The sequence below is a fragment of the Podarcis muralis genome, chromosome 4, assembly GCF_964188315.1.
Source record: "Podarcis muralis chromosome 4, rPodMur119.hap1.1, whole genome shotgun sequence".
Classification (NCBI taxonomy): Eukaryota; Metazoa; Chordata; class Lepidosauria; order Squamata; family Lacertidae; genus Podarcis; species Podarcis muralis.
Genome location: NC_135658.1, coordinates 38,192,609 through 38,310,946, shown reverse-complemented (window position 1 = coordinate 38,310,946; position 118,338 = coordinate 38,192,609). Strand labels below are relative to the sequence as shown.

General features: G+C 41.4%; 2 protein-coding genes, 1 long non-coding RNA gene and 1 pseudogene across 8 annotated transcripts; 1 reads left to right on the top strand and 3 right to left on the bottom strand.

Moving 5' to 3' along the window:
* The first annotated feature begins 20,185 nt into the window (after nt 1-20,185).
* Nucleotides 20,186-76,366, top strand: GUCA1C (guanylate cyclase activator 1C). Of its 5 annotated transcripts, none has more exons than XM_028726724.2 (13): nt 56,023-56,258; nt 57,268-57,334; nt 58,789-58,847; nt 60,078-60,105; nt 61,636-61,691; nt 63,931-63,985; nt 65,462-65,523; nt 66,256-66,366; nt 66,870-66,942; nt 70,360-71,903; nt 72,347-72,410; nt 74,004-74,053; nt 74,431-74,519. In XM_028726724.2, exons 1-12 carry the CDS (start codon nt 56,106-56,108, stop codon nt 74,024-74,026), a joined length of 2,295 nt encoding a protein of 764 aa, XP_028582557.2. In that variant the 5' UTR covers nt 56,023-56,105; the 3' UTR covers nt 74,027-74,053; nt 74,431-74,519. The 5 variants fall into 5 exon arrangements, with proteins under 5 accessions (XP_028582559.1, XP_028582557.2, XP_028582558.2 ...); XM_028726723.2 differs by lacking the exon at nt 74,004-74,053 and adding an exon at nt 75,505-76,366 and having other exon boundaries at nt 56,024-56,258; nt 70,363-71,903; nt 74,431-74,518; XM_028726722.2 differs by lacking the exon at nt 74,004-74,053 and adding an exon at nt 75,505-76,366 and having other exon boundaries at nt 56,024-56,258; nt 74,431-74,518.
* Nucleotides 45,444-56,032, bottom strand: LOC114595906 (uncharacterized). 2 transcript variants are annotated; one of them, XR_003706373.2, is made up of 3 exons: nt 55,560-56,032; nt 53,742-53,913; nt 45,444-52,103 (listed from the first exon to the last, which is right to left on the bottom strand). It is a non-coding gene; the product is annotated as an uncharacterized LOC114595906 (long non-coding RNA). The 2 variants fall into 2 exon arrangements; XR_003706374.2 differs by having other exon boundaries at nt 55,790-56,032.
* Nucleotides 76,367-77,706: 1,340 nt separating the features above from the next.
* On the bottom strand, nt 77,707-88,563 carry TRAT1 (T cell receptor associated transmembrane adaptor 1). The gene is made up of 6 exons (XM_028725627.2): nt 87,897-88,563; nt 84,259-84,375; nt 81,773-81,809; nt 81,224-81,297; nt 80,717-80,775; nt 77,707-79,320 (listed from the first exon to the last, which is right to left on the bottom strand). The coding sequence occupies exons 1-6, from the start codon at nt 87,916-87,918 to the stop codon at nt 79,057-79,059; spliced, it is 573 nt and encodes a 190-aa protein (XP_028581460.2). The 5' UTR covers nt 87,919-88,563; the 3' UTR covers nt 77,707-79,056.
* Nucleotides 88,564-109,345: 20,782 nt separating this feature from the next.
* On the bottom strand, nt 109,346-111,056 carry LOC144327476 (uncharacterized; annotated as a pseudogene).
* Nucleotides 111,057-118,338: the final 7,282 nt, after the last annotated feature.

Here is a 118,338-nt window from a genome sequence, read left to right as displayed (position 1 = left end):
ATTACATACATTTTCTATCACAGGTTGATGGTGTCACCAGAACAAAAACAACTGACATTAATGTATACCATAGAGACTTAAAGTAAACCATTTGGGGCACCCAAATTCCATGTGTGCCTCTATCTTAGAGAATGAGAAACGTTGCTTCAAGTTTTGTATTTTATCACTTTTTAATCTATCCATTATTTAAGTATGTTGATCTGGCCTTTTCTGCCAAAGGCACTTGAGGACAGTTGGCAGTGGACCATTTATGATTTAATGCCTGCCCCCACCCCACCAGTCATATAAACAGCAGAACAGTCCAGTATCAAAATAGCAAAAAGAAAAACCTAATACAGCAGTTGGAGAGCAATTCCGTTCACACTCAGAGAACTCCAAACAGCTGCTGAAACAGCACCACCTTTGCTTGGTATTGGAAAACCAACATAAAGTAAGGGGAGAGAGAGAGAGAGAGAATAAACTTATTCTAAGAGGAATTCTGAACCCTTAGTGCCACTGTTGAAAATGTGTGGGTCATCTCCCACCTTCAAATAGTGAGGACACCTGAAGCCACTGTGATCTTAGAGGCAGGGAACTTTCCTATAGCAGGAGTCTTTTATATATGCATCTTTAGTGGGGAAGTATGACTTTTAAAGTACATTATGTACTTAACTTCACAGTAATGTGATGACAAGGAGAATGTAACCCGGGTAACGATGCACTCTTGTTATTCTGCTTTGCCTTGTCCTCATGATAACAATCTAAACCAGAGGTGGGGAACCCTTGGCCTCCCAGATGTTGCTGAGACATCTCCCATCAGCTTGGCCATGCTGGCTGTAGCTGATGGGAGTTGTCCAATAACATCTGGACAGGCCAAAGGTTTCCCACTCGTGATCTAAACGGTAAAGGCAAAACACATAAGGAACAACTTTCAGATGGGTGCCATATACATTCATGGACTCGATTCCATTTGTTCATGAAATCTTATGCCATAATAAGTAGGTTAGTCTTTTAAGAGGCTGCAAAACGGTTGTTTTTTTACACATCAGAGAGGAGAGGAGAGGAAAATACAATAAAGGGAATGAAGTCTGAACTGGGGAAAGCCAGAATAAACAGCTGTCAATTGGCATAATAGCATGTCCTAAACATGGACGTTTGATACTGCCCTTGTCACCGAAGAAGCAAGTCAGTGTGAGCAAGTTGCTCCCCTGCCAAGTTCATGCAATTAAACAACAAGGTCTCATAGCTGTTTTAAGAAAGGGCTCCTCCCGATAACCTGTTGATTCAACATTCATCCCGATTTGCTTGTACAAAGATTACAGCATGGTTGGATTATGTCCAGTCTTTGTTGAGCATTTGTTCCGATTTGTTCACCAGGCAGTGATGTGACCATGAGCATTCATCCTTTTTTGCATCCCGTACGCATGAGGTATTTACAGCTTTTCCCGTTAATCATTTGTTTATCGCACAATGCATTTCCCAGTTACCTTCCAAACATGCAAAAAATTCCTGGGAAGTGGGACAACACAGCTCTTTAACCCACATCAAATGCACAAACCTAGAGCTCCAGTCTGAATTTGAATCACTTTTGCAAATTAATGCCAGTCTGGAGGTATCCAAAAGAGGTCAGTTTAGTTAATTTTGTACATTTATATACTGCTCTTCAGCCAAATAGTTCACAGAGTTTGGTTGGTTGGTTTCCAACAAGATAATATAATAACAATGAAAGCGGTGTGATTAAACATAAAAAGTAATAAGGCTTACAATATTATTATTATTTTTTAAAAAGACCACAGTAAAATTCAGAACGTTAAAGACTAGGAGAACAGAAAAGTAATTGTGCCACCAAAGAGATAGCAAAGTCCTGGAAGAGACCCTCTAAGGCAGCCAACCTGTGGGTCCCCAGATGTTGTTGGACTACAACTCCCATCATCCCTGAGCTCTGGCCTTGCTAGCTAGGGGTGATGGGAGTTGTAGTTCAATAACATCTGGGGACTCACAGGTTCAGAAAGGCTGCTCTAAGGTAAGAATACCCTACTAAGAAAACTTTCCCCCCAATTGCCACTTATATCAAAGCCTGGTAGAAACAGAGCTTTGGAAGGTGCATCAAAGGTCCTACCCCTATCAATGCAGGATACTTAAAACGCAACAACGCAGCAACATCTGCACACACACCGAAGACTGCTGGGATCACTGTACAATGCACCGTACAAATAAATACACAGAGACATTGTACTGCTTTATTCTGGTTGAGGAGATACTGCCACCCACTGAGAAAACCTTTCTGTATTTAAACTGGGTACTGAAGGTAATCTGTCTAGGAAGTTATATATACATAGCCTATTTCTGCAGTAAGCTGTAAAGAGGTTTACGGTAGCTCGTTCCTTATATGACATGTTGGTGTTTGAATGGTAGCTATAAGCAAAGCAATTGCTACTGGGCAGTGAAATCACTTGGATGAAAATATACTAAAAAAATCAAACGAGGATACTTGGAATGTTGGACATTATGGGTGCCAATGGGTCTGCGGATGATATCGATGCTCTGGAAATTCACCACTGGTACACAAAGTTTATGAGGGAATGCCCCTCTGGACAGCTCTGTCTACATGAATTTAAATCAGTGTTGGGTCTACAAGGACTCACTCCAGAAGCCAATAAGTATGTCGAGCAAGTCTTTCATACTTTTGATATGAATAAGGTAAGGCATAATTATCTTCTACATTTGCATTGTTCTCACTGTTAGTACTTTGGCTATAAAAACCACCTTTAAACAACTGAATACGCTTCGAAATGTATCTCGGCATCATACCGTTTCATTGAATGCAATGCTTAGAAATGAAAGAAATACCAATTTATAGCCCATGTTCTTTTTAAAATCCAGCTTCTTACTTGACAATTGCATTTCTGTGGCTCCCTGCGGAATATGCTAGACATCAAGTACTTTCTAATCAAATCATTTAAACTCTGTTCAGTCATTCCTAGGAAACATTCCCATGCGATAGAGAATGGATGTTGCTTATCGTGGAATATAAAAGTGGTGTTGGGTTTTTCTTCTGGAATTTTGCACCATGGTGTTGAATGACACATTTATTAGATAGCAAACAAAAATCAGTTGTTATTAGTGACTTTGGTGCACTTAGAATACACAGTAGTTTTCCAATTTTCTCTTAGTTTTTCAGCCAACGATTCTATTGTTCTATTTTAAAGGCGATAAATTGAGGCAAAAAGGGTATGGATTTGCCTCGACGATACCCAATTAATTGTTGGCCTAATGTGGATTTGAACCCAAAGCTATCTAGCCTGTATTTGAAAGTCAGTGTAGTGGATGGACTGTTGGGCTAAGACTTGTGAGACACAGGTTCAACTATCCACTCAGCTGGGAAGCTCACCAGAGTACTCATCATTCCCTTTCCATCGAACTTAGTTCACGGTGTTGTCAGGATAAAAAGAGGAAACTACTCCACACTCCCTGGAAGGAGGGTGGGATAAAAATAGTGTAACTTTTATTGGATTGATCAATAAACATTAAAGGTTTCATGGAAATCATACATGCTTTTCCAGTAAAAACAAACTAGCAATGCTTCAGACATTGCAATCTTATGTGTGCCCCCAGCATGTATTCCATAGCGACAGAGATACATCGCATGCATATATCATATACACTATTAGCATGATCCAGTCCCCGCTTTGTGTCCTTCCAAAGCCGCCTGGGATGTGCTACTGCTGCTTTGTGTGCTCCCTGCTGCCAGGCCCACTCCTTTGCCTCAGATGTCTTCCCACCACCTCCAATCACATAGGGATGCTGATGGGAAAGGAGGAGGAGGCCTGGAAACTCCTTTGCAAAACATGATGAGAGGGGAGATGGAAAGAATGCAAAGTGAGCCTGGATTGTATCCAGTGTGTCCACACTGCAGGCAGCTGCAATGGGCTCCAGTTCCCTGTGACATGTATGCATAGTGTTTAAAAGGCATGTTTACATCTCATACACTTAAGGCAAGGCAATCGCCCCTTTTTTGGCCCATGGACCACCCTGAGCTTGAGGCAACCCTCTGGGAGTCACTTGCCAGTGGCCATGTCCACCCCACACTCATGCACATTCTCACATGCAAGGACACACACAGGCACAACCCACCTCCTCAGCTGATCCATGCTCATCGTCCCCTCTCCACTGCATATCCTTCAAAGGACTTATTATTTTTGCTAAAATTGGAGGAGGCTTGGGAAGCCACAAAAACGTAGGTGTGTGCTTGGGTTTGTACATGACTCAGGCCCTCGAACAGCATTAGCTACCTCTATTCTTCAGGGCACACCAGAGTTCTAATTTGATGACATGTATAACAGTGTTCCTAAGGGACGCGGGTGGCGCTGTGGGTAAAAGCCTCAGCTCCTAGGGCTTGCCGATCAAAAGGTCGGCGGTTCGAATCCCCGCGGCGGGGTGCGCTCCCGTTGCTCGGTCCCAGCGCCTGCCAACCTAGCACTTCGAAAGCACCCCCAGGTGCAAGTAGATAAATAGGGACCGCTTTCTAGCGGGAAGGTAAACGGCGTTTCCGTGTGCGGCTCTGGCTCGCCAGAGCAGCGATGTCACGCTGGCCACGTGACCCGGAAGTGTCTCCGGACAGCGCTGGCCCCCGGCCTATAGAGTGAGATGGGCGCACCAACCCCAGAGTCTGTCAAGACTGGCCTGTACGGGCAGGGGTACCTTTACCTTTACCTTTATAACAGTGTTCCTAGAACTTTAAGTTGGTCGGTACTTGAACATACAAAAACCATTGCAAAATGACTGGGGTCACAGCAGTGGTAAGGAGGCACTAACAGCTGTCATGTCCCCTGAGCTTTCTTAGATGCACTTTGGGTGGAAGAAAGTGGTGCACAGTTGAGGAAGTGATAAGAGAAACACAAGGACGCAATAGTACAAATCGTGTTCTCTAGTATTCTTTTCAACTCAAAGAATAGTTATAGGGATGGTGCCCTTCTCTAGCAAGCAACTAGACCGAGCAGACCTAAAAACATAGATCCATGTTTACAGGTTTTTCTCTGGTCAAAGACTGTAGTATATGAAAAAGAAAAAGGAATGGTGATGGCAACTGGCAGCCTTGAGCAGGTGCGGGGCCTACTGCTGTTACCTGCCCTGGGCTCCTAAAAAAATAATATGACCTGGCTTTATGAGCATCGTCCAGTGGCTGCATCTAGCCACACTTTTAACCTCCAATGCCCATGCCCTGAGGCATTGTGGGAAACTCAAAAGCTGATTTGCTCCAGGTGCCTGTTGCTGCTTGGCATGCTGCTACCACAAACAGGTCAATCTACCAAGCCTTCTGATAAAGGGCAGAGGTCCACCAGAGAGAAGTTTTCCCCAACCACGGAAAGCCTTCAATAGGTGACAGATTACCTGTCAGTTTCCATATGGAAGCTCAATGGACTCTTTTAAGACATGGAGGGAAAGGCTATCAATGGCTACTAACTAGGATGACTATATTCTACCCTCCACCGTAGGAGGCAGTATGCTTCTGAAGGAGAGGAGAGTGTTGTTGAGCTTAGATCCTACTGGTGGGTGTCCCATAGACATCTGGTTGGCCTCTGTAAGAAACAGGATGCTGGATTAGATAGGGCCCTGGCCTGATCCAGCCAGCTCTTACATTCTCGTGAATTTCAGAGCACTTTTGTTCTTCAGTGTGTATTTTCAGGCCCACAGGCAAAGAGACATCCCAGCGCTCCCTTCAAGAGTCCAATGAATCTGACATACCAGGGATTGAATTTGGAAGCTTCTGCTTGGAAATGGAGCTGTGGCCTATTCAAAATTGTATAATTGAACAGGAGTAAAACCAAATTTCTTACATCTCAGAAGAGAATGCAGCTGTCATTCCCTCATCGGGGAATGCAACTAGCCCCGAAACTGCTTGCCTTCTGGTCTCATCTGTTGACCTCCAAAGGGCAACTGCTACAACAATTAGATAGTAGGAAAATGGAGAGAAGGGGCTCTTCCTTCCCTCTGATAGACTGGTGTGATTATCATATTATATATATATATATATATATATATATATATATATATATATATGCAGGTTTTGGTGTCCTCGGGTGTCTTCCCGTGTAAAAGTTGGGGTGTCTAGGCGACGTTTCGACGAGGTCTCACTCTTCATCTTCAGGCTGGTGCTTTCGGCTTCTTGTTACTGGAACAGAGCAGGATCTCAGTGTTTGAGTTCCTATAAATACTGTTGAGGGGTGTGGTGAGGAAGTTCCCAGGCTAGTGTGCCTTTTCACACTAGCCTGGGAACTTCCTCACCACACCCCTCAACAGTATTTATAGGAACTCAAACACTGAGATCCTGCTCTGTTCCAGTAACAAGAAGCCGAAAGCACCAGCCTGAAGATGACGAGTGAGACCTCGTCGAAACGTCGCCTAGACACCCCAACTTTTACACGGGAAGACACCCGAGGACACCAAAACCTGCATACCTATACCCGTGAAAATCTACGAAAGCAAATATATATATATATATATATATATATATATATATATATATATATATATATAAAAAATATTTTCCTTCTTAAACATTTTCAGCATTATAGCATTACAATACCAAACACAAAACCTCCTCTCTGCCGAACAAGCGACTTCCCTCCTTCCCTTCAGCAGGTTTTCCATTTCAAATCCAATCACGCAATTTAAGTCTTCAACCTATTGTCCACATTGTAGGATTTATTTCAATCCTGCTAGTGTCTTCAAATTTTTGCAATTATTATTCAAATATACAATAAATTTACTCCAGTCCCTTTGGAATTTCTGATCGTCCTGGTCTCAAATCCTGCAAGTCAGCCTGGCCAGTTCTGCAAAATCCATCATTTTCGCCTGCCGCTCTGCAATGGTAGGTACCTCCTGTAACTTCCACTTTTGAGCCCATAAAGTTCTCGCTGCCACTGTGGCGTACATAAATAGTCTTTGGCCCATCTTCGAAATTTCCTCACCCATCAAACCTAGCAAAAATGCTTCCAGTTTTTTGGGGGAAGGTGTAGCTAAACATCTTTTTTAGTTCATTATAGATCAATTCCCAAAATGTTTTTACTTTATCACAAGTCCACCACATATGATAAAAGTCATAGACTGGTGTGATTCTCAAGGGACAGGGTGAAGCTGTTCTTGTTGCTCAGAAGAACTCTTAAGATGAAGTAAATCTTTTATGCTGAAGAGTAAAGGGGCATTTATTAGCACCCAAGGCTCTGTATTATTAGTAATATTAGGCAGCCATCAAGACCCCAGCAGTATCGGCCACTAATGCCTTTTCTGGGGATGGAGGGAGGCATTGCTCCAATTGGCACCGAATAGCTAGGTCCAGAGCCCACCATTTTAATATCCCACAATGCTCCTGAGCTAGTGTCTGCCAAGGCTTTGTGGGAAATTTAAATGGCAAGTTTCCCGATTCAGGTGCCTGCTGTATTACTCTTGTATGCCACTACTAGTACTCCCTACCAGAAAGGGAACACTGGCAAAGGGCTGGAAAGAGCCCAGCGATATATGGGAAGGTTCACAAAAGGGCACTTGGACAATGCCCCCCCCCCACAAGCATGGAGTCAACTGTTCTTGATAGAAGGGAAGCAGAAGCCAGGATTTTTGAAGATGGGCTTTCCATCTGTGCTGAAAGAGGCCACACCTTAGAGAACTGCATGCCCGGCCCAATAAGCACTCCAAGTTGCTTTTGAAAACACGGGCCTATTTTAAATGTAGTTTGCAGTGTTGAATAAAGGGAATGTTCCAAAGAGAATAAAAAGCTCGCTAAACTTGTGCAAGCCCATAAGCACCCTCATGCTGCATTCAAATGTATATTCTTAGGTAAGTCCCACTGTATTCAATGGAAGTTAAAGGTAAAGGTACCGCTGACCATTAGGTCCAGTCGCGGACCACTCTGAGGTTGCGGCGCTCATCTCGCTTTATTGGCCGAGGGAGCCGGCATTTGTCCGCAGATAGCTTCCGGGACATGTGGCCAGCATGACTAAGCCGCTTCTGGCGAACCAGAGCAGTGCACAGAAACGCCGTTTACCTTCCCCTCGGAGTACCTATTTATCTACTTGCACTTGATGTGCTTTCGAACTGCTAGGTTGGCAGGAGCTGGCACTGAGCCACAGGAGCTCACCCCGTCGCGGGGATTCGAACCGCCGACCTTCTGATCGGCAAGCCCTAGACTCAGTGGTTTAGACCACAGCGCCACCCATGTCCCTCAATGGAAGTTACTTTAGGGTAAAATAGCGTGTGTTTGAATTATGACCACAAGAGAAGGACAGAGAAGAAATGTGATGCAGGATTTCCCCCCTCAACATTGATGGACCATCCCAAAACGTACAGCACTGCACCTCAGTACAATCAACAGTGGCAGCCGTTTCAGCATAAATGAAGTATGCAGCTACTTCAGCATAATCTAGATTCTAAGGTTGCTGAATCATGAGGCCCATAGAGCATCACCATTCATAACACTGATGGCACATCAAACACACATCCATCCCCATACATAAAACATATATTTGCTGGTACAGTGGCTCATAGATCAGGCAACTTGGGGGAATACAGATACTGTCTCATGAACCAAGAATATGTCTCCATGAGAGCAATTAATTTTGTTGTGAAAACCATGAGCAGCCACCCCCACCCCCATGCTTAGAGATATTTTGTGGTGCAGTGGCTCATAGATCAGGCAATCTGATGGCAAAATAATTATAAGCTCAATAACTGATAAGTGTAACTTCTGCACGAGGCCGATGAATTTTGTTGTGAAAACTGTGATCCAGATATAATCAAATTAATCAGATAAAATTAATGCTATAAAGCTTAAAGATTGGGAGCCCTGCTGCGTCTTTCTTATTACTTCTTTGACAAATTAATGAATCCTCTTCCAAGAAGTTATATGCTTAATATCTTTTAAGGAATAGGAAACTGCCTAAATAGAGGGAACTGAATAAGAGCCATGTTTGAACTGAGGTGGAAGTGGCACAATAAACTACCCTCTTAGTAGCAAAGAAACCATCCACAGTGCAAGTTAAGGAAATAAAGGGCAGAATTCAGCACAAGGTATTCACTTTTAAGATCCAACACAATGCTGTAGAGTAGAGCACGAGAGGCAGGGGGACAGCAGATTTTAGCATCACACAGGACACCACTGAAATTTGAGAGCCCAAAGTCCGCCACTGCGATTGGCGATTCTGGAAACAGGATGCTAGATTAGATAGTTGGGGAAGTCCACTGAGACTCTTCCTCAGTTCTTTTGACACATGTTTGTAGGGATGTGCTGGTAGAGTTTGGTCCTTTGTGTAACATAGAACTCATCCCAGCATGTCTCAAATCTTGATGGGCTCCCACATTCTCCTAGAACCCAGATTGTCCCAAGCACTGAATCACACCAAATTGAAATCCAGCCCCTGGCCAGGGGAACACTACCAGCTGGGTTACAGGCTGTCAGCTACTCACCTGGCCAAAAGCAAGGTCCCAGGACTGCCCATCTCGGGGCAGAATATATATTGGTGGAATCAGCACATGGGATACAAACTTAGGCATATTTAAGGAGAAGATGTTAATACACAAGCTACAGTTATTGGGAGGCAAAGAGCACCTCTGGTGGTTAGCACATTTTACAGTCAGTGTTAGAAACTGAGATATGAAAGCTAGGAACTAAATGGCACCTTAAACCTAGGTTATGGGCGCTGCAATGGTGTGTCTAGGTGCGCTTATTATAAGAAGAATACAAAGCTGAAAATGAACTGCAGCTAAAATCTTATGTCCATTTTTCACATGGTCTAGTCCTCATCTGAAGACTGCAAAAAACAAAGCCATGCTTCCCCTGCCCACCCCCCTAATATTCTTATGAGGGTCTCTTCTCTAGTCTTCAGAGAATGGCTGGAAGTGGGGAGGCAGAAAAAAAATCCTTTTCTTCCAGCAGTGGCAGTTTTAATCTGAAATCTTTGGCTCAGTACTGTACCCTGAGCTCAGAAACAGCTCGCATTAATGAAATCCCTGTTGCAAAACGCGCCTAGAACAATGGGAATTTTTGAACGCTGTTTACAGTGGGCACTTTCAGACCATCACTGGGGCAACCAGTTTTTTGTTCCCTGCCCATGCAAAACATTTCATAGGACATCTAATGGTAGATAGAATATCCGTTTCCTGTGAGCCTGAATGATGCCCCCTTTTGAGAATTGTTGTTGTTGTTTAGTCGTTTAGCCGTGTCCGACTCTTGGTGACCCCATGGACCAGAGCACTCCTGTATTCCACTGCCTCCCGCAGTTTGGTCAAACTCATGCTGGTAGCTTCGAGAACACTGTCCAACCATCTCGTCCTCTGTCGTCCCTTTTCCTTGTGCCCTCAATCTTTCCCAGCATCAGGGTCTTTTTCCAGGGAGTCTTCTCTTCTCATGATGTGACCAAAGTACTGGAGTCTCAGCTTCAGGATCTGTCCTTCCAGTGAGCACTCAGGGCTGATTTACCTCAGAATGGATAGGTTTGATCTTCTTGCAGTCTATGGGACTCTCAAGAGTCTCCTCCAGCACCATAATTCAAAAACATCAATTTTTTGGCGATCAGCCTTCTTTATGGTCCTCACAGAGGACTACTGCTATTTTTGTAACTCGATGGGAGTGCACTTATCGATGAAATCCACCCATATTAAAATGGATTGCTGTAGGTAATCCCACTTGGCTTCTATTTTTACCCAGCCTACATCTATAATGATGTGTAAGAGGTTTACAATAGCTATAGGGTTTGTAGTTTCTTTGTGTATCCCAGTTGGATGAGAGCCATTGATAGTGAGGGTAGATACCTGTGCAGAAGCAGACTTGAGCAAAGAGAAGGACAAGCATCTTACAACAAGATGGGTGGCAATGAATCAATCGAGGAGATTGTTGCTATGGAAAACCATCACTGGTATGCAAAATTCATGAAAGAATGCCCGTCTGGACAACTCAGCATGTATGAATGCAAGAGGCTCCTTGGTCTTGATAACCCAACTGATCAGGCAAATACCTATGTTGAGACAGTGTTTAATATATTTGATTCAAATAAGGTAAGAATTATTTCTAGAGTACATTGTTTGGATTATATTGTGCATCACTTATTTTTCAATTATTTTAAATTCGGAATAGCTCACATTTTATTCTTGACTCATATTCAGATTTACAGTTTCTTTTAGCAATAGCGGCATCTACATGAAATAACCGTAGGCAGCAAAGAATCTGTGCCAGTTTAAAACTTTCTAAACGTGATGACAGTAAACAAATTATTCTGCAGTATTTCTCCTGATATTTTGGGGTTTATGACTCTTACCGTGCATTGAAATTTTATATTGATAGCCATAGAACGACATTTTTCAGCAACCATGCTGAAGAAAAAGAAAATTCTCAATCGAAGGTAATTTAATAAAAATCTTACCAGCGTTTCTTAAAATAGTAATTTTAATTGTGACTTCTCATTTTATACATATCCGTAAGAATATAAAAACAGCCCAGCTGGATCAGACCAAAGGCCCATCTCATCCAGCACACTCTTCTTAAAGTGGGAAGCCAGATACCTATCAGAAGCTCACAAACAGGATCGGAGTCATTTGAGATTCCCAGTGACTGTGGTGGTAGAGCATAGATACTGTGGCTTGTAGCCACTGATAACTCTTATCGTCCAAATCCTTTGTAAAGCCATCACTACACCTTGTAACGTGTTCCATAGTTTAACTAAGTGCTGTGTAGCTATAGACTAATCTGTCCGTTTTGGATTCTAATTTCCCCCCCCAATCAAGTTCAGTTTTCTACATCTTTTTGTGATTTTTTTAAAAAAAAAAATATGGAAAAAAGGCTTCATGAAAATTCATCAGCGTCGTTGTGTGAATTTCTCCTAATATAATGCATTTCATATGTTATTTTTAAAAAACTATTTTTAAAAATATCTGGGTTTTAGGCACACTTTGCCTAGTAAATGAATATTTGTATACATGGTTTGGAGAAATGTACTGCAAAATTCGGAGAAGTGCAAATTTTGAAGGACAATTACATTTCAGTTCACCTATGGTTTCAGGAAGCATAAATGAGGTAAATTGTTGTTAAATGTGAACTGAATCACATCTCCTCCACCACAATCTCCAGTGCTGTGGGAGTGCTTCCTTGAGTCTGTCCCAAGTATTTTTTACTCATATTCACTGGATGATTGCAGGCTCTAATATTACGAGAGAGGAAGAAAAAACATCTCTGTTCACCTTCTTCACTCCAGGCATAATTTAATGTTCCTCTGTTATAAAATAGGAAACTGCCCTATACAAAATCAGACTCTAGGGGTCTGTCCTAGCCCTACCTAGAGATGGCAGGATCTGGGCTTGGGACTTCAGCATGCTATGGCAAACATTCCCCATTTTCCTCATACCCTCTTTCTAAACTAAATGAAGAGCACCAAATATTGTAACTCTTCCTTATAGGGAAGTTGCTTCCACATTTCTTTATATACGAGCTCAGTTTCTTTCCTAAAAACAAGACTGCTGACAAAACTTAAACGCAGCACTGTCTTCTAGAAACAGACACACAGAAATTGTAGGAACTGGAATCAAACAAAACTTTTTAGAGTAGCTATGCCTTTTTCTGTGAGGTATAAGATAGCAATCTGCAGTACTTGATTTTTGAAGATTCTGGGCCATGGACTGTGAGCTATGCAAAAGAAAAAAGTTCCTGTGGGCTGTTTCCACAATTCCTATTCAATTTATGGAGTTTTATAGCATCCAGCAATTTGCAATCTGTTGCCCGTTTTTTTCATTTAGAAAATAATCGGAATGTATGCTGTGAGTGACCTTTGCAGATTGTGTAATGCAAGAGGGCAAGCTTTAAAAGGCAACAGAATGACTTCATATGAAGCTTTAGTACTAGTAATCCATTCATTAAATGTCAAAACAACATAACATGTGACTTCCGTGATTGATTGGATGGTCTGACTTTTAAAAAAGATCTTCCCAGGGGGGAAAAGGTGTTTAAACCTTCCCTGCCATTTTACTAATATGCATCCCCCACACAGAAAGAGCTGATCCTTGTCCTATCATGGGGACAAATAGTCATGATAAATAGTTTTTGTGTGTGTTGCTATTGTACTGAGGGACTAACAGCAAGTTTGGAGGAGATTTAGATCAACTACAGATTTGGCCTCCTTGTTCTAAATAATGTTTGGAGGAGGAGACTTAGATAAACTACAGATTTGGCCTCCCTGTTCTAAATAATGAATCTACACTCAAAGTAACTTACTTTTGGCATGGAAATTCTAATGAAAAACCCTTCTTAAAACGATCTTCGTCAATAAGTTTTTCACAAACTCTTGCTTCTGACCTTCTCCAGTCCTTGCACATAAATGACTGTATAATGTCACAAGGGTGAGGATATTGTCATCCTTTGCTTCAATCTTCAGTCCCCACCGCACCCCACCCCATAAAAGGACAGGACTCTTAGTTTCCTTTAGTTGGCTATTCAACCAAAGATGGACAAACTACCCCAGAAGAAGCACAGAGCAATGCCTCTGTGAAGCGCAAAAAACAGTATGCAATTTTAAATAAATATCTATCATTATCTCTAACCTAAGGAGAAACATATAAAGCACCACTGGTGAACTGTCATGCATATCTCTCATGTTAGTATTATTGTGTTGTTGTTAATAACAACAGCAACCTTCTCTTCTCCAGAAAGGTTCCAGGGCAGGTTTCCTATAGAGAAGGGCATTTCCTCAGCATAGGGCAAAAGTTGTGCAAGGAGGGTGCCAGATGCACCTCTGTGGAGAGGGAATTCCTCAGCTCAGGGGCTGCCACAGAAAATTCCCTCTTGCAAGTCACTCCTTTCAAAACCCAAGGGTGGACGAACTACCAAGAAGGCTCCCTCTGCTGATTTCTACATGAAGGAATCTCAGGCTCCCCTGCTGGAAAGAACTTGGAAGCACCCAACACAATTTTCAAGTAACTACAATTTGTTGTTTTGTTTGAAGAGGGGCACACTGTAGTTAGTTTATCTAAGGTTTTGTACAAACAGGTAAAGGTAAAGGGACCCCTGACCATTAGGTCCAGTCATGACCGACTCTGGGGTTGCGGCGCTCATCTCGCTTTATTGGCCAAGGGAGCTGGCGTACAGCTTCCGGGTCATGTGGCCAGCATGACTAAGCCGCTTCTGGTGAACCAGAGCGGCGCATGGAAACGCCGTTTACCTTCCCGCCAGAGCGGTACCTATTTATCTACTTGCACTTTGATGTGCTTTCGAACTGCTAGGTGGGCAGGAGCTGGGACTGAACAACAGGAGCTCACCCCCTCGCGGGGATTCGAACTGCTGACCTTCTGATCAGCAAGCCCTAGGCTCTGTGGTTTAACCCACAGCACCACCCGCAAACAAGCCAACATCAAACCATGGTTTCTGACGCTAGCTTATTCAAATAAGCCATCGTTAAAATTAACCTCAGTTTCCAGTTTGGATTAAACCGTCTATGGATAGTTAAGAAGTAAAACTAATGTTTCCAACTTTATCCACATGGCTACTCTAGAGCGGTGGCAGGGGAGTCCCACCCAACATGTTTTGACTCCAAATGAGATTTTTCATGAGAAGAATTTAAGAAGAAAACATGCACTTCTGCAAGTATATTATGAACTTAGGCATAATATGAATTGGGAGAGGGTTTGCTTGGTTGTGTTGCTCTAGAGAAGCTTGTGTAGTTCCAGCTTTTTTCAGTGCTAGGCATAACATTTTTCATTTGCCCAGAACACCTAGTGATGTTTTGTTAGATTCTATCATGCTTGTGCCTTCCTGTTTCTTGCTGATTTAACATTTTAATATGGAGCTTTGTTAATGTGTTTTTACTGTATTTTATTCTTCTATTAACATAAACTACCCTAGAAGAATTTGACAGAAATGCCAGCATGAGATTTTACATGCACCTTCCTACATATGTAAAAATGTAAAAGCTGTCATTGAGCAGTCTCCATTGGAGGATTTGTAGTGCCACATCACAGTCCTGGATTTGAATAAAGCCAGGGTAGGGAAAGAGAGTGTAACAGAAGGCAGGCTTGGCAGGTTTTAAAATGAGAGTTTTAAACAACAGCAAAAGTTTGAATAAAGCAGGGATGGATGGACACAGGGAAGCTGTGAAGATACGGCAGGCATGGGTAAAGTTGGGTTAGGTGTAAAAGATTGGGATTGGCAACTGAGGTGGCCAACATTATTTTTGCAAATATAACACACAGGAAAGAAACATAGTCAGCTGACATTCACACACAAAATTATTCCATCAATCTTGACTTCCACACATAAACTTATATCCAAATTAGATTGATGACCATAAGCTACATGTTCAAATTGTTTGTTCTTCCAAGCTTGAAGTATAAATCTCTTTGCAACCATAAGACGGACACTTTTGTTGTCCATCTGCTAGTCTCCACACCACAAGAATATAATTTGAGAGTGCATGAACATCCTCAAAGCATTGCTTTTTCGAAGTCAATCAGAACAATAATTTCTGACCAGAAAAAGAAGAGCACAGGACATGCCCGAATCATGTGCTTCAAAGAGGCATTATCAGAATTATATTGTCAGCTTCTCTCTGAACTAATCAATTTCTACTTAAAAACACATTGTAGAGTTCAGTATACCCAGAACATCCATTTTTGTTAAGTTGGTCTCCATTTTAAATCTAAAAAATATTAAATATAGCCGCTAAAGCAACTTTCCATTGATTAGGCTGTATGGAACCCTCTAACTCCTTATTCCATTCATCTCTAAGATCCTGAACATCCAATTTAGAACATTCCAATAAACATTTATAAACAACTATTGTGGGTTTAGCTTTCTGCAAATATCCAATTATTTCCTCCAGCAATATATGAGATGCTGAGGCAACTCAAAGCTGATGATCCATAAATGGGCACCAATAGGTGCTGCAGTTGAAGATAATACCATTCAGCCCAAGCAGGTAAGTGGTACCTAAACAGCAGCATTGAAAAGAACTAAAATTATCCATCCCGTCCAAACAACTGATCAAAGGTACAAGGAGTTAATTTGGCATGAAAATATTGGTCAAAATACAACTGATGAGACATTATATGCCATGCCTCCCTAGCCACTGAAACTACAGGTGGAAAAGAAGAAGAGTTTGGACTTGATATCCTGCCTTTCACTCCCCTTAAGAAGTCTCAAAGCGGCTAACAATCTCCTTTTCCCTTCCTCCCCCACAACAAACACTCTGTGAGGTGAGTGAGGCTGAGACACTTCAGAGACGTGTGACTAGCCCAAGGTCACCCAGCAGCTGCATGTGGAGGAGCGGGGAAGCGAACCCGGTTCACCAGATTACAAATCTACCACTCTTAACCACTACACCATGCTTGTCCTTTTCTTTTTATTTCTGTAGACCCTAACAACATCCATCCATAAAAGCGTACCAAATGCATCCTTACCAAGTTTATACACATGAGGGTATTTGCAGAAAAACGAGGCTCACCAATCATTTGTACAAGGTAAAAAGTATGCTTTGAGGTATAAACGAAGACCTTAAAAATCAAATCCTTCTTCCAATATTGACAACTAAAGCTTTTTTAAAGAGAGAGAGAGAGGTCTCCCAAGCAAACCTCTGAAATGCCCCATGAAATTTGAGAAAAAACTGTTGGGGAATTCATAAAGAAATATCATGAAGCACATATGATCCATGGCCAAATATTCATCTTATTCGGCCTCACCCTAATATGAAGTCCAAGAAACACCCATGTTTCCAAACAGCTTTCTCTGTCAAACTATTGAAAATCAATCTAATCATGGAGAAATGCTTCTTGGAAACAAAATATAGTCAAACCTCAGTTCCTGAACAGCTCCGTTTTGAAACTTTTTGGCTCTTGAACTCCGGAAACCTGGAAGTAAATGTTCCAGTTTTTGAACATTTTTCAGAAGCCAAACATGCAGTGCAGGAAGCTCCTGCAACCAATTGGAAGCTGAGCCTCAGTTGTCAAACATTTTGGAAACCGAACGGGCTTCCGGAATGGATTACATTCGACAACCGAGGTTTGACTGTAACTTAATCTGTTATAACTTCTAAGTACCAAATAAATTGCCAATTAGCATATAAACTGGATATATTAATTGTGCCCCCTGACATTAATTCAAATTTTAAGCAGTTAATTATATAGCCAGAAATCACACAAAAATTATGGATGATTTGGGCCTACTGATAAATTACAACAATGAATCTGGATATCCACGGTGTTAAATTCCACTTGTCTGTGTACGAAGCCATGAATCTCTGTTCTTCCGAAGGCTCCAAACACAAATCAAAGATCAACGGAGAGGGAAGCCCTGCCTCCTACCTTTCTCTAAACCAGCCATGCTGAAGGGAATCCCATTTACCCTCACCTGTGATTGGGGAGACAGGTACAATATTATAATCCAATTAATAAATTCCTGAGGAAAACCAAATTTTAAAAAACAGAAACAGCCAATATATTTTATAAAATGTTGTTTCAGCATCGAGGGGGGTTGGGAATCAAAGCATCATCATTTCTTTCACTCTTTAAAGCCACTGGATTTGCTACTAGTCTTAAATTATGTGCACCCTGCCTTTGGCAAACAAAGTCCACCTGATATATCACACCGTGCAAGGTGCAAGCAAGGATTGATGGTATTATCTTGGCATCTACATTAATTAAGGAGATTGACCTGTAATTTGCCAGATTTGGGAATAGCAATATAAACATCATACAGTGAAGATGGCGGGGGTACACATTATGTTAAAGGGAGGGGCAAAAAAGAGACAAATAATTCTGTCCTGGAAGAGGGCATAACTAGCAGTCCACACCAAAACAATTAACTACGGGTCACTCCACCACTGCCAACCATACATACTAAAGGTTAATCCTGCATGAATGTAACACTCTCTGAGCTGAAAGTCCTTCCCTTTAGCTCAAGTGTGTAGAATCTCATTATCCTTCTGTGTTTTTCTATACAGTATAAGCAGCTTTGGGACCCACCTAGTGAAAAGCAGGGTGTTACTGTTTGAAGTATATTAATAGCTGTATATAGTTAGTTACTTAGCAATGGAGACAACACACCTGCATATATTCACTCTCATCTTTATTTATTGAATTGGCATATTGCAGGACCGAGCATTTGGGGGTGGGGGGGAGTTCTAGGGCTAAGCCCTGGTGAGCCTTGCTCAGTAAACCTTTGCTTTAATAGCATGAGCAACCATGGGAATAGTGCAGCCTCTAATTCAGGTTTTCCCTTCTTTCTGGATAAGCCCTCATCTTTTGTGGCAATTAGTTTGGGGAACCGAATCAAGACGTGATTTTATGGATCACCAGAGTATATGGGACCACTCAAACTAGATTCATTCAGAGTTCCTTGAAAGATCTGTATGTATCCTATTTCTGATCTCAATGGCAGAGATCCCTTTCCTTACCCCGCAAAACAGCGAGGGATCAAATCAGCACCTCACTTTTCCTGAGCTTCTTCCAGATTGGAAAAGACTTCATCAATATTTGATAAAGGGTATTATCAACATTTGCTGAGCACCAGTCTACACAGAGTTTGAATCCATAAGCCCAAGCCAGCCCAAGACATTTTGCTGCCTGAGGAAAAGGAAAAGATCTCAGTGGATGTAGGAAATACATCCAATGGAAGCCCAAAGAAACTTCCAATGGAAGCCCAAAGAAAGAGACCATGTGTGGGGAACTTTTTTCAGCCTGTGGGCCACATTTCCTTCTGTACACCCTCTCAAGGGTCACATGACAGTGATGGGTGTGTCCAGAAGCGGAAGTGGGTGGTGCAACAAATACAAATTCTGCTTAAGGCTCCATTCTACATAAAGTCCTCTTTATCCACACAGCTGTCATTGCTCTAGTGGGCGCCCTCAGGTGGTGGGCTTCCAATTGGCATAAGCCTCTTACCAAAATACTCACCAACGAGGACAGGGTTACAGATGCAATGCAGTTCAGTCAAACTAGGGTCAAGAACAGTGTATCAGTCTTGATCCAAAATCCAATCCAGACATAAGGTCAGGCAGGAATCCAAGGTCAATATCACAGAGTGTTCAGGCAACATACAACACAGTAAGCAGGGGACTAGACTCTGGAATGAGGAACCACAGACCTCTGTTGTTTCCAGCAACTCAAGAAGGAAGTATTATATAACCTTCCTGGGCCACAACCTAACCACAGCTGTGGGCAGAGGAAAAAAATTCGGTGATTCCTTACTCATGAGGAGACACCTTACTCATGAACTATGTGATAACTCTGGGTCCATAACACACACTATGTTGTTGCTCTTTTCCTCACTGTTCTCAAGAACTGTGTGGCGATGGTTCTGCCTCCTTTGACAGCTCCAGTGTTCTTCAGCAGGTCTCATTCCCTAGGGGCTTCAAGGGAATCCTCAGCAGTGGGTCCAGGAGACCCTGGCTGCTCCTCCTCAACCTGTGGGGTGCCTGGTTCATCCTCTGAGGCCTTTGTGTCAAGTATCAGGTCAGGACTAGGCATGACATCAGGATGTGAACCAGGACCGGCGAGGGGTGTGGCCTGGAGTTTTGGGGTAGCCAGGTAGAGTTCCAAAGACCAGACAGACTGGCCCAGGGGGACCTACATTTGGCTCCGAAGCCTGATGTTTCCCACCTCTATTATAGTCCCTAAGGATGTATCATCTACCCAAAGTTGTTCTCAGCTTCACCTTCTCACTCTTTCTTTTATCACTCCCCCCGCCCGTTCACTACCAGCACGTGCTCAGCACCCACTTGATCTTTTTCTTCTTAGTTACCGCATACGTGGAACCTATCAGTCACGACTGCTTAGAGATTGGCTTTTTGCCAGGAATAGCTCCCAAGGTCCTGAGAACTTGTTTGAAAGCTTGGTAACTCTTTGGGACGGGGTGTGTGAGAGAGAGAGACGCCTTCACTAAAATTACAATGTGCCATATAAGAAGCCTTCTGATACGAATACATTTTCTTTAAATGTATCCTGAGAGTGGACCTGTTTGCTGTAGATATGTTACAGAACTCTTCTGGTTTAAAACAGGGGGCTGAAGGTAATCTTGCTTAAGTTTCTATTATTACTTAGCCTTTGTGCCCCCATCGTGTAAGAGGTTTAGACGAGTTGTCAGTACAGGGTTTGTTTGTGTGTGGATAGAAGCCACTGAAGATGGGAAATGAGGTAGATGAATAAAACACTGGAATTTAGGGTACTTGCTGTGTGCTATGCAATGGGCGCCAATGAATCAGCACCTGCCGAAGATATTCTGACCCAAGACGCCCACCACTGGTATACCAAATTTATGAAAGAGTGTCCATCGGGGCAACTGAGCCTGCATGAATTCAAGGCGCTTCTGGGTCTCACTGGTTTGAGTCCACAGGCAAATCATTATGTCGATCAAGTGTTCAACACATTTGACTTAAACAAGGTAAGCCCAATTTTATACCTTGATGCTAAGGTAGCTACCATTTAAATGCACTCTAAAAACAGCAGAATGGCTCACAGGCCTATACTGTGAAGGTAGTATTTTGCTATGCTCAATCTGGCTGCCTCTATAAGCATTCCTAATTATTGTCATTGTCTATTTATGTGGAAGCATTTAAAACATAGATATGCCAGATAGATTAGATAGATAGATAGAAAAATAGATAGATAGATAGATAGATAGATAGATAGATAGATAGATAGATAGATAGATAGATGATGGAAAAAAGAATGAAGCCAGTCTGAAAATTATGTTAACCATATATATTTCCCCAGTTAACCATTATCTCAATTGCTGGCAGTTGCTACTATAGTTTGAAAGCACTTTCAAAATACTCAAGAGTATATTATCACAATTTCAACCCATAGAGATAGGAGGAGAATATTTTTTTTTGCTGTCGAAAATGGGAATTGAAGTATTGAGCAAACACTGCATGACCTGCCCTAAGCCTTGCTGAATATATAGAATCTTAAGCCCTACTCCATTAAAATTAATGGGAACTTCACAATTGGCTTATAAAGAAACAGGACTGTCTAGTGTCTTTTATTCACAAAACTGAAATCCTATTTGAAGACCCCTTTTTTCTGTTTGCTATTTCAATTCAGTCCCACTGGCTGTCAGGTCAATGCAATCTTCTATAAGATAATCAAATTTCTAACATGTCATTAAACCACAAGAAACTGTATTACTACTGAACATATACAGCATTTTAAATAAGCTTTCCACAAGCCATCCATTTATTTTTATTTATATTTTCTGCTTGTCTGCACTCATTGCAAGCTTTCTTTCCAATCAATAGTTATGGCATTGTTTACCCCCTATATAAAATATTAAAATGAAAATAAGTTATTCATTAAACACCACTGGCTTGAATTTCATAACATATTACCGGAATAATAACAGCAACTTACCTGCCTTTAACAATAGGATTTGCATAGAGGCACATATATGCAATGGATATCACATATGTTAAGAAAATCAAACCCTTCTTTTCAGGCACTGACTCTTGTCTGCTAAAATCAGAGGTCATATCTTGCTAATTGTTCATATACAGGCTTGTATTCAATGGTGTCCAACTGCTGTTAGAAGGCACTTTGATTCAGTCAAGATTTCCATCGGTAGAATAGGAAGGGGGTAATTTCCCCCCTGATTTTCCTCTTCCCTTTGAAGCTCCCCAAGGCCCCTAATGTGATCTAAGGAATTGGGATTCAAAGAACCTTCAGAGCAGCTTGGAAGATGGTGTAGGAACGGCAAGGGGATCTCCCTCCCCAGACTTCTGTTGCTGGATCAAGTAGCTCTATCGGCATTTTATTTATTTATTTATTTATTTATTTATTTATTTATTTATTTATTTGTCAACCTTCACTATGAGGGCTCAGGGTGTGCTATAGCAATTTAAAAATACAATCTGAAAATCAGTTTTTATTTGTTATCATGGTATGTATTTTAGTGTTTTATATTATAAACCACCCTGTGATCTTCGGATGAAGAGTGGTATAGATTTCTTTTTTAAAAAAAACCCAAAAATAATAAGGTGGTCCTAAAAATATACATCAGGTGTCAAAGGCCAGGGTAAAGGGGTGTGCCCTCAGCATGTGAAACTGCATCAGGAAGAAGGTACTAGGCATATCTTTGTGTTACGAGAATTCCACAAGGTAGGGGCTGCCACTAAGTCTCCGGCGGTTCCCCTCCTGAACCTTAGAAGTTGCTGAAACTACCAAGAGGACCCCTTCTGCTGATCTTAACAGCCAAGAGGATTGGTAGGGATAGAGACAGTCTTTGAGGCATTTGGGATCTAAGCCCAGTAGTAGTAGTAGTGGTAGTAGTAATAAATTATTATTTATTTGTACCCCGCCCATCTGGCTGGGTTTCCCCAGCCACTCTGGGTGGCTTCCAACAAAGATTTAAAATACATTAAAATGTCACACATTAAAAACTTCCCTGAACAGGGCTGCCTTCAGATGTCTTCTAAATGTCAGGTAGTTGTTTATCTCTTTGACATCTGATGGGAGGGCATTCCACAGGGCAGGCGCCACTACCAAGAAGGCCCTCTGCCTGGTTCCCTGTAGCTTTGCTTCTCGCAATGAGGGAACTGCCAGAAGGCCCTTGGTGCTGGACCTCAGCTTCTGGGCAGAACGATGGGGGAGGAGACGCTCCTTCAGGTATACTGGGCTGAGGCCATTTAGGGCTTTAAAGGTCAACACCAACACTTTGAATTGTGCTCGGAAACGTACTGGGAGCCAATGTAGATCTTTCAAGACCGGTGTTATGTGGTCTCGGCGGCCACCCCCAGGCACCAGTCTAGCTGCCGCATTCTGGATTAGTTGTAGTTTCTGGATCACCTTCAAAGGTAGCCCTACATAGAGCGCATTGCAGTAGTCCAAGCGGGAGATAACTAGAGTATGCATCACTCTGGCGAGACAGTCCGCAGGCAGATTGGGTCTTCAGTATACCTGAAGGAGTGTCTCCACCCCCGTTGTTCAGCCCGGACACTGAGGTCCAGCTCCGAGGGCCTTCTGGCAGTTCCCTCACTGCGAGAAGTGAGGTAACAGGGAACTAGGCAGAGGGCCTTCTCGGCAGTGGCGCCCGTCCTGTGGAATGCCCTCCCAGCAAATGTCAAGGAAATAAGCAACTATCTGACTTTTAGAAGACATCTGAAGGCAGCCCTGTTTAGGGAAGTTTTCAATGACTGGTGTTTTATCGCTTTATTATTGTTATTTTTATTATTATTAATTTTGTTGGGAGCTGCCCAGAGTAGCTGGGGAAACCCAGCCAGATGGGTGGGGCATAAATAAATAATAATTATTATTATTATTAGTCATTTAGGGCTTGACAGACTAATGTGGGGAGCTTGAATTGGGCTCAGAGAAACGTGTGCATGAGTTGGATGCAACCCTTTCCACATTAAGCAAGATACAGAGGAGGATTCAGCTATCAAACCCCATCAGCAGAAGCCCCATGCAAGGTCTTCCACCTGCACAATGACACTTCCCCCCACGCCTGTGTGCCCCACACCCCTGAAATTGGCTCAGGGGATCCCAGGAGAACCCCTAGAACAGCACTTTGGGAGAGGGGAGGCAGATAGTTCCTTCAGCAGGCAGTATGCTTGCACCAATAGAACATTTGTAATAGTACATTGTTGAATTCCACCTACTAGATATTACTACTCAGGATTTTATTCGTAAGTTTTAAATTGCCTTTAAATTTTCTCTTCCCTCTTCTCTGTTTAAAGTGAGTGTGTGTGTGTGTGTGTGTGTGTGTGTGTGTGTGTGTGTGTGTAGCAAATTCTAGTAAGAGATCACCTGTGTATCAAAGAGAACTGTCGTGGTTTCAAGAGCTAGAGCAGTATGTGATGGTATTTTTGTTTTCCTCTATTCAGAAATGCAAATGGAAATAAAAAAGCAATTGGAATAGCTTGAGTAGTCCTATAATTAATTCCCCAATCCTAAACAATTTAAAACAAGGAGCTATTGGAGGTTATGAAACAAAATGACTGCATAATGTAAGTGTTTTATTTAACATGGAACCCTGGGGTAACTAATGCCTCCCAAATTAAGCATTGCATTCAAACTCACGGTACACATTCACCTTTTAAAATGGTTTAGGAGATTTCAAGAGTGATTCATTCCTGCCGTTCCTTCAGACTGGGGTAATCCATTTATCAGCATGTACCACTGCTTTACTGATGTTCCATGTGGTATTCCACCTCAATAGCAATTTCAAAACAGCCATAATTTTTTATTGGCCTCCAAAATAAATTCAGAACAGAAGTGCAAGATAAAGTATAGATCAAAATTAAATATGTAAGTAAATAAATCTGCACAAGAGCATATCCAAGCTGCCAGTTCAGTTACTACTTTACAGAGACCCACTCCAACTGATTTCAGTGGGGCTCTATTAACATTAAGTGGTTGTGGAATTGTTTTAGAAGCTAGGGTTTGCATCATATTTCTATTCAACAGGGGAACACCAGGTGCACATAGTTAGCACACTAAACCAAGGAACCTAATGGCCAAATGCATGATCTGGAAGATGGGAGATATTTAGTTCAAATTTAATCCTGGCTAGGAACTCACTAAGGTTGTGTACACACTACAGGTTAATCTAGAATTGAAAGAGACTAGGTTCTTGTTTTTTCTACATGGTCCACACTCAATCCAGATCTGCTGCATATTTTTTGCCCCTGAAAAGTGCATCTTGAAAAACTGGTTTCACTCTGAAAATAAAAGCTCATCGCAGATTGAGTCTGCATTAGCCTGCAGTGTGTCCATTTGAAAACAGATGTAGCTGTATACCAAGATCACAGACACCACTTCCTTCTTCATTAGCATACATACATACATACATACATACATACATACATAATTTTATTTGTATGGCACCTTTAGAAGTAAAACCATGCTCAAGGCTGCTTACAACATGAAAAAAAGATACATAATTACAAACATAACAAAATTAGTCATAAACAACCAATAGAACATCAAACCAAATTAAATAATTTCCACATAGAGCATAAGATTTAAAATAAAGATACAAAAATTTAATATCAATTTTAAAAAGAACCCTCCAGAAAACCCCTAAACAATACTCCAACACAAGATTCTGCTCAGCAGCCTCATCTTTTGTAGCTGGAGTCAATCACGGCCCCACCCTCCCAGGGCAGGTGGGGAATGACCTACAAGGCAGGGAGCAGGTCTTCTAGAACTCACAAACAAGATGGGACACATGCAGGAAGGAAAATGTGTGAATAACCTAGTCAAGGGGAGGGTTTTCAAATGCATATCAAGTAATCACACCCCTCCTTGTGGGTGATAGGATCTAGAATCAATCTAGATTGAAAGCAACATGTTGAGGATGAGCATGAATGATTCCAGGTTGAGAGAAAAACCTACATTTTTGTGCAGACAAAATGTAATCCGAACTTAACAATACTGCCTTAGTTTACACGATAGTTGTAAAGGCCCTTGAGATAATGTTTGAGAAGTGCTTTCAGCACTTTGGAAAACTGAGATGGAGTGGAAGTGGGGCAGGTATGAGTGACAGCTTGAACCAGCATTTGATTCACTGCTGTGCTCATGTGTCAGTTCAATTGTAAAGTTGGGAAGAACCCGCTGAGAGTGCTCTTTATTGAACATCTGTGTTCATCCTTGGCTTCTCTTGTCAATCTGTGCAAATTCCCAGACAAGCTCATCCATAAAAAGTGGCGTACCCTAGCTCTCTCTTTGTTTATCTTAAGTTGTTCCTGGTTTTCCATCAACCACTTAGGGAGCCAAACTAGCTGTGCTGTTTTGCATCCTTAATGTGCTGGTGTTCTAAAATGCAGATATCACCAGCTGGGTGCATGCCATGATCCTAGCAGTTACCAGAAAAACCGAGCTGGAAGCCACAGTGCTACCAGCTAAGGAACCAAACTAGGTTCCTGCCTCTGAGGTCGATGATTGGAGAGCCTCTGAACACGAGGGTGGCAGACAGAAGCCCATTGGGTCAGATGCCACAGCACCAATGTCCATGAACCTGAGCCAATACCCTTACGTCTGTCTTCCCCCAAGCCTGAGAAGCCAAATGCCTCCCACAGTCTCTCATCAGTCCCTCATCAGACAGGAGACAATGCAGCAAAGGAGCGGAGCCTTTCTTCAGGCCACAGGATTGGCCCCTCAAAAGACTCTGCTTCTCCATAAGGGGGCAGATTCTGGAAGGAATGGACTGAGATACGGAGATACAGAAGGGCTCTATTAGTTTGCAACCCATATCAGAGTAAGTTGTCCAGTAGGAGCTCTCCATGGTGCTGGAATGACTGGCCAGCTTTGCTGCTCTACCTCATGGGCCCCTACACAGGACCACGACTGGGGTGACTAATTAATGGGATCACAGCAGGCATGGAGAGAGAATCTGCTCAGGAAAAATGTTGCCTGCTTTTCTGAAGCTAATATTGGCTTGGAATTTCCCCCCAATCAAATACCAGCTTCAGGAAAGATATTTTCCTTAGGGCCACATGGGAGGAAAGAGTTAAATCCCCCTCCATTTCTGCCACAATCACAATAACTACCAACCTCCAGCTGATACTATTTACTTTTAAACAATTCTTGCACATTTATTGCAAAGACACGTTTAACTTCACATCTGCTTTGGTTCTCAGTGTGAGAGAAACATAGGTTTCTATGTGTTTCTAGAAATTGACTACCAATGTCCTTGCTAATTATACAAATGATGTACAGTGCTCCTCAGCAATTTCCTCATTTGTTTACTTTACGGGTCAGCATGTTCTGTTTATTTACATGCATGTCTGATTTTATGTCACTTTCCAATTTCCCCTGAAATAAGCCTCTTTCTCTTGAATAGGACCTTTGCATGCAGGTACTTATATTCAGTAGCATTGCTTCAAAACGGGCAGAAGGCAGGCAAACAAGGCCTGATGCTGGTCACATGACAGCAATGGAACCAGCTCAGGGTCCATGGGCTCCTAGGCCACCTCAGCCTTTTCCTGTCCCTAGTAAATCCCTTCAGGGCTTTTTGTAGGCTACTGCTGAAAGTGTCCCAGCGGTGGTACTCCTGCCTGCACACCCATTAGGTGGGCACAATAGGGAGTTCCACACCAGTGGAGAGATGTTGGCATCATTCTGTGGGCGGAGACTAGCAAAGACTGGTGGGCTGGGCAAAGGGACACCTCAACTCAATCCAAACTTCCTGCAGCCCAGAGCAAAGGGGCTTTGCATTGCAGCCAGAGTGTTCAGAACATTTCCTGTAGGGTTACATATCTCAGTAATCTTTACAACAGTTCCAATGAGAAGTGAATGAGGTGATGAATGTGCTATCTCTCCCAGAACCATCCGAACCTCCATGAGGACTCCCGTGCAATGCAGAAACATAATTTTGCAATAATTTAAATTGTGTGGGAAGCCTCCACAAATGCAGGAAGCTCCCCGCTTCAGAAGTCACCCTTCAGCCCATGGAGAGTGATGGAATTGCAATTTCAGGGCAGAACTAGCATGTTTATCACCACATCTCCCCATTACCTAGGGTTGCCATATTTCAAAAAGTAAAAACCAGGACACCCCAGCACCCACCAGCAAAATGTGGAATTTACTGTTTAGAAGAACACTGTCTATTATCTTTCCCACATCACAGATGGAGGGCTGAAGATGAGAGAATAGGAGCATGTCGAAAGTAAGCTAGGAAGTTCATGACTATAGTGAGATTTGACCAGGAGACTTCCTTTTTAAAAAACCTCCAACACATTTTGCCACCTATAACTAAGACTGCAATCATATCTCCACCTACCGAGGAGTAAGCTGCTTTGAACTCAATGGGACTTGAGTAGACATGTACTGGATAGCACTGTAAGGTACATAATTATTGGTTGCAGTTTAATACCCTTTCCTAGAAGGAACCAGTTTCAGATCACTGCATAGATGAAAAAGAAACCGAAATACACAATAAACATTAATTTAGAAACTATTATGTAGCACTCACAGAAACCAGAAAGCCATCTTAACGGAACACTTTTGAGTAACAATGCTTTCTCTATTTATTTCAATTAACTTTGTTGTTTTGCTGTGATTGCTTGAAGTCACTCTGGGGCAATTTCTGCTTAAATTACCTGCTGATTCCAATTAGAGGTGTTTAGCATGCTATTAAATGCCATGTACAGCTCATAAGCTGAACTGCCTACCACAAATAACAAGAGCAATAACAATTTTCTATGCTATCTTTTCCTCAAATGGCTAACTTCACATGTACCGACATTTGGGGGCTATAAGGAAAGTTAAGTTGAAATTGATACTGGTGAAATTACAAAGTTGCAGCTCCAGTATTTGCGTAGTGTTTTTACTCTTATTAACAGTTATTAGACCAAGCACACATTCAACAAAGGGTTTTCCCTGTTTATAACATTCAGAAGTAATCGTTCTGAACCATGTGCAGGATGTATTAATACATTCAACACATTGCAATTGGTGGAGGAAGAGGAGTGCTGGGGGATCGCACCACCCCTGGCAGCGCGATCCTGGTGGGGTGCCATCATGGCTGCCCCCCCCCCCCGCGAGCTGGGCGCCATGCCCCCAGGACACGCTCCAGCCCTGCTCTCCACCCCCCAAGTGCTGGAGCATGAAGCTGCGCTATTGCACATTGCACCCATTGCTAGTTCTTCTATTTTACCCATGATGACTGGGGCTGATAGTTGTATTCCAAAACATCTGAAGGGCATCAGGTTAACAAAGGCCAGGAACGCTAAGGTTCGTTTTTCACATACAGGGCTTGACCAGTCCATGAAAGGTTTATTCCTTTGTATTCCATTTATGCCAGATTTCATCCATATGGTAATTGCCCTGAAACCCTCTTTTCTTTCTAGGCTATGGTTAAATTTCAGTTCCAATGACCCCTCCAGACTAGTGGTGGTGTTTTTTGTGGTGTGTGTGTTTTTTTTGTGTTTTTTTGCAAGTCTAATCCGCAACATGGATACAAGCATTAATGGTGGAATTATACAGGACCACCCACATATCATTGCATTTTCATAGTCCTGCAATGCTTCCACAGTGTCACCATATTATTACTGACTGGAGAGGCACTTTGGCAATACAGTGCGACAAAAGCAGGGTGGGGGAGACACAACCGGAACATTTGTGGTTATAAAAAGTTGCAGGATTTCAGCTGGAGGTTACAGGGCCTGCACTAATTGGAAATGAAGCAGAATGTCCTCTCTGAAACTCTGAAAAGTGGTAGAAAAATCTTTAAAATAAGATAATGTAGAAATTATCGTATTTCATCCCTTGCCATACTTCTCCTTTTGGCAAACTTCTATTCCTATCACTTTATGTCCAGTGTCAAGGAAAGCTTCACCAAGGGAATTTCCACCTCTCCTTAGCTGTACAGGTATATGATTCTTGCTGGAAAATGGATGACAACTATATTGACTGTTTCCTTCTCCCTCTTCTTGCGTTTAACTGCATACATGCCCAGGGACAGAGAGCTACTGGTGCTCCGTTGTCTCGGTAGAGAAAGAGAAAAGAATATGAGCCACGGGGAAAATAACTATTCTTGCTTTTTGAGGCTTATGCAAAAGGAAATACAATCCCTAGGGGGTAGTCCAATATACAGCTATGTTTACGTGTTGTTTTTCCTTTCTATTGATTTAAATACTGTATCTCTGCATTTCTTAGAAAACTTTCTGCAGAGTCTGCACACAGAAGCCACTTGGTGTTTCTGTTTCTGATTAGTTGGTTATAGTTTAGATTTTGTGATGTTTCTTTTCTCCTTTGCTGAATTTTTGATTGACTAGATTTGTTACTTAACTTCAGAAAATAACAAAAAGTAATAATAATAATAACAATAACAATAAATTAGTTCATGCAGTGGCACAGCTGAGGCTGGAACTCAGAGCTAAAGTCTGTGGCCTTACAGCCCCATCCTCTGAAAAAAAAAATGACCACCAGTGTTGGAATTCTGCCCGGGTCAGAGGAATGTGCCACAGCGTAGGCACCGGCAGATATTCCTTGTCGACCTCCCCGCTGCGCCACTCTGCTGATAAGCAGGCGAGGTCTCGGCGATTCTTCTCAGATATGTGAGAGGAACACACCGTTCTTCCTCTCTCCCCTTTGGTGTCCCCCAGGGAGGGGAAAGAAGCAGACAGAAAACTATTTACATCTTTTATTTTCTGTCTCTCATATCAGTACAGAGAAACATGTCTGCACTCGACAACAGCAAGAAGAAACTCCTCCCAAGTACTTCCAGTACAGGTCATATGACACACACACTGAGCTAACATCCGGTGCTCAGCACAGAATGTACTGCCCCTTTGTTTCCATGGCAACAGTCACAAACATCCTGTCTGGCTTTCCAGCCACAAGCAGCTGACTGAGCTGCTAGAGCCTTTGCTGGCTGCAGCATTGGTGCTTTATGGTAACATACTCCCCCTAAAGTATCAATGCTTGCTGCGAGCAAAGCGTCATCCAGAGAAGAAAACAAACAGTTGTTATACTTATAACATTCCCCTGTTGTTTCAGTTCCACCCTTGGAACTACCCGCCACTGGTTTAACCAATGTACCTCTCTGGTTGTGTGACTTCGCATTACCTTGGTTAACAACTCTCTGTTGTGCCTTTGTCTCTGACTCAGACACAGCTTCAATCTGTCCTTGATCGTTTACAACAGCAACATATGCAAGGTTAGCAAACTCCTTTGAATACCTCTTGGGTGGTACACCCTTCGTTGCTCTCTCAGACCTACGTAAGAGTTGCTTCTCTTCTCTGCTTTCTGGTTCAGCCTTTGAACTCTCTGGAGAACCAGTACTAAGCTTAATCAGTGGTTCATCCTTCTCTTCTGAGGGTCTAGTCATTATTTGAGATTTCCTCTCAATGACTGTTACAACTGAGCTGTCTGAGCTATCGCTGTCATCATCAGTACCACTGAACTCAATAAGATCAAACTCATCATCAGAATCATCAGAATCATCTGTGGGATATGCGTGAACAATCACTCTCTCCTGTTCAGGAGCACTCTCTAGAAATTTTGTGAGAATCACCTGACCAGATTCAGACAAAATTACTCTATAGAGACCTTTTTCATAACCCACGAAAATGCCTCTGGCATTCTTTACCCCACTTGGAGCTTCTGTTCTCACATGAGACCCGAAAACCTTAAAATAGGCAACAGAAGGTTTTCTATTGAACAGCTTCTCAAAAGGAGAACATCCCAACTCTGTTGAGACTTTTCTCAACCACACATGAAGATAGGACGCTAGCGACTCGGCCCAATATTCACGTGGTAAATGTGAACTCAGCAATTGCGCATGCATCCCCTTTTGCAATTCTTTGTTCACTTTTACACAGACACATTTCTTCCATGCTTCTTCAGAACTAGCAATTTTGTGTCTTATCCCTTTTCCATCCAGGAACCTCTGGAACTTCTGTAACAGAAAAATTGGCTTGTCATCTGTGAAAAGACAATCAACGTTAGCATCATGCATACTTTTAACCTTGTCGCAAAACTCCTGAAACTTTTCTAAAGTTTCCTGCGGTTTCTTCATCACATAAACCCAAGAATAATTAGTGTAACAATCAACACACAAAAGGTAATATTTTGCACCGCCTCTAGATGGTTCTAAAGGACCAATCACATCAGCATACACCCGCTGAAATGCTCTGTCGACCTTCTTGGTCACCTTCCTGGTGCTCACTCTGGTCACACCTGCAAGAGAAATTTCGTTAGAATCAGAAGTTTTACATTTCATGTAATCACTTTGATCAAAAGTCAACAAATACAGTCCATCTTTCTCTTTGGCAGTAAGAAACAGTTCTCCATCTTTGTAGATCTTGCATCTTTTATCATCATAGTACAGTTTTAGTCCTTTCTTTGCAATCTGCGAAGCACTCAGCAGACTAAACCTCAGTTCTGGAACCAGGTAAACATCGCTTATAGTCAAGTTCAGACTCTCAAGATACACAGTTCCAATTCCGGTCGCTTCCAGTTCTTGACCGTTGGCTTGATTCACAGTGAAGCTTTGCTTCTTCAACGTCGAAAACAGTTGTCTGTGTGGGCAGAGATGCTTCGTTGCACCCGTGTCGATTATGAAAGCGTTCCCAACATCTGGCGTGGTTCCTTTCGCCATCATAGCCTTTGCAGGTTTCACCTCGCACTTGGTACGGCTTTCGCTTGACGCCTCAGGCTTTGCTGAGCTGTTCTTGGCTCCTTTTGACTGTCGCGGCTTCCTACAGTTCCGCTGTAGATGCCCAGTCTGTCCACAATTATAGCATCTGACGGCGCTCAATGCTACAGCATGCTCTCCAGTAGCATTAGCAGTGGGAAGATTTGAACTCTGTTCTTGCCTCCCCCTGTCCTTCACTTCCAGTGCAGCAAGTCTGTCGTGTTCGTTCAGGACCACCGCACACACTCTCTCCGAAGTCAACTGAGCCGCCGGTAGGGAACCAAGCTGACTAGCAACGGATTTGTAAGTCCGATTCAGGCTGTTTATCATCATGAAGCAAAACACTTCCTCCTGAAGACGGAAATTGCGTTCCACCATCTGTTGACGCAAAAACTTCATTTCTGTCAGGTGCGCTTGGACATCTCCATCAGGCGCTAATCTCAGATTGGTCAACTTCTCAAAATACAGCAACGCTGAAGAACCTGCATCTCGCTGATGCGTTGTACGCAGCGTATCCCAAACCTCTTGCGCATGTTCCAAATGCTGAATATGCACCAATTGATCATCTGAGACGCACAGAATTATAGCAGTCCTAGCCTTCACATTCTGTGACTCCCAAGCACGCGTTGGTGCTGCAGGGATGGGGTTCTCAATCACCCCAAACAGTCTCTGATTCTGCAACAGGGCCTTCATCTTTACAGACCAAGATGAATAATTGTCATTGGTCAGGAGGGGTGGAGAAGGCAGGCCTCCCCCCTTCTTAGCATCCATTTTGAGTCCTTGCATTGACTCTGAAACACAAGCCTCTAAAATCCAATAGCTGGCTTGTTTACTTCCTTTGCACCTGGCAGCTCTGACACTGGCTGTGTTGGAAAGTCCCTTCCACCAGTTCGTGAGGACCTAGTCATAACAAAACTTTGTTTTCGCCTCTCTGAGGCATAGACTGACTGTCCAGCCCTCTCGAGTAACTTTCCAGTCCTCCTTCACTGAAGGACGTCGCTTAGCAACAGCGCATATCTCTCCTCGGACAGGAAACCACAAAAATGCTTGGTATGCAGGCCTCTTCTAAGTTGGAGCTGCTTTCCCACACACGCTCTCCGTGAAGCAGAGAATGAATCAAACTGCATTCACACTTTTAAGCCCTTATAAAATCTCATACCTTGGGCATCGGCTTGGCTTTCAGCTTCTTCTGGTCAGCTTCTGGCTGCAGAGGATCAGCCTCTCACAACAGGCTTCCATGGAGCAGAGGAGGACAATTCACCAGCCTCTCATGCAGATGTTCGATGAATCGCAACCATCCGAAGGCTGCCACTTCTTCTAAGTTGTGTGAGAGGAACATGCCGTTCTTCCTCTCTCCCCTTTGGTGTCCCCCAGGGAGGGGAAAGAAGCAGACAGAAAACTATTTACATCTTTTATTTTCTGTCTCTCATATCAGTACAGAGAAACATGTCTGCACTCGACAACAGCAAGAAGAAACTCCTCCCAAGTACTTCCAGTACAGGTCATATGACACACACACTGAGCTAACATCCGGTGCTCAGCACAGAATGTACTGCCCCTTTGTTTCCATGGCAACAGTCACAAACATCCTGTCTGGCTTTCCAGCCACAAGCAGCTGACTGAGCTGCTAGAGCCTTTGCTGGCTGCAGCATTGGTGCTTTATGGTAACAACCAGATGCTAGTGACAAACAAGTCCAGCATCAGCACTTGGGCTAGCATGGGCATGCCAACTGACCCTAGTCACCACAGCATCCTCTCTTTCTATTCTTAAAAAAAATACAATCCAGGACTGTTGGCTGGTTATGTAAATGGTGACAAGAGGCTTTGAAAACAATTATATTTTCCTGCAACAAAATAATGTTTCTTGACAAATAATGTGTTTAGTATCAGGGCAGCAGAAGCAAACACCATTTTATTTCTTTAGCCGTGATTGTGCTTGAACAGAGTTTGAAATGTGAAGCTGAACATGCTCAGAGTTTTGTTTTTAAAAATTAGGACTGGCAAGCTGCTTTTTTGGCTTTCACCTATCAGGACTGTAGAAACAGCTGTAAATCATGAAATGGCAGAGGAGGGAAATGTTAATTGTCTACTTCACAACTGTGAATACACATGGTGATCTAAAGGGCCCTCCTCATGAGGGTCTAAAACTACCCAGCTGCACCATTGAGTTTATGTGCTTAAATCAACTTTCCCCCAACTTGGTGCTCTTCAGATGTGGCTGGTCCTGCTGGCTCTGGCTGATGGGAATCGTAGTCAAAAACATCAGGAAGGCACCAGGCTAGGAAGCATTATTTAAATAAAAGATGTGGTCTGAACCGAGTAGCAAGTGACAAGCTTCAAGGGGGAGAAGGCAAAATCTAACCTAGTGTTTTCTTTGCAAATTTGCTTTGGATCAAGAAGGGGAGACTTAGCATCAACACTGAATGAATCAAACTGCTGCCCAACTCCACCCCTTGGAGAACTTTTGTAGGAGTTGCCATGCCTCTCTGTAGGTGCAGTCTACAAGTCTGCAATCAGCCCTCCATGTGTTAACACAAGTCTTCTAGATGAAAATATTTATCGCAGTTGACATCTGTATTGGATCTGAATTGATTTGAACTACTGCAATACGCTCTATGTGGGGCTACCTTTGAAGGTGACCCGGAAACTACAACTAATCCAGAATGCGGCAGTAGACTGATGACTAGGAGCGGCCGCTGAGACCACATAACACTGGTCTTGAAAGACCTACATTGGCTCCTAGTACGTTTCCAAGCACAATTTAAAGTGTTGGTGCTGACCTTTAAAGCCCTAAACGGCCTCGGCCCAGTAGACCTGAAGGAGCGTCTCCACCCACATCGTTCTGCCCGGACACTGAGGTCCAGTGCCAAGGGCCTTCTGGTGGTTCCCTCATTGCGAGAAGCAAAGCTACAGGGAACCAGGCAGAGGGCCTTCTCAGTAGTGGCACCCGCCCTGTGGAACGCCCTCCCATCAGATGTCAAAGAGATAAACAACTACCTGACATTTAGAAGACATCTGAAGGCAGCCCTGTTCAGGGAAGTTTTTAATGTGTGACATTTTAATGTATTTTTAATCTTTGTTGGAAGCCGCCCAGAGTGGCTGAGGAAACCCAGCCAGATGGGTGGGGTACAAATAATAAATTACTATGATGATGATGATGATGATGATGTACGTGCTGTTGGTTGTAAATGGTATATATGGGCAATCAAATCATGCAGATCATACTCAGAAGCACAGTTTGTCTGAGATTGCAATCTTACACACCCCTACCTGGAAGTAAGTTCCACTGAAATGCATAAGACCATGATGTTAGTGACACAGGGGCTGTTCACGTTGTGCTGTCCATATATAGTGTCAATAAGGAAGAAGAGCAAGAAGGAAAATTGTTGTTGCTTTTTTCTAGAATCCACCTAAAATCTAAAATTACCAAATCTAGGGGGACCTGGAGAGGGCTCAATAAAATGTATGAGGCCAAATATGTTGGCCACCCCTGTGCTACAGCTGTGGCTAGTAGGAGTAGTAGTCCCAAGCAGTTGGAGGGCACCAGGTGGATGAAGGCTACTGAACACAACATGCTTCCTTCCCCCAGATACCACCACTGATCCTTTCCTACCTCCTCCCAGTCACATTCTGATCTGTCTTCTCCTTTGCACCCACCTTCTGATACTCTTCTTCTTTTCTCCTCACTCCAACATGATGATAATAAACTGGAGATCTGCACAGGCACAGGTCTGCAGTGGGTCTGTGAGCTTTTTATAGCAAACCACCATGCAGGCCTTCAATCTGTGCACAGGTGACTACGTAGAAGAGGTTTGGGGTGGTGCCTGCTGCCACTACCCCAATCTTCACCACTTTTCAAGGTCTTGCCTGCACTGGTGCCTTTACATACATACCCAAACCTCTAAATTCAGCGTGCTCTATTTGTAGCTTCCATTTTTGCAAGATACAGGTGATGTTTTCAAACCCTACACATCTAGGGATGGATGCTCATCTCCTTGTATCTTTGGATCGTGAAACTATAGCTACATAGTCACCATATATTTAAAGACATTTCGCCCCAAAAAAGAATCATGGAAACAGTAACAGTTGCTCTGGGAGTGGTGAGCTACAGATCCCAGGATTCTTTGGGGAGAAATAATATGCTTTAATTGTATGCTTTGTGCATAGCCTATGTCTCTATGGATCCATAGGCTATTGAAGACAGAGAGACAGATTGAAGACAGAGGACTTATACGTTCTGTGGATTTATTCTTCATTTCCACACAATTTAATGGGTGGAATAATGGTGAACCTGCTGAAAGGTGGCAAGATACACATAGTACTGAAGATGAGAACAATTGCTCATCTAGTTCTAATTCAGTCTGTCCCATCTCTTTACACCAGTGTCCTAGCTAAGGCCCTGTTAGAGGAAATGATTCCATTCATAGTCAATTTGCCTCCTAAACAGGTGACGACATATGGGCACTTGATCTTCCCTATGTCCAATTTATCATCCATCATTTACCGTCTGTGTTAACATTTCAAACTACCATTTCTCCAGCATATCTGAAGCTACCACAGACACTGCTAAAAGACATTTCACTACCTGTCCAATGCAGGTTGCTCTCTGCTAACATAGTGAGGTCAAGGAGTACCTCACCTCTGTCTGATGTATTTATTTATTTAAGGCCCTTCTTCTAAGCCACCGTTCCAAATCTAAATATCTTCCCAAAACAGAATTCAAATCATCATTAAAAAAAGTTGTGTAAAACAAAACATTGAGGTTCACAATTAAAGTATGAGCAGTAAAACCATTTCATTTCACGCCTATTGCATCATAACCCCACTTCACAACTACTGAAGGTCTACAGAAAAGCATGTTCCAGGCAAACTGAGGTTCTTGCAACCCAGCTCTGATGAGACGCCTCAGCTGGCCAGACTATGCCTTTAGTCTGGCTCTTTGTGAGCCAGGCCAGCATTTCTGGAGCTCACTTTCCAGCAGTATTAGGAAGAAAAGTAGACTTTTCATCCAGATACATCTTTGTGTGTATAGTGGAAACAGAGAGACTTCAGTTAAATTTCACATATGTTCAATTTCCCTTTTTTTCACATCCTTTGGTATATGATATGTTTGTTGGGGGCTCTTGATAATACTCAAGTGTACAATCTTCAGCACATTTAAATGCTATCAGAAACATTGGCATTAAATGACACATCTGTCACAGCACATTTGTCCAGCATTGTTTGCAATTAAAAATAACAATAACAATACGGTTTTGTAATTTGGCAACAAAGCTAGATGGCCAGAGTCTTGCCATATCTAGGAATTGCAATCCTGTGGAATTTTTACATTCATTCCAATAATCTCGCTTTTCAAATAAATTTGGTAATGAAAGGTGGGATTACTTTTTCTAAGCTGTCGGAATCCAGCCCTTGGCCAGACCTGATATTAACCTCTTCCCGCTATCTTGCTGATGCTTCTTAAGAAGTGTTTTAAAAGGCAGAGGGGTTGGCTTAGTGGTCTAAGCTTTTGGTTAGAAATGCCCAGACTGTCTGGAAGACTGACAGGTTTATAAGCTTCATGAAGCTGTGACTTAGCTTTTCATCCTTTCACTGTAGATAAATGATATACTCTGTGATAATGGAGATCATTTAAAAAACAGTAGCTGGGGGTTTTTTAACCAAGGTAACTGAGATGGCCAGAATTCTACTACAATACGCAGTCTATTTAATGATTTTTTATTCTAGGGCTGCACTTAATATACGCTGGTTCCAATGTTAGCACATTTTGAGACTTGTTTTAACTGATATTAATCTATATTTTTATATCGTTCTCATCCACCCTGGGATCTTATGGTGAAGCGTGGGCAATAATAATAATAAATTTTTAATCATTACTATTATATGTAGCTGATCAGAGTAGTAAACCGGCTGAACATTTGCACTGTTTCGCTGCTCTTTCACGCCTTTTTTGTCCCCTGGATGCTGCCTATTTGCAGAGCTCGTTTGAACCTTCTCCTTTCCTCCCAGAACCCTCAGCATCATTTGCCCACCCTGCAATTTAATCTTGACTGTGGATTTGGTTTTATGAGCATCTGTGACTTTATCACATGTGGTGTCATTACATCAGTAACAGCATGTGAGATCACAAGAGCCAAGACCAGAGTCCTGATGAGTCAGAGGACCATGAAACCAAAGGGAGAAAGAGGAAATGGTACCAAGAAGAACAGGATTTGAGGGCAGAGCTAAGCCATCACTTGCCCATGTGGGCATATGGGATGAAATAAGTGCTGTATCTAAAACAGGCATGAAGACTCTTTGGCCCTCCAGATGTTGCTGACCTGTCATGGACTGGCCAGATGCAGAGGAGTGGTGGGAGGCACCAGCTGGGGAACCCCCAAAGGAACCTCCAGGGGAAGAAGGCTCAGAGCCAAGGGATTGGTGGGAAGACGATGAGTGGTCAGAGGGCGAAGACTGGGAGGAGGCTGTATCGGCAGCAAAAGAGACAACAAGGCTTAGTGAGCAGGAATAAGCTGGGGCAGAGAGCAATCCTGATTCAGAGGCAGGAGAGGAAGTGGGGCATGAGACAGAGTTGAGACAAGTTGCTGAAGAATCCAAGGAGTCTCTCCATCCTGGTGCGATCAGCTCCCCTCTCCTCCTGGTCTACCAGAACCCGAAGAGGTATGAAGAGAGCAGAGCAAAGAGAGACAAGACAAAGGAGCCTCAGGTTGCTGGGGGAGGACCCGGGAGGAGGAATCTTAGAGAGTGGTGGGAAGGCATAGACCTTCAGTCCTCACAACTGCCTCACTGGGGCAAGACCAACTGGGAACAGTTGCTGCACTAGATCTGCACTGTTTTGGGTTCTTTGAATAAAGAGTTACCTTCATTGACACTGAGTGTTTTGTTGCTGACTGCAGCTCCGGACAACTACAACTTCCATCATCCCTAGTCATTGGGCCAAGCTTTCTGGGAGTTGTAGTTCAGCAGTTGGAGAGTCAAAGGTTCCCCACACCCGATCTCAAGAAAAACATCTTAAAGCTCTGACCAACATTCTTAAGCTCTGACCAAGCAATTCTCCCTTTACAGGTGTCTTATAAAACCTGAAGGCAAGAGATCCTGTTCTGGTCCTTCCTGCCCCATTGCTCCCCCTGCCCCCCGCAGTGCTAAGAGCAGCTCTGAGTGGGTTGTTTACATTAGGACCATGGGCATAGATGTCAACTTTTCCCTTTTCTTGTGAGGAATCCTATTCGGAATAAGGGAATTTCCCTTAAAAAAAGGGAAACATTGACAGCTATGACCATGGGAATAACCCCTTTCCCCACAAAAATCACACCCGTCTTCTAAGCAGTCTCACTGGGATCGCCTGTGCTATGTATCAGTTTCGGTTAGGCTATCAGAAGGGAAAGAACTGCAGTTTGTACAGGGGATTATCAACGCTACTCTAAATATAAAAGGATAACGACCTTGTTAAGCTTCCAGCTTCCAGCTTCCAGTGCCTGTTACCTAACCCTTGCATAATGTTCTAATCTCACATGTCCCATTTTGTTTTTTTATGGGCACAACTGTCTCTGTAGGCTGTGAACAAGGACAGTGGGCTTTCAAGGACCGTGGCTGTAAGTAGTGGGGTTGTTCCTCCCCAATTTTACAGCCATTTTACAGGGGTTTCATTCTACAAAAATCCCACTGACGGTCACAGAATGTGCACCCGAATGTGGCAGGGAAAGCAGTACAGTATTTTGTTCTGGGGTTGTCCTTTATTCACACATTCTACGATATATAGCATCCAATCGCAAGACTGTACGTATTCCAAGACACTGCAGTCCTACTGCAGAAATGCAGAATCTGGCGCAAGGTGCAAATATCTCGCCATCCTGGGAAGCTAGAAAAGGAAAGTTGATACCTTCTTCCTCTTGCATGAAGAATTCTCCAACATAGACGCCTCCTCTCTGCATATGTCCCAGCTCCCTGTATATGGATTGGATCATCCCTCAAGTTTTTAGCCCTCAAGGATGTAACAATAAGCTTGGAAGTCTATGGGCAATACTTGATGGAAGATCAGGATTCCATTCCGATGGCATGAAAGCCTTCTGGGCATATGGACATGTTGTTGCCACCTAGTGGTCAAAAGGCAGAATTTGGAGTTTTGTTTTGTTTTGTAGTTTTTAAGTTTATTATTTTATTTCATTTCTTTGCACATTTATCACCCACAATTTCATACAAAATTATCAACACGCTGTACATCAGTCAGTGATAAAATCAGCAAAAAGCATTAACAGAAACATCACTGAAAATCAACAAATATTGATTAGTTAAAAAGAGAAAATTCATATTGCAAATGGCCTGTCCAAAAAATAGCGTTTTAATAAATTGTCTGAAAGTAGGGGGAAGTGGTTCCTGTTTAATTTCTATTAGTTTCTGTTAGAATTCTGCAATGACAGATTTGTTTGACTTTGTACTGTAGGCTTAACCACACTTCTCTCCTGCTGCTTCCCCCTACCACCTGGGGAAAAGCATTGCCACTTTTTCCGAGGTATCACTAAAGAGTGGGTTTTCCCTTGGAAAGGAGTGGGACAAGGGGGAAACTGCTTGACCCCATGCTTTTTAGGCACGCCACAAGCAGAAGCGTGGACAAGCCCTGTGCCCCAAAATTATCATGTCTTTCTCTCTTCTCGTCATTCTCCATCAGGCAGGGGCTGATGGGAGCTGTAGTCTAAAAACATCTGGAAGGCGCCAGATTGGGGGAGACTAGAACAGCCTCTTGCCTGAAGGTTCCTGGAATGGAAGCCCCAGAAGAGGCCTATAAGCACAGAAGGGATTGTTATCTTCATGAAACCACAGCTGTAGAAATTCTCTCAACAAAGAACATTGAATCAAATATAAAGATCTGGCACTCAGGAATGTGCTTCAGGCCCTGCACACTTATCTGCACACATTCTGCTCTTCCTCCTTTCTGTGTTTGCAATAACCATAGTTTGCCTCAGATTCCCAACCATAGTTTCAAATCATGCTCCGAGATTGAGAAAAAAATGTATGGTATAAGACTGAGCTGCTTGTTTGTTTGTTAGATGAATAAGGTCCTCTTGGATAGGCATACATCGTATTAGGAAATATTGTACTTCAAATGACTCCATTTTCTTTTCCTAATGTTTCTGTGATTGCATCTTTTTTTTCCATTTTGGCACATCTGGGTGTTTATATATGATGTTTTGATGCCATTGTACCATACACCATTGGATGTCATGTTACCATACAAGTCTAATATAGTTTGATAGTCTGTTTTCAAGGGTTGAGGTTTTTTTCTTTTTTGTAGTTATAATTTGAATATGCAGTTGTGAGATTCTGGAGAACTAATTTGTTTCAATGCCTTTGTCTAGAACCAGGTTTATCAGACTAATGAAAGAGGGCCAGGAAGGTTTGGAAGGCTATATAAAATGGGTGACATCCACCATAGCATAGGCAAGGATCCACTTGTGAAATGCAGTTTTGGCTTCATCTCTCTCCCCACCCCCCCAGCCCTCTCACACCTGCAGAATTGCTAATGATGGTTGGGGGGGCTCCAATTTTGAGGCTGAGCGGTTGTTGCAGAGAGGAGAGCAGAATTCCCATTGCACAAGTAGGTGGACAGCATTGGGAGTTGCCCTATGTATCAATAAACTTGGTTGACATGATACAGCTTAATGATCCTAGCAGAAACTGCGAGTAATTATTCTCCAGGAAAGGCACAAGAAATTGTTCAGCACCGTTTCCCATGTTTACCTATATCTATAGGGACAGACTTAATAGAACCTCAAAGATGTAGATAAACCCTCAGACAGACCGTTTCATTATAGTTAATTGAGCGGAACCATAGTGGAACCCAAATTATTCATTTTTGTTTGTTTTTTTACAAAGAGGTGGCTTCCTTTTTTACATATCAAGAAGTGCTATTTGTTTTTGTCCATACTTTGAATTGTCCAATCCTGCACTAGTGCTCAGTGACAAGTGAATTCCTTCCCCATCTAACCCCTGCCCTTTTCTGTTTTGGAATTTATTCATTTTCAGCAAATTTTTGTTTGTTTTTGTCATGATGCTGGGTAATGATGTAGTTGTTGCAAGTGCTGGGGTACAACTCAGCTTGTATTGAAGACTGGTGGGGCTGAATGGGGAGAAGGCATATAGAGAAATGAACCTCCAGGCATCCTAGACTGCCCCTTTAACCTCTGCTAACCTTCCCCAGGGATGGGCTTTGGTAACACGGCAGGCTGAATGAGAGTAAAATTTGGTGTCCCTCCCTAAAATTTCTTATTTTCACAATAATTCCTTTTAGTACAGTTGCTTTTTATGGATTTCAGTAGATACACATATAAAAATAGGTTTTATAATAATTTTGTGCTCTCTCAGCTTGGCACCCTTTGCGGGGGGGGGGGGGGGGAGGAGACTGCCTGCACGGCCCTAAATCCGTTGCTGTCTTCTCTCAGGTGTTGGACTGATATTCTCGGGGCGGGGGGGGGGGGGGCGAGCATCCACACTTCTTTTTTTCCTGCGGTTTCTAGGCCCAGGTTAATGATTTCTAGGCATAGGTCCAATTGAGTTTTGTTTTTTGTCCTGATCCTTTCCCTGGGAAAACCCGCTGTTTACCGCTGAACTGGAACCAACATCAATCAGGTTCTGAGTCTAAAGGGCTGTGACAGAGAAAATTAAGCTAGCTTGTTTTCTCCTGCTCCAGGGGTAGAACCCAAACCGATGGGTTTAAATTAAAAGGAAGGATATTCTGACTAAACATCAGGAAGTGGAATGTTAGAAGGTGGAATCGATTCCTTTGGAAGGTAGTGAACTCTCCCCTTTCTAAGCAGAAGTTGGATGGCGATGAGGCATGGATGCTTTAGGTGAAATTCCTGTATTGCAGACTAGATCCTCACGGTCTCTTCCAACTCTATAATTCTATGATTTTATGTGGCACAAATGGAATGAAGGGTTTGCTGATCTCATTTCCTATTCCACCCTTCTTCATCACCCCCTTGGGTTGAGGAAATATCTTTGTTTGTGTCTCCTGCCGAGAACAACAGGCATCCTCTTTAGATAGAACTAGGATCCTCTTTATCACACTTGTATTTCCTGTAATAAATTCAGCTTTCTTATTTTCCAAACGGAGAGTCTAAGTGAGATTGCATCTATAAATAAAGTGTGCTCCTCCAGTGTTCAGTTCAGGCTTCTGCTGATGCATCCAAATTCCATCAGTAACAGCATCTTATTTTGTTGTGTAACATCTTACTAGTTTGGGCGCCTGTCTCATTCTAGTGAAATCAGACAATTTGTTCTGCCAACCCATCAAGGTGGCAGCGGGCCACAGGTCTCATCCCTATGACTTTCCAGAGCTCCCCCAACACATGTCTTTTATTTTGGAAAGGGGAGTTAAGTGTGAAAATTATACAAAAAAGCAGTCCCTCTGTGCTATGAGGAACCTTGGTCAAATGGAGTTCCCAAAAGTGTAGAGAGCAGAGACTGGGAGGCAAAGTTGGTTGCTGCATGAAAGTTGCAGTAGGCTGGTGGATGTGGCTTCACTACCCACTCCATGTGAAGAAGGTTCCTCCAGAAATGAGAGAAACCTATAGCAAAACTATATGGTATCTGTGCTGAATGGAAACATCCTTCCTGGTCTTCTGAATCATTTAGTTCATTCAGCATAGCTTTTGAGCACAAAATCAGCTGCCATCAAACATTTTGAAAAGAAATGAATCTGTCTTTAATAAGGATGGATTTCATTGAATCATAGAGTTGAAAGGGACCCCAAGGGTCATCTATAGTCTAACCCCCTGCAATGCAGGAATCTCAACTAGATCATCCATGACAGATGGCCAGCCAACCTCTGCTTAAGATATGCCATGCCATCTAGACTGTGTCACCTATAATGGACCCTGTCCACTGTATGGACCGCTGAGGAGAATGTATGGAAGGAAACAGCAATGCATTGGAACTGTGGTGATCAACAGGGCTGAATCAAGCACCCCAGGTGGATGTACTGTCAAAGAAAGGTCTGCAGGTGGTCATAACATAAAGGCAAGGGTAGAGTCCACAGCAAAGAACACTGTCACTCACACCAAAGGGCGGGAATAATCAATAGGAAACTACAGTGTTGCTTTACTTACTGCTTATCTGTTTTTAATGCTTATCACTTCTTTCCAGTCATATACTGCAACGACGACACGTGAGAGATCTGTAACTGTTTGTTGTTGTTTTTTATTGTACGGCAATTCGCAAAATAAAAAAAGAAGGCAATTGCTCAGTGAATGGAAAAGGGAGCAATGTATTTTAAACTGATATACTGGAGCAGTGATCTAACCCAGAATTTCAAGAGTTTATATAGATCAGAAATAGGAAACCTGCCCCACCTCCAAATGTTGTTGGAACTTTGTCAGACCAATGGTAAGGGATGGTGGCTGAAAATAGTATCCCTGTGTCTGGCTCCACCCATTAGTAAAATCTCGTTCAGCATATCACAGGGTGGAAGTTGTAGTTCAACAGCATCTGGAGACATAGTCTGATCTAGATGGTATAGCCTGCTGGCCCCATCTGCCTTTTATTCTTTGTGGAACATGCTGCTCAAAGACATGTGTGAGATACCCAGTCCACACAAAACAGATGTTTTGGCATTTACTCACTTTCAGCCATCTTAAAAATGCTGTTTCTTTTTGCATGATGATGTAACTGTTTCAAGCATTGGGATGCGACTCAGCTGGTATTAAAGAAGGGTAGGGCGAGGAGATTCTCTGTCTGAAACTCTGGAGAGCTGCTAGGCAATCCTGAGCAAGATGTACCAATGGTCTGATTTGGTATAAGGCACCTTCCTGTGTTCCATTCATATTGCCCACTGTGCATTCAAAGAATGCATGTGTGTGTGCATGTGTGTGATAAAGATATGTGGGGTAGTCTTGCCCTCACTACCAATGCATTCAATGGTGATGCCCCCTTGCCATCTGTGTGTCTGGATTCTCTGGAAAGCATGATGTACACACATAGATCCTGACTGAGCCATGATCCCTTCTCCACGTAGGAGATCTCTACGTGCACCAAACATAAAAGCATGTAGTTCCCTTTCTCATGTGCACCAAACACATGGATGGGGCCAAGGCTTGACATGAGGCCTTGTGATACACAGCCACACCTATTAAGATATGTGTGCTCCCAACCTCTGCATAGCAAGGTGAAGAAACACTGGCTGGTGACATCAGGACACAGGCTAAGGGACTTGACACAGGGCTGCCATTTTTGCAATGGACAGCTCTACTCCACGCAGTGGCATTTCTGCGGTTCATCGTTTTTTCTTTTTCAGACTCTATGGACACTCTGAGGCAGTAGTACACAGAGAGAAATCATCCTTTATCAAATAAAAAAAATCAATGCAAATAAATTGCCATCATATAACTTTATTATTATTATTATTTTTAAGTCACAAAATATTGCAACCATGGGGAAGAAGCAGAAAATAGCATGGCTCATCGACAATGCCATCAGCAACTACATTTGACATGACGATGGCAATAGTAACAACTGTTTTTTCCTCGAAAATAAATGTTATTTCTTGGGGACAAAATATTGCAGTGTGATTGTTTAGAAAATGCAGTATCCCTGCAGTAGAAATGCCAGCTATCCGACTCCCAACAACAAATGAGTACCAATAGTGCATTTCTTGTGTGAAAAACCAATTGCCTATGAAGTCTCCAAGAACAAAAGGTTGATCATTTATACAAGAAATAATCACTGAAGAGGAAAAGAGAGTATCTTAATGTCATCAGTTAGGACATGCCCTTATGTGTTAAAGCTTTTCTGTATTGCTTTTGTATGAACTGATATATTCACATTTTTTGAATGCCCTGGGGGGGATTTCAGTGTAAGATGCTTTCAGTTAAGCTTGCATTCTCTTTGCAGCAGACCAGCCCCTTATTAATATTATTGCCAGAATAAATTAAGGGCTATACATGCTACAAACTTATCTATCTTTCCTTCTTTAGGATGGGTTTATCGACTTCTTGGAATTTATAGCTGCAATAAATCTGGTTATACGAGGAAAAATTGACCAAAAATTGAAATGGTATTTTAAACTCTATGACGCTGATGGGAATGGAACTATTGACAAAAGAGAACTCTTAAGCATATTCACGGTAAGGGAATGGTATATGTTAGCATATATTTGCCATGAAGCGTTTTATGGGAAATCAATTATTTAAACCTATTGATGTTTTGGCTGTAGTTCACTGCCTGTTTCAGTCATTATCTGGCTAGACGGTCACTTGCGGCTTCTCTTTTGTTCCAGAAATCAATGGGAAAGGGGAACATGGGCCTGCAATGAAATCTCCTTGTCCCCAATGTGGTGAAAGAGAGGGAATTACACAAGGCTGGTGCCAGCACCAGGCATCCTTGGGTAGCTGTCAGGGCCCACTGCTGATACCCACACTAGGCGCCTCTGAACAAAGGTTCTGAACTGGCACTCTCAGCAGCTCCATGTGGTTGGATTTAGTTTCCCACAATGTCCCTTCCCTAGCATGGCTCTGTATCAGCCTTCCCCAACCTTGAGCCTACAACTCCCATCAGCCCCAGCCAGAACTGGGGCATTGTGAAAATGTCATAAGAAAGTACATTAAGTTGAAAAAAGAGCTCCCTTCCACTTTTCCCTTCCATAAATTCTGACAAGTAGATCAAGATTAGAGCCTAAAATGAGCCGCTGGATCAAGCCAATGACTCATCTTGTTCAGCATCCTGTTCTCACAGTGGCCGACCACATGAGCTGGACAAGAGCAGCCATGTTTGAAACTCCCATTGTTCCAGGGGCATTTTGCAACAGGGAATTTCATTAGTGAGAGCAGTTTCTGAGCTCTGGGCGCAGTACTGCGCCTAAGATTTCAGAATAAAACTGCTGAGGGGAAGGAAAGGAGGGCCTTTTTTCTGCTTCCCCACTTCCAGCTACTCTCTGAAGACTGGAGAAGAGACCCTCTTAGGAATATTAGGGGGGTGGGCAGGGCAAGGACTAGACCATGTGAAAAATGAACATAATACTTTAGCTGCTGTTCACTCATGTTCAGCTTTGTATTCTTCTTATAAAAAAGCGTACCTAGACATTCCGTTATTGCCCCCATAACCTAGGTTTAAGGTGCCATTTAGCTCCTAGCTTTCATATCTCAGTTTCTAACACCGATGAGCACAACAGTAGCGAAGATAGATAATAGTCAGTATGGCTAGTAGCGTAAAGCCTGTTTTCCTGTGCAATGTGAAAAATACCTATACATTTTTATGATGTTAAGGATTAAGTTTGTGGGTGGGTGGGTGTACATATGCAGTGCTTATTTCTGGGGGGACGCAGGGGTACGCATACCCCTAAACATTTTGTGAATCGAAGTCAGGCCTCATTGAGGGGCAATATTTCAATATGTGTAGGAAAATGAGAGTACCCCTAAACATTTTTTTTAGAAAAAAGCACTGTACGTATGTATGTATGTATGTATATGATGAGAAAAGTTGCTTAAGCTTCCACACCATGTACATACATATACAATAATCTTTACTTTAAATGACATGGAATATTCTGAAAAAACAGATTCTCCAGGGCAGGATAAAAATGTAGCTGGGTTTAAGAATAATCACGTGTCCTGACAGGATCTTCAATGATATGCTAATTGGATCTATAATCCTTTAGGTTCTGTTATATTAATTTAATTTACAATCCTCATTACTGAAGATTTCCTGGAGATTATGCCTGCTCCTGCCACCCACCCTGCCTCAGATGCTGAGCGAACCAGCAGCCATAAATTAAATTCGCATTATGACCTGCTGACATGTTTGCATTTTTTCCATCCCTTCAGGCCATTCAAGCTATCAATGGCAACCAAGAATTGACTCCAGAAGAATTCACAAACATGGTATTCCAGAAGATAGACGTTAACAATGACGGTAAGATTATAAAAGTTTTCAAGTGTGGGTCCAGTTTGACAGTTGGTTGGGCAGCCAACCTGTCAATCACTTGGCATCATGACGACAGCAGCTGACCACTTCAAAGGGACTTGCTCTCAGCAGGTGTGGTATGGATTCATACCATGGCTTCAAACTTACATTTTTTCTTTGCTGGTCAGCAAGGAAAAACATGAGACTCCAACAGGACTTGCTCACAGGGCCAATCAGCCTGCAGGTGTTGAGAATCAGCCCCATCACATCAGTTCTCGATGTGGGATTTCCTAGTGCTGCCCATGTCAGCAATGCCTTTACCTGCCCCACACTTTATGTATGTCAGGCATGATTTGGGGGAAAGTGTTGCAGGTCTATTCTAGACTTTTTACACATTTCTAACCCATCTTTCCTCCAATGAACATGGGCTGGAATACATGGGAAACCCCCTTTTAGCCTCACTTTAGAGGTACTTTAGAAAGGCCGTCTGGGGAACTTTATAGCTGAGGCCCAAACTAATGGAGAAATACAATTACATGGGTCTTTCTTTTGCCTTTCAATTATTTTTTCAACCAAAGCACTTTGAGGAAGGCAGGGATTTAGATGCAGGAGGCAGGCTGCTTCCTCTTTTCCTCTCTGCTTATTTTTCTGTTCCGGATTTCCAAATACCTCCCATGTTTTTCTCCACACCATACATTTAAAGCAGATGGCTTCTTCCAAATAAGCCTGGAAACTGTAGTTCACCCTTTCCAGAGCTGCAATCCCCAACACCCATGATTCTTTGGGGAAGCCATTTGCTTTAAATATATGGTGTGTGTAGATGTTTCATGTCTGCTTTGGATCTAAGCCAAGTCTGACGCTTTGCCTGCTACATCATACTAGTTCTTTCCGTTCCACCTTATCTCTGCATGTGCAGCGCAGGATTCAGAAATGCATTAAATGCTCTACCAAATCACCTGGACTGTACAAAGCAAAAGGAGCATCTGATGAAGTGGCTTTAGTAAAAACAACATGCATTAAGGGGGATTTTAAAATACTACATGGCAATGCAGTGCAAATGGATTTTGATATTGTCATTTATTCTTGTAGTAGCTCCAGCTGGTGATTACCGCTGGAGTAAAAGCATGTTATTGTTTTATTTAACATATCTACTTTTAAAAAACTTTTATTATTAAAAGGTATACAATGCAATATAGACAATGGGCTTTTTATGCAAGTCGTTTAATCAATTTATTTAACCAATTCCAGACTCTAATATAAGAAATATCTGAAATTTAAAATCAGCCATTTCTCTTATTGACTTTTATGGGCAGCAAGGCTATTAAGTGAGCTTATCTTAAACCAAGAGTGTTAATGTGGTACTAGATGTAATTTCTTTATAAATCATTTGCTGAACAGCAGCTTAAATGCAATTCTAATTAAGCGGTACATAAATCGTCAAAACAAAAACAGAATTAAGATGACCCGAGTCTGTTTAATATGTTACGATGGGGAGGTAAGCCAAATCAAGGAGAACATCATAGATTCCCCAAAAGAAGCCAGGAGATTTGGAAGACAAGTGAGAATTCTATTAAACAGCTTAGCTTGACTAAACTTTGGTTCCTAGATTTGAACTGATAAGCATCTCCAACAACATAATAGCATTTTTAAAAAAACAACTGGGATATGCTAGTCTTGACCAGTTTCATTATGCGGTGCAGGCCCTTCAACTCATGCATTGTCTTTGCCAAGTCCTATGAGAGCTTAAAAATGTTCCAGTGGTGTTTAATAATATTTTCCCTAAATTTGAGAGTTACTGCTCCACTGAAGAGCTTAGGGGTTAAAAGGTATGGTATTTTGAAATAGTTCTTATGATCTATAATTACCTATGTATATTCCTAAGCACTTATGGGGGTTTTTTTATTCTAGGGGAATTGAGTTTAGAAGAGTTCATCAGCGGAGTGGAAAGCGATGAAAATCTCCTGGAAATGATTTCAAAGAGCTTTGACCTTTCCAATGTACTGAAAATTATACAAAGTGGGCGAAGACACAGCGTCTGAGACTTTTCATAACATAAATGGGACTTGTGACAAGGAACCTATTAAATTTCAGCACTGACTTTTACATTTCCCATCCGCTGTTCAGGATATAAGAAGCTCCAGGAGGAATTGTCACTTCAGCTCCATCTGCCATCTATTTTCCCCGTTTCTCCTTCCCAGTGGATGTGGCAGCCACTGTGAGAGCACAACATTTGTCTACATGCATCACAAAAGCTATTTAGTGCAGCAAAAACAGACACAGTCTCTCATTGCTTGTAATGGGGGAATTAGCAAAGCAGAACTATACAGAGGAAGAAGAAAAACCGGACACTTCCAGAAGATCCTGTGCTGATAAATTGCTCCTTTTAAGTACTGGTTGTTTAACTTGAAATTTACAATGTGGTGATAAACCACTAGATAGGATTGGCTTCCTTCTAGATCAATTAAGGATGAAGCATGGTTTGCATTAACTTAACATTTGCACTAATCAGTGCTTAAAATAGGAATGGATTATCTGGGAAACACCTCAATCAGCTTATGACTCCAAAGATAAATATCCACTTATGGAAGCTGCTTACCACTTTGGTATTATTATTACATCTGTAAGTTAATGTGACTTAGGGCTTTGATGTTTCAACTGTTTTGCCTTTTTCTTTTCCTTTTCCCTTTATGATGCAGTTAGAAAAAAAGGATTAACCTTTTTAGAGAAGCTTTACATTTGTCATGGAGTGACACCGTTTCAGGGAAATAATTAAAACTTCAAAGCTTCAAAAACACTGGCTTCAGTGATCTAAGATTAATTCCATGACTTTAAAAGAGAATTTATGCCTATTTGATTCAACGGAAAGCCAGTTCACACAATCCCCACCCCCTACAGTTTATTTTTAAAAATACACAAGCTTAATACTCTTAATAATAAATGGAAAACAGTTGATCACTCCGGGAGGGATGTATACATAAGGAGGAGTTGCTTTGCTTACAACATCCCCTGTTCTTATATGAGAGTACTAAATGGGTTTCACCTGCCTCAAAGTCACCTTTGGAAATGTCAAAATATGCCTTGTGGACCACTTTCTCAGTTTGGAAGACCTCCCATCTCGGTCCTATCTCAGTTCATTGGCGTCTGCTGACCTTAACTACTATTCTAAACTCCCACCTCCCCTTCAAATTTGTGCTTGCGATGTTTGATTATGGGTTGTTTTTCTCCTGTCACACTGCATCCTGGCTTCCAACCCAATTGCTTGATGTGACTTAGCTTGTTTCTTCATTCTAGCTTCCTAGTGCTACAACAGAGATTTACCACCCCATGTAGGGAGCTCGATGTCACTCTTTAGTTGTGGAACGTGCATAGAACTCATGCCAGTGCACGTCACCCACACAGCCCAGCAGGAACCACTGCAGCCTGAAGTTTAGGCATAAGCTGAGGGTTTTGCAGTGCTGACAGCAGGGATGATAGCAAAACCTCTCCGTTTATTCAAATTAATTTGAATATTTCTTTATGTATCCAAAAGTCCCAATGTGTGTGATTTCAGATTTTACAGGATTATAAACCAGGCTTGCTTCAAGTTAATGCTCATCCCAGAAAATACTTAGGGAAATAGTAATGAGGTGTAAAGAAAATATACTGGGTTGGTCTTGATTTACTTCCATAGTGTTTTGGCAGGAAACTGGAGGCCTAGTTTTATTTAACATGCTGAAGGAACATGTTCCGCTGGCCATGCTTCAAAGAGAAAGGGATGCCTAAAGCTGGTCAGCCTCACCTTCATCTGCAGGTTTTTTGACGTGTAGGAAAATAAGCACAGACACGAAGCTATATTGAGCTTTGAGGGGGGGAAACATACTAAATAATGGCATCATAATAATGTGAAGTATTGTCAGGGTAATGAAAAATATAGAGTGGCATGAAACAAGAAACAATAGGGGATTCACTTCAAATTTGGGCAAGACCAGCCCTAAGGGCGTACCACTTAATCAAAATATTGCGGAGGCCCAGCATCTATTTCCTCAGGTATCCCTTATTGAAACTTTCCTGTGAATCCTCGTAAGTGCTTGAATTCTGTTGCAAGTGAATGGTGAACAAGGCTGGGCAAGCAATTTCCCCCAAAAGGTGATCAAACCTGAGAAATGAAAATGTTTTCAGTTTTGCTTAGCCTCTGTGGATAGGTGCACATGAAATGCACCACATCATCTGTAATTATTTTACCAGTAGTTTGATCAATATAGCAGACAGCCAAACTATGCAATGTATCACTTGGTATTATAAGCAGAGTTGACATTATAGCTTTGGCATTTAGATTATTTTATTATTTCCACCCACCCTCTAAAAAACCTGCAATAATGAATGGGAACTTCAACTTCTTCAACATAGGTACAGTAATATATTATGGTCTGTCTCAGTATTTTTTAATAACTGAAGGACAAACTCAATGTAGAAAGGAAGGATTAAATAAACAGAAACTGTATTCCCCTGAATAATAATAATAATAATAATAATAATAATAATTTTTTATTTATACCCCACCCATCTGGCTGAGTTTCCCCAGCCACTCTGGGCAGCTCCCAACAGAATATTAAAAACAGGATAAAACATCAGACATTAAAAACTTCCTCTAAACAGGGCTGCCTTGAGATATCTTTTAAAAAGTAAGATAATTGTTTATTTCCTTGACATCTGATGGGAGGGCGTTTCACAGAGCAGGCACCACTACCAAGAAGGCCCTCTGTCTGGTTCCCTGTAGCCTCACTTCTCGCAATGAGGGAACCTCCAGAAGGCCCTCGGCGCTGGATCTCAGTGTCCGGGCTGAACAATGGGGTGGAGACGCTCCTTCAGGTATATTGATATATAAATATCAGAATAAGATCACAAGAGGCAGAGGAGACACTGGAAAAACTGATAATCCCATCAGTCAGAATTAAACATCCTAAAAAACCTAGTTTAATAATAATAATAATGTAAAAAGTGTTGCTGAAAATATAACAGAATAAATGAAGATGCTCCCCTGAGGACACACCCATTCTAATCCATTGTGTGTCAGGCAAGTCATTTTCTATATTTGCTTTTATAGTCTAGTAAGCTAAAACAGGAAAATTTCTCCCCCTCTGAAGGAGTATGATTTTCAGTGCAGGTGCAGATAACACCATAGCTGTTTTCAATGCACAGGCATAACTCAGGTCATGAAAAGCCTCAGTCCAAACTCTGAGACTTCATTTTTTACCAAGTAGTCATTTTCCAGATTGCAAGCTCCATATGTAGATTAATAGTGGGCTATCACCCCAGTTCTATACATTCTTATCTGGGAGTAAATTGAACTCAATAGGGCTTACTTCCAAGTAGATATGTATAGGATTTAATTGTGAAAGGGCTGAGAAACACTTATTAGAAGACTTCATTGAGCAAATCTGTCGCTTCATAGCATTGCTCTCAAAGTATATACTTTGTTTTTATATTTTTTATATTTTTATGTCACTATTTTATGTTTGGAGCAACTGAAACAGGTGAGAAGGGTGGCATTTTTGTTTCATACATCCTTATGTTTCATTGTGGTTATAAGCATAACTGAGTGAGAAATGAGCTTATTATACTCTATATGATGTTTTAATAATTGAGGGTGCCAGTTAAGTTATCTTAATTGTCAATTACAAGTGCAGAAGGGGAAAGGGAGAGGAATATCAACACTGGATGAAAAAGTACATAGATTAACCAAGCAATCCTATGCATGTCTTGCTCAGGTTTCATAAAGTTCCATTGGACTTACTCTCATGTAAAGGTGTATAGGATTGCAGCCTTAATGTAGGATGGGTTCCTGCAGATCAGCCAACATCACCAATGAATGGGCACTCCTTTTCTCCTCATTTCCATAACCACACATCTCTTAACAATCTGCACAGATCCAATCCCATGCTCTTCACATTTAATGGCATCATTTGCTAAAGAAAACCACAGAAAAAGAAAAAAACCCATGTTTTCAAATAGCAATTAATTACATCCGTCAAAGACTCACATTTTACATAAAACTATTTCAAACGATTTAAGAGTTGATGATGTTCTGCAAAGTCTCTGGAAGAGGCAACTTCTTTTTCTGGGTAATAACCAAAAAGTTATAACTTGAGAAGAAAGCAGTCTTGTATTTAATAGCTTTCTCAACCGCCATAGGCAATTGGGATAGTGAGTGGGCTGGTGAAGGAGGGATGAATCACTCCATCTTTGGTTTCTATGGTAGCTGTAGATGATGGGAAACACCTTCCTCTATGGCCAGTGTAGAAATGTGGCAGGTGGCTGAGGACTGAGGGATTGTTCCATCTGTCCTTTTAAGGCCTGCTTTTGTATTTCATTTTTACCAGCCTGCATTTTCCATGCTTGTCCTCCTTTGTGGCCAGCATGGAAATGTGGGCTTGAAAATATAAGGCTGAAAAAAGAACAAAGCAAATGGGAAGGATTAACAAGCCATGGAGATAAAAAATATTATCTTAGGTTGTTATCGATTATTGTATGATTTTATTCTCTGCTCTGACAGCATTTGCACATGCTATTTTAACCCTGTGGGATTATTTTGGCCCTTTTTATGTACCTACATATTTTGTGCTGATGTTGCATTTTATCTGATTTGATATTTACTGCATTATTTGATTTGTGTTTTCATTTTTTGCTGTACATCACCCAGAGGACTAGGTTTAAAGACAACTGATATATGTAAATAATAATAGTAAAATTGTACACTAATCTTGTTCTACATATTGACTTTCTAGTAACACTTCAAAGAGACCAATAGTATTTTGAAATAATTTAACAACTGTGATAAACTCTATAGACACTACGGTTTTCTTATTACTGGTGCCTGAGTTGTTTGTCCCTTTGACACATTATGCAAAAAGAGCTCTGCCTTTTTGACATGAAACAAAGGATTTAGGGGAAACACATTGTTTCTCAGCTAAAAACTATACTCCAGTAAATTAAGCAGTAGAAACATACAAAAATTTATTTTGGCTCTAGTTCAGGTTCCTTGGTGTTTTCAAATTCTTCATTTCAGTTCCAGTTCAGGCACTAAATTTAACAATAAAAGACTGTTAAAGACTGTTCAGCCACTCTGATTTCATGTTGCACCATATGGAGAGTTAAACATGCTTCTCCATCCCCGATGACATTTGAGGCAATTCGAAAACATTTTGCAACAAGCATAATCTAATCTAAGGAAGTCGATGTGACACCTCCTACCTCCTGTCATCGGAATATGATAATCTGCAGATTTAAACTCACCACGTAACATCCCCCCACCTTTTGTTTCCGCTTTTATGCTTAAACTTAACACCCAGCTTGATCAACGTTCATGATGAACTCAAAAGCTTGCTCAATTCTTTTCCATTCTTTATTAATTAAAACAACCGTAAAATACTTTTGAATCTGCAGATCAGGTAACAAAAAAACCCTATTAAACAGAACAAAATAATTAAACGCGAATCCAACACAATGAGAAGACTTATCCAAATAACAGACTCAAAAAAAAAAATCTGCAACAGTCATTCCCTGATATAATCAGCAGTTGGCATTTTTCAAAAGCTTTATGAAAGCAAACTACCATTGCCTTGCACTGAATGATGATACGAGCAATTCCAATCCGGCAGAGTTTATGCCACAATAAATGTGTGAGCTTCCAAAGTGCCACAAAACTCATATCGACCTTTAGGTATATAGACCGTAGAAACAGCTAACTTCGAACGGGCAAAACTAATCCACTACCCATTTGGCGTCTCCTTACACCTCCCTTAACAACAAAAACCCTTCTGCTTCTCCCATTCTCACGCTTACGCAGTTTGCGTCGCTACGCTGGCCCGTGCCATTCCCAAAGCTCTACTGCTCGTTTGACTTTCGCGCTCAACAAAGAGCTTGCTGAGGGCAGAGAGTTTCAGCTAGAGAGAGGGAGGCGGGATCAGGGGTGGGGCGGCGGCAGCCAGCCAATCAAAACAGAACTGCTCCTCGGGGCTCTCCCGATTGGCGAACAACTACCAACTCTCGCGGGACTAGCGCAGCGGCGGATTTGAATCGGGTTGAAGGAGTTGCCCAACCTGGAAGCGACCAATCCTCGGCCTTGGGCCGCACAGAACGGGCCAAGGCGACGGCCGAGATGGGGAGAGCGAGGGGGGGAGGGATGGAGAGCGAGGCCTCGGATCGCCGGCGAAGAGGAGGGCCGGGAGGCGGCGGCAGCACAGCCATGGAGCGCCGCCTGAGGAGAAGCACCCTCCGCTTCGCCTCCGCCATGAGCAGCGTGGTGGAAAAGGTGAGCTCGACGCGGCTCCAGGGGCGGCTTCGGCGAGCTGGACGGGGCGAGGGTCGCAGGCCTTTTCCGGAGGGCAGAGGCCCCGGGCGGGATCTGCTCAGGGCTCCTGGGCCTGTTCCTCCCCCCTTTTCCACGGAATCTACGTGGGGAAACGTTCGAAATACCCGCTGTGTGACGTCATGGGGAGGGGAGATAATTAATAAATGCAATTGAAATGTCAAATTTCAGTCCCTCTCCCTTCCTTCCTTCCTTCCTTCCTTCCTTCCTTCCTTCCTTCCAGCAGGGTTCCTTGGATTCTTAAGGGCTGGCTTTTGCCTGTCTCAGACAAGCTATAGCTTAGGGCCCCACTCTTTTGGGGGCGTCCAAAAAAATGTAAAGGAAAAAAAAAAACCTGGATGTACAAAAATATAAGATAAAAAACCTGGATGTACAAAATATAAGATAAAAAAACAAATAAAATAAAACCTACATACAGCAATAGTTTTTTGTGTTGTGTGGGCTCCTATTTGTTATGTGCAAATGGCTTTAGATACCTATTAGGTCCATAAATTACCATATAGCATATATTCAACACCAAAAACAGCAACAACCTAAATCTCATCAAACTTAAATCCGGCCCTGTCTGTCTGTTTCAGCCAAATTTGGACACACTGCCTTAATGTAAAAATCAAAATGTTGGATTAGGGGTGGGGGTTGTTTTTATTTTTATCGTGTATGTTATGCTTCTATATCTTGATTTTATTCTGTGAATTCCCCTGAGACCCCCAGGTATAGGGCGGTATATAAATTCTAATAATAATGATGATGATGTTCCATCACAGATGTGTCATGTAACATGTAGTTGGGCCCTGTGTACTTCCAACTAGATAGGAGTGAGTTAACTTGCAAGTAGACTAGTTAGAGGCTTGAATGGAGGTTTAGTAATGTATGAATTTTACCCCCAAAAAAGCTTTTATTATAATCTCTAGCACTGTAGTCTTAAAAATGGTGTGTGTTTATTTTAATCCAGTACAACTTCCCCTTTGATGATGATATGGTCATTTCTATCAGATCATTGACTTATGATACACCTGAAGGTAAGATCGCTTTTATTGATTACTATATTCTAGTTTGCCTTTATAAAAACATAGTATAGAGACTTTTTGAAACCTGTGTGGATGCTGTGTCTGTAGTGCAATTTACAAAGTCTGATGAAAATGTATCACACTTTATTGAATCAAAGACTGATTGGAAACATTGACGTTTGTTGTAACAGTGTGACTATACATAACAGTGATAGGGCTTGCACGCCATAAGTCATGGTTAACTGTTTACTATGAATAAACAAATTGCTGTTATTTTGCTTTTCCCCTAGCACAAGTGAGATAGCCACAATCTTTGCCTAGCATTGTTTCAAAATTGGGGTTTATTTCACTGCAAACAAAATGACTACCTGAAGCCAATAAGAAACCGTGGCTTCAAACTGTTTCAAACTGAGCAAAATAAATTATGATTTGGTTCAGATATAATACTAAGCTAAGAATCGTGGTTTGTTGCTTTGTGATGGAAAGAATCGGTGGCAAAGCAGGAGCGATCTGTCATCAGAAACTGTTTTGTGGATTGCCACTTGTAATGGTTCTAGGGGTTGCTTGTGCGTAAATCGGCGCCACACCTGGCTGGTTACCTGAGTGAACCTTTTCTGTCTGGACAGCCACTCGCCCGTGGCTGTCTCAATCGCTGGCAGAATCCGTCAGTGGGCATTTCTTGAACTTCTTCCAGCAAAGAAGCTCTTTGATGCCTAGTCTCCCTGCGCGGAAGCCTTCTGCGCAGGGAGGGTGTGGGCAGCGGAGGACCCGTGCTCTCCCCGCTGGTCCCCGGTGAGGAGTCATTGAGCCACCTCGCCGATTCCCCCATCTGCCCCCCTTTTCCACTGGTGCTACGCTGATTTCCTTCCCCAGAAGATGTGCTGCTTCTCTCCCTCTCCGGAATTCCTCTGGAGCCCTCCCTCTCCCTCTGGCTCCGATGGCAGTTCCCTGACACCACTCTTAGGTATCACTGTATTTCTGTGAATTTTAATTCTGAGCTTACTTTTTACAATCCCCTACCCAACCATGTATATATGGACATACAATCCAGTACAGTGGTACCTCGGATTACAGAAGCTTCAGGTTACAGACTCCACTAACCCAGAAATAGTACCTCTGGTTAAGAACTTTGTTTCAGGATGAGAACAGAAATTGTGCGGCAGTGTGAGGCCCCATTAGCTAAAGTGGTACCTCAGGTTAAGAATAGTTTCAGGTTAAGAACCAACCTCCAGAATGAATTAAGTTCTTAACCTGAGGTACCACTGTATATCTCTTCATGCATTTGATGAAGTGGACTGTAGTCTATGACAGCTTATGCCAGAATGAATTAGTCTTCAGAGTGCTACAAGACTTTACTATGCTTATTGCAAAAGATTAACATTACTCCTCTGTTTATCACAAATGTCTGTTCTAACAAATTCTTATGCATGTGGTATTTATTGTAGAAATTTTTGTATCGTTTCTAGGGCCAAGGGTTTGGGGAGAAGAGCAACAGACAAGCACCGAAATTATAGATTGCTCTCAGGTACTGTAAATGCATAACTTGCAATGACTGTATTTTGATGTTTTGTAAGTTATTGTGACAAATTAAAAATCTAGAAATATCTCTGGGAGACTGGATGCATAGCTATAACAGTATTTTTAAACAATGTTTCTGTGGCAACTTGAATAAAAAAAAAGCCATAGATTCTCTTCAGGGTTTATGAACTTAAGTTGGAGAATATAGCTGTCTCTCATTTAGTTTTCTCTTTTCCTTAAATTTCAGACCATTGGTAAAGCTGATACCAAAATGAGCACATCCAATTAGCTCAATGAAATTTGTTTTCATTGTTGTACAGTGCTCGAATCAATGGAGACATTTGACTGATGAAAACACAGCTTTTGTGGTTTTACCTGCAATCCGAAATGCTGGTGGGGTGATTTAAATTGGTGATACCCGTCTTCAGAACAAAATTCTCACATTTTGTCTTAATTACCCTTCCAGACTTACAGGAAGATAATTCACTTGATACAGTGCAGATGTGTCAAATTCAGTGCGCTAAGACAGGGGTTTCCAAACTTGTCCACGGACCACCAGTGGTTCATGAGCTTCATTCAAGTAGTTTTCAGTGTGTGTGTGTGTGTGTGTGTGTGTGTGTGTGTAAGTGTAAAGGACACTTAACAATTTGAATTCTATGGAATTCATATTTGAGTTCTATGGAATTCATATTGTAATACAATTAACATCCAATAGAAGAAATAAAGCAAAAAATAAAATAAAAATTATGCAGCATCTAGCACAGCACATTACAGGTGCTATAGCAAGCAGAATTATATTTAAGTAGTACGCCAAGTCTTTCAGCAATTTTCAAGTGATCCCTGGGGAAAGTAGCTTGGGAACCACTGTAACTAAGAAATATGAAAACTGTTATCTTTGTCCCTAATTATTTTGCCCTGTGGCTTGAGTTTGGCAGTGTGTGTAGAAATTGCATATCAAAATATTTCAAGTATTAGAATTCTTGGCATATCATGCTGCCTGCTTGCCCTGATTCTGTCAGTAATTAACCAAATGAAAATCTTTATCAGTATCCTTCATGTTTCCAGACCAATAGGCAAAGGGTTACAGACATAAGCAATTTTACAATATGCTTATTTCTGAATGGGAGTATCTTTTAAAGAAAAAAAATACATTCTTTTGAAAATGAAAGCACGGTGCCTTTTTTTGTACAAGAAATAATTTTTATGCACTGAAATTTTCCTGCTTTTCATATTACAGAATATTGTACCATTTCAGGAAAACACAGGTAAGGGAAATCTTAGAAATTTCTGCAATACTTGTATGTTTAAATTGTGTAAAGATTTAGCTTTAACGGTTCTTAATGGTGAAAGAAAAAGATCAATTATAAATCTGAGACAGTATTCCTTTCTAGAGTTGGCTCTTAAAAAATAACTGCTTGCAAATAGTCAACAGTTTTTATGAAAGAAGATTAATTTGGCTTAAGATACATGATTTTGTTCTTTTTTGTACTAAATCTACAGATTGATAATCTTGCTGTAATCTTAATTTAAGTATTGCAAAGGGGAAAATACCATATAAAATTGGCTATTTTTATTGGATATATGTTTAGCTTTATCAGTGTACTGTTTCTTCATATGAATGTATTTGTGTGTTTTTTTAAAAAAGCCTGCTTTTCACTTGGAAAGACTTTATGAGTCTTTTATGTTATAAAGCAGAATCTAATTGTTCATTCTTGCAAGGTATTCATAAAATGGTCACTTGAGCTTAATTCTTCAGTTGTTATGGAATTGCTTTTTAAATGTGTTTTATGGCTCACCCAAATATGTTTGAATTACAAGCAATTACTGTCAAAACCTGCAGGTACCCTGTTCCGCCCCTTCCCACCCAGGTCTTCCCCCTTTTGTGATGTTTTGGGATCACTTACCAGTTTGGCGTGATTCTTGCATTTGCGGTTGCGCACAAATAGAACACACATAAATGGGGGGGGGGGATTGCCTGTACTTATGTGAGCCAGTGTGGTGTAGTGGTTAAGAGCGGTAGTCTCGTAATCTGGGGAACCGGGTTCGCGTCTCACATGCAGCTGCTGGGTGACCTTGGGCCAGTCACACTTCTCTGAAGTCTCTCAGCCCCACTCACCTCACAGAGTGTTTGTTGTGGGGGAGGAAGGGAAAGGAGAATGTTAGCCGCTTTGAGACTCCTTAAAGGGAGTGAAAGGCGGGATATCAAATCCAAACTCTTCTTCTTCTTATTATTATTATTCTGAAAAGTGTCTGGGTGCAATGCATTTCATTAGAAGAGCTGACCTTCCTCCCTTTAAGACCTGCCACTTACCAGATCTCATTAATTCCTAAGGATATTGTGTTAAGCATCAACTTCATGGGACTTGAAGGCAGTTTCTTTGATGTATACTCTAGTGTTGGTGTGATGGAACCTGTATTATGCCTAATTTTATTTAACTGCCTATGAGAACTATTTAAATATATATTCGACTCGGTTGCATATATGTAGGTGTAAGATCTAGATTTCAAAAATTTGCATTGCGCTTGTGTAGCAAAACTGAGTCTTGTGCTACAAACAACCATTTCCAGGATCACATGAATCATTTCCCCATTCAGAACAGTCACTACAATAGAGGTGGCTGTACAGCCAGGTTTAAATGGAGATTTCTCCATAGAATTTGTAAAGTGGGGCAGGGGTTCTCAGATGGGAAAGCCAAGTGGCTACCTTTGACTATGTGGACTGATTGTAACCTGTCACTGAAGAGAAAGCTGTTATCTTCAGTTTTATAATTTCAATTAATTCTTTTTCAATTAAGAAATTGAGACGCAGCTGGCCTCTGACTCTGAAAATGAGAACTACGAGGAGTATCGGGTATGTAGGACCCATGACGGCAGTCAGCCAGAATAGTTATCCATCTACTTTTTTCTGCAGTTGTATTTGAATGGGGTCTGTTCCGGGATCCTGTTCATGGGCATATTGAGGAAATAATACAGTCACTGATGGAAGAGTGCAGAGAAAGTGCCTGGCTGATGTTGCTAGGCAGGAAGTTTCAAAGTGTAGGCGCTGCCACACAGAAATGCTGATTGTGGTACATGCAACAGTGCCAGTTCCATAGCTCGAACCAGTCTAGCGAGTATTTTTTGTAAACCACTTGGAAGTGTTTTATAATAATAATAATAATAATAATAATAATAATAATAATAATAATAAAAAATTTTATTTATATCCCGCCCTCCCCAGCTGAAGCGGGGCTAAGGGCAGCTAACAACAATAAAACAGTACAATCAAACAGTTTATAATTTTTATGAAATATATACAGTGGTACCTCGGTTCTCGAACGTAATCCATTCCGGAAGACCGTTCTGAGGCGCAAATAGCTGCCCGCAAATGTAATTGAGAATATTGAAAAACACGCAGCAGAAGTCGTTCGACTTCTGAGGCGCATTCAGAAATGGAAGCATTTACTTCCGGGTTTTCGGCGTTCGGGTTCTGAAATGTTCGTCAACAGAGATGTTTGAGAACCAACGTACCCCTGTATTGGGCCAAGGTGATCCTGCAAGTAAACGTGCCAAGCTATTAAAGGTTTTATATACTAATAGTAACGCCTTCGACTTGACCTGGTGTCAAATAGGCAACCAGTGCAGATCTCTGACCAGATCCGTTATATGCTCACAAGGTTTTTCACTTCTGTTGGCAACTGTACTGCAGTGCTCAGAACTAAATGTAGCAAAAGAGAAGACTTACATTGAAGTAATCCAGTGTTGAAGTCACCAGTACATAAACTACTGTGGTCAAGCTCTCCCAGTCCTGAAACAGTCACTGAGGCTACCTGGGCATCAAGTGACAAAGCTGGATCCAGCGCACACACACACACACACACAACTCTGTCCAGGGTAGACCATGGGAACCATTCACTCACAGTGCATTACGAGGATTCAAGCTCAGTTTATTTTCCCTCATCCATCCCACCATTGCATCCAGACACTGGTCTAGGGCTCACACAGCCTCTCCTGATTCAGTTATTATGCAGAAATAGAACTCCGTGTCATCAGTGTACTGATAGTACCAAAGCTCCTAATGACTGTTCTCAGCAGCTTCATGTAGATATGAACCTTCATCCAACATGGTGTGGGGAGAATAACATTAACAGGTTTAAGGGGTGTACTTTCCATCCCATTGAGATTTCCAGTGTAGGGCAGGGTAAAACTGCAACCCTATAAAATATTGTTTCTGTGGTGTCAGAAGTGTGCTTAACAATACCCAAACTCTCAGAGCTGTAGGGTGCTTTTCTAACCCTATTAAGAAACGTGCAAGAAAACTGCCCTTGCTTAGAGAAATGCCCCCAAACAATATTATATAGCTTGTGCCAACTTATTGGCACTTACCCTGCAGTCTTGAATAGCTTCACACCCTGTAAAATTCATGAAAACAGCTTCAGCTAAAGCTGTGTGCTTCTGCATTTAGAATTTGCCTGAAACTTACAGTTCTGCATGAATCCTTTATCTGCTGGATCCAGCCAATGACCCAGCATCTTGTTCTCAGTGGCCAACCAGATATGCCTGTGGGAAACCTGCAGGATTCAAACACCAGAGCACTCTCCCCTTCCTGTGGTTTCCAGCAACTGGTATTCAGAAGCATTGCTCCTTCCAAATGTGAAGGCAAAACATAGCTATCATGGCTAGTAGCCATCAATAGCCCTCTTCTCCATCATAAGGAGATTAATCTTCTCATCCCGTAACTTTATTTTTTTGTTAGTAGCAAGAAAAGTGTACAAATAATTGAAGGTAATACTAAATTGCCTGTGCATTGAGAAGGTGATGGGGGCAGGTAAATGTGTAGTATATATTTTAAAATGCTTGCCTAAGTCTTTTGAAGCAACATATGTATTGCACTGTTAGCTTGTTGACAGCCATAGCCATCGCAGTTTTATGTGGAGTGACGCTAGCATTTGATCAAATGTTTAAATCAAGTACAGTAAATATGTAAGTTTGGTAGAATGAAGATCCATTACATCCCCATACGTTGACTCTAATATTAAAGTTGGTTTTCTAGCTCAAATTTAGCTAATACAGGGCTGTTGTTTTTTGTTTTGTTTTTTGCAATTATTAAGTCACCTAATGAAGAACAGTCCATGGACTCATGTGGAAAGAGCCTACTTGATACAGGTAAGGCAGGCTTGGTGGAAGAGCATGCAATTTATTTATAGGACTAATCTAAGCTGTCTTGGATGTGGATGACAATTGAGAGAGATGATCACATGCATTTTAAAATTATTATATGCCACTGAGCAATGATTGTTCTGCTTTATTTCTTTCCAATTTCTGGGGGAGGGGGGAATCTATAGTCTTTGTACATAAATTTGTACATTAAGGTTGTGACATGCACCCTAACTGGAAAATGGTTTCTCTTTTTTTTCTTTTTTCTTTTTTTGAGCATGACTCATTTCTTGTTCAAACAGTTGAACCCTTCATCAAAAGTTTTCTTCTGTAAGTGAGATAGCTAATACAGCAGTAACCAAATTGGGGTACTGCTTGGACTTATCAAAGTCAGTAACTTAAGGAGCAATATCAACTACTTGTCTTATCATTTGCTGAATCCTGTATTGTTGCCACACTGTAGCCCCTTCTACAGCCCTAACTTTGACCCAGCAGCTTTTCTGCATGGCATATTCATGAGCCGCCTTCTGTTTTTGGTCTCTGCCCTACCTTTAGGATGGGAAAGAAAGAACAACACTTTTAATTCAAACATTTCTCATCCCTATTAAACAGTTAACTATCAAGAGGTGAGAGTAATGAAATGGCTTTGGGACAATATATAAGCTTCACAATCTCTTCCTTCAGGTGTTGCAGGGAAGGGGGTTTTGACGTTGTGCAGTTTGCCCCTTTTCCCAGAGTTGTGTGACTCCTTCATAGTACCTACAGAGGCATAACACCTAAAGTGGGGACTCTGCATTGTGCTTGAGACTCCCTGTGTGATTTAAATTCCTGGGCAGTCAGGGTTATAAATTGCACGAGCCTACAGCTACTTTCAGAGGGGACGCGGGTGGCGCTGTGGGTAAAACCTCAGCGCCTAGGACTTGCCGATCGCATGGTTGGTGGTTCGAATCCCCGCGGCGGGGTGCGCTCCTGTCGTTCGGTCCCAGCGCCTGCCAACCTAGCAGTTCGAAAGCACCCCCAAGTGCAAGTAGATAAATAGGGACCGCTTACCAGCGGGAAGGTAAACGGCGTTCCGTGTGCTGCACTGGCTCGCCAGATGCAGCTTGTCACGCTGGCCACGTGACCCGGAAGTGTCTGCAGACAGCGCTGGCTCCCGGCCTATAGAGTGAGATGAGCACACAACCCTAGAGTCTGTCAAGACTGGCCCGTACGGGCAGGGGTACCTTTACCTTTACCTTTACCTTTACAGCTACTTTCACCACATTTACCTGCTTCATCCAAGTAACACCCAAAGAGAGGTGTGCTAGCAATGAGGGGAATAATAAACCCAGAGACAATTGTCAGTCTTTGGAAACAGAATATTGTATAGTTCAGTGCCTTGAGGTTTTGTGCCCAGGTTAAATTTTGTACAAATTTCTTTTATCAACGAAATTGGAAGCAATCTTATATTTGAGATATGTTTTGTTTTTTAACTTTGAATTGTAGGTCACAAAAGTGATGTTGAATCGGCATCCATTCAAAGACATTTGGAAAATATGCATATCAAGGTAAATGAGAATTTTGGTTACAGTATTTGAACATTTGAAATTTTAGGATATTTGCCTTAGGAGAGATACAATTAGGAAGAAGACTGGCAGGAAACAAGGAATATGAGGAGTGGCTCTGAACTCGAAACTCCCCTGAGTTCTGCCAAAAGTTTTCTGAATATTCCATAGGCTCTGCCTGTGTTTATGAAACTATTGCCATGAGTTCTGGTTTGCTCTTACTTACTTTTCAAAAGCTGTGATTCCCTTCCAAATTCTTGATCACAGTGTACTACTGTGACTTTGAGTGAATAGTATATGAAAAGCCTTTCTCTTCCTTATTACAGGGACTGCAGTCATTATTCTGGGTTTCTTCTAGTTTAAGAGAGAAGAGAAAATATTGGTCATTGCCATGTACAGCAAGTGGTACCTATGGAAATCAAGGAGGGATAATAATAATAATTTGCTTGAGATGCTAATACAGACAAGCAAATATGACCTAATAGGCATTACTGAAACCTGGTAGCATGAGACAAATGGAATGTGCAGCCTGTTCAAACAGCTTAAAAAGGCTTTGTCACATATGGATTTAGAAACATAGCCTTAAGGGCAAAACCCTCAACAAGAATGAGAGTAGACTACATTGTTTGTGTGTACTATCCTTGTTGGTTCAACATAAAAAACAACAACACTCTTGGGTGGAAGGCCCACGCAACATCTTGTTTCAACTTCTATTCACTCTTTTTTTAACAAAAGGAAGATACCTCTCTCGTATACTTTTCTGGAACACCTGCAAAGAATAAATACCAAGTCAAAATGGATGTTCTGTTGGAGAATAGTGTCTACTTTGGTCCAAAATTACTTACGGTAACTGTTCAGCTGATTGTATTGAAATCTTTAAACTTATAGCTAGTAATGCAAGTCCAGATTTCTATGTGCAGTTCAGTTTTCCTGTCTTCCCCATTTATTATTTTTTTCTCTTGGAGGTACATTATCTGTACACATTCCTGTGTTTCTATTGAAATGGATGGGGAAGACTTAAGTGTAATTCTCCTGTACTGACACCCTAATAGCCATAAAGTATGAAACCAGGTTAATAGTTATTGAGATGGGATTTTGTTCTTCCTGAGTGTGCTTCGATCCCATTGGCCTGGGACATAATAAATGGGGTATAAAAATGCAACTGTTACGTAATATTTTAAGTCTGAATATATTATTTGGCACATACTCAATTTGGAAAGCATCAAACTATAGTACATAGGATGTATATCTCAAGTTGCGTTTAATTGCTTAGTCATTTAAGGCTTGTGTCTTTCTGCAGATCTTTAAGTTCTGTTTACTGACTATCTACCTTTGGAATTTTGGCTTAGGTTACAAGACCCAGAGCAAAGAGTGTTTACCAATGGTCTCCTTTGCAAAATCTGGGAGGTGAATCCTTGAGTGGTGAGCATCATGACAAATCCTAAATGTTTTACTGAAAAATAGTGTTTAAAGGAGAAGTAAATGGTTTACCTTGCCGGGACGCGGGTGGCGCTGTGGGTTAAAGCCTCAGCGCCTAGGACTTGCCGATCGTCAGGTCGGCGGTTCGAATCCCCGTGGCGGAGTGCGCTCCCGTTGCTCGGTCCCAGCGCCTGCCAACCTAGCAGTTCGAAAGCACCTTCGGGTGCAAGTAGATAAATAGGGACCGCTTACCAGCGGGAAGGTAAACGGCGTTCCGTGTGCTACACTGGCTCGCCAGATGCAGCTTTGTCACGCTGGCCACGTGACCCGGAAGTGTCTTCGGACAGCGCTGGCCCCCGGCCTCTTGAGTGAGATGGGCGCACAACCCTAGAGTCTGTCAAGACTGGCCCGTACGGGCAGGGGTACCTTTACCTTTAAATGGTTTACTTGCATAAGAAGGCTGGCACAACAAACTTTCCAATCTAATGAGCCCAAATGCTAGCTCTGATTGGCTGGCTCCGTACCATAATGCTAAGCACTCCTTATAAAACCTAATTAATTGATGTTTTTAGAAACTTTGTTATCTGAATTGGAAATGAGCTACATATGAGTCTAGCTCTTGAGTTTTTTTGTGGAGTATACAAAGACCAACTGGACCAGCATGTACTTACCTGCTATGGCTCCTTTGACAAGCAATGGCTGTAAGAGCATATCTGTTTAGCTAGCTCCAGCCTGCTCCTTTGCATCTGCTATGAAAAGGCCTTGTAAGGACTGCAACATCTCCTCCTTCCCCCCGCCGCCACCACCATTCTTTTTTTCAGCTGGACCTTTAGTGCTGCAAGAGCAACTGCTCAGGACCTGAGTGGTCCGGCGTTCTGCTGGAAGCCATGGAGGGCTTTTAATGCTGTGCCATGACCTGTCAGAGCACTTTACCTACCTGTCAGAGCACTGGTCCAACTAGCACAGCACTGTCTATGCTTATTGGCAGTAGTTATTCATGGCTTCTGGCACGAGTACTTCCCACCTCTGAACATAAGAAGAGCCTGCTGGATCAGGCCAATGGCCCATCCAGTCCAACATCCTGTTCTCACAGTAATCAACCAGATGCCTGTAGGAAACCAGCAAGCTGAACATGAGCGCAAGAGCACTCTCCCCTCTTGTGGTTTCCTGCATCTGGAATCCAGAAGCATTGCTCCTTCTGTTGATAGTCCTCTTCTCCATCCTCTTTTAAAGCCATCCAAGTTGGTGACCTTGGCTGCCTCCTAGGGGAGTGAGCTCCATAGTTGGACTATGCACTGCATGAAGTATTTTCTTCATTGTGCAAAGCATATATTCCACCACTGATCTGTGGTCCCTCCTGTCCCTACAGTAACTCCATACTGTCCAGAGCCTTGGCATTTGTTCACAAGCATGGAAGTATCTGGTTCATCTCCCTCGACCCCTGTATAACACTCTGGTGGCTGATATGAGCCCACTGTCAGAACTTGTTTTCCTTTAGTAGCTCATTTCCAGTACAGTGGAACCTCAAGTTATGTACCTTCCTCCTTATGAACATATTGGGTTACGAGCTCCACTAACCTGGAAGTAAGTGTTCCAGGTAGCAAACTTTGCCCCGGGGTGTGAGTGGAAGTCGTGCGGCAGCGGGAGGCCCCATTAGCATAAGTACGCCTCAGGTTAAGAACGGTTTCGAGTTAAGAACAGAGCTCCAGAACGAATTAAGTTTGTAAACGGAGGTACCACTGTAGCTAGATTCTACAGTAAAGGTACCCTTGACCATTAGGTCCAGTTGTGGACGATTCTGGGGTTGCACGCTCATCTCGCTCTATAGGTAGAGGGAGCCGGCATTTGCCTGCAGACAGCTTCTGGGTCATGTGACCAGCATGACTAAGCCACTTATGGTGAACCAGAGCAGCGCACAGAAACACCATTTACCTTCCCGCCGGAGCAGTACCTATTTATCTACTTGCACTTTGTGCTTTTGAACTGCTAGGTTGGCAGGAGCTGGGACCAAGCAATGGGAGCTCACCCCGTCACGGGGATTCGAATCGCTGACCTCCTGATCGGCAAGCCCTAGGCTCTGTGGTTTAGACCACAGCGCCACCTGCATCCCCTAGATTCTACTGTAGCATGCTGTATTGTTTAAGTCAGCTGCAAACAATTTTTATAAGGATAGAACTCTAGATAATTTTAAATGAACATGCTTACAGGTGTATGGTAATAAACCCGTACTTTACAACACCCTAAAGTATCATTATGAACAGATTAACAGGTAACAGGTGTCTAGTACTCTCTATCAGCTGTAGTAAATTGAATGCTGCTTTATGTCAAAGGATGTCGTATTTTCTCGTGCTGTCTTACAAAGCAATTTGTTCCATGTTCCTCCTAGCTATATGTAGTTAAATTACATAGATTGACATTAATTTGAGGCAACATGGTGCTGTGGCTTAAGCTGTGTTTAGATGTATGATATGCAGCCTCAGATTCCCATTTAGCTTTGAAATTTACTGGATAGCTTTGGACAAATGACAGTTTTTCAACCAATTTTATTCTTTGAGGATAAGCGAAATGAGGATTCTAAATCTCTGATTTTTTTTAGCTTAAAAATGCTTTACTTGTAGTTTGATTTTTTTAGTTATTGGATGGATTTGAAGAATGATGAATGCAGCAATTCGGCCTAATTAAAGAACTGTGCATATCTATATACATAGAATCTTTACTGAAGTTTCTACATTGCTGGAGAAAATTCTGTCTCATTTAACCGTTATGTGTGTAGAGATGTCCCTGTGATATTGATCGGAGTGGGAATATGAGTTTATGTAGGAGCTCTCAACTTATTAGACTGCATGACATCCTTTGGATCAGAGTTGGGGGTCTTTTAAAGGGGTTACCAGTAATTTGTTTCATATATTTATTTACTTGCATACTTGCAAAATCATATAAAAATATATCTATGTGTTAAAACAAAAATGACAAAAATCAAAAATACATTAAAGAAACAAATATAAAAATGGGTCATCTCACAAATATATATATATATAATTTTCATAAGATGGCTTTCTGAAATAGTCTTAAATTGGTGCCTGAAGCTATGTAGACTTGATTTCACTAGGTAGAGAGTGCCAGTATCTTCATTAAATAGTGCATTGCCTCATTATCAGGTGAAATTATAAATTGCTGCTACAAAATTTAATTTAAAAGTAATCATGACAATGATTGTTTCTTAAAACACATAGAAAATATCTGGTTTCCCAATGGGAACTGAGAAAATCCTAGGTAATTTAAAAATGTGGTTAGTGCCTTCTTATTTTAAATTTCTTTTCTTACATTATAGCTTGTTTGGAACATCATTAGCAATAGTATTAACGTTAAAAAAAAAAAAGATTAAGTATTAGTACTTATATGTCTCTTTATTTGGTCTAGTAGGTCACCATGATGTGGTCCTGAGGAAGCAAACAGAATCTATAAATGGGCATCCCGCATCAACATCTCTGCAGCTGTCCAACTCTGCTGCTGCAGGCTCAGACATTATGACAATTCAGCCTGAAAATCAGTCTCTTGGGGGTAGAAATGAAACTGCCTGCAGTAGCTTTTTAGAAATGTACGAGTCTGCGGATGAGCATTGTTCTTGGAATAATGTAACAATAGTAGACTTGTATCCAGGAATGGTGAAGGCACTTAGCAGATTGTTGCATAAAGCATCCCGCGAAGCTTCTTCTAATTCATTGATCAAACGGTACAGATACAGCTATTGGCACCCTAAGAAAACAAAGCTTAATACCAGTACAGAGAGAGTAAGGAAGTCCAGACAATTAAAACAGAAGTCTAGCTTGACAATTAGAGAAGATGATTCTAAGGGATATCAATTGTCCATGGCAAATAATGGGCAAATTAGTCCTTCGTATGATGGCAATCATGAAATGCAATGCTCAATGAACAAGGCAACTAACATAGTATCTTCCATGGACTATAATACAGATAGTGTGGAAATGGATGCTTCTGGCATCGTAGAAGATCATTCATACACAGAGAATGTCGGACTAAATGGCGTGGAGACCACCATTTTTCCTAGGGATCTTTCTACAGAAGAAACATTTCTGGTCAGAACTGCATCTTATATCCCTTCATTGTCAAACTTTGGAAGAAAGGCTCAAACATTTGAAGACTACTCTTCAATTTGCACTGTAGATACAGGAACAACATTTAATCTAGCAGAAGGTTATAAAACTGAGATGAGCACTAGGACATTCAATGCTACATCATGTTTAAGCTTGCCTTTGAATAGAAGCATAAGCTGTGTCTTGCAAAATAACAAGTCTTCTCCAGTGAAAACTTCAAATAGATTACCTGGGAATCATGAAATTAAAACATTCAACAAAGCTGTTTCACTACAGCGAAGTCATTCATTTTCATCACTTCCTGTTAATCGCAGTCCCATCAAAACTCACCAGAAATGTGACGATGCCTTCCAAAAAATGTATAAGGAGCTTTGTTGTTCAAAGATGCGAAAACCATTTAAGTGCTCAACTATATGCACAAGTCCTAGGAAGTCTCCAGAACTGTGCAAGTTTGGTTTTAAAAGCCTCTCTTCAAATTTTAATCAGAAACGTAAAAATATGATTGAGAGTATATATCAGAAATTGTGTTCTGAAGGGCTTCCAAAAATTCCTACATTTATGCGTGCTGCAAACTTAAAAAAATACGAAGGAATCCCGATGTCTGACACAGTGAATGCCCTAGTTAATTCTCCTGTAAGAACTTTACCTGCAGTTGCCAGAATTAAAAGAGCAGCAAACTTCTGCATTGAAGACTCTCAGACTTCACCGTTGAAAAGATTAAAAAATATATCTGAGAACTCACCTTATCGAATAAGACAGAAGCTACCTTACTGGAAAAACAATCTTCAGAAAACTGACATGACTTTTACACTTCATACTCCTAATGCCAATAATTGGACCTCAAACATGGTAAGTAAACTATTGACTTTGAAATATATGAAAAAGTACTCCAAACTGAAAGACACTTAAGTATGCCCTTGGTGACAAGAGTCCTGAAGTAGATAAAATATAAATTTCCAGGACTTGTTTCAAGTAAGCTTGCATAGGACTGGGCTAGAAGTCTTATTATACGTGTCCCCGATCCCACTCTTTCTTGAGTGAATTATGGTACTAAAGAACAGCATCACTTTGCATCTTGGTAACTGAACAGAATGTGTATGAAGCAGGGGAGGGGAAAAGGAATATTCAGGTTTTCCCAATCTTCTGAAAAATATGCCCCCCGTTACCACAAATATAAAGCAAGCAAACTGAGACAGAAAAGAAGCTAATTGACATTGATTAACATAATCCCTGGATGATAATCCATATTGTAAAACTGCATCATTTTTAATATTTCAACATTTTATTTTCAGGATTCTGGGTTTTGTATTTCTTCAAATCACACCTTTATGGCTGTTCCAAGTACTTGTATAAAAGGTAGGTTTTAAATATGAGAGAGTAATCTATGGTATTGAATAAGCGTTGTCCAGAGGAAATTGAAGCAGCTCTCTCTAGATCTTTGACAGGAGGCCCATTCTTTCTCTAGCCCATCATTTCTTGTGATTCCAAGAGCTATCCAGTCTTTAGTTACTTGGCCAGCTTTAATTTGAAAAACTTTTGGGGGGGGCATCAGCTGTATATGAAAAAACAATAGAATAAATAAGAATCGCCTAGAGGTGTTCCACAGCAGAAGATAACCATTGTTTTAGAAAGTACCCATTCTCTTTCCCAGGTCCATTGATGGGCAATTCTCCAGGGGGGAAATAGATATGGACAGAGTGCAGTTAAATACTTAGGGATGTGGGTTGCTCCAGGGGGGAAATAGATATGGACAGAGTGCAGTTAAATACTTAGGGATGGGGGGGGGGGGGGTTGGAGGTTTTTAAAGAAAGTTGCTCCTGGTACTGACTGGGTAAAGCTGGAAAACTTAAAATATTCGTGGAAATTGTTGAAACCTTTTTCAGTCTTAGAAATAATACTCCATTCACATGGCCTGCTTATTTTAAATACAACAGTAGAAAATTGAACCTAAATCTAGATATGCATACATGTGAAACATAAGCATTGACTTACTGAATTGTTATGCTGTTAGCCAAGCAAACGGGGGATTTCCAGATTTGAAAAAGAGGTTTTTCTTGAGCTAAACAAAAACAAAGCTCTTATATTCCAGTCAGTATTCCACTGTGTGTATTTTCGTCTGGTTGGCTTGTTTGTAGCCCTTTAGTTCAGTTCAGTGTGTTAGTCCGAAAGATGTCCTACTTGTGGCAGGGTTGTTTTTTAAAACTAGTGGCTAGAGCATTGTGTGAAAAGAAGGATGGACACTAAGAGCTTATTCACACTTACCTTTTGCCCTGCTATTTCCAGGTATAGTTCTGCACTTAAAACGCCATGTCTGGATGTGGGTCCCTCCCCCATGGAAACCCACTCTTTAGCACTCAAACAGAGCAAACATCTGTTTGGGTTTCCAAGGATTGCTGTTTACTCCAATTGAGCTTTAAAGAGTGGATTTTCACAAAGAAAGCTCTGGAGCAAAAAGAGGGGGGGACTCAGTGCTTTAAAGCACGGACCTAGAAAAAACAGAGGAAAGGTAAGTGTGGATAAGTCCTAAGGCTGCAATCCTAACCTCAGTTGCCTGTGAGTAAGTCCCATTGAATGGAATCGGACTCGCTTATTAGACATGATTAGGATTGCACTGTAAAACCAAAGTGTTCTATCTATGTCACATCTTACAAAAGCAAAAGCATGAGAACTGTGATAGAATACTTAAAGTGCTACATGGACTCTTAAACATTTGCAGGCACATCCCAGAAACTGCAAGTTCCTTCTCCACTCATTCTAAAGGAAGAAGCAGTAATTTTTAATGTCTGAGTGATGCTCACATCTGCTGCAGTGATTATTATCTGGGTTTGTCTGTTTTTAATTTGGGTATTGGTTCTGAAGTTCTTAAATTAAAACTGGGGAAGCTGAGATATACAGAAGCATTTTGCTTGTACAGACATCCCTTTGCTCCTCTCTTCATTCGTGCTGCAGTTAAATCAGGAAGTCTCCAATAAACCATTGTTTCCCGTTTTGTCAAACAGGTAAACTTTCTCCCAGCAAGTTACAAAAACATTGTAATTCCCTTTTATTTATTCAGCCTCCTAAGATTTAAAGTATTTAAAGTATTTTTGTTAACTTTGTTTGCGTTAAATACGTATTCTGTAGTTGACCTCCTTTGTAATGTTTTATTTTGAAATCTTTAAGATAATAGTTTAGTTTTCTGTTAATTATGTTGGTTTGACTCTATACTCTATATTTGACTTTCTTCAGATGGCTTTATTGATGTTTTATTGATGTTTTAATATTCTATAATCCGCTTTGAGATTTTTCTTAAAAATATAAAGAGGTATAGAAATGGCTTTTTTATAATTAGCATGCAAATTTCTTGCTTTACTTACTGCATCTAATCTCATCACAGAATCCAGAATTACAAGTGTGGATGAAAAGATGCCCACGTTTGTGCAAAATAGTGATTCCCTAAGAAAATCACAGAACTATACATCACCGTTAAGTATCACCTGAATTCCTTTTCAGTATCCCTTTGCTGTATTTCTCTGTGAAAGTATATGATGAATAGAAGCAATAATGGTTTCCTATAAGCTACACCTAAGATGAGTTGAAGGACTTGCACTGTAACTTGTCTTAAAATCTACTTTGCACATTGGTGCTTTATGTGACTGGCATCTAACTGACCACTTATTGGTTGCTAATAACTTTTGGATGTTTGACATGAATGTGTTAAATTTGCTCCTTTCAAGTTTGCTAGGACCAGATGAAATTTGGTAGCCCTCTCCTGAAGGTAGTGTGTTTCCGTGTAGCATTTATTGGTATTATAATAGATAGCATATTGTCAAGTTGGCTTAATACATTCTTCCCTCCCCTTTGCAGTGCTGATTCCTTTTTGAGAAATATGGTCTTGGCAGTAGTGTGCCAAATATTGGGGGTTGGTTTGGAAACCGGAAAGGTATTTAAAAGAATGCAGGAAGTCCGTTATGAGCACAACTTTTTTGTATATGACTCAGGGATGACTGAAGAGTTACTTTATATTGGTGTTTTATTGCATTAGTCAGGAGTCATCTCCAAATGGTTAATACTTTTCTAGAGACAATAGATGCTGTCTACCACAGTGAAAATGCCATTACTGAGAGAGATCCTGAAATTGCTGCACCTATAGCATCCTTTTGAGCTTGCAGCACTTTGTTGGGTTTAAAATTAGCAACTTTAATATGAAGTCTCTTTACTTATTGCACTCTTTTTATGTGATATACAATGGATTATATTTTGTACAGATTTATCTGAAATGCCATGAATATTCACCAATGTATTATGCAAGGAGCTGGAGATTGAGGGAAATGTGTTGTTGTTTTTTATTATTTATTTCCGTTGAAACAGCAAAAAATATCCCAGTCTTTGGGAAGAACTTGTTTGCTGCCTGTTCATTTTACTGCACCTTTTACTATTTTGAACAGACAAGATCCTCTTTCCTTTTCAGGGTTTCCAGAAGGCTCAGCTATCATGGCGGGAGAATCAGAACAAGAAATGCTTATGTGGAAGAACTTCTGTGTGAAGACTATGAAAGTTCATTTCTGGATGACTACAGGGAAGATTCATGATTTTTAAGGGGAAAGCTGTTTGACTGAATGCAAAAGTTCCCTTCCATTTATGAAAAGAACTTGAATCTAGTGGACCTTTCACGAATGGAAGCAAGGGAATTTTCACCAATTATGCTTTTCCCTGTTATTCACCAGTACTACCACATCTGTTCCAGATGTTCCTTCAACCTTCTGAAGCAGAATTCAGGAGGGTGCAGGAATCTTCAGAGGGAAGAGGGAGCTGAGAGCGCCATGTTCCATGATTCTTACCCTAATTCAGTATCTAACCCATTGCAGATATGTTTTGTCATATGAGAGCTACATATCCTTCAAGGAGCTGAGTAAGCATCTGTTTCTGGAATTCAGTTAATGCAACTGTTTGCATCTAGGGGCCAAAGTATTATCTGTCTTAAGGGAAAGCACTGTTCCTTCTTGAAGGCTTATCATTGCTTGAGTGTCATTTATGGAAGCAAATGCTCTTTTTGTTTTCTCCAGGTGTAATTTCAGCTATTTCTATTGTGTTTTGCTTGGCTAATCAACTCTTAATGTAGAAATAATGTTTTAACAGTCTATTTAATGCATTTAATTTACTATTCAGTGAGCTACTCTAGGGATGAGCAGAGCTTTATTCCATTGTTGAAAGTACTAAATTTGTGAAGATTTATAATGTAATATAGTATGCTTCAAATGTGTTTTAATGTATGTATCTACGAGTACTTGGCACTTAAATTGCCTAATAAACCTTTATATATGTTGTGTGAATTTTGTTACATTCCATTAGCAGATTAACTTTTATAGCTCTGTGTTTCCTTTTTGTTAATAAGCAGCAGCCTTTTTTAGTCACCAACATCCTAGCTGGGAAGAAATATGTTAAGGATTGCAGCCTTAATCTTGCAGTCCTATTTTTAAAATTTCTAGAAATGCAGAAAGTAGTGGTCTGTACAGTACAGATAGTACTTTCATCCTACCATATCCATTTCATTTTTGCATCCAGCTGCTGCTGCTGCTTTACCATGTAGGCCCAGGAAGGAACAATTTCCCAGCAGAGAAATGACTAGACAATGTGGGTGCTGAATCTTCTGTTTTTATGTGCGCACAGTCATTTTTTGCTCCAGCAGAGCTTCCTTACCCATTTCTACCGCAAAGCCAAATCTGGCACTAGTGGCTATTATGAACTACAAATAGGGAATTCTTGGATTCATTGATCTTAGTGCCTTAGCTATCAGTTTCCCCTTGCTAATACTGAATAAATTATTCTAGCCTATTTTACAGAGAATACATTGGACATTTGAGGAACGCCTTATAAACAGTAAGCTGTATTCAATACATAAGAGCATATAATGGCACATACCAGTGCTTTGGGGCAGCAGTATATTACAATGATAATATGGCAGCTTGCCGTCAGATATATCTATACTTCCATCATTTAAGATGCCTTTCAAAATTTCTACTGTGGGACTTAGTGAAATGTGCATTGACCTGGCATTCTTTTAGATAAAATCCTAGAGACTTTTTCAGACAGGGCTTTGATGTAAGGTAGCACTATATGATTGCTGTAATGAATGTATTTATTTACATATACATGGCTAGTTTCTCCTGCTGTTTGAAAGTTGCACTTCACTCCCACGTTAAAAAATAAATTAAAATGCCTGGCTGTAGTTTTTACAATGCATCCAGTTGAGTGCAGACTTATCCTGAACTACTTATTGAGACACGCTTGGCAGCACAGAAATTTGGCATGCTAAGGGCTGCCAGATGGCCTGGCAAATATATACTAGCATTTGTGCAGTTCTACAGATCAAGCATGAATTAACAACAATGTTAACTTCTTAATTTACTTGATTAGTCATTAGGTGAGGATAACTTTGAATAAACATTTTGGCAAAGGGGACAAAATTAGAGCAAATGTCATCTCTAAATATTTACCATTAAACTAACAAAAGATGTATCGGCATATAAAAGGCAAGTAGAAGATGTGTCAGGTCATTAAGGCTACAATTAGACTCAATCCTAAATCAACCAGCCTTTTTTCCCAACAGCCTGCACTTAAATGCCACTCACCAATTTCAATAGGATTAAATTTGCTTAACTGCAACTACCGGACTTAAAAAATCTTTTAAAAATTTATTACCAGGTACAGCCTTAGACTAAGCTAAGTGAGTATATCTGGGGAATAATAAGGAATAGATTATAAAACAGACTACTGTGTAAAAAGACAGTAGTCATAATTCAAATACCTAGAAGAATGTCAAATTCATCCTTGGAGATTTATTTTTACACCTCATTTACCCCTTTCTTTCCAGACAATTGAATTCAGATGCACAAGACATTACACACTCGTTGAGCAATGGGGATCGGCTCTAGCAGTACTTATCAGCAGGAAACAAAACATATGTGGACATTAAATCTGCTCGTTCTACAAGTGTTAATTAGATGAACCAAAGCTGTTAACATTATTCACTAATTAGCCCTAAATATCGCACCGTGTTACTAGACACACAATATGCATGGTGTTACTGAATGTACAATGTGGCAAATCCTAAATGCGTAATGGATGGGCAAGGTTCATGTTGAAAAGTTAGCAACACTTTCCGGTATAAGACCTAAGGCAGGCATAGGCAACTCTAGCCCTCCAGATGTTTGGGACTACAATTCCCATCATCCCTGACCACTGGTCCTGTTAGCTAGGGATGATGAGAATTGTAGTCCCAAACATCTGGAGGGCCGGAGTTTGCCTATGCCTGACCTAAGGGCTTCCTTTTATGGACTAGTGCTCTAGCTACATAGCTATGTGCCCTGGTTTGTACATACCCGTTTATGGGAATGGGGTCAGCTCTGAAACAGTATGAGGGGAGAAAAGGAATTTCCTGTGTGAATCAGGCTTATCTACATAAGCACCCAGTCAGAGTTTCAGTTCAGTCAATTCTCCCATTAAGAAGTTAATGTGATCTAGTAGTCCGACAGTTTTCCGGGTCATGTGGCCAGCATGACTAAACCACTTCTGGCACACGAAGGACTGTGACGAAAGCCAGAGTGTATGGAAACGCCGTTTACCTTCCCTTCACAGTGGTAGCTATTTATCTACTTGCACTGGTGGGCTTTCGAACTGCTTGGTTGGCAGGAGGTGCAGAGCAACGGGAGCTCAACCCGTCGCGGGGATTCGAACTGCCGACCTTCCGATCAGCAAGCCCAAGAGGCTCAGTGGTTTAGACCATAGCGCCACCCCGTCCCCCCTATATATATATACACACAAACACACAGAATATATTATTTCTCAGTTGACCATCTACTTGGCAATGGACCCTGCTAGTCCAAGGTCAGATAAATGTAGAACTATTACTGAACGGACATCCTTCCTATTCAGCTAATTAGTTTCTAAGCTACCTGGTATCAACCCAGTTGTTTTCCAAGTATTTTATCAACTACAGTAACTCGGCTGGGCCAAATTCCTACTAAAAATTGGCACCATTCATAGTGTGAATTAACCCAAATAGTTTGTGAGGATCCTCATGAGTTGGATCCTCAGACAGTTTATTCTCAGCGTTCAGTTGTTCACTGTTGAGGTAAATGCAAGAGTCTGAGGGCAAGTTTCTGCTTCTGGTGAGTTGGTCTTCATCCACTTCCAAGGTAGGATATTTCTTTTTTCGAGGGTTTTTGTGTTTCCTTCTGACACTGTGATCCAAGGAAGCATAGCACATCTGACGCTCGGCTGTCTGCTACATGAAGGCAAATAATAAGTAATTCATATTAGTTAGTCATGGGACTGTAGTTATTTTTAAAAGAACATATGAGGTTGCAGTATGCGGGGTTTCTAACATTAGTTTAACAGATTATAAGGCCAGTGCATCTGTCCCCTTTTCTAACTTTCACACTGAACACACCTGTTCTGTGACCGACATGTTGTCATTCACCCTTGTCATTCCTCCATGCCATTCCTTTCCCTCTGCCTTCTGCCATTCTTCTAGGCTTTACCTAGAATGGATTTCTGTGCCAAAACACTAGCACACTTTCTCGTCAGGCAAAAGGTATACACCTTGCAATGGGCAGGTAGCACAGTGCATGCCAGTATGCCACCTCACGGCTCGTCACATGAGTGGCTGTGGCATGAACATGTGAAAAAGGCTGGGAAATCACTGCACAAAACCCCCAGGTTAAGGGGGCTGCAAATGGATTTCTCCAGAATCACCTAAAGCAAAAACGAGCGGTAAACTTGCTCTATACTTCATTAGTTTCTCGGAAGTGGCTCTTATGTTGTGTGAAAGCTCGAATATAATGCTCAAATTAAGAGTGAGGGAAATGTAAAGAAAACAGAATAAACTAGTGTGAATGGAGCCATTGTTTATTTGTCTTACTCTTAGGTTTGCAACAGTTTAAAAAAACAACAACCCACTTTGTATAGTGCCATGCACACTGATGGTGCTTAATAACTGTTTATAAAGACTTTAAGTGTAAACGCAATACAGTGGTACCTCGGGTTAAGTATTTAATTCATTCTGGAGGTCCGTTCTTAACCTGAAACTGTTCTTAACCTGAAACACCACTTTATCTAATGGGGCCTCCCGCTGCTGCCGCACCGCCGGAGCACGATTTCTGTTCTCATCCTGAAGCACAGTTCTTAACCTGAGGTATTATTTCTGGGTTAGCGGAGTCTGTAACCAGAAGCGTATGTAACCTGAAGCGTATGTAACCTGAAGCGTATGTAACCTGAAGCGTATGTAACCTGAAGCGTATGTAACCCGAGGTACTGCTGTAACTGTGGAGTATAAGGAGAAAATGTATTGGGGCTATTCAGTGAATTTTTACAGAAGCACTAGCAGAAGACGACTTGAAGTGCAGCACCTTAAGGCATCTGGATTAGGTGCAAATAGTGGGCCTTAGAAAGGTTGTGGAAAGAGCTTTGTGCAAACGTAAAGACTGGTTTGCGGGGAGAGGAAGGGACTTTTATTAAATAGCATTCTTCCTGGAGGTCAGAAGAGGCCTTCTGCTAGTAGAAGGGCAGCAAGCTGACAACCGAAGAGTATCAGAACATATGATTCTGGCATTTACATTCACAGAAACCGCTCCGATGCAAAATGTCAACCTTCTCTAGAAAGCAAGTCTGCATAGTAATACCTGTACTTCATTGGCAGATGTGTGAGGGTGGGCATTCATTTGTTCATAGCAGCTTTCATCTGGAGATTGTATGAAACAGAACATTTTTTAGAAAGAGTTGAGTAATGCTACCAATGATTCAAATATCCTGCGCTGAGCTGTAGCAAATTAATTAGAATCTGCAATACGGCCTGTCATAAAATATGAAAATACATTTAGAATATTCCCTGGGCTGTTAAAATAATATGATAGACATGCGTCCAGTTATCAGCATTTAATTTCTTGGCAGCGGGGGGGGGGGGGGAGCTTTTAAAATCTTCAAATCTAAATGTATCCATATATTGTATACAACTGTACCTTTGAACATTGTACCCAGCTACATTGTATTCAGCTGTGCTAAACGTACTGGAATAGTCTGTTCCTTTTCAATAAAAATAAAAAAATATTCAAATCTTTGCTTACTCTCACAATAAATGCTTTGACATATTATCCTAAGTGCAGGAGGCAGACATCTTAAGCAGAACTTACTTAGAATGTCTTGATGGTGATGATGATTCAGGTTGTCATAAACAGGGCATTCTTCAGTATAGAACTCACCAGAGCTGCAAAAGAAATTATAACTATATTTTATGCCATGATGCAAGAGAGTCTGGTTGTGCTACAGCTGATAGAGTTCTGTTTGGCAATCACGAGGAGGTGATGGCCTTTTTGGTGGTGGTGCCCAATCTATGGAATCACATCCTGCCCCCCCCCCCCCCACTAAGTTGGACAAGCACCAACATTAAGGTCCTTTTGTCACATTAAACATTCCATGCTTTCACGCTTTTGCTAATGCTTCATTTTCAGTAGGTTGGCTATTGATGTTAACCCTGGACAAGGTTTCAGCTGCATTTTATATGTGACAGTTTTAATGCCAATCTTGCATTTTTAAAGTTGTTCGCAGTCATGTGAATGATGTGAAAAGCAGTACAGAAATGTCTTAAATAAATATTTGTGTTTATATGTAATCAAGATAACTTTCCATACCAGCCCAATCACTTTTCACCCATAAGAAAGGAAAGAAAACATTTGCCATACCTTGGGTCATATTGCTGATAGTCTTCATATATTTTATCTGGAAAATATTTTGAGCAAATTAGGAAATCATTTCACACCTTCATTTAACTCATCTTCTATAAAGCTGTTTTATTATTTTAAATCTTTCCTGACTTACACCTTTCCAGTCAGTAATTAGGCGCAGCAGTCTAAATTTAACAGCTCAGGTTTAGATGTTATCCCCTTAATAAGTTCAGTTAATCCATATTTTTGTACATTTTCTTGTGTCTAAGCAACTCTGCAGTAAAAGTGTGCAAGAGAAAAGCTTTCTTAAAACCTTTAAGATTCCAAATTAAGTGATCAAAATGTATAGTAAAACCAGAAATGAGGATATCTAGTATGTGCAAAGTAACTTAATAAAAATGAACCCAATCATCCTTGGTTGAACTCTCCCACAGGCGACCAGCTAGACTCCACCATCCCTCTTATTCGAATGCGTACAAAAATAAAATAGTTCCTACAATTTACAAAGCACGTTTTTCCAGCCTGTCTTGCCTGCAGAATTTACCTTTTGTCATTTATAGTGGCAGGAGCGCAGCTCTTTGTGATCATGTCCAGATTAATTTCAAACTAATTCCAGACTTCTACTTCCACACAGGAAGCAGACTTAGGTAAAAAAGGGTAAAGGACTCCTGGACAGTTAAGTCCAGTCAAAGGTGACTATAGAGTTGCAGCGCTCATCTGGCTTTCAGGCCAAGGAAGCCAGCATTTGTACAAAGACAGCTTTCTGGGTCATGTGGCCAGCATGACTAAACCGCTTCTGGCGCAATGGGAAACTGTGACGGAAACTAGAGCACACAGAAACACCGTTTACCTTCCAGCCACAACAGTACCTATTTACCGTATTTTTCGCTCTATTAGATGCACCGGATGATAGGACGCACCTAGTTTTTAGAGGGGGAATGCAAGAAAAAAGTATTCTTTAAAGGGAGTGTTGAGCAGAGCCTGTATGCATCCCAGGCTCTGCTCAGCGCTCCCTTTCACTAGCCGCGTGTGTGCGGGGCTTGCAGGCTTTCCCCCGGCTCTTGGGGGCTTTTGGGGGATAGCCGCATGAAGCCTTCGCAGGGCAGCGGGATGAAGGCTCCCCGCTCCCCTGCGGAGGCTTTGCGCGGCTAAGTCAGAAGCTAGAACAGCTAGAGGGAGAACTGCGCAGCGCTCCCTCTAGCTGTTCTGGCTTTTGGATAGCCCGCTCCCCTGCGGAGGCTTTGCGCAGCTAAGCCAGAAGCTAGAACAGCCAGTGGGATCGCAGCGCAGCTCACCCCGTTGCGGGGATTCGAACCGGCGACCTTCCAATTGGCAAGCCCAAGAGGCTCAGTGGTTTAGACCACAGCGCCACCCGCTCCCCTTCCACACAGGAAGCAGACTTACACAGAGAGAATATGGGTCCCTAAAGCCCAGTATAGTCTTCAGAGTCGGCTATGATTGGCAACAACAAAGTCTCACACACCCAATATCACAGAGTGACTTAAAACACAGCAAAGTCATAGAATTGCAGAGTTGGAAGGGACCAAGAGGATCATCTAGGCCAACCCTCCTGAAGATTAAATTTGTGACCTTCTGCATACAAAGCATGTGTTCTAGCCCTGAGCTCTCATTACTCCTCACATTATTGAAAACTTACTATGGCATTTTTAATGTGTATTATTTTGGTATATGAATTACAAACTGATCAGTCTAAACACAGATGACATTTACTTAAGAAAAAATAGCATTTAACTTTGCTCAAATCTAGCCTAATTCCTTGGCACTGAAAGAAAATGCTGAATAAATATTTGTGATTTTATGTAACACTGGTACTCTCCCCATTATTATATTGGATAACCGAAGCTTTGGTCGCATTAGCGAGGAAACCATTTTACAGAGTTCTAGTAACTATTTTATTTATTTTACAAGATTTATATACGCTTGATTGTTGTAAAGCCTCAAAGTGAGATATAAAAATAATAATACAATTGGGGGGGGACAGTTAAAACCAACTAAAAATATTTAAAACATAATTAAAATGAATGATAAGCTATAAACCAGATTAGACACATATCAGCATTCTACATGTCTAGCTATGTTTTTCCTGAACTAAAAAAGGTTTTTAGCAGGCACCAAAAAGAGTACAGGGAAGTCACCTGCCTGATATCAATAGGCAGGAAGTTCGAAAGTGTGAGTGTTGCCACACCAACAGATCAACTTCTTGCAAATGTGGAACGAGCATCATAAAGTGGTTGAGAGGATATATATAGGGGTCAGGCGATCTCACAAGTAAACTGGTCCCAAGCTGCTAAGGAAATTATATACTACTAATAACACCTTGAACTTTGCTTGGTTGAAAATCAGCAAACCAACACAGATCTCTGAGCAAAGGGATTATATGCTGTCAGGATATCACCTGTTAGCAATCATACGACAGCATTTTGCACCGACTTCTGGATGAAGCACAAGGATCTCATAAGCCAAAAAAATCTACTGCCTCTTACTTTTCCTTTTCTTTTCCTTCAAGTAGTACGATACATTCTTCGCCAAGGAAATCATCATAATTGTCGTTACAAAACCAAGAGGTACCCAGCAAGGGATACATTGAAAACAGTCCATTTCTATAATAAAAAAATATTTACACATATTAAAAATAAAACAACCTGTACATACACACACACTTCATAATTATTGTGACTTTCTATATTGGATCAGATTGTTACAATTAATGTTTGATGTTTTATTATGTTTTTATATGTGTTGGAAGCCACTCAGAGTGGCTTGGGCAACCAGGAGGAGGATTGAAAATAAACACCTCTCTCCCCGCCCCATCAATGTGGTCTGTCCATCTATGTCCCCCACCCCCAACCCATTCTGGTTTTTGTACCTATAATTGTAGGATGTGCTATAATCTTTATAACCTCTTACCACTGGAAATCCTGTTCAACTGCACATTCAGTCGCCATACCCACCCTGGCTTCTGAGGTTTTTACAGGCCCTGACCACACCCTTTCATGTTTATTTTCATGAGCATTAAAGGCTAGAAATGTGCTCTATTTTTAGAAGAAAAAAAGATGGTGCGGGTAGGCCATGGCTCATTATGCACTCGAGTCAAGACCAACTTTGGTCTTTGTGCAATGCAGCTACAGAATAGTGGAATGCACAGAGCCCTCTGGTTCTCTTTTCAAGGTACTTCCCTTGGGGAAAGAACAACACATCTTTGCTGCAGAATTGTCTCACTTGCAGGACACAGGAGGAAGGAGTTGGTCCATCTATCTCAGCACTGTCTAGCCTGGATGGCAGTGGTGCGTCCATCTTTCCTAGGCTACCTGGAGATGTCAAGGCTTGAACCTGCAGCCTTCTGCATGCAAAGCATCAGTTAGACCACTGAGCTACAGGCAAAGGGTTGGGGGTAGGATCTCTAGCAGAAAAATGGCACAGGCTGAAAGGGTTGGGGAGAAAATCCTCTCCCCTGCGCAGTGCACAGGTCTTAAGTCTTCCACTTTCGTTTCCAGTCTCTCTTGCCCCCATTTTGTACAACAAATCCAGGAACAAAATGAAAGAAACGAACAGCCATTTTCAGACCAAGCTTCCCTTGAACGTCTATGTTTTCAGACGCATGCTGCTTAGCAGGGCCAATTGGTGCCCATTAGAGCTGGCAGGGCTGCTACAAAGTCATGGGGTGTGGCCAATGAAGACTCTGAAATAGGGCCATTTGTTCTGATTTTCTCTCCATTTTCCTCCTTTGCACAGACAGTGTGGATACTTGCAGATCTACAAATACTCAGCACCTAACTAAATTGAAAATTGTCTGTCGTTGGTACAGAAGGGGCTCACACTGACACGGTTGTTTCTCTGCTGGGAAACAAAGTGTGCAGCCTCCACCTGTTCTGGTTCTCTCCCTTTGCAAAGAAGCAGCAGATACTTAAACACTGCACTTTTATCAGTACTTAGTGTCTTAAATTGGTTCAGAAGGGCTCCCTGAGGTCTCAGTTGTAAGCTCCACTGAATTCCATAGGGATTGCTCCCTGAGAAGTATGTGCAATACAGAACTGCAACCTAAATTAATTAGTATCTCCACCTGTTCTTGTTTGGTGTCAATTTCCAAGTGGGCAGCTATGTTAACCTGTTGCAGCAGGAATAGCAAATAATTTTTGTGGCACCTTAAAGTTTAACGAATTGGTTATGACATACGGTTTTGTGGAACAGAGGCCACGTCATGAGATGCGTGAAGAGTTAACCTAAGCTGGAAGGCACATATAGGTTATGTAAGCAGTGAGGACAAAGGGAAATAAAATGCAAAATATACAGCGATTTTGTGAGGATGCCATAGGGCTTGAATAGGCCTGAAGAGATATTTAGGCCAGCATGTTATGGAAGCTGTAATTAACAAGATGTCTATTATATCTGACATAATGCTGTTGATCCTGTAGAACAAGTGCAGATCAGGTGTTAATATACAAAGCCCACAACAGCTTGTGCCCAGGAAAACTTGAGGGCCTATTGAGTGAGCCCTTTTAAACCAGCTTGATTGCTGAGAACATCTGGAGGAAGGTTTGTTATTTGTTCCCTATGTAGTAGCCTAGCTGGCTTTAAGAAGAAGTCAGGTATTTAGTTTGTGTATACCCTGCCCAGTTTAAAATGCAGCTAGGCTATTCTTTTTCTCAGTTTGGAACAAAACTGGTTTGGTGCTTTTTTTCCAAACAAGAACTTGCTGGAACTCAGTTCCGGCACCTCTCAGGTGGGCACCGTGGCCATTATAAGAGAAACAAGGGAGGCATTCATTGCGAGTTCCGGCACCTATTTTTCTAGAACAATAGCACTGGGGAAAACCATCCAAATGCAGTATTTCATAAGAAACCACAGGATAGATATGGCTTCTATGTGAACAACTGCCTCCAAGACGAACAGTGGGAGCACATTGGATGCAGAAGAAACAGGAGTGTTTCCAGTAGTTTCCACTGGCATCTTTCAAGCAGCTCATGAAAACTTTTCTATGCCTCTACAGCTGGAAGTCAATGGCGCCCACCTGAAAGGTGCTGGAACTAAGTTCTGGCTCGAAAAAAAGCCTTGTAGAACCTAATAAAATTAAAACGAATGTGAGCAACTCAAGCTAAATACACTGCTACGTTCAGTATATTGTGTCAGAAACAGGTAGCGTGCTAACTTTAGGATAAAGCCTGCTTACATATTACTGACTTAAAACAGAGAGGTCATATTTTTCTCAATTCAGATTGAAGTTGGATCGGTAGGAAACACATCAAACAGTATGTCATAAGATATGGATTGTGGCATAATGTGTGTACGTGATGTCCCAAACCAGCAGTGGCAGCACACTGGATGCAGTATATATGGAAGTGTGGACATAGCTAACAGTCTTTTAGGCACCTGCTTAAGAAAAAGGCTAGGAGATCCAAGCATCCAGGGACCATAGTCCTTTGAATGAAAAGACTATAGTTTATTTTCTACTCACTACATACCAGGCAAATGAAAGTAGAATCTGCTTAATACTGCACCTATAATTTTACCTTTACCTAAAAACAAAGAAAACATTTTCTCCAAACCCTCAGCAGTATAAATAAGTTCCTGTAGCAGTGACCCTTACCAAAAGCAAATCCATTAAGGTAGCAATCCTATGCCTACTGAGAAACTCTGTGGGACTTCCTTCTGTGAGTAAACACGCATACAGTAGTTTCTTCCTGCAAGTTACTGAACAATATAAAATTGGTGTAAACAAAGTAATCACCTTGATGACCTTTCAGGATAGGCTTGAACATCTTAAAAAGAGTCTGAATCTCTTGAAAGGTATCTTTAAACAGCAGTTAATCAGAACACAGTTAATTGGGTTTTTAATATTCAAGCTGCGTGGCTTCAGAGGGTAAAAGGCACAGCATAAAAAGCAGCTTTCCCTTAGATCAGGTAGCAATTATAAAGCACAAACATTAATTGTACCTACCAATATTAATGGAATTGTTCCTCCACCTAATTTGAGATTATCTAAGGTTTATGAAGATGACAATAATAACTAGTCATCATAATAATTAATGCAAGTGTTGAACCATAAGATTTGTAACCTTCTGCAAAAATAATTAGCCTAAATTAGCATGCCCCAAATTACCAGTAATGAGGAAAAGGTACATACCTTTCAATTTCCTGCCGTTCATAAATTCAGCACTTTCACCCGAATAGAAACAAAAAAGGTTTCAGAGTTGAGATAACTTTGCAGATTATGCGGGATGCGTTTACTTGGCCCAATTTTGAGTCAATATGGGCACCTGAAGCGCAAGTTTAAATCTTTGTAGATGCAAACAGGAAACAGAGTAGACACCAAGGCTTCTTCTCTAACAACCACGGGACGTGGGCTACGATTCCCCTCTCTTCATTGTTTTTTTAAGAAAGAAAAGATAAGATGTGTTCAAGTGATGCATTTGAAGTGTGACAGTGAGAGCCCTCCACCTCCAATCGAAGCACTCTTGAGTGGAGCCTCTGAGGAAGGATTCACATAGAACATGCATTGCATTGTGGGGATTCACATTTTTCTGTCATTAAGACAACAATAACACTCATTTAGTGCAGCCTCTCCTAATTTCTGAATCCAATTTCAAATTGTGGATCTTGACAAGCCACGAGGCAGAAATACAGTAAGAGGCTTTTCACGTCTGACTGCTCTCATTTCCCACCACCGCGGCGGCATCATTATGATGATGAATGAGTAGAAGGGGGAATGGAAATCGCTCCATATAGCGCAGGATATAGGCAGGGGGGTGGGCATGTTATGCATACACTGTACATGAGACACCCTCTAATCCCTCCCCTGCTTTTGCTGAACAGGTTGGATCAACAAGTGTTTCTTTTCTTTTTTCCCCCCTTTCTTCCCTGCCAACAAATGGTTAATGAACGGCAGCCTCTGATTAGCCATGGTTCCAGGAGGGGAGAGTTTAAAAGGAAAGGATTTGGAGAAAGACAGTTAGTTGTGGGAGTTGAGAGGGTTGGAATTGAGGTTGGAGAGGTTGGGAGATAGGTAGGGAGACAGGTTGAGGTATACAGAGTGAATGGGAGAAAGAGCTGGTTCTGGGAGGGAAACAGCTTCCGCTCTAAGCATATTGTGAAGGACAGAATGTGGTGTCCTGTAGGAGGAATAGACTGGAATTTTACTGGGAGGCAGAGGTTGAGCCAGGAGAAGTAGGAGCTGGAAAGGAACAGCCTACTTGGGACTCAAATCTAGTCTGGAGGGGAGAGATTCTTCTAAGGAAAAGAATAAACTCCCAGACTCAGTGAAGGGAGGGGGTGTGGAGAGGCCTTTGGTCTGAGGACGAATTCAAGTGAAATCACACTGTATTCCTGAAGCAACCTAAGTTGAATCCCTTTGAGTGATTTACTATCTTGCCTTAAATGAATCTTTATTGTTTATTTAAAGAAAACCAGTCTGAGACTCCAACTTACTAGTTACCCCCTCACAAAGATCCCACGCAGGATTCTCTGGGCTAAAAATTCAAGGGGAAAGGGAAAGAGACCTTCGGGTAAAGGGTTTTTCAGTGAGGTGGGGGGCAATTTAAGTGAGAGCGGGCCCAACGGCGTGAGAGGGAAAAGTGCTGTCATGCCCATCCCAGCTGGGCCCCAAAGTGGAAGGGAAATATGCAAACTTTTGCTTTTTCTTCAAAGGAGCGAATAACCGGAAGAAGAAAGCAAAGATATGCACTTGGGGAGGATCCATAGTTCAGTGGTACATGATTTGCATGCAAAAGACTCTAGGTTCACTCTCCAACCTCACCAGATAGGGCTGGCAAATAACCCTGTCTGAAACTTGGGACAGCCACAGTTGGGACTGGCAGCAAGAAGCAGGTCGTGAAATGAGAGGAAGTGCTTTTTCAGATAGTTGAGGCCCAAGTCATTTAGGACTTTTTATACAATAGCAGCCCCTTAAAATGGACTAGGCAATGAACTGGTAACTAGTGCAGCCCCTTTAAGAAAGGATGTGAACTCACTGGAAGTATGCTTGGATGACTGGAGGTCTGCCAATTTTCAACAAGCCTCTGCAGCTGTGCTTGTAAACCTGGGCTAGGCAGCAAGGAGCAGATGATATTTATCTTCATGCCACATGTGGAGCCACTTTTAAAGCCCCAGCTGCAGAGGCTGGCTAAAAAGTTGGCCACCCTAATTTCAGTCACAGCTGACTCAGGGCATGTGCTCACTAATCAACATTTGCCGATTTTTGTCTCTCACTTAGCAAAACCAAGATTTTGCTAGGGTTGCATATAACACAGAGAGACCTGCTGGACTATTAAGAACAAAGAAATGAATAAGGCTGCAACATTTAATTTGCTTCCTGTGCTTTTTGATCCATGATGACCCACTTGAGGGGGGGGGATCAAAATCCATAATTGGGCTATACCATTATTACAACATTTTCGTTGGTCATATTTTGTAACATGTTGCATTGGTTCTAATAAAGTAATTATAGGCTCTGGATTTTGGTCAGTTGAAGGCTGCAGTTCTATACTCATATGCCTGATAGTATGTCCCATTGAAATCAATAGACTTTACTTCTAAAAAGGCATGTATGCGATTGCTCTGTACATAATTACTAACTTTTTCATATAGCTTTTTCATTAACTGAAAGGTTACCCCCAATTTATTGGGCAGAAGATTTTTGTTTCCCTTTATATTTTTTTTAAAATAGTTTTAATACAAATACCTATAAAAACTGTGGCAAGTGTTACCTTAAGAGAGACATGTGTCCTTCTACCTCATGCAAGAGGAAATGTCTTTTTAAGATTATGCTATGACAAATGAGTGTCTCATCTAAAAAACAAAACATGTTGCTTCCTTCAGAAATGTTATTTGTATGTGAGGTTTTATGCAAATTTAATCAATTAACTCACTCACTCAGGGTGGCATTCCAATTGAATCATGTGCAGAGCCATTGTAACTGATGGGCATCAGTAACTGCACATTGGTTTCAATAAATCTGTTTTGAGTCTGACTAACCTTGTATATCGGGACGCGGGTGGCGCTGTGGGTAAAAGCCTCAGCGCCTAGGGCTTGCTGATCGAAAGGTCGGCGGTTCAAATCCCCGCAGCGGGGTGCGTTCCCGCTGCTCGGTCCCAGCGCCTGCCAACCTAGCAGTTCGAAAGCACCCCCGGGTGCAAGTAGATAAATAGGGACCGCTTACTAGCGGGAAGGTAAACGGCGTTTCCTTGTGCGGCTCTGGCTCGCCAGATGCAGCTTGTCACGCTGGCCATGTGACCCGGAAGTGTCTCCGGACAGCGCTGGCCCCCGGCCTCTTAAGCGAGATGGGCGCACAACCCTAGAGTCTGGCAAGACTGGCCCGTACGGGCAGGGGTACCTTTACCTTTTTAACCTTGTATATCACCCTTAGTTTTCCTTAATTAGCATACAACCCTAAAAATAAACCATGGCCTTGGTTTTAAATAGCATTTAACTGTATTTGAAGACAAAGGTGTCTCTCTCGAAACCATTACTTTCATAGTCTCACCAGCTACTGAAAGCCATAGACTTCCTGGGGAGAAACCACTATGTTTTTTCCAGAACTTTGAGCGACACTTTCAGACAGGGGCCTCTAAGAAGTTCTGCACACAGATATTTTCCATTGAAAGAAATCCTGCCTGCCTTCTGTCTTGTGAGACTTTGGTTACACTAATGATGCAACGGAGTTAAACAAGTTCACATTTGATAACCCAGAAGTATGTATTGCATTAACCGAAGCATAGACTGACCTCTTCTAAAGGCCGTATAAGAATAACCCTGTACTGGGGACAGTTGTTTAGGGCAGATGTGGGGGGAAAGGAGATTGGGATTTACTGGTAGGAGATAAGAGGTAGGTCTATCTTCCTGTTATGGTAAAATATTGTCCAGGTCAGACCTCTCAATAACCTTCAGAGAGAAGAAGCAACACTATTCATAAACAATACATTCAATTGATACAGGAAGGATAATTCAGATCACCAAGTAACATGACTTAAGCAAACAAATGATTAAGTAAATAACGTGTAGAGATAGCACAGCAAGTGACTGTGAATACAGTTACCACTGTGGTATTTATTGGAATAAAACATCACCTGTGATTAGTGGCTAATGATTTTTTCCTCTGGTAATGTCTGAACCGTCAGTTGACAATATTCAAATATTTGCAACTAATATATTTCCAGCACAGTACTTTTGTGTGTTTACTCAGAAGGTTGTGGTGGGGGAGAAATTCCATTTTCACTCAAAACTGAATTTATCAAATTTAAACTTTCTGAAATAATATGAGAACAGAAACCCTGCCATCTTCAAATTCACATTTATCTGAAAGTTGTAATGCAGTTCTCCAACCAATGTTCAAAAAAATGCATGTATTATGGGAAAGTGTGCATAAATATGAACTTATTTGTGAAAGAAATACAAAAATGCATTATATGGGGGAAATCACTTGCAAAACTGTGTACAGTAGTCAAAACAGTATGTAAAATTGTGTTTATTATGAGAAATTCACACTTAAATGCTGAGGATTTTTCATGAGGATTATTTTTTTTAAAAAATGCAAATGATTGTAGAAAGGTAGAAAACTGAATTCAATGTGGCAAAAATGAGAAACAAAAGTAAGAACCTATGGGCTCAATGGGCTTGCTCACAAGCAAATATGTACGGGATTGCAGCCTGAAGCTTGAACAGATCTCTCTACCAGGGCTTGCTCATATCATTCTTGCCCTTAAGTCAGTCAATTTGTATCTCTTTTTCTCAACCCCGGACTGAACACTCTTTATCAGCCATGGTGCACTGACAGAGCTTCAGATGGGATGCTGACCCAGCTTGTTATCAGGAGCACAGTGATGGGACAGGCCAGCAAATCTCCTTGCAGCCCTGCTGGCCTTGAGGCCTGTGAGTCTTGTCAGAACTGGGGGGGAGAGAAACAGCAGCTGTGGCTTATTAACTGACTTTCAACCCAGAGATCACTATTTAAGGATTGCTGCCCACCCCACAACAGGCTGCTTACTACCAGTGGGCTGCTCCAAAGGGGGAATTCTCCCTTGGGACTACTATCCCAGTGTCTTCATGAGGGTGAGGGTACCAGCCTCTTTCCTTTTTGTATTTGTTTTTCTCTGTTACTCTTGTGAAAAAGCATGTGGGAGGATTTATTATTTTTTGCTATGGTTGCTCAGAGGCAATGATTTATGCCAGTCTGTGCAATAGCCTGGGTTTGCTGGGTGAAGGGTTCCCAGTTGCTCAAACGCCAGAGTCTGTTGGTACAGAGTGGGGCTCTCTTTATGAAAGAGACTGAGGGGGAATGAGGGCTGCCCCAGGTGAGAGAGAGGGTGGACACTGTTTTGAAGTCCAATTGGTTATTCAGGCAGTTTGATGTCTTGTTTTCTCTATCCTAACACACATATTCAGTTTAATTCTATTTGCACCAGGCAGTGATCTCGTTTATTTTATTGAGCACTCATCCTGGTTTCCAGTTGGTCATTTACACATCCAAACTTTCCAATGCATTTTGCTATCCCTTTCCTCAGCCATAAAATGTCTACTTTTTAAAAATAGATTTGTTGTGCTAGGGCACAAACCCAGAGCCCTTCCAGATGTCCTTGTTATTGTGTATTCATGATGATTTGTGCTCCTTGTAGGATCAGGGTGGTAATACACAAGCCACACTTTCAATAGCACGTATGCAAAAGGCTGAGGGTGGATATACCGCTTTGTTTCCAATCGGTGCACGTCCTCTAATTTCATGCTGAAAACCTATAACTTTCCATACGACAAATGTTCTGGGAGGGTGTTAGTCCTGCTTTTGTAGTGCTAAAGCACAAGAACACAAGGTTAACCTTCCAGATGGCATGCGGTAACAATGATGGTCCAGTATAAATTCACCGCAAAGGCACTATTACTGCATAAATAGCATGTTGCAAAATGTGTCTGCAAAAACACCCATCTGGAGGAACCCAGTGCCTCCCATGAAATACTGAGCCTGTAGGTACCATGACTAGTGCTGAGCCTTGCAAGGATTGGCCAGAGGTCCTTCACAGCCATGTTGGTTGGGGATAGTGGGAACTGAACCTAGGATCTTTGCATATAAAGTATGTGCTCTACCAATGAGCTATGGGCCCTCTCACCATCAGCTCTAGACTGGCCATTGGTCACCTGCTGATTTTCTGCTTGACACACAGCTATTGAAGGCATACAGGAACTCTTCCAAAAATAAATGTGGCAACCCCTGCTGCATTAGTTAGATATTGATGTTACCGTGTTTGATTGCCAAGTCGAAGTACCTAACAATCTATATTTTTAAGCAGCGATGTCTGGTTAACACACTTTTTAGATACTAATATGAAATGCCACACTGTGCTGACTTGTAGTGATTTGACGTTTGTGACAAAGGTTTTGCGCCTACAATAGGTTTTTTTTGTGTGGCTGGAAGTGCTTCACAAGCTCAAATCAATAACTCATTCCTGTTATGTACCTGGTGTTTCATTCAGAACCTGCAGTTCCTTTGCATGCTGCTGAAACATAAGAAACAGTTAATCAGTAGCAATGTACCACACTGTTTGCAACAACATGTTGTCTAAAGTGAGAAGTATATTAATACAGTATTGCCAAGTATTTGAATAAGTCTATGTGGTATATAATTAGTAATTGTTGGAAGGTGGCTTGGATGGCAGAATTAGAAGTTTTATATCGACCAAACAAATTGTGCTGCCACCCTTTTCCTAATACTTTATTAGAGATGGTGCCTTTTCAGGGGTAGTGCTGGAACACCCTCCCTGGGGAAATTCACCATGCATCCTCTCTATCCTTCTGAGTCAGACTTTTGCATCTTAGGCTATATTTGTTCACCAATGTGTGTTTTGATACTGAGTATCTGGATATAGTTATTGCTTTATTATATTTCATTTTTTGAGAGCCCACTTGGAAACAGAACAAAAAATTCTAAAAAAATTAAATGGTGCAATTTTGCTACCACATACTAATCGTACTCTGTTAGTTGCAGTATAGGCACAAGTAGATTTTATTATTTCTAGCAAAGATGAGAAAATAAGTATGAATGGAGAAAACCATATCTCTAAAGCTGGGGACAGGAGTATTCTTCCCATTGAAAACACCAGCTTCAAAGCAGAGGTTTGCTTCAAGATTGCAGCTGGGGAAGAAGGGTTCAGTATCCTGCTACCTGCTGCAGTCTCAATAGCCATCACCCCCACACCACTGTTGATGCCACATGCATTTTAAGAAAAAAGCTGCACATTAAATGCTAAACTTATTTAACATCATACCTACTTTGACCTTCAAGGTATTCAAAAGAACCGCTTAGAAAATGCTTCTCTTCCTGCTGCCTCTCAGTGTTGGCACTTCCTGCTGAGGTTAGTTTTGGAAGGGGAGAACCAATGGAATGACCCCAGAGTCCAGCAACCAAGATGCAGAGCTGCCATCTGCCAAGTCACTAGCTAAGGGGATAGACCAGCGGTTCTCAACCTGTGGGTCCCCAGATGTTGGACTACAACTCCCATCATCCCTAGCTAGCAAGGCCAGAGCTCAGTGTGACGGGAGTTGTAGTCCAACAACATCTGGGGACCCACAGGTTGAGAACCACTGGGCTAGACGGATTCAAGACTCTGAGCCTGTACCTAGCAATAGAGAGACCACTGGGCTTGAAGCTGACACAGACAGGGGCCCACAAAACAGCCTCCCACAGCACCAGGGACTCAGGACCTTCACGGGCAACTTTCCTGAGCCCGAGGGACCCAATGGCCCCCCTAATACCTCAATAGTCGTGTCACAGGCAAAAGGCTCTGGAATGCAGGAACACTTCTCTTCAGGCCAAAGGGTTGCCCTTTAAGAAGTGAAGTTCTCCACTAGTGGCTGGAGCTTAGGAGATGTTGTTGGGAAGGAGGGAAGGTGAGCCTTAAAAAATAGCTTGGTTTGCTTTGCTTTGGGCATTTTTTTTGGGGGGGGGGCAAGTTGCTCATGTGGAGTCTCTGGTTCAGTAATGCCTGACCCTAGATGCCCAGGCAATGCATGCTACCACCTGCACTGCTCTAAAAATCAAAGCAAATGTGGATGTTGCGCTGTTCTGCTGGGAACCAAATCTTGTATTTCACTGTTCAGTCAATCCCCCCCATCCATTTCTTCCTTCCTTTTCGGAAACCAAAAAAGTCTGAAATCTCATGACATGTTGGACATTGAAGCAGTTGTGTTGGGTTGGCTGATCTATTAGGCTGACTCTGTTAGGAACTGCTTCTGTCTGTGGTGATATGTGCTCACTATCTTTTGTATTGACTATGCACTGCAAATAATAATGATAATAGTAATAATAATAAAATTTTATTTATATCCTGCCCTCCCCAGCCGAAGCCGGGCTCAGAGCGGCTAACAACAGTAAAATGATAAAACACTCTAAAATCATTTCATTGTAAAATTAATTCAAATCAGATTAATGGCAACCATTGGGCTACAGTTCTGTGAGGATTGCCAAAGGAGGGAGTCAGGCTGTGCCCTGGCCAAAGGCCTGGCAAACTACCTATACAGTCTATACATGTTTAAATGTAGATGTGAATGAGGTTAGTCATGCACCATCACAGTCCATTTTGGCATTTCTGATCAAATTGCTCTTCTGCTTCGAAGTCTATATGGCTTTGAACACAAATATGCCAAGGGCTAGAGAAAGGCTGCCCTGTGTTTGGAGATGGCTAATAGTGGCTTTCATTGTTCGTTGGCTTTTACCAGATGTTAGGAAGTGTGTCACTCCAACCTTTTTCAATCTCTTGTGTTGCAGGCTCTCTTCTAGGTGACTTCTCATTCTACAAACAGCCTCCAGCCTCCAGCTCAGCTATTAGGGCAGCTACCTCTTTTACCCAAAGGATTTGACATCTCCATGGCAGGCTGACCTTAAATAGCTTTCCCTATTGCTGCATCTCCATGGCAGTGGAAACCAGATGAGTTTTGAACTGTCGTGTAATGTTAAAACCACAGGAGCACTGACAGAAAAAAGGAATTGTCCGCCAAATCATTCTTTCTAGCTAATGGACATTTATCCTTTGCTTTGCCAAAGAAGGCAATGTCAGCAACTGGGTAAAATGTGTTTAACGCGACACAGAACCTGGAGAGGCTTGTTGTGATGTGGAGTAATATAATAATACCTTTATTGTCAATGTACAACCTGTGTACAATGAAATTAACCCAGCCTCCCTCCCCCTCCCCCAAACACTCAATCTCATTGCACTCTGTGTGTTTGTCGCACAAGATTGAGACTGTTGTCACTTTTTACACAGTTTCAGAAACAGGCAGAAATCAACAGGGGTAGCTTTTGCTATTACTGCATTTTCCTGGCAAAGTTCCTGCATGTTAATTTAGTCTTGTTTCACCGTGGCTAAAGGTCGTGTTACAGCCTCTATCATGCAAACTGGCGATCACTGTATTTCACAGCTTAAGGACCTTCAGCTGGAGTTTATTCTTTTTTTAAAAAAAAAAGAAGGAAAGCCAATCTTTATCACTGGATTTTCTGCTCTTTGTCAAGCACGGTGAAGCTGTGTGGCAGGCCAAGTTAAATAATTAAGGAGATAAGTGCAAAGGGCAGCTGCCTTCATTTATACCCCTTCCTTGCCAGTGGCGTTACAACGTCCTGGGTGACCTATTTTCTTAACCTCAGTTGTCCGTCTTGATGCTAAGCCAATTTAAACCTTCATTATTCTTCATTGAAATGATTTAGGGTAACATCTCCAAATCATTGCTCTTTAATCTTAACTTAGCCTCTCAATTGTATAATCTATTCGGACTGCTGGAAGCAAGTGTGACTGACATCTATATTTAAGCGTTGTCATTCTCCGCACAATATGAGGCTTTCTAACCTTGGAGATTTTTACCTCTCTAGCTGCTTATTTTGTCTATGAATACGGAATGCAATCTAAGACTGGGGATGTGCTTTCCTAGGGCATGTTTCTCCATTAAAACAAATGGGGGCTACTGACGAGCACAATTTGCACAGCTTCCACTTATGGGGCTTGCCTTTGATAATATCCTATGTGATATTTTCCCCTTCTAAATGACATGGCAGCATAGGAACAGATTCCTAATTATATAAGCATTAGCTTGGTTTAAGTAGTAGTGAACTAATCAGAGTTAGCAAATGATTTCCGAAAACGAAAGCAAATTATGTCTTATAAAGGAAAATGCAGGAGCTGGTGTCTTTTTGTTTTTTAAAGGTGGGTGCAGAATTAATTTTAGATAGCAAGGAATATTATTGAAAGACTTATATCAAAATCTGCCTCCATGGGGGAGGGGCGGCAGTTTGCTTTGCATTGTGCATCCCCTTCTAGTACACCCTGTACAATCTTATTAAGTCACAATTCATTATAAAGAAACAAATTGGCTTTGGGTAACCGGATTAAGAGAAGCACCATAGAATGCCTGTTTGGCTCAGGGGGATTGGTAACAGGATACAAATAGCCTTTCACCTCACTGGCTTGAACATGGCTTAGGCTGATAATAACTGAATGTCACTGCTGTTGAAGGGAGATGAAGGGGTATTCATATGGATTTTCCCAACCATGGACAGGTCCGGAATAGTTTGCAGCCACTGCAGAAGACACTATTTAAAAATACTTTTTTTAAAAAATCCTGTGTATTTGGTTTTTGTACATATATCGAAACATAGGCACAATATAACAAACATCAATAATAATAATAAACATTTGACCCATCCTTCCCTTTCCCTAAAATGGTAACCAAAGGTGAATGATACGATGTTCTTTCTAAAATAGTCGAATAACTATCACTTTACCTAGATGTATCTCTCCATAGTCTGTCACTTTGCTTGTTCTGGATGTATGTAATTTGGTAAAACAAAGGCTAATAATCATGTAAAAGGCTTATTATATACACTAACGAGAGATTGGGCAATAAGAGTCAACTGCTTCTAGGTCTTTTTGAGGTTTAGATATTGCTACTACTGTATGTTGTTTCCCCCCCACGTATTGGGGATCCATTCCCTCACCCTGACTGGATAGCAAAAAGAAGTTTTAAGATGAATGGTGTCAACTGGTCAGTAAAAGTTTTGTACAGACACACAGTGTATCTGGAGCTGGTGATTTAAAGGGCTTTCAGTTTTGCAGTTTCTTTATAGTAAAAGGAGATATTTCTGTTCTAGAGTTAATTTTGGAATATTTAGGCACCAAATTTAAAAGAGTGGACCTACCTTTTAGATTAACACTTGTGGAGTTGATTAACTAGTAATCTAGAGTTTTTATTGCCAAATTAATGGCATTTCAGTTTTGAGTATTGCATTGAGTCTTTTATTTTGGGTATTGTTAATTATTCTCATCCTCTTCTCTTGCTAGTAATTTACTGTTGATCTTTTTGCTTGCAGTGGATTTGTGTTTCTTTTCACATTCCTCATTTTTGGGTGAGGGTAGAAGTAATGGCATTTTCTCTTTTGATTCTTTTATGCTTGCTATTTAAAATTCCACTAACCACTGCTTTGAAAGTCTCCCAAATTAAAGCAGAAGAGTATGAACCATAATCATCTAATTCAACAAATTTGGGAAGATCTTTTCGTAGTTTTGAGAGTGGTTGCACTTTGGAGAAGTCATGAACCAGGCCTACATAAGGGAGGGGGGCAGTATTTCACTTCCCATTGGTAATACTAATTCCCCAGGGGCATGGTCAAAGATATTGATGGTTCCAATTTCTGAGGAGCGAAGCAGTGGCTTCCCCCGCTCTGTAATACCAGAAAATAATCCAGCCTCCTCCCCTCTTCCTCCAAAACAATAACAACAATCCCCAAATCACTGGCAGATCCACAGAAAACTCTGAATCCGATGCAGCAGGGACAAGTCAGAGGAAACTTGGTAGACCCCTCCCCTCCCTCCCACAAAATTTAAAGGAGGTGGGATTAATCACTGTCAAGCAGCCCTGTTGGGTTCAGAATACATTTTCTTTCCCGTAAGGTCTGTTTTATGTTTTCCCCCCTTCCTCTTTTCAGCTTGAGCTGCCAGGAATGGTTATCTGGATCTGTTTCTTCTTTACTGTATTTCCTGGTATTTCTTTTTTTAAAAAAAAACAACAACATTTTGTTTATTATTAATGTTGCAATACATATAAGAAATCTTTACATAATGATACATATACATATACATTATATTTGTAAATTCACATTTCATTATGTACCAACATTTATCCATTTCTTATTTCTTGCCCTGTGTATTCCCTCCACCCATGCGTGACTTCCTTATTATTATTGTAACTTTATTATTGAGATTGTATTTTTGTACCTTAATAATTAAACATTCAATTTTACATATCTGCTTAACTTTGTGAAATCGGTCTATACACATCAATAAATTCTTGTTGGAGCATCTTTTGGTCATATATTCTTCTACACATTTCCATTCCTGTTTGAGATTTTGATTAGATTGAATTAGCAAAAATGACGGCAACAATTAGAATGCAATCATTTCAAAAAAAATGTTGCCAGTCTTTCAATTTTTTTGCAATCAGTAACCTTGCAGCGGCTGTTGCATATAAAAAGATTCTCTTCACGTCTTTGGGGATGTCATTTGTTATAATTCCTAAAAGGAATGTTTCCAGCTTCTTACCAATTGTTGTTTTAAACATTTTTTAGTTCCTCATGTATATTCCCCCCCCCCCAAGATTAATTTTAACACATCCCCACCTGTATTTCCTGGTATTTCAATTCAGGCTGTAAATTGAAGTGATTAAGAAGTTTTTTTTAGCTTTGTTGTCGATTTGGTTATGATGTTGTGGCTTACTCATAATTTAAAAGGGTAGCCCCAATTATACTGAACTCCAGTTAGCACCAGGGTATAAGCTCAGAACTCTCATCTCTGTTGTAAAGTCCTTGGAGAGAGATCCTGAAAAAGAATTGATCTGTGAGAGGAAGGCCTCTTGAAAGTGTTGCTCCCCAAAGTCCTCCAACAACTCTGTGGCCCTAATGTTAAAGGATCTCTCATGGTCCGAAATGTCTTCCATTTGAATTTTTTATTCTGCTTGTGAATTTTCAAGGGATCTTAAGGATGCTTTGTACTGAAGGCTCTGGACAAAGGCTTCATTTTTGGTAGTCTGTGTTTCAGCTAGTGTTTTGTTAGCAATATCCTTTCTCAGAGGGAAGAGAGCTATGGACCAATCTTGGACCAATCCTGAGCCAGTTGTTAGCAAATATGGACCCACTAGTTCAGCTGTTTTAATTTTTCTTGTTCATCAGACTTGTCTCTCTGTTCCCACCTCGTGAGATCCTGGCCAGCACTGTTGCTCTCTGTGGGTTTGACGACACCGGCAAGGTTGCTGAAGGAAGAGAAGATGAAATCCACAAGTTGAGTAGACCAGGTTTGTTTTTCTTTCTTCTATGAGGCATACCCCATCTGAGGCTCTTGTTTTTGACAATTTAATTTGCATTTAAACAACAGTGTAAGGTGAAGAGGCAAATTAAGCAGCTATCTTAGTTGATGATGTCACCACCTGCCACCCCCAAAAATACTTTCCATGTAATAAATTTGTTCCATTGGATGGAGACAGCAAGAAAGCACTTTTGTTACAGGAATACAGTATCGTCTTATTACTCAAGCCACATTACAGTAAGCCCACAACTTACAGGGGGGTTATGTTCCAGAGATTACACGTAAAGCAAAAATTGTGTATAGTCCTCCCCCTTCCCCAGTTTTTCACCAAAGGCAAAAGGCTTTTTTTCTATTAGGTTTTTTATTTTATATCTCTGAAGCAAATGCAAGACACAGTGAAGAAAAGCTGAAATTTACTGAGCAGCAGGCTTATCTTACACAAGGATAGAATAGACGAACATACGGAACAAGTGGCATTCTCTTGTCTGAGTGGGAGCCCCGGGGATGCAGCAGCAGAGTAGACCTCAGTCTGGCCAGGCTATGCCTACATCTGTTCAAGCATGCATCAAAGCACCCTATCTCTCTACTAAATATGCTAAGGATTTTCATACCCTTGTCTCCCCAAGTCATGAGGCTTAATTGCTAAGCTACCTTTACCTGGCTGGGTAGAGGGTGTGTCTCATGATCTATGCTAGCAGGCAAGCAAAGGAATTAATCTACAGCTGTGTTATCACCACAGAAGGAGCACTGCTGCAAGCAATCGAGTCAGCAGCAGTCGGCATTAGAATCACTACTGCTGAGCTTAGGAGAGCTGTAAAGTCCTGCTTCCATATGATCACATGAAGGGTTAATTGTGCAAGGCTTCCTTGGGTTAACCAGTTATCTTCCGCATTTCTGCTACCTCAGTGTCTATGTCCAGTGCCATGGGCAGGTGGAGAAAGGTCTTCATGAATGTCCCAGAACTTAGGTGATATGACAGCCCATTTACAAGCAATACAATGCTTTCCTTCCAGGCCACAATGTGTTAATGACTTCTTTTCTCTGTTTGGAATTCTCATTGCTATATGAGGAGTGCCAGCAAAGCTGTTCCCTTCCTCAGCTGAATGCAATGATTTCTAACATTTATTTTTTATATATAATTGTTTGATGGCCATATAGTCCCTGTGGCAGTTTTGGAGAACACCTTGTCCACTATGTGAGAAATGGGTTTTGTAGCGATGACGATGAATTGGGCAAGGGTGAGTATAGCATTGTAAGCATGAAACAGATTTTCATTTGTCTTGGAAAAATCCCAGAATCGTAACAGTGAATGTTCCAGGGCACTTGCACTAGGATTTAGTGAGGGGTGTGGTAGGCATAAATAGTGGGGAACTGAATACACAAAGCAATGTTTCATTTTCAAGAGGCTATAGAAATATTGCATTCCTATACTCCAGTCTACACAATCTGGGACCATATTTTCAAACTGTAACAAGCAAAGGAGATGCATGCCACAGATTTTCTTTTTAAGACAGGTGGTTAGTAAAGGAGGTAGAAGTTCCTCAACAACTTGAACTATTTTGATTTGTCTCTTCTTGTGCCTTGGGAGAAAAGTTTTCTGAGTTATGCAGGAAATTTGAACGGCATGTGTTTAACGTGAAGAGCCATTGCTCAAATTTAATTTGATAGGATTATCAATCAATAATAGTTTTCATTAACATAATGCAAATAAAGTATTGTGGAATTTATGAATTTCCATTATTTCTTCTTAGAATATGCAGTTGTCGTTTATTGAGCAGCAGCAGCAATTTTCATTTGAAATAAACCTTTTAAAAAAAGATTATAGAAATACATATAAAATGAGAAACAAAAATAGCCACAGGGATTCTTCACATTATCTAAGGAGTCTTTGGGGGATTTAGAGCATTCCATGTCTTCACTGCCTTCATCTTTTCTTTCAAGCCAGGGTGACTTTTCTTCAGTAGCTTCTATCACGGTCTTCAGCCTTTGGTTTTCCTCCAAAAGTCACTGATACCAAGAGCAAGCTGTAATAGATCCACCACTTGGGTCACCAGTGTTCTGTCCAGCCATCAGCAAGATGCTACCTGAGGAATTCTCAGTGTGACATTAGCATGGACGATGTTTCAAGTTCTGCTACTTATCATTAAGAATCAAGCAGGAGTAGAAAACAAAGAACTTCATTTGAACAAGCTTCATTTGGGACATTGAGTACCAGCGTCATTGAGCAGCAGATTGTGTGACGTGAGGAATAGAGGGTGAGCCCTCCCCACCCCTCAAAGTGGGATCTGAACACCTCCAGGCTCAACTGCAGCAGGAGCTGAACCACATAGCCAGCAAAGGCAACCAGGTAATGGACGCTCTGCCCCTCCTACAAAGAGGGCGAGTGTGATGACTTCTGGGCTGATCAAAGCTGCTCCTGCCTCTTTGGGACTTCAGTAGCCCAAATGCTATGGGAAAGTAAGGACGTTCAGGCCAAATTGCATGCTTTATCCAAATATGATAAAGGGATGGAGTTAAGCAAGAGTGAGCTGAGTTAGTTTGGGTTACCCAAGGCATAGAAGATCTGACGTTGCATCATTGGTGGGACATTTTCTCAGGTTGGAGCCCAATGATGAAAAATATTCTGAATCTAGTATGACATTCTTTTTTATTTCTGTAGCAATTTCATTTGTATTAGTAAGTCTTTTGGATGTCAGAACTCAAACTGTATGCAAAAATATAGCTTACGTTCAAAACTGAAGTAAAAGAGTGCCAGGGCATGGAGGCGAATTGTACATACCAAAGGGGTGGAATTTAGGGGGAACCCATTGCGGAAGAATTTTGTATTTCGAGGAGATAGTGTCATTGGTTTGTACGATTTGCCTTCCTTGCTTATTGGTGCATCCTGAAGGGATTAACCCTTTAGGACTCTCAAGGGTTTTTTGTTTGCTTTATTGTTTTGATTTGTTGCTTGTGCTTCAGGGATAAGTATTGGCAGGATGTGGGACAACCCATTTCTGGGCCATCTGAAAGCCGAGTTGCCTGCCAGCAGTAGTAGTAATTATTGTTGTTTGTTATTTATTCAACTTATACACCGGCCTATACCTGGAGGTCTCAGGGCGGTTCACAACAAGACCACAACATATAAAATCAAACCAAAAGCAGTAACCTAATAACCCCCGCCCCCAAAAAGCCACATTCTAAAAGGGTGTTGGGTGTCAATAAGATCAACCAAAGGCCTGGTTAAAAAGGAACGTTTTTGCCTGGCACCTAAAGGTGAATAATGAAAGCGCCAGGCGAACTTCCCTGGGGAGAGCATTCCCCAGATGGGGAGCCACTGCAGAGATGGCCCGTTCTTGTGTTGCCACCCTCTGGACCACTCATGGAGGAGGCACACAAAGAAGGGCCTCAGAAGTTGATCTCAGGGTCTGGGTAGGTTCATATGGAAAGAGGCAGTCCTTGAGGTATTGGGGTTTTGAGCCATTTAAGGCTTTATAGGCCAAAACCAGCACTTTGAATTGGGCCCGGAAATTAGCTGAAGTTTCCGAACTGTCTTCAGAGGCAGCCCTACATATAATGCGTTGCAGAAACCTAACCTGGAAGTTATTAGAGCATAGACAACAGTTAGGCTATTCTTTCTTTTTTAAAAAAGCTTTTTATTGAGTTTTAAGTTTATGATTCATATTCATATTCCATTCGTTCTTTAACATATATTGTACACACATATGGTCCAAACGGTAACAATATTTCTTCACAAGTGACTTCCCAACCACCTCATTGCAGCTTCTTACATCTTCCTTCTCTTTTCAACTGTGTTGTTTTTCCTTATTACCCTTTTATCAATCTGTTCTTTAATTTGCAAAATTTAGTCGAAACGTATCAAGGATTTTATCTGAGAACAATGTTTTCCCAGATACTCTTTAACACATTCCCACTCCTTTTTAAGTTTTTGGTTTGGTTGGATCCTAATTCCAAATACTCACACAATTTGGTTTGCCATTCTTCCTTTGTTGATGTCCTTATCCCCCTTCCAAGTTTTTGCCATTAACATTTTTGCTGCTGTTGTAGCACATGGGAACACCCTTTTTTATCATTTGAAATATCAATTCTCATAATGCCCAGAAGAAAGGCTTCAGGTTATTCTCAAATGTTTGTCTGAACATTTTTTTTAAATTCATCATAGACAGTATTCCAGATTTTTAAATTTTTTGTCACAACCCCACCACATCGTTCCTTCCCCTTGATTACACCTCCAGCATACATTTTACTTTGATTTAAATATTTTGGGCAATTTGCTGGGGGTCATGTATCACCTATATAGCATTTTCATGAAGTTTTCTTTTATTGTGTAGCAGGCTGTAAATTTTAAATCTTTTTGCCATAATCTTTCCCAATCCTCCATCTGGATGCAGTAACCAAGATCTTTTGCCCATTTGATCATCACTTCTTTGATCTCTTCGTCCTTGACCTCCCAGTCCAGCAGGAGTCTGTAGGTTTTAGATAGTGTTTCCTTTTTGTTTTGTAGTAATTCTTTATTTAGCTATGATGTTTCTTTCTCAAACCCAATTTTCCTGTCTATTTTGAAGACATCATTTAATTGGTGGTATTGTAGCCAATCCACACAATAATGTCTGATTTCTTAAAAAAAAAATTACAGTAGTTTGAGTTGGTTATGCTCTTCCTCTAGAATTTATTTATAAGTTCCCCAATTTGTTTCCATATTCTTTCTCTTTACTGAGAAAGCCTCTAAAGGTGACAGCCACCAGGGTGTCTTTGGTTCCAGCAATTTTTTATATCTGTCCCACACTGTATATAGAGATTTTTGAATTATATGATTTAGAAATTCCCTATGTACTTTCACTTTATTACAGCCTAAATGTCTGTTGTCTCATCCTTCTATGTCCAATATATCAGTATTTTGCAGAGTCATTCATTCTTTTAAACAACACAGACATGAGGCCTCATAATAAAGCGTTAGATCTGGTAATGCAAAACCCCCTCTTTCCTTTATATCCATTAGTAGTAGTTTATATTTAATTTGGGGTTTCTTCCCTTGCCAATTAATTTGGATAATTCCCTCTGCCAATCCTTAAAACTGTTGGGTGATAACGCCGAGGCCTGGTGCCTCCCTCCAACTCAGCGTCACCCCAGATTCATTCCTCCGGTCTCCCGTCACGTGACCCATATCCCGTCATATGGCCTATATCCAGGGACATGAGCACACGACAAGCAGAGTTCAAAACAGAAGCTCAGGCTTCAGGAGTAACATCTAAGCCTAATTCATTGCAAATTAAATCAAACGTAACAGAACAAATAAAACATGGCTCCTCTCTGTCTTTCTTCCTCGGAGAGAGAGCTGCAAAAGCTATACAGAGTGGAAACAGCGTATCTCAATTTCCTCTCACAAGACTCCAACAATCAGTGCTGGAATGTAAACAGACATGTGACATGTAACAATTCCACACACATCTGCAGCATGGGAGGAATGGAATTCCCAACAAAAATATCCAATCCCTCCTATAATTGGGATCATCTGAAAAAGAAACAACATTTTGGCAGCACATTCATTTTAATAGTTGATATTCTTCCCCCAAAGCAACAGGTTTAATTTGTTCCTAATTTCCAGATCTTTCTTGATCTCTTTCCATGATTGTAATTATCATTAAACAGATTAATATTTTTTGCTGTGATCCAAATTCCCAGGTATTTAATTTTTTTCGTTATCATCAAACCATTCTTTGTAATTCTTGTTTTTCTTGGTCACCCATATTTCTTACCAACAACTTCGTTTTATTTTTATTCAATTTAAATCCTGATACCTGACCAAATTAATGCATTCTTTCCAGCATTTTTGGGATGCTTTCAAATGGATTTTCTGCCGTTATAAGATCGTCCACAAAGGCTTTTAACTTAAAAGATTTATTTCCTAATGTGATTCCTTTTATTTCCGAGTCTGTTCTTATAGCTGTTGCAAGTGTTTCCAGGACCATGATAAACAATAATGGAAAGAGCGGGCAACCTTGTCTGGTTCCTTTCATTATTTGGAAGGTCTCTGATAACTCATTATTTATGATTAGTTTGGCTTTTTGATTCTTATAAATTGCTTTTATTTCCCTTCCAAATACTTGCCCCACTCCCATTGCTTCTATAGTTCTTTCCATAAATTTCCATGAAACGTTACTGAATGCCTTTTCAGCATCTACAAACATTAAAGCCGCTTGCATACCTGGTGTCATCTCTAAATATTCTAGAATATCGATTACCATTCTCATGTTGTTACTCATCCGTTTTCCTGGAAGGAACCCTGCTTGATCTTTGTTAATAACGTCTTTCAATATTTTCTTTAATATATTTGCCATCACATTGTTAGAAGGGGATTTTCTACTGCTGGCAGATGACAGAGACCGTGACACTATGAGACTGGTGTAAAACCAAACTAAATAAAGGTCTTTATTTCAAAACAACAAACAGCAAAGCTTGTGGGTGTTTTCCTGTAGGCAGGGTTCAAACTGCAGTTTTTCCTCCTTTTGTAGCCATGGCCAGCTGCAACCAATTAGCCCAGAGCTCACAAAAACTGTTCTTAAAGGTACAAACATCTTTACTGTTTCTTTGCAGAATGTTTCTTTCCCAACACACATATGCAAATAATTTGTAGTCATTGTTCAAAAGTGATATTGGTCAGTAGTTTTTGACTGATGTTAAGTCTGTTCCCAGCTTTGGGATCAATGTTATAAACGCTTCTTGCCATAATTCTGGTATCAGCCCCTCTTTTAGGATCTTATTCATTATTGTCTTAAGTAGTGATGATAGTACTTCTTCTAGTTTCTTGTAGTAGATTGCCGACCATCCGTCCGGTCCTGGAGATTTTCCTAACTTCGCCTTGGTTATTGCTTGGTCATCATCATCATCATCATCATAAACTTTATTGCACTAGCCAAAGGCTATGGCATCATTCACAAAGGGAACAAAACGAAAAGCAACAATAGCCATAAAAAACCATAAAGACACCCGGCACTGCAGATACAATAAACCATGATCACTTCTCCTAAAAATTAATTGTTGCATACAATAGAATGGCAAGGGGTTCTCAGGTAGAATGTGCCAGCTTAAATGTCTGAATCACCTTTTCAATTGACCGCTATTTTTTCTAGTTCTTTTCTCCTGATCTTCTTAGCTGCCAGTGCATATAGTGCTACTTTATAAGTTACAAAGTCATCAGTATCATTCAGCAGCCATATCACCCTTTCCACCCTGTTCGAGTGTGTTCCATTCGTGAGCAGGGGTTTTATTAATCGGTCTCTTGGTTCTGTGTATAGCGGGCATTGCAATAAATAGTGGTACAGGTCCTCTACGCAAGGTTGCCCACACAAAGTCTCTTCTTGTACTGTACTTTGCCGTACCGACCATCCACCACCGCCGAGGCAAGTGGGAGCTTTGTCAAATAACTAGCTCGGATGTGCTCCATTTTGATAAGTGGGAACCATGGTGAACTTTTGTTTTTTGTTCTATTTATTTATTTTCCCCAAAAAATGAAACAAACAAGCAAGCAAACATACATACATCCTATTTGTAATTAAGCCAATCTTGATAACATTGTTAAGTAGCTTCCTCAAATCCCCCTGGTTGAATTGCATTATATACCATTTTAACAGTTTTCCAAAATCAATCTGCTCAAAGAAAATTTATCTTGATCACTTAACATCTTTCATTCTTTCTAATCTGGCCTTAAACACCTTTATTCCTATCCTAACATATTTAAGTCCTAAGCCTAACTCATATTTGCAAGCTTTTCCAATTAAGTTATCTTAACATATTTAGCTAAATAGTCTTTGAATTTTATCCATTCTTCCTGGTACGCCTCCTCCTCCTGGTCACGGACTCTTCCAGTCAGGTCGGCTAGCTCCGAAAAATCCATCATCTTCAGCCATGGTGAACTTTTGTTAGAGGTAATCATGGTTAAATCCCTTTCTGCATCGGACCTGAAGAGACATTCTCTTAAGTGCCTCTTATCCATCTTTGTGATCACAGGAAGATCTTGTAATTGATATTGGGTCAAGAGGCATTGGATGCCATCCTTTCAACATTTGGCCTGTTCCCCTTCTGTGTGGGCCATAATGGGGAATCTCTCCTCCAAGAGAAATTGATGTCTTTTCACATAGTTTAGACACAGATAGTCAGTTCTAGCCCATATTGTTGTCACGTCTGCTTCCACGTGGAGAAGAGCAGATGGGATCCCATTGGGGAGCGAGAGCACTTTCCTGAGGAATTTATTCTACACTATTTCTAAGGCTTTGTTAGCATTTGGATCCATGCCCCATATTGCTACTTTATGAAGCATCTGGGAAGCCACTTTACTGGCATAGATTTTCAACACAGATTCTAGTAACTGGCTACCCACCATAAAATAGAATTTCATCAATGCTCCACAAGCTTTCTGTGCTTTGAGTTTCACAGCCTCAATGTGTCCCTTCCATGATAGTGTCTCAGTGAAAAGAACTCCCAGATACCTAAAGGTGCAAATCTGATCAAGATTCTGCTGGTCCATTTTCCATTTGAAAGTGCTCATCTGAAACTCATCTGACACAACAGGACTAGACTGTGCCCTGGACATCCCGTGAGATTCATCTGCTATAACAGCAGAGTCAAGGTCTTGGTAGAGGCAAACAATTTTATCCTCAAAATGCTTTGCAAGCAAGTCACAGTGAGCTGCTGTTGGTTCTATCACCTCCTTTGGGCCAGCCTGTAAAAGGCCCCATACAACCCAGAAAAGCTCTGCCGGACAACATGATGAGGAGGCAATGGAGGCAGCAAAGTATGCCTTCTTTGTTGCCTTCACTGCCACTAGGTAGACTTGATAATGAGCCCTTACCAGTCTTCAGTTGCATTCATTTGGATCTTGAACTTGTGTTCAATTGTTTCTTTGCCCTAAACTCTGGAGTATACCAGGGGGCCAATCGGGCTCCACAAAGTGGGAGAGGGCACTCAGGGGCGATTGTGTCAATAGCCTGAGCCATTCAGGTGTTCTAGAGGTTGGCCATTGGCCAGGGCTTCGACAGGAGCACCAGTTGTATCAGCCAGAAAATCCCCCAGTACTGTTTGGAATCCCACTGGATCAATCAGCCTCTGAGGGCAGACCTTCCTAATAGGTCCTCTGCCTCTGCGGAGGGGAAACGGTGCTGACATACTAAATCTCAACAGGAAGTGATCTGACTATGACAAGGGACTGATGACACTGTCCCCCACCTTCAAATCACCCCCTTCTTGCCCAGTCAAGAAAACAAGGTCCAGAGTGTGGCCTGCCTTGTGCATTGGGCTGGTAACATGTTGGGACAGCCCCATGGTTGTCATGGTGGCCATGAAGTCCTGAGCCGCCCCAGAGCCAGCAGCCTCGGCATGGATGTTGAAGTCTGAGAGTCCTCAACACTGTCTCTGAGACCAGCTCTATCAGTTCAGGTAGGGAGACTGCTGGGCAGAGAGGCAGGCGGTAAACCAGTGGAATCCCTAATCTGTTCTGATTGCCCAATGCCAGGAACACACACTCTGGTTTCCTCCCAACTGGACAGAGAGCCTGGAGATAGAGAATCTCTACAGTTCACAGCAACTGCCCCTCCCTGACCCTTGAGTCTGGCATGGTGCTGCACTGAGTACCCAGGTGGGTACAGCTGGGTGAGACCAACTCCACCCTGTTCACCCAGCCAGGTTTCACTGATACATGCCATATCAGCCAGATGATGGATGAGTTAATTTTTTTCCTGGGATGACCTGGCATTTAACAACAGCAGTCACAGACCCGAGGGCTGGCTGATATGACAACTGCAATTCCCTATAATAGAGGAGGAGCTGGCATATGGCACAGTCACTAACTGCCTGGGCCATGTGGTCCTTACCCGGTCTGCGTCTCTTCCCACACCATACCTCCCCCTACCCGGAACCACTGCAATTCGGGCTCCCCCGGCTCTTCCCCACTCCTCTCCTGCCAGGCACATCCCACCCAATACCCTAACACCTCGTTTAAAAACAATGCCCCTGTTTATTAGTTACAACATATAGAGCGCAACAGGCTGAATAGTAATGTTTGTAACAAATTTCTTTACTGGTTACTTCCTAACATAGGAATCAAGTCCAGGATGTACACCATATACAATCCTTAAGCAAGGTATATAACCTATTTAATTAAATCCAATGCAGATCTATTTCTTCCTTTCTTAATCCATTCTTGTTTGAGTTCATATATTACACAGTCCTCGAATGTGGTTAAGGAAAGGTCCCCAGAATGTCATGGACAATACAGCTGATGAGGTTGGCTAGCATAGGTAGCAGACACAGGCAGGCTGCCTCAGGCAGCTGGGTTGAGTAGAACAAGGTTTCCGGCTATTTCCTTGTTTTGCCCCAAAGGGCTTCCTCAGCTGTTAATAGTTCTATATAATATAAATATAAACACCTGGTAATACAATGATTAATATTTGACATGTAGAAATTACAAATATAAATCTGTTACATCCTGGCTAAAAAATGGAATTCACACATTATTAAGCATTATCAAGCATTAGAAGATACAGAGGGTGTACATAAAATCAAAGTGTGTAACAGATTACGTAAGCAATGATTCTTGGACGATTCTCAATAGTAATGGCCAATGAGTCTCAATACACCATTAATAAGCAAAACCATGTGATGAGACAGGTGTAGATAATTAACCTAAATGTAATCTTAAAGGAATATGACCACAATGGTGTGTCATAGGCAGAGCTCTTATATAGTATATATTTCATATAGCTTGTATGGGACATGTCATTATAAGAAGCAGGTATAGTCCAATTCAATATTTAAACCTAAAGGATGAAGTGCTGAGTAAGAAAACAAATTTGCTTTCCTTCTGTGTAAGGACTCTTCCTGCATTTTCAAGAGGTCCTTGATAGGTCCAAAGTACAAAAAATGTCAGGACATCCTCAGTGTGTGATTTTTGGATGAAATGGGATACCAGAGGAGCATCCAAAATTCTATTTCTGATCCTAGAATGATGTTCCGATATCCTGGATTGGTCTTGTGGTTTGTCCCACGTATAATAAACCACATTTGCATTATATATATATATATATATATATATATATATATATACACACACACACACACACACACACACACACACACACACACAGTGCATGCAGTAGCACATGTGGCAAATGATCGTATGGTGAATTTAAAACCCTCACTGTTGGCGAACTCTGTTACTGGAAGGGCATATCTGCATGCAACGCAGTGTCCGCACTTGAAAAAACCTCTCGGGGCTGTTATTAAAGTCTGTTGTTGTGGCATGGGTTTTAGATCAGTGTGTACCAGTATATCTCAAAGGGATCTAGTGCGTCGTTTCCCGAAGAGTGGAGCGACCTCGCAACCAGGAATCTCTTTTAAGATATGCCAATGGTGTTTCACTATTCTCTCAATGTCTCTCGTCGTGTTATTAAATTCTAAGGAAGAATGGATTCTCTTGGTGTTCTCATGAATGTCAGTTCAGGTTTTTGAAACTGTGGATCTATCCTTAGTTTTAGTTCTCTGTATGGCTGCGGACACCACTGTAACCACGTTCTATAAGTGCGGTGACCAACTTGTAGGAAGTAACCAGTAAAGAAATTTGTTACAAACATTACAATTCAGCCTGTTGTGCTCTATATGTTGTAACTATTGCATCTGCGTAACAAGGTATTGTATTTGTTTTGGCCCCTGTTTATTAGCCTAGCTCACCTTGCAGGTGATGTAACATCCTCATACCATCCCAATAATGGCTTCTGAAACAGGAGATATAATATGCCAGCCATCACATAGCCACTTGGGCTCTCAGGTATATAAATCTCCCTGATGGAATCTAATGTTTTGGGCTTCAGTGTAGGCCCTGACTCGGAGAGGGCTGTGTACTAACCAGCTTTAGTCTCTCTGTTCACATTCCTTGGAGCTCTCAATAACTGAATGGGAAAGTATTTTATCTTGTTTGTGCTCTGTTATTATGCTTTAAGACTGTTTCACTGCCTTTTATTCTGTATTCAAGCTTGCTACTTAATAAAAACACAGAACTACTCTCCACTAGTGTTATCGCCCCTGAATCCGAAAGAACTTTTGCGTTTGGCGAAACAGCGAATGGCCGTGTATTCACAGGCTTCATCCTGCAGACTAGATGCCAGTTCACTGCTTCAAGAAATACTTCTGATTTGCATATCTGTTCTTGAGTTATGATGCAGATTATATCAATCATGCTGTCAAGCTAAAAGATGCCCTCTATTAAGCCCTTGTGACAAGGGAACCATTACTTGAAATGGAAAGGCAATAAAAACTTCAACACGCTGATATGAGGCTGATCTACTTTGTAATAATGTTTTGAGCAGAACTCCATTCATCAAGGGTTCTGGCTGAGATTGGGTTGTTTTCTAAATAGTAATTCTAAGTCGTTTTAGACTTAGAACCCAAAATCTGCATGAAGGTGTTAAAAAAAAGAGATTTTATGTGACGGAAGCTAGATTCGAATCAGAAACAGGAAACCAGTACTGAAAGTCAGCTTTCGTAGTACATGTCCAAATAAGGATGTTGGTGTGCTCCAGTTAACCCATTGTTGAATGACTTAGAAACAATTGCTTGTGAGCACAAAATAAAGTCCTATTTGTACAAGTGAAAAACATTTTATCAAATACAGAGATGAGCAAAACCATTGTGTTATGTTCTCAAAAGTGTTGACACAGGGTAGAATGTTTTTACCCCTTTTCCTACCAATGTCCAAATTGACTGAATGTTATACAAGAGGTGATATCACACTGAGCATGTTTAAAGAGGCCCAGCCCCAGTGTTAGAAACTGAGATATGAAAGCTAGGAGCTAAAAGGCACCTTAAACCTAGGTTATGAGTGCAACAATGGAATGTCAAGACATGCTTTTTTTTACCCTGTGAATTTTTGGGAATGCTAAACTTTCATACGTTTCCCCTTGAAACCAGCTTTGATGTGAATTGAGCAAATGAACAGTTCAGCTGCATTTTAAGGCAGTAATGTGTACACAGCCTATATTTGAGTCTTGTATGTATGTCCTCTACCTTGCACCACACATCTGTTCTAGGGGATTGGGTTCTAGTGGTTGGCCTCCCGAAGGCATTAATTGTCTCAATTAAAGCATTTGAAATTTCATTTTGTGGATGTACAGATTTTTTTTAAAAAAAGAATAGTCATAGAAGACCACATTGTGAGTACACAGCAATTACAATGTTTGGGTTATAGAAAGCCTTTTAATTAGGAACATCGCCCAGATATGACATCGTTCCAATTTGCCTTGCACAACCATTATACATAAAGTATTGCATATGTACACAAAAGGCTTTCAGTGCTAATGTGCTAGCTAATTAGGTAATGGATCTAATGAGCATTTGCACAGAAACAGCAGAAGAACTGTGGTGGTTTGTTATCACACTTGACTGTGGACATTAATATTAGGAAAGGATGATCCAACTGTAAAATAGTGCTATGTAAACTGTCTTTTCAAAAAACAGTTTATCAACTACTAAGGGTGTTCCCTGGAGTACAAGATTTGGTTCACACAATTCAGCACTTTATAAAATAGCCACTTCAGAGGCAGCCTAACTGGTCTCCTTCATTCCTCTCAACACTTTTACTATTAGGGATTTTTAAATTTATTTTTCTACTTTAACTTTTTTCCTATTGATGGAAGTGGGTGAAATTTGCAGGCACAGTAGCCCCTTCAGAGTGGATGAAGCCTGCCCAATCATAGGCATTTTTACTGTGTGTGTTGGACACTTAAATAAAATGTGATTATTATTGTTCCATAAAGGGAAAAGTGTGATGCACCAGAAATAAAAGAAAAAGAAAGCTAATGCTATTTTAGGCTGCGTCAACAGATGCATAGTGTCCATATCAAGGGAAGGAATAGTCCCACTCTATTCTGCCTTGGTCAGACCACACCTGGAGTACTGTGCCCAGTTCTGGGCATCACAATTTAAGAAGGATATTGACAAGTTGGAACGTGTGCAGAGGAAGGTGACCAAGATCATAGAATTGTAGAGTTGGAAGGGACTCTGAGGGTAAATTAGTCCAACCCCCTGCAATGCAGGAATCTCAGCGAAAGCATCCATGACAGATGACCATCCAACCTCTGCTTAAAAACCTCCAAGGGAGGAGAGTCAACAACCATTCAAGGAAGATGATCAAGGAAACCAAACCTTATGAGGAATGGTTGAGAGAGTTGGGGACGTTTAGCCTGGAGAAGAGAAAACTGAGAAGTGATATGATAGCCATCTTCAAATATCTGAAGGGCTGGTGGATGGTGGAACAAACTTGTTTTCTGCTGTTCCAATGGTTGGGACACGAACCAATGGATTTATAATTCCAAGGAAGTAGATTCTGATTAAACTTTTCTAGGAAGTTTCTGGCAGTAAGAGCTGCCTGACAGTGGAATGGACTACAGTAGAAGGTGATGGGCTCACTTTCAGTGGAGATTTCTAAACAGAGTTTGGGTGGCCATCTGTCAGGGGTTCTTCAGATCTGATTCCTGTATTGCAGGGGGTTGGACCTGCAACCCAAGTGAGAAAGGTAAGGTAGTAAGTGATTGGGGAAATCACTCTGTCGGAAACCCTGGGAAACTGCCATTCAAGAAGCAACTATACTAGATGTGCAAATAATATGACCTGGTATAAGGCAGTTTCCTTTGTTGTCAACAAGGAAACATAAATACCAAAAACGGAAGGTCCTTTTCCTTTGCTGAGTAAATAGTAAGCAAATGCACTTTCCACAAAACTCTGGTTCTTCTGAGTGAATGAATATATGATGCCCATTTTCAAGAAAGATGGCCATCAGGGTCACATACAAGAGACAAATGCCCCAAGCCAGAGTATGACTGGACCTTGAATTCCATTGAAATGAATGGGACAAGTTAGCTATGATGAAGATCTCCCCTGATGCCAACAGCCATGCAACTTTGAGTGCAAGTCTATACATGTCTGCTCAGAAGTAAGCCTCACTGAATCCGATGGGACTATTTCCCATGTAAATCTGCATACGACTGCAGCGTTTCTCTGGACACAGTTTAAGCAAGCTATGTCTGTGTGGTATTGGACTGGATCTTCCCTATTATCTCTTCCCCTCTCTGTAGCATATAATTCATTTTAAATCTCACAGGCTTCCGATTCAGCAGCAGCTAGCTGCACTTAGAAACAAATTTGTCTGTCTGATAGCTGAAAAATAAGCCTTAATTAGATAGCAATATATGTTCCCATGGGGCTGTTACAGAAACACTCCTGATGACATCGCAGCAGGAGCATTATTTCATCAGTACTGCTTACTTGCTTTGGTAAACATCCGATCAAAGAGTGAAATGACTGATGGGAAGCTTATATTGCTCTCTGTTCTTTTTCAGAAAGGGGATGTGGGAATTTGAAAATGTAGACGTTTTGCCTGTGTAGTGCCAATCTGCAGCACGCCATGAATGATTGGTTACATTTTAGTACTGGACCACACTCTTGGTGTGGGGCTTAATCCTGCTTCCTGTTCTAAACGAGCCTAGTCATTGAGAACCAACCCAGCCTTTTGGTCTAAGAACCCCCCTCAGTCCCAGCCAGCAATCCCATTCCTTGAGGGAAGATGCACTGGTGAGCCTCGCTCTTGTATAAGATAACAGGTTTCTAAATCACAGTCTACTCCTTTCCCTTCTTCTACTTGGGGAAGCAAAGTAATTCAGGAGGTGAGCATGCTGTGCGGACAGATAGCTTATAAATATGGAACATTATATTAAGAGGTTCTCTAGAATTTGAAGAATGTCCTTTTGCCCTGCACTCAGCACCAGGGGACAGCCCCGCCCAATACCCTGAATGGAACATATGGTTATGAATTCTGCTGCTCAACACAGACCAACTTTTGATATTAAGATGAAAACGAAATATTAGCCGGTTTTTGCACACTTTCTTGAAGAGAATTGCTTGTTTATTCACACAATTATGCCGTTATTCATCGCTCAGGCATTGCTTCCAAATTCTGCATCAAGCATACATGAGTATCGTGGCACAAAATCCTATTAATAATATATAAATCAAATGATTGCAGGACTTGCCCAATACGGAACAGTATATCAGAAGTTAGAAGCATATCACTGAGTGGCTTTGATTTCTTTATCCGCTGGGGGAAAGGAACGTTTTAAAACTGATATTGTTGCTTCCCGTGCCTTTGCATTAGGCAGAGTTACAGTGCCATCTAGAGGTTTCAATAGGCTATAATCAACAACACCAACAGCGCATGAGGGTGCAGAAAACAACAAGCAGTGGGTTTCAGATATTGTGGAGGGTGAAAGGAGGCAATTCGTCGAAAGGTGAGATGTATGCAAGATAAACACTGTGTCAATTCACAACAGCACCCTCCTAGCCTTGTTGAGCTAAGCTACACTCTGTAGAAGAATAACTCCTTTGTAGAAGAATTTCAACATGTAGGTCAGTGGTGGAGTGCCCTGGCAGACTGAGATATATCGCCACCGCTTGGAATATAAGCATAATGCAGGAGGAGGGGGTGGTCCCCTGAAGTTCTGAAAGGGAGAATGCGGTCAAAACCATTTCACTCCATGTCTTGGATTTTTCTTGGAAGGAAGAGTATGGCACACGATTCCAAAAGATTCTCATTCACTCAAAGTCTGGGTTGAATGGCAGCCACCTCTCGGCCCCCACTAGGTCCGCTGCCATTTGAGGAAGCCTGTTCCCAGGTAGCACAGAGTACCTCTCTGCTCAGCCCCATCTTTAAAAGAATTTGCTGCCCCTGGATAAAGGGGGGTGGGTTTTCTCCTAGGCTTCCCCTTCATCGATCAGCCTTCCTGAGCTCCTCTGAAGCTTTGCAAGGTAGAATAGGTTATGGCTTCCAGGCATGAAGGTGTTAAAATAAAGAGAAGCAACCTCAGGTTTAGGAAACAAGAAAATAGTTCACCAAGATGGAAAAGACAGATAATGCAATGCATAAGTTGCAGGAAACTAGCATATTCCCTTTTGGAGCAATCCAATATCCTTGGACGAAACAGTCCATAAACTCAACCAGGCTCTCAGGAGAATCTTACTCTTGAGTAGCAGCCTTTCTTCCTTGTAACACATCAAAACTGCTTGTCTCCAGGCTGGCTATCCCAAGATACAGTCTCCACTTGTCAATCATATGCTCCACTCAGTCTCACAAAACCCCTGAAGCCAAGATATGCGCCATCTTTCACTTCCACAATGGCGTTTCACTGCGTTGATAGCTGAAACTCT

Excerpts from the sequence above, each read along its gene's own strand:
- GUCA1C (XM_028726722.2), top strand. The coding sequence starts at position 56,106 with ATGGGGAGAGCGAGGGGGGGAGGGATGGAGAGCGAGGCCTCGGATCGC. Across the intron at positions 58,848-60,077 it reads AAATTATAGATTGCTCTCAG|AATATTGTACCATTTCAGGA; the intron begins GTACTGTAAATG and ends TTCATATTACAG. Across the intron at positions 71,904-72,346 it reads ATAATTGGACCTCAAACATG|GATTCTGGGTTTTGTATTTC; the intron begins GTAAGTAAACTA and ends TTTTATTTTCAG.
- TRAT1 (XM_028725627.2), bottom strand. The coding sequence starts at position 87,918 with ATGAACGGCAGGAAATTGAAAG. Across the intron at positions 81,810-84,258 it reads GAAGGAAAAGAAAAGGAAAA|ATAAAATATATGAAGACTAT; the intron begins GTAAGAGGCAGT and ends AATATTTTCCAG. Across the intron at positions 79,321-80,716 it reads CATCTGCCAATGAAGTACAG|CAGACAGCCGAGCGTCAGAT; the intron begins GTATTACTATGC and ends GCCTTCATGTAG.